General features: G+C 33.6%; 4 protein-coding genes and 1 pseudogene across 6 annotated transcripts; 2 read left to right on the top strand and 3 right to left on the bottom strand.

Annotated features, from left to right (window-relative positions):
- The first annotated feature begins 58,152 nt into the window (after positions 1-58,152).
- On the top strand, positions 58,153-61,407 carry LOC107853570 (E3 ubiquitin-protein ligase MARCHF8). Its single transcript, XM_016698558.2, has 7 exons — positions 58,153-58,425; positions 58,530-58,601; positions 59,617-59,693; positions 60,094-60,247; positions 60,778-60,858; positions 60,978-61,073; positions 61,177-61,407. The coding sequence occupies exons 1-7, from the start codon at positions 58,264-58,266 to the stop codon at positions 61,216-61,218; spliced, it is 684 nt and encodes a 227-aa protein (XP_016554044.1). The 5' UTR covers positions 58,153-58,263; the 3' UTR covers positions 61,219-61,407.
- Positions 61,408-61,599: 192 nt separating this feature from the next.
- Positions 61,600-72,611, bottom strand: LOC124888260 (DNA mismatch repair protein MSH6). The gene is made up of 21 exons (XM_047398664.1): positions 71,478-72,611; positions 70,597-70,690; positions 70,367-70,469; positions 70,230-70,283; positions 70,024-70,098; positions 69,631-69,699; positions 69,433-69,516; positions 69,111-69,305; positions 67,473-68,023; positions 67,270-67,399; positions 66,838-66,929; positions 66,559-66,737; positions 66,283-66,485; positions 66,101-66,202; positions 65,082-65,244; positions 63,818-64,107; positions 63,609-63,746; positions 63,055-63,134; positions 62,827-62,926; positions 62,461-62,590; positions 61,600-62,250 (listed from the first exon to the last, which is right to left on the bottom strand). Exons 1-21 carry the CDS (start codon positions 72,325-72,327, stop codon positions 61,985-61,987), a joined length of 3,948 nt encoding a protein of 1,315 aa, XP_047254620.1. The 5' UTR covers positions 72,328-72,611; the 3' UTR covers positions 61,600-61,984.
- A 6,843-nt stretch (positions 72,612-79,454) lies between these two features.
- Positions 79,455-117,217, bottom strand: LOC107853569 (PH-interacting protein). Of its 3 annotated transcripts, none has more exons than XM_047398661.1 (25): positions 117,124-117,217; positions 116,915-117,004; positions 108,777-109,209; positions 104,409-104,557; positions 103,201-103,440; positions 102,742-102,851; positions 102,559-102,636; positions 102,329-102,435; positions 97,179-97,273; positions 96,963-97,096; positions 96,428-96,531; positions 96,285-96,362; positions 95,948-96,029; positions 95,478-95,649; positions 86,789-86,859; positions 86,326-86,406; positions 86,169-86,239; positions 85,778-85,874; positions 85,630-85,689; positions 84,859-84,913; positions 84,345-84,742; positions 82,635-84,272; positions 80,592-81,161; positions 80,443-80,501; positions 79,455-80,122 (listed from the first exon to the last, which is right to left on the bottom strand). In XM_047398661.1, exons 3-25 carry the CDS (start codon positions 109,130-109,132, stop codon positions 79,927-79,929), a joined length of 5,001 nt encoding a protein of 1,666 aa, XP_047254617.1. In that variant the 5' UTR covers positions 109,133-109,209; positions 116,915-117,004; positions 117,124-117,217; the 3' UTR covers positions 79,455-79,926. The 3 variants fall into 3 exon arrangements, with proteins under 3 accessions (XP_047254617.1, XP_047254618.1, XP_047254619.1); XM_047398662.1 differs by having other exon boundaries at positions 108,777-109,194; XM_047398663.1 differs by lacking the exons at positions 104,409-104,557; positions 116,915-117,004; positions 117,124-117,217 and having other exon boundaries at positions 108,777-108,906.
- A 1,702-nt stretch (positions 117,218-118,919) lies between these two features.
- Positions 118,920-122,222, top strand: LOC107853568 (annotated as a pseudogene).
- Positions 122,223-130,048: 7,826 nt separating this feature from the next.
- LOC107853571 (DNA replication licensing factor MCM7) lies at positions 130,049-137,337 on the bottom strand. Its single transcript, XM_016698559.2, has 15 exons — positions 137,067-137,337; positions 136,860-136,927; positions 136,638-136,697; positions 135,996-136,219; positions 135,349-135,526; positions 135,059-135,181; positions 134,894-134,983; positions 134,513-134,655; positions 133,816-133,993; positions 133,535-133,726; positions 133,185-133,357; positions 132,781-132,984; positions 132,507-132,672; positions 131,820-132,041; positions 130,049-130,460 (listed from the first exon to the last, which is right to left on the bottom strand). Exons 1-15 carry the CDS (start codon positions 137,095-137,097, stop codon positions 130,356-130,358), a joined length of 2,157 nt encoding a protein of 718 aa, XP_016554045.1. The 5' UTR covers positions 137,098-137,337; the 3' UTR covers positions 130,049-130,355.
- Positions 137,338-141,596: the final 4,259 nt, after the last annotated feature.

Below are 141,596 nucleotides of genomic sequence, written 5' to 3'. Positions count from 1 at the left end.
GTCTTTTGGACTATTGTTTGAATAAATATGTCATAAAAATTTATGCACTTTTCATATATTAAAAAAAAACTGATTTTTGATGTGGCTTATTCAAAAACATTTTTACTTTTTTATTTTGTAGTAATGAAGTAAAAAATACTTTTAAATCTTGTGTTACTAAATTAAATATATGTCAATTGTATCAAAATATTTTAAAACTTTTTGATATTAAATTTGTCATTTGAAAAGTTGAAAGAATCGTTCATCTTGAAACGAACTAATAAGAAAGTAGTCCACATAAATTGAAATGAAATAGTAACTTTGGAATAAACATTTTAAAATATTGATTTGTTTTGAAAGAGTAAAAAAAACTAGAAATAAAATAAAATTAAACTAACTTAAATCACCTGCACCACCTAATTTCTTTTTTTTTTTCCACGTCTCACCATGCACTCACCCATTATCCACACACAAATTGAGTTAAATAAAGAGAAAAGACATATTTTCTTTTCTGAACTTGTCTTTCCAACTCACTTTAGCACTTAAACTTAAGTTCTGTTTATTTGCCCCCTGTAATATCTTTAAAGTGTATTAAAATCCCTCTTAACTGCTCGCGTGAAAACAAGCACCGTTGGGCACGTTAAAACTCATTTTTTTGTCTATCTAATTTCTTTTAAATATTTATTTAAAGAAAAAAATGCATATATTTATATAAAAAAATACATTAATATTATATTTAAAATATAGTTAAAAAAAATTTTAAAAATTTAAAAATAAACACCTTTTATTCTTTCTTCTCCAAAACATCAACAACACTCAAATTCCTCCATTAACAACCTCAAATCATTCTCCATCAACACTCTTCTTCAATTTTTTTCATTTTCCTCCCTTAACACCATCAAAGAACAACCACAAAAACATTAAATTTAAAAAAAAAATTCTATTGAACACCTTTTATTCTTTCTTCTCCAAAACATCCACAACACTCAAATTCCTTCATTAACAACCTCAAATTCATTTTTCATCAGCACTCTTCTTCAATTTTTTTCATTTTTCTCCATCAACACCATCAAAGAACAACCACATGAACACTAAATTAAAAAAAAAAAATTCTTCATTAAACACCATCTCAAATTTCAATCCAACTCCCTTAAAATTTGAACAAAAATTAAATTAAATTGATGATTTTATCTTTAAACAACTTACCATCAATGAAATTTCTTTTAATTTCTACTTTTGAATTTTTTTTGTTAATAAGATAATTTTTGAATTACTTTTTTAAACTCCAAACTTGAATCAGAAATAAGAAAAAGAAAACATCACAAACTTGTTTGTAGGGATGGGGTTGTAAAAAAAATAAAGATATTTTTGTGTTAACAAGAAATGAGGAGGGATGGGGGGTTGAGAGGATGGAAGGGGAACCTAGTTTGCTAGGGAGGGGTTGCGGGGGAGAAGGGGGGGAGGGGGCGCTGGAAGAGGACGAGTGGAGGAGGGAGAGAGGCTAAAGAAGAAGGAAAGGGAGGGGGGAGAGGGGCTGGAGAAGAAGGAAAGGGAGGGGGATGAGGGCATTTTTATTTTATATATATATATATATATATATATATATATATATATATATAAATAACATATGGGTGAAATTACTTTTTTTTAAAATTATAATTTTTTATGTGGCAATGATGTGGCTCTGAGGTATGGAGAGTGTAACACACTCTTCATTATGAAAGTTATAATATATATTAAGTGGTGAAACTAATGAACTTTAAAGATCTTAAGGGGGATAAATAAACACAAGTTAAGTTTAAGTGTTAAAGTGAATTGGGAGGATAAATTCAGAGGAGGGAAAATGTCTTTTCTCTTTAATAAATTACAGATTATATATGATATTTATTACATTTCTTATGCATAAGACTTAATTTATTTTTTATGAATAAATTTAAAATTGAATGCGTATCAATTAATTAACATCTATATCTTCTATATATTATTACTAAAAATAAGTAATAAAATAAAAAGGGTGTTGTCTTTTTAAGATTTTTTCCCTCTTCTTTCTAAATTGAACATTTGTTTGAATGTGTACCAATTAACATCTATATCAAGAAAATATATCTTCTATATATCTTACTTTAATTTTTTTTTAGTACTTTAATTGTTAAGTTATATAGAATAATAATAAAGTATAAAAAAATAAGAACTCTATAAACTTCTACAAAATAACAGAAAACTACAAAAATAAAAAATTTCAAGTCATTTAAATTCAAACAAATAAAAGAATACTTAAATGAAAATAAATAAATAAACAAAAATTATATAATAAAAAATTCTAAACATTTTATTGTTTAAAAAAATAATTGATTTTACACTTTTTAAAAATTTAAAAAGATAATTGAAAAAAAAAAAAGAAGCTAACCTAACCTCCTGTGCACGTCCACACTTCCCTACCCCATTTCCCTGGCAGGTCTCCCACCCCAAAAATTTTTTAAATTTTAAATTTTTAAAAATAAAAAAAAAAAAAAAAAAAAAAGATACAAAAGCTATCAATGGATAATATCCACGTTTCCAGAACATCCACAATGAATCTGATAGCAGTTTTTAATATATTTTAAAATTCTTATATTAATTTTAAAAAAATTAGGCATAAATTCAAAGCAGTTACAATGTTTACACATTTTAACTTTCTTTTATCAGATGTGTTTAAAAACACAAAAACATCTTGGCAACGTTGAAAAATCAATATTTTCAGAAAAATTATTGTAATACCGAAAGCAATCATAATGATTCAGTTAAGAGAAATTTCTTTTCTGCAAATAACACTTCTTCGTCTTTTTGATGTTTTAATTTTTATTTATTTTGTGTTTATAAAAATAATATGATTGTTTCTGCAACAAGATTTTGTTAGATTTTCATGTTTATTGAATTTTTTAGCGTAACATCTCCTCTAAACTTACCGCAACTTTTGTAGATTCGTCTTTGTCACTTTAAATAAACTTTTTTTTTTAAAAAAAAGCTTTTGTTTAATTTCAGGTGTAAGAATATTTATCACATATAAGTGCAACAATGAATTGAAAATCAATGTTGGTTGAAAGCATCAAACAAGTCCTACAAAGTATCAAGAAAAAACACTGGCAATAGCGCATCATAAAGGAGACAATTTCAGCAATATGTGATGCAATTTGATATCACACTTAGAGATAACAAGTAATTAAAATAATGATTTTTTTGGAGACTTATATTCTGTTTTTGAAATTATATGCTCTTTATTTTATATTGTTATTTGGTGGTTATGGTAATATATTTACATTGTAGTAAAATTAAAATTGAACTTTGAAAGTGTCTTATCAAAAATTTTATGGAATGCCAAGCATGTAGTCAGACACATTTCAGTTTATTTGTTTTATTCGATCTCCCACGTAGAAAATAACAAATATATGATTGAAATCATTTCCTTATATTCTTAATTTTTTTCAGGTGAATTTATTTACAAAGCGGGATTTAAATATGCAAAATTCAATAACTTCGTCATTTTTTTTTCTTACACCGCAACATGAAGTGTGAGGTAATATCTTGAAGCAACATTGATACATCAAATATGCTAATTCTAACTTGAAATTTTTGTTATGGTCTAAACGAACTTAATTTCTCTTTACAAATTATTTCTTTATTAGTGTTACATGGCCTTGAATTATGATTTTTTTTTTGATTATTCTATACATTTGAATCTTTCATGATTAAGTCCATTTTTGTATAAATTTGAATATTTAAAAATTATACGAAATGTATTATAAGTCGCAATTTTTCTCATATCAATATGATGAATAATAAATCTTAAAATTTTGGTCAAAGTTCATATTTTTTGACTTTCAATAATAAAATTATGAGTTATAAAAATAAATGGGTGGAGTACGTGATATTAATTTATTACTTTCTGAAGGTTAGAGCATGTGTTATATTGTTTTTCACATGAGCATATTTAATTAGTATTTTGGTGTTACCACAGTATTTGCCAGCATGATTTGAGTATAGGATAACCACCTCAAAACTTTATATTTGTCATGTGCTTTAACATTTTGATATCAAGTTCATAAAATTTGCAAACATAATTGTTAATAAAATTAGTCTCTGAAATATGCCCTTTAATGCAAATGAAGGACAAAATAATCATTAGTTTGTGCAAGTATGTCCTAATTCATATACAGTTTTCTTATGTTTCGATAAAAATTTATCTTTCACTCCCCATCTTTGTTCATACACTGACCACATCCCTTACGATAATCACACACATACACATACATTATATGTAGGACAATTGAGATCATAAAATACATCATAAAATATTAGTTATTTTATCATAAAAGAACATCATAGCATATTTAGGAGGACGGAAGAAGGAAAAATACAAACAGCGGCAAAGATACAAAGTATTTAGGAGTTTTAAAAAAAAAAAATTGTTTGAAACAATCAAGTTGAAGCTCTAGGTTTCGTTAAAAGTTTTTTTTTAGATTTTTCGACAATTTATGAAATTAGCTTTCAAAAATATTTGAAGTAATTAATTGTTTGATTCATTTGTTAGTATATGATGCGCTTTTAACATGTATACATGTCATCTTTTTTTCTTTATCTAATATAATTAACGTGTACAGATGCTAAATTTTTTAACAAGTTTACATGACTATTTATTTGCAGTTAGTAAGTCTTTAAATTGTGATGAAGAACTCTATGATAAGATCACCTAATTCAAACCTTATTATAGTTACGAAATTAAAAAATATAATTTAAATGAAATATATATCAACAGATTAGACCGAAATTCAAACATAATATAAGTTTTTAAATCATTTATTTGAATAATAGGTAAAACACTAAATAAAAAGAATAAGAAAATATTAAATTATTGTAGTAAAAAAATGCTTACAATAAGATAATAAGGATTGTCTGATGTATTATGATTTGTTTAAATAATTTTAAAATTATTGTTAAAAAATTTAAGAAAATGGAAAATCTAAGAAATAGTGTAAAACTATATTTAAATGTCTATTCAAAATAATTTATATACTTATCAAATATTAAAAGAAAAATAGTAAACAAGTTTATTAATTTTTGGGGCTAGGCTAATAAAAATTCACATTAGTGATGGTGTAAGAATTTAAATTTTATGAATTTTAAATTTTATGATAGCAACATCAAGAAATAATATTTGATTCTAAATTTATTTATTTGTATTTATTTAGAAAAATAATAAATACAAATATAAAATTTGCTTTAAAAATTATTAGATTCAAGAATTTCATTTATCAGCTTTTGGCTAATCGGTAAAAAGAAAGACACAAAATAAATAAAACAAAATAATTATAAGCAATTCTTTAAAAAATCAAAGAATATTTCAGCAAAAAACGTCTACATTATATTAAAAAGGAAGTAATATGTAATGATACCATAGCAAGTGATGATAAAGTAATAAAATATCATCCTAGCAAAGTAAAATACTAATAGTTGAAATAGTGGTTAAATGCATTAAAATAATATAAAAATTTAAAAAGTTATTTGGTGACTATATAATTAATTTTCCTTAAATTAATAGTAATTTTTATTATTGGGCATATTAGATTGAGAAATAAAATTACAGTTGAAATAAAATATAATATAGTCAAATATGCTCAAGTAAATAGTTGAATTGATATTATATTTCTTTTGTTTTGTGTAATCTCAAAAAACTCTATTCATACGTAGTATGAAAGGGTGTTTGACATGTTTAAGAGATATGATTTGAAATTCACACTATGACGGCTTCTTTCATTGAGTTAGCTAAAGAAAATCAAAATTATTACTAATTATCAAGAGTTTACACTTTTTGCTGTTATTTTTATTTAATAACTTAATAAAAAAAAACTTCATATCATTTATATGTCAAATATTTTATATTTATAAACAACTAATAAATGATCATGAATCAGATAGTTTAAATTTCACAATCAATAAAAAAAAAAAGAAAAATTTAATGGGTCAAACTAATAAAATAATAATTTTAAAAAAAAACTTCTCTCTAATATTTTTCACGCATCGCGCGCGGACAAATGCTAGTACTACTTAAAAGTGAATTTAGTTTCACCCTGCGACGTACAAACTCAGTTGCGCATAGCTTTCACGCGTCTATCATGTCATTACTGACTTTCATATGTATTTTTTTAAATATTTTTCATCTTTTTTGTGTCTAGTTTCAAATCCACCCACCCACCCCCCTCCAAATGAAAATTTCATTTCTACTCCAAAAGAAAAAACTAAGCAATGACACCAAAGAAGAACTGACCAGTGACGCCATTTTCTTCTTCTCCATTGCTGAAATAAAATTAACATTCAACTTCTTCATATTCTGCATATGGAAGAAGGTTATAATTTTACAAGTATCCAACTTCTTTCATTTTTCACTGTTCACTAGTTAATTTGTCACATAAATACCATCAGTTGCACTATCACATCGATTGATTTCACCATTATCATCAAATCCATCACAAAAAATTCACAACAACAATCGATTTCACCACCCTCAATTATTCCTTCCTTTATCGAAAATCATAATTTCGCACCATCAATTTTACCACTATTCATCTGATCCATTATCAAAGATTAAAATATTACCACCATTAATTTAATATTCCAATCAATTATTATTGATTAGAATGATATTGCAAAAGTAATTATCAATATTTCTTTAAAAAGAGCTCTAATTTTGATTGCTAGTCTCGTGAGTCTGGAATCAAAATCGATAAAATTATATGGTAAAACAAAAAAAGGTTTTAACCTCTGCATTTAGGAGCAGTATGGCAGAATAGATGTGTTTGACTTAATGAATCTAAAATTGGAAGTTATTACTTTTGAATGTTTCACTAAACATTTTTTCTACCAGCAAACTTCAATTGTCGGGATACATTCATCAGATCTTAGCCGACGAAATTTCAATCCACAAGTTTGTTTGTGGTCTCTTTACCATCATGTACACTCATTCTCTATCGCTTTCTTCCTCGTCTCTTAAAAAGGAAAAAAGTTATGGTGTGTTTCAAAATTAAGATCAAGACTAACAATGTAAAGAACAAGACAAGCTAAGAGGAACAATGAAAAGTAAATAACAAGAGAACAATATAATATGAGTTTCTTCTTTCTTTCAAGTGTATAAAAGTATCTTTCTCAAGACCTCTATTTATAGTATTACAATGAGGAACTTCAAAAGTGTCATAAACATGATATTAACTCATGAGAATGTGGGGAAGAATATGGGGAGTGAATGATCAATGAAAAGGTAGTGGAGGTGTGAGAGTTACTAGACTTAATGGAGGAATTACAGCTAGAAGTTATGGACATCCACATTATTATATTATTTACAACACTCCCCCTTGGATGTCCATTGATGACCATGTGTCTCGTTAAAACCTTATTAAGAAAACCACATGAAAAAAAATTCTAGTGAAGAAAAAAGAGTACACATATATTCTTATACATATTATTTGCCGCCTCGTTAAAATCTTGTCCGAAAAATTCATTGGGACAAAACCTAGGCAAAAAAAAAAGAGTACAACGCGTACTTTACTCCCCTTGATACAAATATCATTTCATTTCTCGGAGACGACGCATTCCAATCTTGAATACCAGCTTCTGAAATTTTGAGGTTGGAATGCTTTACTGAATAGATCCGTCAAATTATCGACCGAGAGAATTTGTTGAATATCCACTTCACCTTTCTTCTCAAGATCATGAGTGAAAAAGTATTTTGACGAGATGTATTTTGTTCTGTCTTCTTTAATGTAACCTCCCTTCAACTGAGTTATACATGCAACATTATCTTTATACAATGTAGTTGGATCATCCTTATTCAAAGAAAATTCACATATTTTCTGAATATGATGAGTCACTGATCTCAACCAAATACATTCCCGACTTACTTCATGAATGGTAATGATTTCTGCATGATTTGAAGAAGTCGAAGCGAATGTTTGCTTCATTGAGCGTCATGATATAGCTGTTCCACTATATATAAATAAATAATCCGTTTAAGAATGAGTCTTATGTGGATTAGACAAGTATCTTGCATCTGCATAACCAATCATTTCTGACTTGGATTCATTAGAATAAAATAGTCCCAAGTCAATGCTTCCGCGAAGATATCTGAATATATGCTAGACACCATTTCAATGTCTTTTTGTTGGGGAAAAGTAAAATCTTGCAAATAAACTTATCGCAAAGTAAATATCTAGTCGAGTATTATTAGAAAGATACATTAGTGCCCTGATAGCGCTAAGGTATGAAGTTTCACCACCAAGAAGCTTTTCATCATTTTCTTGAGGTCGAAATGGATCTTTGTTTATATCAAGTGATCTCATAGCCATTGGGGTGCTCAATGGATGTGATTTATCCATGTACTCGCTTTAGAATCTTTTCGGTATATGTTAATTGATGGACAAAAAATTCATTTGTTAAATGCTTAATCTGTAGGCCGAGATAAAATTTTGTCTATTCCAAATCTTTCATTTCAAATTCTTTCTTCAAACACTCAACAACTTTTGAAAGTTCTTTAAGATTGCCAATGATATTCAGGTCATCAACGTACACAATTATTATAGCAAATTCAGATCAGACCTTCTTATAAAAACACAAGGGCAAATAGGGTCATTTTTGTATTCTTCTTTTAGCAAATATCTTCTAAGATGATTGTACCACATCCGTCCTGATTGTTTCAATTCATACAAGGATTTATAAAGCTTTATTGAGCAAGTTTCTTGCAAACTTTTATATGCTTCAGACACTTTGAAGAGTTCTGAGATTTTCATAAAAATATCGTTGTCTAGTGAGCCATACAAATAGACCATGAAAACATTCATACACATATCAAGCTTTTCATAAAATGCCAGATTTATTATATATCTGAAGGTAATTTCATCCACCACAGGAGAATATGTTTCCGCATCGTCAATGCTAGGCCTTTGCAAAAAAATTTGTGCCACAAGTCGTGCTTTATATCTTACAACTTTATATTTTTTATTTCATTATCGTACAAAAACTCATTTGTACCCCATTGGCTTGACACCTTCAGGTGTTCAGACTATTGGTTCAAAAACTTTACGCTTTTCAAGTAAAGTCAATTTCGCTTAAATTGCATTCTTCTATTTTGGTCAATCATTTCTCCATCTATATTCATGGACAGATTTTGATTTCAAATCCTCATCTTGCTGCATTAAATATTGTAAGCAAAATGATTGTCAACCACAATATTATTTCGATTCCGCCTATTTCTCATTGAGACATAACTTATTGAGATTTCTTCATTCTCATTAGTTTTAGATATTTTAACCTCCTCAGTGGTCTTATCATTTGTTAGATATCGAGGATCTTTTTGAAAAATTACCACCATATCGTGATTATTCTGAACATTTATTTCTTTTTTTCGAGAATTTTTATCCTTGAAATCAATTGGTCTACCACGTTGCAAATGTGTCCTAAACTCATTTGCATTAACCACTTGTCCTATTGGGACATCAACTCAAACTGGAGCATTTACAACTGGAATATAAGATTTCGTAATCCTTGAAAAGTTAAAAAATGCATCTGACAGCTGATTTACAACATTTTGCAAGTAAATCATCTTTTGAACCTCTTGCTCACATTGATTTATTCGAGGATCTAAGTGAGATAGTGATAATGCATTTCAATCTATCTCATGTTTAAGTTGCTTATGTTCTCCCCCTAATGTTGGGTATACTGATTCATCAAAATGACAATCAGTAAACCTTGCTGTAAACAAATCTTCTCTCATAGGTTTTGAATATTTTATAATGAAAGGAGATTCATACCCAACATATATTCCCAATCTTCTTTGGGGGTTCCATCTTTGTGTATTATAGTGGAGCAATTGGAACATATATCACACATCCAAAAATTTTAAGATGAAAAATATTTGGTTCTCGACCAAAAGTCAACTGTAACTGGGAGAATTTATGATAACTAATTGGCCTTATGTGCACAAGTGTTACTGCATGCAAAGTAGCATGCCCCCATTTTGAAACAGAAAGTTTTGTCCTCATTAACATCGGTCTAGCTATCATTTGAAGACGTTTGATCAATGATTCTGCTAGACCACTTTAAGTATGAACATGTGCAATCGGGTGTTCAGCTTTTATTCTAGTGGATATACAATAATCATTAAAGGACTGAGATGTAAACTCACCAGCATTATCAAGACGAATAGTCTTTATTGCATAATCTAAAAATTGTGCTCTTAACCTTATTATTTGATCCAACAATCTTGTAAAAGTCATAGTGAGAGTTAATAATAAGAATACATGTAACCATCTTGTAGATGCATCTATCAAGACCATAAATATTTGAAAGGTCCACATGGAGGGTGAATTGATCCACATATATTACCTTGTATACATTCTAGAAATGCAGCAGATTCAATCCCAATCTTAACTACTAATGGTTTAATAATCAACTTTCCTTGAGAACAAGCAGTACAAGAGAATTCCTTTGATTGAAGAATATTTTAACTCTTCAAAGTATGTCCATGTGAGTTCTCAATAATTCTGCGCATCATATTAAAATCGGGATGACCCAATCGATCATGCCAAATGATAAAATCATTAAAATCTATAGATCTTTTGCTTACCATGACATGTGATTCAACCATACAAATACTAGTATGATACAATCCAGAAGAAAGTGCAAGTATTTTTTCAAGCACAAATTTTTTTTCCATCTTTTATTGTAGTAATATAAAGGTATTCAACCTTTCCTCTTTTGCAATCTCAATATGATAGCCATTTTGACGAATAACCTTGAAACTTCACAAGTTTCTTTGAGAATTACTACAATATAATGCTTATCAATGGCTAATATTGTCCCCCCAGGTAGTAATAAGGTCGCTCTTTCAAAGCCCTTAATTAACTTTGTACTATCGGATATTATATTAACATAGGTCATTTTCATATTTAAATTAGAGAAATATTTCATTTCTCTTAATATAGTGTGAGTTATAGCACTATCTAGAAGGTATATATCTCCATTACTCATCTTGGATCCAATTGAAAAATGAAGAAATTTTATTATCTTTAAAATAAAGATACATGATAAGAAATATGAAATCTCACAATCTTACAGTTAGGGGTGTTCAAGTTTGGTTTAAAAAAAAAACGAACCGCGAACCAAACCAAACCGATTAAAAAAATCGATATTTGGTTTGGTTTGGTTTTAAATTTTAAAAATCGATACTTATGTGGTTTGATTTTGATTTTACTCTAAGATAACCGACAAAATAACCAAACCGAACTGATATATGTATATATATATATATATATATATATATAAATTATTTATATATTATTCATGAATAAAAAATAAATATTTATTAGATTTTAAATTTTAATCTTGAATTTAACTTTAACCGTAACTCTTTTAGTCATATGTCTCCATCTAGTTGACAATACGTTATGAGATTCTAAATGATTTTCTCACTTTGAATAACAAATGATACTAATTGTGAAAATTATCTTGTTGTCTAGGAAATTTTACAGTTGAATTTAATTATATTATAAATAATTACTAATTTTGAACTTTCTTTTTGGTTCCTATTTAGCAAAAAAATTTATGTGTTCATCTTTTGGGGGGTTTATTATATTGTTCTCTTTTATGTAGTTTCTAAATAATTTTTGTAGAAGCGTTCATATGGTGTTGTTCGTGGTTTTGCCTAAATATAACTCTAAATTGACATCTTAGTTTCAAGATTAGGGCACAACACTATCTTTTATTGAATTTATTTTTTTAAAATTTCAAATTTATCATTAGTTAAAGTTATAAGCCAAAAAAATCGAAAAAACCAAATCAAATAGAACTAAACCGACAAGAACCAAATCGAAGGTTATTTTCTTGTGTTGGTTTAATTTGATTTTTGAAATTTAAAAACCGACTAAGTTGGTTTGGTTATGGTTTCAACCAATAACCGACCCAAACCGACCCATGAACACCCCTACTTACAGTGAAACTTAAATACTTTTTTTCTTGAAAAATAAAAACAACATAAAGGAAAAATATGATAACTAAAGAAAAACAACATAACAAAACAACATTATTTATTTCCTCAATAAATTGATCAAGATTTAGTATTGATCTCCAAAAAAGTCTTCAACTTTCAAATGAGTGATATCATCAAGGCCATCAAAATCATCATCTTTCAAAATTAAATTTGCCTCAACATTGTCATCATATTTTTGTGAAGGTCCTGTCTCATCATCATTTTTGAAAGTCAAGTGTGACTTCATTCACGCATTAAAAGTGGTCCTGCCTTCATTTTTTTTCTTTTGAAATATTCTTGATAAATCATAGCAAAATGTTTAGGCGTCCGTCATTCATTCTTCCAATGGTCTTTCATGCCACAACAATGACAATTGCCTCTTGAAGGATTATTTTGAGGATTCATTTGATTCTCCCATTTCTAGTTACCACTACCACGATAATCATTATATCGTCCCCTTTCATTACCACGTCCACACATATTATTATGACCTCAATTTTATCGTCTTTCAGGCTGGCCATGTACTTGTACCCCATTTACTTTTAGTAATGAAGCAGCTCCAGTAGGACGAGCTTCACGATTTTTTTTATCAAAAGGGCATTATGTTGCTCAGCCATCAAAAGGCATGAGATTAATTCAGGATACTTCTAAAAGCCCTTTTCCTGATATTGTTGCTGCAATATCACATTTGTTTTTCTATCATGTCCACATCATTTATAGTTTTCCCACATAATTTCAATTGGAAAACAATCTTGAATACAATAGAATTATATTCAACAACGGTTTTAAAATCTTGAAACCGTAAGTGCATCCACTCATAATGAGCTCTAGGCAGTACCGTGATCTTTAGGTGGTCATACCTTTCCTTCAAATCAATCCACGATTCAAGTGGATCTGTCACTGTCAGGTATTCAACCTCCAGTCCTTCATCCAGATGATGACGAAGAAAAATCATAGTCTTGACCTTGTCCTGACTCGACGCTACAGTATCTTGGATAATAGTATCACTAAGACCGTTAGTAGCTAGGTGAATCTCAGCGTCGAGAACCCATGACAAGTAATTTTTTTGAAGATGTCAAGTGCCACAAACTCAAGCTTCGATAAATTTGATACGATGAAAACTGATGGATTGAAAACATGAAAAAGAGTATAGTCATGCTAATAACGTGTTTCAATATTAAGAGCAAGACTAACAATGTAAAGAACAAGACAAGCTAATAGGAATAATGAAAAATAAATAACAAGAGAGCAATATAATTTGAGTTTCTTCTTTCTTTCAAGCGTATAAAAACATCTTCCTCAAGACCTCTATTTATAGTATTACAGAGAGAGACTTCAAAAGGTGTCATAAACATGACATTAACTCACGAAAAAATGGGGAAGAATATGGGGAGTGGATGATCATTGAGGAGGTAGTGTAGGTGTGTGAGTTACTACACTTAATGGAGGAATTACACTTAGAAGTTATGGACGTCCACATTATTATATTATTTACAACATGGTGGTATATTTCATTGAAAATTTTTGAAGAAGAAGAGGAGGAGGGGCTAATGATAGATAACAAAGTATAGGGTAAAGGATCAGTTTTTTTTTTTTTTTTGGTTTATAATTAAAACTCAAACACGCTTATTTTAATTTATATTTTTTTTTGTCATGTCAGCTTTAAGGGTGATATTAAATTAACTTTTAAGTAGTATAAGTGTGTATTATATCACTTCAACAGTTTAGATTTGTCTTCAACTTTTCATATATAGTATAAGGTGATTTTGATGTCTTTTTCCAAAAATTATACCTAATTTAACATGCATGTAGCTCAAATACATATATCCAACACCAATCTAGGTGTGTATTTCAAATACATGCGAATTTAGGTGTAGCTAAGCATGTATCTAAATGATAATATTACACATTTTATGTAAATTTGAAAATTATGGTGCCTCCAAATTATTAGGGTTTAAATTTCCTACATTTATATAGTTTACTCTTTAAAATTTAAATCCATTTCATATAAGGTCAGAATTACAATATGTCACTAATATTTTTTTCTCTAATTAACATCTTCGATTCACTATTAACAAATTATCATTTTTCGACAACGATTGTAGTCAGAAAGTAGTCGGCAAATAAAGATTTCTGATACCATTTTAATCGAATTCAGGAAGTTGGCAATGGACTAGTCGAGAAAAGCTTTCTGACTATTGTAATCGAATTTTTTTTGACTATTATAGTCGGTAACTTAAAATTAAATTCGGTCACAGAAAAAATAATATTTCGATCTCTGAAACTAGTAATTCAGCGTAAGATCTACTATGAATGCAGCTTGATAAATGTCACGATTATGAACAAAGTCAACTAAGAAAATGTTCTTTGTAATGCGGTTTTTGATACTGCAATCAAGGTGATTCTTCAGCCTCCAAAGACCAAAAAGCAAAAACGAAAACACACAGTTTGCTAGAAACATTCACCACACAATCAATATTCAAAACTTAAAACTTAGAAAATACCCCAAAATTATTGAAAGTTTCTAATATCTCTACACTAACAGTGAAATAAAGTTGAAAACATTAAGATCTTTACCTATTTGCTCTCTGTACTATTGAAGATTTTCTCTGCACTAACAGTTACTTCTCCGGCTCTTGCGAATGATAAGTGAAGAGAATTGAAAATGAGCAAGAGAATTAAGTAAAGACTAGTAAGGATTTCAGAAAATGAGCACAATAAGAGTGGAAATGCATGCAGCTAAAGATTCAAATAAAAGGGTATGAAATGACCTTTTATGTGAGGAAAACACCATAGAAAGAATAATTACTTTAGATAAAAACGACATGAGACTACATCTTAAGTCACAATCCACAAATATGATCAAAAAAAATAAATTAAAGCTCAACAACAACATAATTGTCGCCAACGATTTTGAGTTATGAAACCCAGCACAAACTCAATATTTCAGAAGAACCCCAACACAATAAGAGTTAATGGGTTTGCTGGGTACATTAAAATTAATGAGAAACAAAAAACTATAAAATCCACTGTTTGACCATGATTACGTGAGATTAAGTTTTTCTTACCGGTGCCAAAGAGAGAACGGTGAGTAAAGGGACAAAACCAAAAAACCTAAAAAAATAGAATGAAACTTATTATTAAAAAAAGGATCAATTTTGTTTACAATGGCCGAAAATAAAATTATAAAAATTATTTAATTATTATTTAAAAGCTTTCCAACTAGAACAATAGATAATTTTATATAAAGTTTTTTTTAGTGTATATTAGAATATTCTTATTAATAATTTATGTAAATTATTTTTTATATAATCCTGCTATGGTAATAAAAAAATTATAATATAAATAATATTTTTTAAAAATATTTCAACAAAAGATATAAAAATTTTTGATTAAAATTATGTTGACTATTTTCCCCGACTTCTATAGTCGAAAGATTTTTTTACTAAAAATTTTCGTCAAATATTACGATTGCAGTTATCATAAGTGTTTTCGGAAATTTATTTAACAAAATATATAAATTAAGAAAATATAATTTTTGACTACCATTGTCGAAAATTTGCAACTGCTTTTAGTGGTCCAAACTGGTAGTTGGAAAAATGCGAGTTTCTAGTAGTGATTGATATGCATAAAATTAGATGGCTAAATTTTATCTTTTTGTACTTAAATTAATTAGTAATTAAATCAGAATCACCATCATTAGAGCAATGAAACTTAATTTTAAAATAATTTAAGACTTAAATTGATATATACTTAAAACTAAATGGCTATTCAAACTAATTCAGGTTTTACCATACATAGCATAAAAATGAGAAATTTATATCACGTGTCAAGCCGACTAAAAAATCTATTAAGAGATTTTTTTTTTTTTAAGGATGTGAAGTTATAGTTGGATGACACTATAGGAAAAAAATTCAAAGATAATTTTAGTGAAAACTTTTCAATACTTGAATTGGCCATTTAGGAAAAAAAAAAAATTCACAACTGACTTTAATAAGATTTGCTCAATGCTTAAATGATCATGTATGGAAAAAAAATTAAAATCTGCTTAATACTTGAATAAATATGTAAATGATTAATAGCCTATTTGGCCAAACTACGAAAATCAGTTTATTTTTTAAAAAGTGTTTTCCACAAAAATACTTTTAATGAGAAGCATTTTGTGTTTGACCAATAAACTTAAAAAAATATTTTTGAGTAACAATTAGTGTTTGACCAAACTTTTAAAACTACTTTTAAGTATATTTTTTTAAAAGTGCTTTTGTAAAAAGTATTTTTAGGGAAAAACTAATTTTTTAGCTTATGAAAAACTGCTTATTCTACTCCCGAAAACACTAAATTTGGTTACACATCTCATTTTTTTTTTTTAAATAAGCACATTTAAGAAAAATAAGTACTAAGCTTGACTAAATAGGATATAACTCGCCTTTTGTTAGAAAAACATGCAAAATCTATGTTCCGCTATTAAAAATTAATTGTCTTACAAAAGCATAAGTAAATTTTATTTTGATATTTTCATAATAAATATATATCATATATACTTGATCAATTACAAATTTGATATTTATGAATCATCTAATTTTGGTATCTAGACAATCATACACTCTTATAGGTGAATTCTAAACATGTAATTTATAGATACACTATTTAATCATGTCATATTAAATTTAGAATTCATTAAATAAGTTATAATTTATCTTTATCTATTGTCTTATTACAATGATGAATTGAGTAATTTGAAAATATTGAACCATCATACATAATTTTGTTTTTCTCCTTAAAATTAGATCTTGATATCTCAAGCATAGAGTTGAATTCTTCCATGTGTTTTTTTTTAATCATGGTTTCATTCTCGATGATCTTTTATTGCCTTCTAGTTAGGTATTTTATAAGTAAATATCACATGTTATCACTTGATTTTATGTAATTAATTGTGATAATTGCATTAAAGATAAGTTGTCTAACATATTATATCATTTTTGTATTGATGAGATTTTTAATTATACACAACGCTTTCAACTTTTTCTATTATCAGTTAACTATTGTAATTATGCATTAAGGGCTTATTTGAGTAACGTACAATATCTTCAAAGAAATTCTTAAGTCATTCAGTTTCTTCAACGATTTATCTAAACTTATAAATTCAGACTTCATCACTAAACGAATGATTCAAATTTAAGTAAATATTTTTTAAGCTACTGCTCATCTATTAAGAACAATAAAATATTCATTAAAGAATTTAGTTTTTTTTATCCAGTAACATAATTTGCATCACTATTCTCATCAATGAATATAGGATATTTATAGTAATAGAAATCAAAGTGAAATTTTGGACATGTTTCAAATATCTCAAAGGCCATTTTCATTGTCATTCAATAATTTTTGATATAAATTGCGCAAGTATTGATTTTGTTTATTTATAGCACACATTATTTTTTATTGTGTACAATTCATGATGCATGTTAAGCTTTCCAACTCAAGTATAATCCTATTGAAATTTACTTCAAGTTTTATTTTTGTAATACATGTATTAGATCTTTTACAACTTTAAAATCTAAATACTTAAACTTGTCAAGTAGCGTTTTAATTCAATGAGAATAAAATAATGTTCAACTTTAAGAGTGAATTTCAAAATTAAGTTTACATACAAATCATAAGTCTTCATATAAAATTTACTAATAAATATGTGATTAGTAGCATTTATGCTGACAATGTCATTATTCATAATTGGTATATTATCCACATAAATGACCAATAATCACTGAATTTGAACTATTCTAAATATACTCATATTTGTCATATTTACTGATCTTAAACCATTTGATAATATTGTATAATTAAATTAATTAGTCCGTAAAAAGACTTAACAAGTTAGCATACTTTTTTCTCACTTTTTTGAAATTACGATTCATAATACTTCATAAGTCTGGATTAGATGATTGTGATTAAATTCGTTATATTAAAGTTATGTGAATGTAACTGGGAGCTACGCTACGTATCAATATTACAAATAAGCTTCACGTTTCATTTTAAATGAGGATTCACTCTAAGTGTTGGACTTCATGGTCGATGCAACATATGTCTCATAGTATTCAAGTTAGATGAGTTGGCTTAGTGGCGGAGTCAGTAATATGGTGGAGGGTGTGCAAATTTTATTCTCAACTAAGTTAAGAGTGTGCAAAATTGAATATACACTCATTATGATTAACATTTAATCTCTATTCACTATATAATTTTCCAGCGAAGGGTGTGCATCTGACCACCCTTCGCCAAAGGTAGCTCCGCCCATGAGTTGACTAATTAGTCACGGGAATTGACAAGAAAACCAAGTGAGAATTCGGCCTTGTATGTCAAAATTTTTGAGGGTCTTGTTCTATTAAGCCGCCTTCCTTGTCTAGTGGCTTTGGAGATATCGAGGAGGAGGAGAGCTCAACACTAGGTGGTTTTACTTGGATCATATTATTTGATGATTAGTTGATGGTGTTGAGTTAGAGAAAGGTTGGTCTTTATCACTCTAAAAGAATATCTCTATGATGTCTTTTGAAAATACGACTAACATTAGTAGCATATAGGCCACCTGTTGAATTAATTTCCTGCATGGTCATTTCAATATTAAGAAGACCTCAACATAGTTATTTTTGGATTGCCTTTTAAATAATCATTCAAATTTTGAGAAAATTCCATCAAAGTTATTTTTGATTTTTTTCCTATAAAATAATCCGATTATAACTTTATATCCTAAAAGAAAAAAAGAATCTCAATAGATTTCTAGTTGACATGTAATGTTAGATTGATTTCTTATTTTCTTTATGCAATGTAGGATAAATTTAGAGTCATCCTGAATTCAACAAAAAAAAAATTGAATAGTGTCGGTTTAAGTCCTTGTCACGACCCAACTTTTTAGGTCATGATGGCGCCGATCATAACCCACTAGTAGGCAAGCCAACCTGTAGTCTGGAGCGGCTAGTAACGGACTACTCAATAACATAAGGAAAAGAATATGGAATATATGAAATAAAGATCAATACATAGACAAATCCCAAAACCTGGTGGTATCAGTACAAGAGCTTCTAAACATAATAAGAGTACAAAAGTGATATATCAAGGAGAATACACTGATTCAACTTACCTCTGAATACAACTTAAAGGCTAGTCTAATACATAGGAGAGAGATAAGTAATGCTCCGAATGTTAGGAGCTCACTCTAAGTCTTCGAATCAGGACTACTCCGCACGATGCACACATCAACGGCGATAACTCGTACTATGATCTGCAGGCCGCAGAGGTGTAATATGAGTACCAAACGAATGGTACTCAGTAGGCAACTGCCAACTGAGCTCCAAAGATAAAGTAGATATATACAGCATATAAACAGAATGGAAACTACAACCAAGAATCCATAAATCATGTAATAAGTTAATGAGAATAACAAGGGACAACTATCCTATTCATGTCCAAGAGTCTAACATAATAAGACTAAGGAAGTATCAAGGTGAACTATCCTATTCCAGCTACATTCAATATATGCCAATGCTATATCGTATATCCCAGGTCAATATATAAATAAAGAGCGAAAGAAAGATATATTGTAATATACAAGGCGAATGAATGACTATACAATATAAAAAACGAAGGAATGGATATCCGATAGAACCATGGCTTCATATAGCTATTTATATAATGCATATAAACAGGAGGTCATCTCAAACATAACCTAGATCATCATGTTCTCATTTTAAGACCTAATTATAATACTATCACGATTTACATACTATCATACTCAGGGATTCTAATCCACATGGCTAGACATGAAATACTCATGCATAATAATGCAATCATAAGATAGGAGAGGCCAAAGACATACCTCAAATTCTGATACCGGATCAATGACCAATCTGTCATAGCTAGCCATAATAATGATCATAACAATGATAATAACAATATCAAGAACAACGTTAATAACCGACTACTTCGGACAACCGAATACCTAGACGAGCCTATACGCACCCCCACCGCCCCAGGCTCGGAAGGTTCAATCAATATACAACAACACAAAACATATCCTTCACCCGTATCTATGCAACCGTCCCATACCGACCGATAAATATATGTGCATACTGGTGATAGGTGATGCGCATGCAGGAATAAATGCAAAGTATACCATCAATATCACAACTCATAATAACTGTCCTTATCTGGACCATCATCACGTAATCAACCTCCGGCCTTTTTGGGAATTAATATCATCTCAATAAAATCCTCCGAACTCGAATCGAATATCAATATCATCACAATATCCTCCAGCTTTTCGGGTATCAATATCATCATAATAGTATTCTCCGGACTCAAATCGGGTATCAATATCATCTCAATAGTGTTCTTCGGACTCGAACCGGGTATCAATATCATCATAATATCCTTCGGTCTTGCTGGGTATCAATATGTCATCACAATATCCTTCGGTCTTGCCGGGTATCAATATATCATCGTAACTATCAACACATAAATATAGGCATATAATAGGTGTACAGACGCAAGCCGATATACTCATAACCGTAATCATAATGTCACAAAGATAACTATCTTATTATTATATTCTATCTGCTCATTATTAACTAGCCAAGACTCATTATTATACCGCTAATTTACTAGTCATCATATGATCTCTAGTTATCAATCTAACCGATTCTTCACATAATTATTAATCATGGAATAGCAACTAACTATTAATCAATAATTAGCCAAACATAACGTCTAGTCAAGGTTCACCATTAAACCATAATCGTCATCTATTCACTATTCATCATTTATCAACTAAACATCTTTTATTAACTAACACCAATCAATATCTAATACTATTTACCAACTAATCCTTATTATTAACTAGTCCTCGTTATTAGCTAGTCAACATCAGTAACTAGGCATCATTATTAACTAGGCATCATTATCACTAGCCTCCCTTAACACCTAGCAATGTTGACCACATTATCCTCACTTAACAACTAATCAGCATTATAACTTGTTATCAATATCCACATATCACTACCATCGATAAACCCAACTTCATAGCCACGTATCAACCCTAGTCGTTAGCTACCATATTACTAAGCAAGGCTCATTAACTAATGTGTTTAGAATTCTAAGCATCAAGTACTATAGTCACCTAATAGACAACTCGTTACCATGTAACTTATACCATAATTAGGAAGAACAGTCATAAGATCGCATTCAGCTAGAATCACATCAATAACTAATATAATAATCATGAATATATCGAATCTATGCATATCATCACCAGTATTCGATTAGTGAAATCAGAAGCGTCATACCACACCTTTCTCTGTCCTATACCGGAGAGATGTGTATACGCGCACACACACATATATATATTCATGAACTGTAGCCGCATTCTCAAAAAGGATAAACACTTCCCGGATGCCCAATCAATATCATCTATCGATCCTCAGCCCAATAATATGTCCAAAATAATCACAATATCATCATCATGGCCTTCGACACATATACATATCCGGAACTCATCTTTATAATCATATTTGTAAGTCATAGCATATCTCTAATTCTCTCACATCTAGGAGGCATCTCCCATATATGAGGTATAATATCAATAAGCATATAATCATCTCTCACATAGAAGGCATAATATCAATAAGCATGATGTGACTATAAGCCATTTCATATATAAAGGTCATTCATCATGACGGTGAGGAATATCACCTCTCTAGGCCAATTATCATATCTAGACAGAGGTAGCATCTCTATAGGCCCAACATCGCATCTAAGAGGAAAATTATCTCTAAGGACCCAACGTCATGTCTAAGAGAAAACAACATCTCTATAGGATAAGTATAAAATCTAAGATGAAATGGCATCTCTATGGGCCAAGTATCAAGTCTAAGAGGAAATAACATCTCTATGGGCCCATTTTATCACATCATTTCTATAAGAAACAACATAGCTATAACTCATAAGTCACAATCCGAGGAACATCATTATAATATACTGAGTCACAAAGTAACCTTAAACTAAGGTTTACTAGTCTCAACTATGTTTAACATCTACAGCTAATTCCACAATGACTAACATAAGTCTAGGCCTAAGTGGGACGGACAATCCCACTGCTAAACCTCAATTTTCTTAATTAGGTACATTATGCCCCAAACTAGGCTAAGATATCTAGTTCAACTTCTAGATGTCAAGTAAGCCACATACAAGCCTAAGATAGAAACTTCAATTAGAAAAAAGGGCACTTAAGTAAATTCTATCCAAATTATGATTCCAAGAATACCACACTAGACCAATAAGATCAAATATACTAATCATGCTTCCAACACTAAAACCACATCCATAATCTAGAAATGTATCAAATCCATGCTACAATTCAATCTAAACTAGGGAGAAGGCAATAAGAGCCCACAAGGTTATAAACATACTATCTTACGGGTCCAAGACCACCACCTAATTTCTAAAACATCAACAATCAAGGCTAAGCTATCTTACTCATAATCAATCCTAACATTCAATCTACACGCAATACATATCATACATCATCTATGAAGGAAAGTGGACAGGAGCCCACCTCAAGGCTAAACTGCAAAATCACACTTCAAGTACCACATGCTCGTCTTCACTTCACAATCCCCAAAATGCTATCACACTATAAAAAATATAATCTACTCATCAATACGAGTCTAATGATACCCATATTGTACTATTGTGCTTCTAGTACAAAAATGACACCAAAAACTCCAAGTGGGTTCCACGTACGAAAATCACATTTTCGAGGTCAACCTAATGCTCATACATCACCAAGAAATCATAACCCTCAATTAATGAATGAAAATAAACCAAATTTAGGGCTAAATCAAGGCCTAAGCTAAATTAGGATTTTGGGTCAAGAACTAAGAAATTCACCAATAAATTTTAGCTTAATTCAGATGATAATCATGATAAAAGATGTTTACCAAACTCCCTAGACACCCACAAGACTCAATTTTGAGTTATCATACCCATTTAGGGTTTTAGGCTCTCAAAAATGAGTCAAAATGGTGAAAAACATGGCCTATAGGGTGCTTAAATACCCCTACCAGCTTTGGAGATCCCCAGTCGTTGTCTAGGTCACCAGCAAAGTCAAAAACCTATTTTTGACCCTCGAAACTCATTCAAAATCCAAAATATATGATCTAATAGTAAAATTTGAATGTAAACCACATTTCAAATCCATTAGAATCATCAAAACTTTCATTCGAGATTATTTTGGCAAAAAGTGGGGCCCACGCCTATAGTTTCATTTTTCATAAATTCCGGTCAATAGCTCGAAATGAGCTCGGGTGCATTGGGACCCGAACCAAAGGTCTACCTAGAGTAAAATTGATATTTCAAATCTGTTGGCGTAGTAAGAATTTGTATTTGAGATCTTTTCGCTGAAGTTTTCACTCGATGGCCATTTGAAACCAATGAAGACTTCAAAACAGGGAATTGACTCTAAAAACAAACAAACTGCCCGGTAACCGAACCATCGGTCCCAGCAAGTCATAAATGACTTGGAGCAGTTATGGAGAAGCTCAAACGGTAAAGATAAGTATAAATATGAAAAATGACCTGAAGGGTCATTACATTCCTAAATATTTTCAAATGAAGTCTTATTATCCTAGCGAGAAATATTTTTTGTGCAATTTTAAATTTGAATATAGAAAATAAAGGTTCTTGTTAATTTTGAGAGTGAATTTTTATATCCTTAAAATTCAAGTTATTCATCTATTAGATGCTTGAATAATTAAAATTACAAAAGAAATCATATTCTTAAAAATAAACTATTGATTAACATGAATCCTTCAATTTAATATAAAATACACATAATTACAAGTTACTTCTTTAAAGTACTTTAGAATTGGATAAACTAGGTAATTAAAGAAATATTCATAACATAACTATTAAGTTCCACCCTACGTTTTGAAAATTACACAATCACACCTACTTTCCTATGAATCATCCCATTTTACATGAAAAACACAAAGCAAAAATTTTTAACAAATTCTAACTAATAATGAGTGTGGATAAGTAGGCAGCAGGTCGACATGTCTGCTTGTGCTGCCTGCTTCAGCTGTTTCTATTATAATTTTACTATATCATTCTTAATTAATTATTATAAGTCATTTACGCATTAAAAGATTAATATTATTTAATAAAAAAAAGTAAAATAGACATTTTTGACATGTCTGCTTTGACTGATGCAATCGTTATTTTACTATATCATCCATAATTAATTATTATAAGTTATCTATGTATTTAAAAAGTAATAGTATTTAATTAAAAAAAATAAAGTAGATATAAAATGATAAATTAAATTCTTCAGCTGCTTCAATCATGATTTTACTATATTACCCGTAATTAATTATTATAAGTCATTTATGTAGTGAAAAATTAATAATATTTAATTAAAAAGGTACAAAAATTTTATCAACTCTTAATTTTTAAAATTAACTTGACGTCTTATATGAGACGCACTTAAATTTTTTTACAAGTATTTTTTATAGTAATTTTTTTATATTATTTCTAATTAGTTATTATAAGTCATTTAAGACATGTCTGGTTCGCTGCTTCAATCATGATTTTACTATATCACCCCTAATTAATTATTATGACCATCTAATCATTGTGTCACTTTAATTGAAATAGAAAAATATTATAAATTACAATAATTAAAAAATTAAAATATTTTAAAATATAATTGACTAACAATGCCACGAAAGATTGAATAAGGAGAGTAATATATATTATTTGAAAATTACATAAAAGGTATTATAAATTACAATAGTTAACAACTTAAAATCTAAAAAAAAATTAATCTATTATATATTTCAAAAAAATACATAAAAAAATTATAAATCACAATACTCAACAACTTAAAAAAAAAATTAAAGATATAAAATATTTGGTTGATTCTCGAGGTTACATTAGTGCCACTTAAATCGGAAAGAGGAAAAAGTTTAATAAATCACAATAATTAAAAACTTAAATTATTTTAAAAATATAATTGACTATAAATTTTATAAAAGTGTGGACAAGAAAAATAGAATATATTATTTGAAAATTATATAAAAGTATTATAAATTACAATAGTTAGCAGTTTAAAATATCTAAAAACATATTAAAAATATAACTAATTATCTAAATTCTATTCGTATCATATTAATTGAAAAGAAAAACATATATTAGAACGGGTCCCTCAAATATCTAGTAAATATATATAAGTTTCTATATATATACATATCTCTCTCTATATATATAAATATATAGTTATAGTTATAGTTGTTGTTGTAAATTTTTCTTTGTTTAGTTGTATAGATTTTTCTTTGTCAGAGAGAGGAGAGGAATCAAATTGGATCACGATTATTATTTTTTTGATATATCTTTTTTCTCCATCAATCTGTCAATTTCTACAATCTGTGACAATTATCACTATGAATGAAAAAGTTAATCGTCATTACGAATGAGAAAGCTAAATTCGAAGTCATATACTACTACATTGAATTCTGATTTTGATTTATCAATTTGAATCTCATAATATTTATACATGGATTGTGTATATTTTTTTCTAAGTATGTATCTATGAATAATGCTTTCATGTTCTACTAATAATATTTGTAGAAAAACTGACACTAAATACACAGGTAGATGAAATATATATTCTGAAGCACAAATACGTAAAAAGAAAGGAACGAAAGAGGGAGAGAAGTGAACGAGAGAGGCTATGTATTTCAGATACATGCGAATCACGTTTCACATATAGTGTATGTAGAACAAATTACACCTAATTAGATGCATATATATCTCAAATACATGTATCCAACGTTGTGTGTATCCAAAATACATGTGAATCACACTTCAACTATAATGTATTTGAAAAGAATTATAGGATGAAAACATCAAAATCACCTAAACTATACCCGAAAATTCAAAGATCGCCTAAACTATTGTTGCGACCTAATACACATCTATACTGCTTTAAATTGAATTTAATTTCTGCCCATAACATACAAAACTAGTTGCATAATGCAACGTAACTTTCCTGCATCTATCACGTCATTACTAGCTTTCATATGTATTTTTCGCACTTTTTCATTTTTGTTATCTCTAATTTCACCCCTTTCTCTCTCTCTCTCTCTCTATATCCCTCTCCAAATGAAAACTCCATTTCTACTTCAAAAGAAAGAACTAACTAATCACGCTATTTTCTTCTTGTCCATTGTTGAAACAAAATCAGCATTCAACTTCTTCATATTCTGCATATGGAAGAACATTATAATTTTACAAGTATCCAACTTCTTCAATTTCTTCACTATTCACTAGTTAATTTGTCACATAAGTATCATCAGTTTCACTATCAACACCACAATTGAGTTCACCATTATCATCAATCCATCATAAAAAATTCACAACAACAACACATGATTTCACCACCCTCACTCACACCTTCCTTCATCAAAAATCATAATGCTGCACCATCAATTTTACCATCATTCACTTGACCCACCACCAAAAATCAAAATATAACCACCATTATTTTAATATCTCAATCAATGATTGCTGATTAGAATAATATTACAAAATTAATTATCAACATTTCATTAAAAAAAACTCTATTTCGGTTGTTAGTCTCATGAGTCTGGAATCAAAATCGACAAAATTATATGTTAAAATAAAAAAAGATTTTATCTTATGTACTTGGGAGAAATATGGCAGAATAACAGTGTTCGACTTAACGAATCGAAATTGGAAGTAATTATTTTTAAATGTTTCACCAAAATTTTTTTTCTACCGGTAAACTCAAATTTTGAGATACAATCCATCAGGTCATAGCCAATGAAATTTCAGTCCTCAAGTTTCTTTATGGTCTCTTTACCATCATCTGGACCCATTCTCTATCCCTCTCTTCCTCAGCTCTTAAAAAAAAAAAAGTTACGGTAGTATATTTCATTGAAGAATTTCTGAAGAAAAAAAAAAGGGGGAAGAGACTAATGATGGATAACAAAGTATGGGGTAAAAGAGCATTTCTTTTCTTTTTTGGGGTTATAGTTGAGACTCAAATGCGATTGTTTTAATTTATGTTTATTTTTTTTGCCACGTCGGGTAATACTAAGTCCACTTTTAAGTAATATAGGTGTGTATTAGGTCAATTCAATAGTTTAGTTCTTCAATTTTTTATGTATAATTTAAGATGATTTTGATATATTTTTTCAAAAATTATACCCCATTAAACATGCATGTAGCTCAGATACATATATCCAACACGAATGTATCTAGGTGCGTATTCCAGATACATCCAAATCTAAATGTAACTAAGTGTGTATCTGAATGATAACATTAGACATTTTATGCAAACTTGAAAATTATGGTGCCTCTAAGTGATCAGGGTCTAAATCTCCTACTTTTATGTAGTTTATTTTTAAAACTGCAATCCATTTCAAATAAGGTCAAAATTACGAATGGATCACTAATTTTTTTTTTTTTTTTCAATTAACATCTTCGATTGATATGTATAAAATTAAATGACTAAATTTTATTTTCTGTACTCAAATTAATTAGTAACTAAATTGGAATCATCATTGTTAGAGCAATAATACTTATTTTCAAAATAATTTAAGAATTAAATTGATATATTTACTTAAAATTAATTGGCTATTCAAACTAGTCTAGGTTTTATCCTGGATAGCATAAAAAAACAAGATGACGTGTCATGCTGACTAAAAGATCTATTAAGAGATTTTTTGTAAGCATATAAAGTTATAGTTGGATAACCCTAAAGTTAAGTGCTTTTAGGGAAAACTATTTTTTTTTAGCTTATGAAAAACTGCTTATTCTATTCCCTAGAAACACTTAATTTCTTTCATGAGCTTGGATAAATATCTCAATTCTTTTTAAAATAAGAACTTTTTAAAAAAAATAAGTACTTTTGAAAAAAAATAAGCTTAACTTAATAGGATATACTCCATTTATTTTCTATTTGGTTGAGCTGTATAGTTTCATAATGAAATAGAATATATAGTTACCAAAAAAAAAAAAAAGACCCCATTTGTTAGAAAAACATGAAAAGCCTATAGGTTCCGCTATTAAAAATTAATTATCTTACATAAGCATAAAGAAATTTTATTTTGATATTTTCATAATAAATATATATCATATATACTTTATACTTGATCAATCACAAATATGATATTTATCAAACATCTAATTTTGGCGAGTATCTAGACAATCTTACACTCTTATAGGTGAATTCCAAATATGTTATTCATAGATACACTATTTAATCATGTCATATCAAATTTAGGAATCATTAAATAAGTTATAATTTATCCTTATCTATGGCCTTATTACAACAATGAATTGAGTTATTTAAAAATATTGAACCATCATACATAATTTTGTTTTTCTCCTTAAAACTAGATCTTGATATTTCAAGCATAGAGTTGAATTCTTGCATGTGACTTCTCTTGGGTTATGGTTTCATTCTTGAAGATCTTTTATTGTATTTCTAGTTAGGCCTTTTACAAGTAGATATCACATGTTGTCACTTGATTTTATGTAATTAACTGTGATAATTGCATTACAGATAAGTTGTCTAACATATTATGTCTTTTTTGCATTGATGAGATTTTATTTATACACAGTGTTTTCAACTCTTTCTATTATCTAATAAATATCGCAATTATGCATTATAGGCCTATTTTCGTAAACATACATTGTCTTTAAAGAAATTCTTGAGTCATCCAACTTCTTCAATGATTTGTCTAAATTTATGAATTCAAACTTCATTGTTGAATGAATAGTTCAAATTTAATAATTAGATAGTCTTTAAGTAATGCTCATCTATCAAGAATAATAAAATATCCATTAATGAATTTAACTTTTTTTTTCCAGTAAAATAATTTGCTTATTTTCATCAATAAATATGGAATATTTATTGTAATACGTATTAAAGAAAAATTTTGAATATGTTTCAAATATTTCAAAAATTATTTTCATTGTCATTCAATAAGTTTATATGAATTGCGCATGTATTGATTTTGTTTATATATAGCACACATTATACTTTATTGTGCAGAGGCGGTTAAAGATATTTTAAGTTTGTGGGTTTCTTGAGCAAAATAAAATTTCAAAAGAAAAAGGTCATTGATGGGGTTAGAACCCACAAGAGTGCAATAGTGCTCCAACAAGCACATTTCTTGCCACTAGACCCAATAGCACACTTCATTGTGGGTTCTCAACTTATAATTTTTATATATTTACTAGATTTCTTAATATAAATATAAGATCCGCACAAAAGTTACTGGGTTCCCGAGAACCCCCACATTAGCCTCTAAATCCACCCCTGTTATTGTGTACAATTCATGATGCATATTAAGCTTTCCAACTTGAGTATAATCCTATTGAAATTTACTTCAAGTTTTATTTTTTGCAATATATTTAAGAGATCTTTCACAACTTTGACATCTAAATACTTAAACTTATTAAGTAACGTTTTAATTCAATGAGATTGAAATAATGTTCCACTTAAGAGTCTTTTGAATTTCGAAATTAAGTTTTTTTTGCATAAATAGACATGCATTAAGATAACAAACAGAAAATCATAAATTGTTTTACAAAGTCCCTATTGAGTCAGTCGGGGTAAAAAACAGAGATAACTGGACCATTTCCATCACAGTTTAGGTTACATGATTTGATTTTCCTTTCAAAAAAGTTCCCATGTCTGCTCAGATTGCCTTTTGCAGCACAAAGAGGTGAAACTTCAAAAATCTTGACTGCTTCAAATTCTATCATCTTTGCGCCTTCTTTTGCCAAAAGATCTACTACTTCATTTTGTTCCCTATAGCAGTGTGCTTCCTTCGGGTTCTCTAGTCTTCTTAGCCTTAACCTGCATTCATCAAATAAGACATTATAATATAAATTCCTGTAGTTAGCATAGAAATGACCTTAATGGAATCAATGTTGATCTAGATGGGGGGAAAGTTTCTTTGTTCAACAATTTCCAGACCTTCATTGAGAGTGGTAAGCTCCATATGGTTGTTAAAGGATTGACAATACTATCCAGATGCCTGAGTCAGATCTGATGACTTCGCCGATTCCTCCTTTACCAAGATTGGCCAAGCAATAACCATCAGTATTGAGTTGAAACTACCATTCCTTGGGGGGTTTCACTTAATGTTGATGATTTCGTACCTTGAGGAGAGACTTATGCTTATGATAGTGTGCTTGAATTTTATGGCTTCGGTATAAGCCTGGGTAGGGTTGAGTTTATCTTTTCTATTATTAAAGGTGTTATCGTTCCTGGTCTTCCAGATTGACCAGAGGCAAAAGGGCAAAAACTCATGCCACTTTAGAAGGTTGTCATAGTCAGTGTGGTGGGTGAGTTTCCAAGTATTCATTTAGTTTGGAGGAGGGTATAAATCTTAAACAATAATGCCTTTCCTATGGGTGTTTTTCGCAAGGGCAGTGGTCCAGACGTGATGGATGTTGGGGCCTTCAAAGAAGATATGATTGATGTCCTCTCTATTATTAATGCAGATATTGCAGTTGGAGTTCTCCTTGAAACTCATCCTGGATAAGGTGGGGCTGGTAGGAATCCAATTGTGTTAATGAGCTACGTGAAGGTTCTGATTTTGAGGGGTATGCCAGCTTTCTAAATCCAGCTGTAAGGGAGGTGGGGTTCATTGGGGTTGGTTTTTATAATACCACAGATTTTTTATCCTTGAAAATTATTGAGTTTTTAAACTTACTGACAAGACAACGACTCTCTTAAGGAGTCGTAACGCGTCATTACGGGTCTTAGGGACCCAATAGTAGCCTGACCAATATGTTGGCCTGGAGTTTCTGTTGTGACTATGACTAAGGGCTATGAGTCGTAAAGACTCAAAACGAGTTGTATAGTCCCATCTGTAGCTAAATTAGCATGATGCCCAAAAGCATTCGGTCTTGACTACGACTTATACCCTACGAGTTGTAGGGTCTCTTAACGAGTCGTAGGGTATGAGTCATAGGGTTACCAGAAGGAGGTCCTTTAGCTACTGTCTTGGATGCTACTCATGGTGATGAGCCATAATGTGTCCTTACGAGTAACATAGTGACCTGTAGTTACTGGCAATAACTTTTTAGCTTTTAAGTTGGGGGTATTTTGGATATTTCTCTCTTTTCTTACTTATTATCCATGACCATAAAATACCCTTGGGAAGTTATTTTCAACACTTTAGCACTCAAAACACTCACTCAAACTCCCTAAATTCTCCAAGGTCAAGATACTTAGGGTTTTCAAGAAGTTGATCATCTAAGGGCTCAAAGATTAATTTCTCTCCATAAATCTTGGTATTTCAGGCATGTTACTCTTCCGCAAACTATTACTTTGTGAAAGCATGTGTTTTAAATAGTTCTCTATGTGGTTTTGATGTTGGTTTTGGAACATGGGTTGAGGATTTTGAATGATTGTTGTTCATGTGATGTTTCATGTTTACATATACATCGTTTATATTTTAAATAGTGGTTTTAAAATCAACTTGATGCAAGGTATGGTGAGTAAATTAGGGGATTGTGATTTTCCCAAATTTTATGAATATTGACAAGTGAATTGGATATAACCCCAGCCCAATTTTTATGGAAGTGATTTTGAGTATGAGTAAAAGTGCATTAAACTAGTTTTAGAATAATTGCATGATATAAACAGGTTATTTGAAAAATTATGATTTGATTTAATCAACAAAAGGAGTCGGTGTCCCCCCACCTGATATTAATAAATAGAGGGAGTTATTCTCCCGAGTTAATGGAATTCAAATGACATATTCATGTTACATTGCAAGTGTAGTTGGTACAACGATACCAACAATGCATGCCTAAATATGTATTATGGTTCAATGAAGAATAATGGCCACAATGTACATTGAGTTAAACTGTATTTTTGAATTGCCATTACTTTATTCTTACCGCTGAGTTACATACTAGTGCTCAACCCACCAAGCATCTCCGAACGTTGTATCCCAATGAGATATAGGGTCCCTAAGGCAATCCTACTTTTCCTACACAATTCTAGGTGGATAGGCTCGGTTTGTCTGTCGTTTGCGGTGAAATAGTGAGCTTTCATTTTCCAAAAGACTTGATCATTCGATCAATTTTCTTTCACAAACTAGAATTAAAGAGTTTACATTAACATTGTCATTGTTAGGGTCGTGGGCATGTTCCGACTTAGATTATTTTCGGATTAGTAGAGACTTTGTGGATGTTACTGTAGATTGGGTATTAATATTGGCATGCTTAGATGTCTTTGAGTTTATTACCTTTCCATCTTGTTATATGTTCAAATTTCAACCGCCGCTATGAGTGTTATATCCTATTTGGCTAGGTAATAAGGGAGTGTTCTGGTCCTCGGTGGACTTGAGATACCCGTCATGGCCAAGCCCTAGTTCGGATCGTGACAAAGATGGTATCAGAGCCTAGGTTTAGTGATATTGGGTGTCCACAAAGTCGTGTCAAGTAGTCTCTTTTATGGGTGTGTAGCGCACCACACTTATAAGAGAGAGGGAACAAGACATTTAGGAATGTTTCTCTTTCTTGTTGTTTTATTTTGGGATATAGAGTCTATGGTCTTAAATCTCCTCTAGTCCCTATTTGTTTGTATTTCAAATCATGCCTCCAAAAAGATCTGATGCACGTGGAAACTCTTCTATCCCATCTAAAAATAACGTCAAAGAAACTCGTTCTACTTATGGAGTTCAAACCAGATCTAGGGCTTCAGTTTCTGATTGTGCTGCCCCATGTGGAGTTTCGCCAGTCCCTACTAGTCCTTCTCGGGCTGATGATGATCATGCCCCACCGTCTCAGGGAGATATTTCTAATGCTGAGTTTCGCCGATCTATTCATCCGTTGACCCAGTTGGTGACATCTCAGTCACATCAGTCGCGCCTTGCAAGTACCACTGTGAGTTCTTCCGAGGATACTCGAGTTGGGCAGTTTATGAGGCTCAATACTCCGACCTTTACTGGCTCTAAGGTTAAGGAGGATCCTCAAGGATTCATAGATAAAATAGAGAAGATCTTCCGAGTTGTGCATGCTTCTGACTCTGAAGGTGTGGAGTTCGCTGTATATCAGTTAAAAGATGTTGTACATCAGTGGTATGAGGAGTGGGATCAATCTAGGGATGATGATGCAGAGTTGGCACTATGGGATGAGTTCTCGAGTGCTTTTAAGGATCGTTTCTTTCCCCAGAAGTTGAGGGAGGCTAAAGCAGAGGAGTTTGTGAGTTTGAAATAGGGTAGGACGACTATGCAAGGGTATACCCTAAAGTTTCACCAGTTATCCCGTTATGCTATGAGCTACTATTTTCCATGAGAGCGAGCATGAGAAAGATTGCTTCTGGGTTGTCCCACGATCTAATCTTGGAGAGCAAGGCCACCTTGTTGAACCAGGACATGAATATCTCTTGGCTTATGATGTATATACAACAGGTCGAGTAGGAAAAAAAATGCAAAAATCAGAGATAGGCGTATGTAAGAAGTTTTGGTATTCGGATCAGGGTAAAGGTAAAAAAATAATGGTGGTGATGGCAGGTAGTGGTCTAAGAAAAAGTGGGGCAATTTTGGTTCTTACTCTACGGCTAAGAAGCTTGCGGTGGGGCATAATTCGTTGTTTGAAAGTTCTTGAGCTAAGTCTTGCCTCTAAGGTAAGATTTATAAAATATCTCATAAATTAAAATACAATGTGGTAGTATCAACTCTTGCCTATGAAACATAATTTGTTGTTTGAAAGTCATAAGTCTTACCTCTACAATGTGGTAGTGTCAACTCTTACCCGTGAAACGTAGCTTGTTGTTTGAAAGTCATAAGTCTTGCCCTTATAATGTGATAGTGTCAACTCTTGCTCATGAGATGCAATTTGAATGGAAGAAATCGAAGAAAAGAACAAAAATAATAAAAATTGCGAAAAAAGAAAAAAATGAAGAAAAATATTTAAAAAATAAAAATCAAAGAAAATGTTGAAGTTGAGAGAAAATGAAAAAAAATAAAGGTCGAGAAGAATTTAAAAAGAAAAAAAAATCAAAGAATTTTTTTTATATATATAAAAGTAGACGTTGAGAGGTGTAAAGAAAAAATTAATGGTTGAAAAAAGGTAAAAAGAACAAAAAAAAAGAGGAAAGGAAAAATAAAAAATCAAAGTAAGATTAAAAAAAAGAAGTTGAGAGGAAAACAGGAGAAAGGTAAGGGTTTAGAAAAATAAAAATAAAAAGAGAAAAGGAAAAATGAAAATCAAAGTAAAATTAAAAAGAGAAAAAAATAAAGTTGAAAGATATAAAGAACTCGGAACAAAAATGAGCCACAAAATTTAAAAAAGTGACCAAAATAGGTCACCTATTTAAAAAGTTATCAAAATAGGCTAAACATAATAATTTATTATATTTTTCACTTTTTTTTAACGGTCAACTAACAGAGTTGACTTTTTTAAAAACGTAAGAAATTATCACGTTTTACATATTTATTTGTAAAACATAATAATTTCTTACGTTTTATCAGAAAAATATATAAAACATAAGAAATTATTAAGTTTTACACAAAATTCGAGATAAAAAAATAGTGATTTGTCACATCACAAAAAAAAAGTAACATTTTGAAAATTTGTTCTAAAACGTAAGTTTTACTTACGTTTTTCCCTTTTTGCATGTGGCCCCTCACCCCACGTTTTCCACTTTCCTTCTTTTAGTGGTCCCCCTACCCTATTTTCTTTTTATAAGATCTAAAGTTTCAATGACATCAAATTATCCTCAATTTTCAACTTGTTTTGATCACTCCTTCAAAATGCTAACCTTAAAAATCTCAAAATAGAAATCAATAAAAGAATTACATAAATTAATATGCAAACTCGAATATACACAAAGAAGGACCAAACTGAAACTATTACTTAACATTAGAACCAAATATAAAAGATGACAAATTGGACTTAATACTTATTTTTGTATGAGATTATGGTATATCTCCTTTATGGCCTAATGCAATATTTTGAATTGTCCAAATAATTTGAAATAGTCTCAATAATTCAAATTTCATGAATTATAGAAATATGTATCAATGTTATAGCATAAAATAATGAACCAACTTTAAAGAGTTACATAAATTTGTTACCAAAATAAAACCATCAAATTTAATAAGTTCATGCCAAATAAGGAAAGTAGAAAACGTGGGGTGTGGGACCACGTGCAAAAAGGGAAAAACGTAAAACTTACGTTTTAGAACAAATTTTCAAAAAGTTACTTTTTTTGTAATGTGACAAATCACATTTTTTTAATCTTGATTTTTGTGTAAAACGTAATAATTTCTTACGTTTTTAAAAAAGTCAACTCCGTTAGTTGATCGTTAAAAAAAAATGAAAAACATAATAAATTATTACGTTTAGTCTATTTTGGTAACTTTTTAAATAGATTGCCTATTTTGGTTACTTTTTAAATTTTGTGGCTCATTTTGGTTTTGTTATTCATTGAAGATCATTTATGTAATTTACCCCCATTAATCAGGGACAATTTTATCCAAAAAATATTAGTTAATAGGTAAAGACTATTTTAAGAAAACTTTTTTTTATTTGAAGCTAAAATTTGAAATTTATCCCAATTTGAATCTATTCATGAGATTTACCCGCCTTAGCATATGTCAGCAGTTGGGCCGTCTATGGAGGTGATATAACGTATTATATGTAGTTTTTTTCAATTTTATTTTAATACATTATTTTGATTACTTTTTGATTTTTGGCCATCATTTTGCTTATGAACTCACAATGTCCCCTCCTTCCCCAACCCCGCTCCCATGTGCTTTTACTTCGTGCTAGCCATAATAGTTTGCCCAAAGTCTAATTTGTTATTTTATTTTGGAAAACTACCCTCAAATGCGAAGATTTCTAACCTAAATTCATACTAATCTTTTATTTTTTTTTCTCCGAATTCCAAAAATCAATTATTTGCAGCAGAAGTCAAACATAAAAAATTTCACAAATATCAAAACACTAGAGTAAAAGGAAAAATAAATTCAAATTTGTAAAAATAGTGTATATTCATATTTGAGGAAATGAGATCTCTTGCTTTTTTATAAATTGAATAGAAGAAAATCACTTTTTCAGATATCTTATGTGTAAAAATAATTGATTTTATATAAAATTGAAGATTTCTTGTGAAAAATATATAAAATTAAAAATGAATTATAGAGTGCTGGAAAATCATTTTTCCCATGTATATTACTGTGTATATCCTTTGTATTCGTTTTCGTTTAATCTTTGTGCATGTATACCTATGTATTTATTCGATATACATTAATATGCATTGTGTATCCATGTATATTCGTTCATATCACTGTATATATCTAGGAAAGATTTGGAAGAAGAAGAAGCGCAGCGAAGAAGCACGAAGATAGAGATAAACATGGAGAAAGACGCAGATAAAGGAGAGGAGAGAAGACAACCACAATAGGCAATAGAAAACGGTTGATATGGAATGAGAAATACATCTAACATCTAGCTATATAGTGTAGTCATATTTTTTAAATGTGTAAATTGGTTAATCTAGTTAAATCTTCATTTCTTATTATAGTATCAGAGTTCCACTCAATTCTTATTTGCTTTGATGTTGGATTTCTATATTATCTTGTTCATACTTCAGTTGTCGAACCCAACACCTAGCTATGCGGGGCAGTGTTAGTAGTTTCGAATCGGTGGATTAGATGACAATTCATATTTTTAAATGGTCTTGAACAATTCTTGTCTTTTGAGCTAATATTTGGTACGGAGTTAGTCCCAATGCACATTTTCTTATCAATATGTACTTGCGCATTGAGACAGTTTTTGATACATGCTTTTAATTTGCACATCTTAACTTCCATGGATTCACTTCCTAAATTTTAAGCACTAAGTAACTCTTATATAGGGTTAGACTTTCTTAATTCTAGAGAAATAAAATTCTACTTATAAATTTTTCCTTTTAACTTGCTCTGGTGCACTTGTTCTTTGTTGTTATGTCTAAGGGGGTGATTTAGGTCAATACTTTGAAACAATTAGCATCTGCTACAATTGGTTCCTTTCTCTTGGTTCATCCTATTAAATTTTATTTAGTCCATATGAACACCTTTTGAATTTATTCACCTTACAAAAGACAATGATTTGGAGTTCATGACATTCACTCACTTGGCATATAATATTCGTCTTTTATCAATTATTGTCCTCTCTATCTTAATTTATGTGATCTAAAAGAATAATAGTAGATATTTATTTAGCTACTTGTCTCATTTAAGGTAAAATAAAAAATTTAAAATTAAATTAGTTTTGGAACCAATTAAAAAGAGAATTTGATCACATAATTTGAGAAGAGGAAGTATAATGCAAATCATTTAGTTCGAGTCAAATGGTGAGATAAAATTGTAAAGGAACATTCTCAGAAACCCCTAATCAAGTGCTGGCTTATTGCAATTCAAAGTCGTGTATATATTATTATATTCCAGCTTGGTCTCTCTCTGGCATGAACTCCATTATAAAGGATGGTGTACTTTTTCAAAATTTCAATTCAAAAAGTCAAGTTTGAGTATTTTCTTGATTACAAAATTGCTAAAAGTCACTTTCCAATTTATGGGTATTTCTTTCCTAAGTACGAGGAGTATAAACTTCCCTTTCTTCCTTTTCATACTAATAATACAAAATCTTTTTAGTTCATCGGATAAAATGGTATATTTCATAGTAAGTTTATAAATTTACTCCAAACCTACTCTTGAATATCCCGTTTTATTCCATCCAACTTAATATTATTTTACTCCATCTTTCAGTCCCAAATAAGATAAGTTAATCAAAAAATTATAATATCAAAATAATTTAATTTGAATAACAAATGAGCCGCTATGCAAAATGGGAGAAGTGGTGTGTAGTAACGTCTATATTTGCATGATTCGTTATGGGTTGGGTCTAAGGCTGGCAACGGACCGGTACCGTCAGACTGGTTTGTTCGGAACTGGAACTAGAACCGGTACCGAATCTGCCTTATTGAATTTGTCGCCGAAATTGATATTACCGGAACCGGAATACCGGACTTTCTACCTGATACGCACTGGTCCGTTGGTTATCGATGTGAAATCGGGTTGGACTGGAATGATACCAAAGGTATACCAAAAGAGAAGCCGGAGTTGGTAACGTACTAACGTTATGTACGTACAGTTTTTTTTCTTTTTAATTTAAATTATAGATATATTAACTTATACTCCCTCCGTCTCATTTTATTCGTCCCAAATTGACTAAGTTGATGTCCCATTTTACTTGTCCCATTTTACTTATCAAGATAAGACAAAACTTTCTTTCCATGTTTTCCCCTTTGCATTAATTAACTTTTCTTTAAATTAAAATGTAAACATCATTTAATAGGGGTACTTTGGTAAACTAGCCATGTTATTTATTATTTTTCTTAATTGTTGTGTCATCCCAATTTGAGATAAGTAAAATGGGACGGAGGGAGTATAATTTATATAACCTATATTTTATTAATATAATATATTAATATAATATTTTTTATTAACTTTTTTTAATAAGTTTAAGTTTAATATATTTTAAAAAGTTTAGCATTTTAACTTCAAAAATATATTTTAAGTTTAAGTTAATAAAGATAATATGTTTTAATATATCTTAAACTTAAAAATATATTCTTAAGTTTAAGTTAATATAATATTTTTAATAAGTTTAAGAAGTTAAATTATATTTATATAATTTTAAGTTGTAAAGTTAAAAATTTCCTAATTTTATAAAGTTAAAATATTAAACTTTTTTTTCCATAACTTCAAAGTTATAAATATAAACTTTGTAATTTCAGCTAAGATAATTGCATCAAACAAAAGACAAATTTTAAAATAAAATTAGGCGAATAGCCATTATATTTATTCAAATTTCATACGTTGTACATTTATAACAAAGATATTAAAAGAAAATCTAATCTACGCGCAGCCACCTTCTAGGAAGGGTTCTGTTTGAATTAGACCTCTATTGTAGAATCTTATTAATATCTAAATTGTTTATAATATTCTTGGCGTAACTTTTCTATTCCTTCGGTGGATAAATTTTTTGGAATTGGTCTTTTTTCTTGTTCCTCCATTGCTTCCATTCCATCATCACTATTTTCCTCAAAAATTTTATTTATTTCGTCGTCAACATGGGGCAGTAATTTTGGGAGCCCAAAATTTCAACATTAGGCATTGATCCAATCTCTAAATAATATCGAAATCTCCAAACTATCCCTTGCTAACGGATATCGATGATCTCCAATTACAAATCTTCCTGCGTTAAAAGCTTGCTCCGAAGCAACTGAAGAAGCTTGAGTTGATAGCACATCTCGAACCATCCTTGAAAGTTTTAGAAATTGTCTGATACTGGTATTCCACCATGATAAAAGTTATTGTTTTCCAATTTCATCTCTAATATTTTTCCGATCCTGCGAAAGATACGAATCAAAATCATTACTCCTACAATATTGAAGACCAAGTTCTTCACCCTTCTCGTCATCTAAATCATCATATCTACGTCTAGAAGTAGGAGGTTCGACCGGCCTAATATTTTGTTCCATAACTTGATACAAGTTATATAAACTCCTAGCTTTAGGAACTATGCTAGCACAACAAGTGTCAACTAATGGCTTTTCATGAGGTCCAATTTCTAAATTGTTGTATAATTTTTGAACCAACATCACAGCACCATGTTCTTTATAAAATGGGTTGAACAAAGTAGCTGTCAAATAAATTTGTGGAATAGGAAAATAATATTTTTTTTAATTTATCAACCATAGCTTCAATTGCCTCTTTGTAAGGGCATATTTTTTATATTCAGTAAGTACTTTAGAAATAGCAGTAATAGTTACTAAAACAGAAGAAATAGTTGGAGTATATGAGCAGCTACTGCGTTCGTAGCTTGATAAAAAGTTTTCAAAAATTTACAAAGTTCTTCTACTTCAATCCAATCATCTTCATCTAGCATTAAATTAACATCCGAATTATAAGCATTATAAACTAATTGTATAGGTTTACGATATATAAAAGCAACTTCAAGGATTTGAAGCAAAGAATTCCTTCTAGTAGGAACTTCTTTTGGAACTTTTCTATATGGAAGGTCACATTGTCTACATTTATATTTAAAATCATCCATTACATCCTTTCTTTTATTTTTAAAAATATAACTACAAGCAATTCTAACTTTACAACAACCATTTTCAAACAAATGAACACCATCATGTACTATCAAATTTAAAATATGTGCAGTACATCTAACATGAAAGTGATCTTCATCTATAGGACGTAATCTAGTTTTTAACTCTTCAATAGCTTTCAAATTACTAGAAGCATTATCTAATGTGCATGTCATAGGTTTACCAACAAATCTAAAATAATTCATGCTCTTTGTTTTTGTATTAGCTATATAGATATCGGTTTTAGACTCGTCAACATATTTATAAGCAGTTATTCTTTTTTGTATGTTCCAATCATGATCAATCCAATGAGCCGTGAGAGTAAAATAATCATTACCGATAATACTACGACCCATATCAGAAGTAATAGATATTCTATCATCAAATTTATCAAATAAGCAACGAAGAAAATGACAATGTTCATCTTAAAATTTAAAATATTATTTTTAATTGTATTTCGTGAAAAATCTTTAAAAGAGAGATTATATACTCGTTGAATATAATGAATAAAATCGGGATGTAAAGGAAAACTGAAAGACAAACCCATAATAACAACCATTTTCGCTAGTTCTTCTCTATTTACATCTTCACTATATATCGATGATGAACTTGGGCCAACCAGGTTAAACATGTCTAAACGCGTTTGAACCATATTACCTCTTACAAATTCTTGCACAAATGGTGTACCATCTTTTTTTACCATAGCCTCATTTTTTAGACGAATAAATTCTTTATTACATTTCAGCAAATACGAAGTTAGCAATCCTATCCCGCCATTTTTTCACCCGGTCAAATGTTTAAAAACATTCTTGCATTTATTACAAGTAACAGTACTTTTTACCCTATCATGCTCCATAAATTTCCAAACTAAAGACCTTTTAGTACGTTTGGTACCTTTGGCCCTAGTAAATTTTGGTAAAGGGGAAAGTTCTTCACCGTGTTCCGGTAATTCCGTAACCGGACTAGTAGAGGTATCACCTAACTCTTGTTCTTCTATATCATCTTCTTCCGGTAAGCCTTCTTCAAAATTATTATTACGCCTACTTAGGGTCTCATGATCTAATTTCATACCGATACCAACATCGAAATCATTAGGTTGTGATAAAGAAGTTTCACTAAGTCTAGGTGATAATGAACTAGTAGTAGCCTTACTTTTTTTATTTCTATGAAAAACCTTACCAAAGATTGTTTTTTTACCACTACTATTTTTTCGAGAATCCATAATTAAAATTAAATTAAATTAAAATATTAAAACAAGCAATACAAATATTATAAATTAAAAAATTAATGTGAGTAAACAAATGTCAATACTAAAAAATAAAAATATAGATATTAAGTAAATAAAAAGAGATTAAAGTTGGAACGAATATACCGAACGTCTGTGTAAAAGCAGACACATACCATATGTCGGAATTAAAAGATAATAATTGAAACTTGTAATATATTCAAAAAATCTTCAACTCCAACTAATACAATAATTATAAATATTTAGAGAGAGTGTAAGAATATTCAGAGAGAGTATGAGAATTGTGAATATTTGTGTGGAAAAAGAATAGAAATAAAGGATATTTATAGTAAAAATTTTAAGGGGGTGGTGTGGGATAATTGGGAGAAGGGGGAAGGAGGGGGGGAGGGGGGTGCAACGGCCAAAAGAGTCGTTGCTGCCACGTGCCAACTGCCAACCCAATTCCAAAATTCAAATGACAAAAATTAAAAAAAAATAGCTAGATTAACGGTCTTCACGTTGCCGGACCGAAACCGATCAACCTGTACTAGAATCGGTCAATCGAAATCAGAATTATCAGAATTTTTGGATGATTTACACTGGTATCGTATTTCGGACTATTGGGTACTGGTATACTGATATCAACCGGTACTATTGTGTTACCGATACCAAAACGTCACCGAAAACAAAGTAAATAGACCGGAACGGAAAATTTCGAATCCGTTGCCAGCCTTAGTTGGGTCAAGGGCCGCTAAAGGTCAAGGCAGGTGACGGAGTAGCATTTTAATATTTACAATATTATTTTGTTGTTGTGTTTTTTTTTTTGCCAAAAGTGTAGTGGCTGTTACATGCCATTTAGTGACATTAAGTACCTTAAGTGCTTTAATTTACATTTAGGCACTTAGTTTATTTGCGTTTACAGGCAGAACGTGCCTATTAATCTCTTTTAAACTGATGGCTTTATATGCCTTAACTCTAATTGAATTAAATGGCAAGGGACGTGAATGGCTTCTTTCTCATTTAACTCTTGGTTATGGTAGTTGAATTTGGCTATCATTTTTCTTGAAATTTGTGTAACTTCCCACTCTTTATTCCTCTATTATTCTACTTTTTATGTGTTGTAACTCTTGTAACCATTGTAACCTCTATTCTATTTATCTTTCCATTTATTCATCTTATTCATTACATGGAAGATTTCTTCACCTATAAATAGAGGTGGTCTTGCATGATTTTGGGATATACAAGATAATATAGAGTCCACAAAAGTTAGTAAAAAAGAGAGTTTATTAATTGAAGGGAGATGTTTTTTTTGTGGAGCTTTGAACTTAACACTTGTCCAGAGTTGTTGAGTTGTTCTTTGTGAGAAGGTTATTTTATCCTGTAGGGAACAAGTCAAGAAGATTACTACTAGACCAGTAAAATAATTTGCTGCAGTGGGCTTAAATCTCCTTAAAGAGAGTGAGATATTTGCGCCTCAACCGAAGAAGAAGAAGAGAATTTTTTATTTTCTTCACTTGTAATTTTTCCGTTGTAATATTTTTTTACGGAAAAGGGCCGCCTATAATATCCCTAAACTATGTAAAATGGTGCAAAAATACCCTTCATCTACCTATTGGGCCTGAAATATCCTTCCCATCTACCTATTGGACCTCTTTTGCCCTTTCATTTAACAGTTCACCTTAACCCTACTTCATTAATGATGTGGCATATTTCTATTGGTCAACTACTATTTAATTAAAATAATTAATTTTCCCTCTAAAATTTTGACCCGCCCTACTTAATAAGCCCTAACTCATTTAATCCAAAAACAAAAAACTCAAGGCTACTTTGGATCCTATTTCTAAATGGACAGGAGCTGCCATCATTGTTCGAGGACATTATGTTCCACCTGGGGAAAGGAAACTGTACTTTTTCACTGAAGGCTCCACAGAGCAATCTATTAAGAGAGCAAATGCAGAATTAAAGAGATTTGGAGGACATTACAATGCGTGTATCATCACTTCATGGTTTGGCTCAACCGAGCTGATACTAGGTATAAGAATGCAGCATTGGCACGTAAATCTCAGCAAATTTCTTACTCAAATAATGTGTAGGTTCCATATGATACTCGACATTTGCCGTGTGGCATATTTTGTAGCCATACTTTAAATCTATGATAAATCAGTGCAATTGGATATGATGGGGACTATACATTAATGCACTATAACGTGATGGTACCTTTTACTTTGTTTCGTGTAATGTCACCTAGTAGTTCATGGTTTTTTTTTTTTTTTAGAAATTGAGGCTAATGTTCATTGCTTACATATTTACTTCTTTCATTTGCCAACCATATCTATTGTTTGCTTGATTGATGAATTGCATATGCCAATGTTTTGTCCATAGCAATGAAAGCGTAGGCAGTGTTTGTTCATATATATATATGTATATATATATGTTTATCTGTTACTAATCCTTTTGTATATCTTGGAGCTTGATGAAGTTCTTACTTCTTTTAAGTGTTCAGAATCGAATTCTGATGATATTAAAAGCACATTGTAGTATTTCCATCTCCAACCTCAATTTAAGGATAAATGGAGTGGATCAATAGTCTCTCTAACTTGTTTTTCCCTTTGAGTATCAAAGTTGATCAACATTGTCAATAAATGTTCCTTAAAAGTACTGAAAGTTGCGTCAACATAGATTTCACTTTCACCTATGCATAATTTCTAAGAAAATGCATAAACTACCTATATATTAGTCCTCACTTTGATGTTGGAGTTAGGGAGATTAAAGGATGGATCGCAAGGTCGTTGCCTTCTCGACAATTTTGATACATGTAATCTAGACGGAAGAATGTTGGCTGAAAGATCCTTGGTTTCATTTGCTAGGTTCCTTCTGTTAACAATGGTGAACACTCAGTTTTGTTTTACTTTAGCCTTCATTGAAATTGAAATGGTTCTTAGTTTATTCGCTGTATTATTTTCCTTTAATTCTTTTAGAAGAGAGGAGATGAGTGGATGACTGAGGTTTTATTTTTTCTTCGGTCATATGGGTTAGGGCTTAGGTGGGGTGGGTTATTAGATTGGGGTGGGTGGGGATTTTAGAGGAGAAATTAATTATTTAATTAAATATTAATCGGCCAATAGAAATATGCCACGTCATTAGTGAAGTGGGATTAGAGTGAACCGTTAAATGAAAGGGCAAAATAGACCCTATAGGTAGACAGAGAGGTCATTTCAGACCGGATAGGTAGATGAAGAGTATTTTTGCACCATGTTACATAGTTGAAGGACATTTTAGGTCCTTTTTCGTATTTTTTATAATCTCACCAACAACAGGTGATATTATTGGTTTAGGCTCCAAAAGTCATAAGGCTTCAAAAATATTTAGTAAACCATACATAAATCCTAATAGGTTTATCTACAATTATTTTTTTTATTTTCATTCTTTACTAAATTATAAATAATTTCTTATTTTATAATTTTTAGATACATAATTAGCATCCGATTATATAATTTTAAAGTTGAGATACATAATTTTAAACTTAAGAATGTAACAGTTAATTGTTTCATTCTTGCTCGGATACATAATTAGCATCTGAATACATAATATTGAAGTTGAGATACTTAATTTTGATTACTAAGATACATCCATTTTTAAAACTATTTGGTCAAGATACATAATACACTAACTAATTAACCAAAGGGAGATACATAATTAAAATTATGTATCCAAAAATTTATGGACTTGTGGATATATCCGGTTGTTTTTTTATTTGAAAAAAAGGATTTAGGTAATTAATAAAAAGGGATAAATATTTGATGTAGTTCCGTAAAGATAAGTTATGTTATTATGTAATTTTTCCAAATATTTAATCCTACAATATATATGAAAATAATCATTAATAAAACTTTCAATTTTTATGTTTTTCTTCGCTTTAATTTAGTTGAGATTCTGCAGATAAGTTCGCAATTTACTGTATTTTCTCTCTTTCATAATTCATAATTAATATATTTACTTAATTATATCTTTAGTTCTAATTTCATCATTTATATTATTTACATTTACTTTTTCTTAGTTATGGCATTTTTAATTTTAAATTAGTTTTTTTGAATAATTATTTCTTAATCTTGTTTGATTGATTCATAAATATGATTTGTGCCTCACTTATGAAACAATTTTGAGAGCCTCTAAATATGATTTGGACTTTGGATAAGCTCAATTGCACAACCATATGTTAACTTCTTTCACTCAATCACCTTAAGTGCCTTTATTAAGAGAATAGACTTAGATTCTAACTCATTTTTATCCCAGTAGAAGCAACATTTATTAGGATCAAAAGTTTAATTATATCTTCAACACATATAACAAGTTTTAAGTATATATATAAAGTTCCAGGGAACCAAAATATTCCTGAATTAGATTGAATCTATATCTTTAATTATACTTTTATTTTTTATTCTGAGAAGTTTGTTCAACGAGCATTGATCGTTGTTACATAAGGAGATCACTACAATTCCTATAATAAATTATGAATTCATTTAACCTGAAAATTAGCTCATAAGTTGAATAATGGCAAAATTCATATATAAGTAAACCACAAACAATCCAAAAAAGGAAAAGGTTGAAAGAAAAAGACTGGTGGACGGTGGTCCACTACTATACTATAAGGTATTTTTATTATTGATTTATGAATAGGACAGTTTATTGGTTTGTGATTAGAGGTTTATTTTTGTGTGAAGGCAGTGCAAGCTTGCTGGACCATTTACTTTATTTTCGTCATTTTAACACTTTGGTGTCATTTTTAATTTCAGCTGTGAGATAATGACAGGAAAATCGACATAATTCTGGTGGTTATATTAATATATTTCTCATTCACTAATTTGTTGCATAAAGTGAGATCTAATATGAAGGCGGTGGATTTTTCTTTTCCTAAATTTCATGCCCAGCAAATTTAATAAATTACTCTAATTGCTTTTAGTTTTTTTTATTCGGATGTCAGAATATTTCTTTTACTTAATTCAACAGCAAGACAATCACGAGACTTGTTTTTGGCCTTTCTATCCTTTTATTCTTTTATTTTTGTATAATAGGAACCTTCATTGTATCAGCCTCTTAGGAGCCATAGCTTTTTTTATTATTATTTACGATTTGAAAAAAATAGTTTTGAATGATAGCAATTTGTATTTAACTAATTAATTTAACTTTTTAAATCAATATTAAAGAAATAATTTAGGCTTGACTAAACTTTTGAAAAGTACTTTTTAGAGATAAACTATTTTTTCCATGCTTAAGAACAGCTTCTTTTGCTAATAAACAAATAAATTTATCTTTTTTCTAAAAGATTTGATCGTCAAACACCTCAACTATTTAAAAATAATCTTATCTTTTTAAAATTTTAAAGGAGAAACACTTTTGGTGTACCTTTTAATGAAACTTGAATTGGATAGCATAAGAAAGTAGTGTGCAGTTGCATGCATCAGCTTAAATCCACTTTTGTTTTCTAATATATTAGAGTTTAGACCGTTCAAGATTTAAGGGGGAATGTTTTTTTTAGTATATAACAAACAAAAAAATGATTATCTAAGACTAATAGGAAAAGTGATTGAACCTCCTTTAATTTATTTTTAATTTTGATGTATTATGAATTCCACCGCTTTATAGGACTACCATTAAATTAATTAAAAATTACACAAATACACAACTTATATTTCTATTATCACAAATACACAATAATTGTCTTGGTAGAAGAAAGAAAATTTTGGCGTAACTGGTACAGTGTCTGTCATGTAATTTGGAGGTCATGAGTTTAAGCCGTGGAAAGAACTTCTTGTGGAAATGCAATGCAAAGTTGCATACAATGACTCTCCAGGTCCGATCATTTATCCTCTACTAAACCTAATATTCAGCGTGAGATTTAGTGCACTGAAGTATTAACTTTTCCCCCCCAAATAATTGTCAAGAAGAAGAAGCCATGAGAGTACATTTCACTTGGCATACATACTTGGGAGTGTAGTGGGATATATGATTGTACTGGACCCATTTCAATTTCAATTAGAACAAAAATTGCTAACCCAAGTATATATATATGGATTAGATAATGAATTGATGATGCATATATAGTTTCAACTTATAACTCTTGACCTTCGATTTAATTGTTAATGTTTCTTAAGAGTGCATGAATTATTAAAGAAAATACAACGTCATCATATGGCTAAGTTATTAACATCATTTTGTTTTCCAACCCAAACTATTAAATATGTGAGATTATAAAAAAATAAATTTCTTCTACAGTAAAGGAAATATTATTTCGCTTCAATACCACTAACCCGCATTGGGTAGAAAAATTGAGCCGAAAAGATAAATAGTTTAATCATTAAAAAAATCGATGTCAAATCGTTAAGAAATAATGGTTAAAAAGTCATAATTGAAATTTATAGTATCATAAGTTTGAATCTCAGTAATCCCTTAACCGTTCTTTCTCGTCCAATTTACTTTGCTCTCTTTTGGTGTAGGAAACTGCTTGTTATTATTTTAGGTTTTGCATTTACAAATAAATATTTAGTTAAACTTCCTGAAATTGCTTGAATATGCGATACGATTATACGTTTAAGAGCCTAATTTTATTGATGAATTTTGACTCGTGAATTTTGAAATATATGAAGAGATAACCCTGATTATATGTGAATGTGTTATGTGTAAAATATTTATCTAAGTAAAATTTTAGGTTAATTGTTAATCAATAACTTGATAAATAACATGTTCTTTCATATGAATTTGCACAAATAATTTTAAACCTTTTCATACTATCAACATATATGTAATTTTCAGATTTTATTTTTATTTTTTTTGTGTGTGTGTGTTGTTGGGGGGGGGGGGGGGGGGGGGGGGGGGGGTTGGGGGGGTGGATTTGATGAGTCGTTATTTATGAGCTAAAGTTGGTAGAATTATTGTTTTCCCAACAACCATTCGTAGCTCAAAAGTTAAAAATTGAGCAAGCACGTACGTGAATGCCATATCTAGGACTGGGACTATTGTATGCTTCATTGCCCAATAATTTGCTAATTATCGCAAAATAGTGCCGACCCACTCTGCCACAGCACATTTACCCTTGTTTCTTCCAAATTTGCAAACATCTACTCCATTGTAAGGGTGTTAAAGTGGGTCGGGTCGGGTCAATCCGAAATTGATCCGTGATTTATTCGATTTGTTGGCCGGTTTGGATTCGAGCCTAGTTAAACGGGTTGGTCTGGTTCCAGGTCCAACAGTGAAAAAATTTAAAACAATCTTGAACCGGCCCATTTAACCCGACCCGATCCAACCCACTTAAATTCGGTCAAAATTGATTAAAAATTTGGTCAAAAACCAAAAAGAAAAAAAAAATCTCCAATAAACACTATATATATCCACCTATATACATTTTACATACATTAAACAATAGATATACACTATATATATATATATATATATATATATATAGTATATTACTATTTAAAAAATATACACACATAATACATATACACAATTACACATGTAATATATACGTACCATAGAAGATATATACACATATATACGTACCATTCAATATATACATACTACTTTAAATAAAATATACTACAATATATACACACACTATATATATAGTTATATACTAGTAATTTATAAAACATATACACATGTATACGTTAAATATATATGTCCATAGAAGATATATATACATATATACGTACCATTCAATATATACATACTACTTTAAATAAAACATACTACAATATATACACACACTATATATATAGTTATATATTAATTTATAAAACATATACACGTGTATACGTTAAATATATATTAATTTAGAAAATATATACACATATATACGTACCATTCAATATATACATACACATATAAAATATATGTACCTCTTTAAATAAAACATATGCTACTTAATATAATAAATTAATAATACTTTATAGTAAATTAGTAATATATTAAAGCAAAGTATTTAATTTAAATTAGAAATTCAATTTAAATCATTAAATGAAAAAAATTACAAAGTAAGGACTAAGGAGTGAATGAATGTTGAATTTTATTGATTGTAAAATGATCCAAAATTTATAATTTACATGGTTGAAAAATCTATAAATTTTGCATCATTTTTTTCAACTCATTTGTGTTAATATTAATGAGAACTTGCATAGGATAGTCAAAGTTAACGGGGGCAAAACTATGCATTGAACTTGATTCTGCTGAGTTCTACCGTAAAGTCATAATTTCTTCAAGTCTCTGCTCGTCTTTCGGTTCCGCTTCTATTCCTTGATTTCTTCGTTCCGTTCTAATCCAATCTCTAAGGTAAACTAGAACATTCATTGCATTTTTTTTCAATGAATGTCGGTTGTCTCCAAGTTGCTGTCATCCCTAACTAAAAGCACTCTCCGATGCAACGGTTGACATTAGAACATTCAAGATATCTCTAGCTAATCTTGAAAGCACAGGATATTGTGCTTCATTATTCCTTCACCAATCCAACGCGTTGATCCGTCATCTGCGATCCTCTGACGGTGTTTGGAGATAATACTTCAGCTTTTCCCGATAAGTTGTTGCGTAAGCTCCCACCTCAACACTGTTCCAACAAGGTAAATCATAAAAGTAATCAGGAAAATCCCTTTGTGTTGGCCTTTTAGAAGATTATGGCTCCCCGGGAGGATGAGGAGCGACAATTAATGTGATATTTGTCAGCACAGCTAAATCAACTAAATCTACATAGTGGTTATATAATTTATCCATGTAAGCGTTCGTATCGGCCATAGCCGTCCACAAATCAGGTTGTTCTTGTTCTTTATCATCAGAATCATTGTTAGTATATATCTCTAAGTTAGCATAAATAAGAGTACTAAAGTGACACATAGTAGTATATTTCATGCACGAATTTAGCATAGCACCAACCAAGTAAATAGGGGGAATCAAAAAAAAATATTTTTTAAATTTATCAAACATGGCACCAACAACTTCTTTGTAACCTTCTTTATTTTTATATTCTTTGAGAAAATCAGAAATATCGGCTATATATGCCAAAATATTACAAACAGTAGGATAATAAGCATCGAAAAATTCAACCGTAGCTATATAACAAATTTTCAAACTTGACAAGATCATCAATTACCCGCTTAGAATCATGTAGCACGCTGTGGGCAAAATCAGCAAACGAACCACAATGTTGGTTAAAAATAGTGTAATAGGAACTCTACATTTATAACAAGTTTTTAAAAAACATACGTAGCATTCTATCTAATATTACATTCTTCAGGCATTAATATCGGTGCAAGTCCATTTTGTTCACATTTAAGTTTAAAGTCTCTAATTTTTTTCCTGGGATTATTTCCTTGAATAAAACCAACGACAAGCCGAATTTTTTCAATATAAAGCTCAAAATACTCAAGACCATCTCTTACAATTAAACTATATATATGGCAAACACACTTAACATGAAAAATTTCAGGTAACGGCGGAGATAGCTTAGGTTTTAACTTTGTTATAGTAGTCTTGTTGTTAAAAGCATTATCAAAAGCAATACATAAGATTTTATTTTCAATACCGTAAAATTTTACAACTTTAGCAATCTAATCAGCAATAAAATCTCCAGTATGTTGACGATCTTCATCATATAAAAAAACAAGAATACGTTTTTGCATAGCAAAATTACTATCTATCCAGTGACAAGTAACGGTTAAATAATCATTTTTATTTACAGCACAACCAAGATCAGAAGTTAGGAACATTCTACATTGAATATTTTTTAACGATGTTGATAAATAAAAATAATATTTCGAATGAAGTCTAAAAATATCGGCCCTACAAGTACTTCTAGGAATACCATTAAACACAGGATTATAAATTGCTTGAATATAATGAATAAAGGCATCAGAAGAAGGAAAACTAAAAGGCAAACAACTCACATCTACCATTTTTGTTATTTCACCCCATTCCCTCAATTTATTATACTTCTTCATTACTTGACCGGTTTCTGGGTCCATTCTAGTTTGTGTTGGCCCACCAACATCCATACCTCCTTGTGTAATTTTTAACTCTCTATCGTGATTATCACTTATATGTCTCATTAACGTATCCGTACCCCTTGCTTGCCTCCTATTTTATGCTTTTATATTTGTTGACAAATATTGCATTGCACCTCAATATCTGATATACATTCAAAAAATTGTCATGCAATACTAGTTGTTTTACGAGCTCTTGGGACACGGGAGGACGGGGAGGGAGATTAACCGATTCAGATCTAACATTAGCATTTTCCTACTGCGGGTGTCTCACCAATATTTCATCATCTTCATCTAAATTAACCACATATATTCCATTTTCTTCTTCTATACCGTAATTTTTCTGAGCTTCTACATAATCCACATCGTGAGCACCTACACCTATTTCTTCCTCAAAAGGTTGACTAAGCGGTACCGGAGGCGGAGGCACACGGGTATATCTACTACTTGATCTACCTCTCCAGCTTGTAATTCGTTTTTTACTACCATGCACTACCACTTACGGGACAAAAAAATTTTAACACCTTTAGTAACGATATTTCTTAATTTATCCATAATATAAATTAAACTAAAAAAAATTCAAAATACACAAATGTAATAAAATTAAATATTTAACAATTAATACACTAATTAAAAATTAAACGTAAGAGATGGAACAACAATACCAAATTTTGAAAGTATCCGAAGGTTGTGACTTTAGAAACTTCCACTCGTACTTTATAATCGCAAAATTAAAAAATTAAAGTGAGCACTTTAGAAAATATATAGAATATTTAAGAATTGAGAATTGAGATTTAAGAGAGAATGAGATTTGAGAGAATGAAAAATTGTGTGAAAAATGATTTGAAAGCGTAGGGTATTTATAAAAAAAAAATTGGGTTTAAAAAAATAATTTAATTAATTTTTTTTTTTAATAAAAGTGGGCTAAGTAGCCTTTTGGACCCAAAAACGGCTATATAGTCGTTGGGCCAACGGCTACTTTAGGGCCCAACGGTCCAATTCCATTTTTTTTTAAATAATCTGGTCCGGACCAGGCCGGTTAACAGACGGGCCTGGATCGATTTTAGTCCGAATCGGGTTAACCGGGCCCGAAAGAAAATTAACCCATCCCGAGATCCGGGACCCTACAGCCCGTGGGCTGACCGGATCGAGTTTACTAAATAGGTCAGGTTGGGCTGGATCAACCCGGCCCGTTTGACACCCTTACTCCATTGTTCTCACGGGTGATTTACAAGAATGGATTTAGAAAATAGTAAAAGGATAAAAATGTCTTCCATTCCAATTATGCAAAATTAAATAAAGGCATAATACTTGCTCCTCTTTCGTTCTTGCATGTTTATGAAAATATGAAAGATTTGGACTTTCTGCTCGGTTCGAAATTGAGATGGTGTCATACAGAAACTTAAATTTTGCGAACCATAGAAAACAATAATTCAGATGATAAAGAAAACTGTAATAAAAACATATTATTAATATGATTTGGTCAAACGACCTACATATGAAAAACTAATAGTGAAAAATATAAAACCTATTGAGAGAAAACCTCTCCCTAAATAACATTTTCTCCATGACTTTTTTGTTATGGAAGTGTATCGGCAGGGGGCGCACTCTTATCCTTCATCAGCAGAAATATGCCCTAGATCTCTTGTATCGTGCACACATGCTTGATTCTCGTCATTTGGCTCTGATACCTTCACGTCTTGTTGTCAAACCAACAATTTAGTATTATTCTTTCTCTCGCTTGCAAATATAATTGGGTTATTCTTTCTCTCGCTTGCACATATAATTGGGTTCTTAAGCAACTGGAGGTCTGTAATGCCTTTTTACACTGAACTCTTGAGAAGGAGGTCTATGTGTCTCAATCTCCTGATTTTCTGGATACCACTCATTTAGGATGTGTAGGTCGATTTCACAAAGCTCTTTATGAACTGAGAGTATTTTTTCACTTGTTTCAACACTATAATATGCTCTAAAGAGATTTTGTGACAGTATCTGTGATACCTCTTTATTTATTCGTCATACACCTGAAATAGTATTTACCTTCTTTTATATATTAATGATATCTTTTTATGTATCTTTTAATTTGACTTCAATTAATATTTCTATTCTCGATATGCATATAAATAAGCACTTACACTTGTACAAAATTCAACAAACAAACATATGCATAAGTGTTGCATGATAATTAATGTGAGATACACTCAAAACTCAAACTCATATGTAAGGATGCATGTTATACCACAAGTCACAACATGCCCCTAAATAACCAATAGGGTGACTCGGTCAATATTTTCTTGCTTAGCTGCTAGTGCCAATTATAATGTCCAATATAATATAATATAATATGACAAAAATTGCATTTAATTTGAAGCCATCTTTATTAGCTCTTCTTTTTTCGTTTCCTCAATTTCATTTCTGTTTCCCACTTTTCTGATGTTTCCATTTGGATTTGGAGGGACCCTTCCATTGTAATTTGTAAGCCAAGTGGGCTTAAGAGATTAGAGACGTGATAAGAAGGAGAAGAAGATAAGCATACATGTCAGCAGTCAACATTATTCTCTCCCATCAAAAATATCCACCATAATAACTTACAATTTCCAAAAGTGTTCTTTCAGAAAAGATCTAGAAAGAGGAAATCACAACTCGACTGTGATCGTATAACCTCATCAAATTATAATTTTCAAAATTAATAGTATGAAATATTACATAAACAATAGCAACATATCCATCATAATTTGATAAGTGAATTTTGCTTGGATACACAAACTTTACTCTGGTAAGAAAGAGGAATTATTTCCGATAGATCTCCGGCTAAAAGCAGATGAAAAAGACTGTACCGGTTTGACTAGAACACATGAATATCAACAATCTAAGCGGCAAAAACAACAAATAGAAATCTAAAAACACGAAAAAAGATAAAATTAAAGTTCGACTATCTACTAATTTTCTATTCTAATTCTTGACCTCTACACCTTTATATCAAAAGATTCATATTTTTGTGAGCTAAAGTTGCGCTGTAGCCTGTCTAATCACCTCACCCTAATACTTTTTAGGTCTATCTCTACCCTTCCTCAAGCCTTTTACGACCAACATTTCGTGCATCCTAATTAAGACATTCATATATCTTCTCTTTACATATTTGAACCATTTCAATTTAGTTGAACACACTGCATATTTTGAAATTATAATTTAAAATTTTAATAATTTTATAATAAAAGTATCACATTCAGTTGAATATTTTTTTAAATATAAACATTCTATTCGCGGCTTGCTTTTTTCTCTTTTGTGTATAAGTTTCCCTAACTTTTGTTGTTGTCCGTTTTGATATTTTATAGTTCCCATGTTAACTTTTGTACATGTGAAAGACATTAATCATCAAAAGATACGATGTAATGGATGCAATTGCTGTTTTTTTAATCAGAAATTTTGAGTTTAAGTTTTGAATATATAAAGAAAAAAAGTTTTTTTTGAATGAATTTTATGTAGCGAGTTTGAATTAATTATGTTTCAATATGAATATGAGATACAAACTAAAAAAATATTACTCCCTTCGTCCCATTTTATGTGTCGCTATTTGACCGGGCACGAAGTTTAAGAATTAAAGGAAGACTTGATAATATTTATCAAATTGTTCTTTATCAAAAAATGTGCTACTATTTTTTTTTTAATTAAGTGGACCCAATAAAGATAAAAGTGTAATTATGTTTTAAAATATTTACTAAATAAGAAAATATGACATTCTTTTTAAGATGAACTAAAAAAAAATGATGACATATAAAATGAGACGGAAGGAGTACTAAATACCTTGTATATTAAGAAAAGAAAATTAGAAACTATTTTTGTTTGGGACATTATAGGCCGTCGAAATGGTCCCTACAGAATCACTTTTCATTTTTTTTTTTTTTTTGGTGAGAGCGCGTTGCTAATTTTTGGATAATTTGCGAAATGGTCCCACAAAGTTTTAAAAAAGTAGTTTGCAGCCGAACTAGTTATAGCCGTACATCAACAATCTAACGGTCTCATATTCGAACTCTTGGAAATGGATTACAGTTAGACAATTAAATCACAAAAATAATACTCCCTCCGTTTCAAAAGAATAATTTTTTTTTTTTAAATTTGAATCTAATTTAAAAAGAATAATTTATTTTTGTTGTCAATACTTTAATTTTAACTTTTCATATGACATATTTAGGATCACAAAATTAAAAAATATTTTGGTATATTTGACATAACTTTAATTGAAGATCACAAGATTTAAAATCTCCGTTATTTTCTTAAATTTTGTGTCAAGTCAAGTCACTCTTTTTTAAACAGACGGAGTGGAGTACTAAACTCTTTGGGACTCTAGTTTCTAGTCTATATAATAATTAAAAAAATGATAAATAATGCATAATTCTTTCCCTTTTAAATTAAATTTTATCTTTGATAACATTAATACCCTCGAGTTTTTATTTAATTGCACACTTAACTCTTTTTCTGTTTTTTGAAAAGGGGATAGAAAAAGGAGAAATAGAAATAGAAAAGAAGAATATAAGGTGACGAGTTAAATCTTCACCAATAAAATAAAAATTTAGAGACTCAATCACCTGAACTAGTAAGATTTTCAGTTAACGTATTTTTGTATGTAGTTAGTTACACCCTTAATTTGCCCCGTACAAATCGGGCAGAGCCATTGGACAAAGGGTCAAAAAAATATAATATATATGTAACATTAAAATATTTGATACGTATATATATAATATATAAATATTATATTTTTTTTATTGGTATGTTTATCTCTTTATATTTTAAATTCTTCACTGAAAATTTTAATTTGACCCTGAAATAAAATATGTATAAGAAAAAACATAGGACTTGGACCCTCTTAAGCTTTTTCTTATGTTTTTCGATTCAAGTAAACAACAAATTCTTTGTGTTTCACATGTCGAGGTTTTCTATAGCAAGTAAGAATTAATGTTTTTTTCCATTAATAATTTGTTGAAAAACTAATTATATGTACGCATTTACATTGAATAAGAATTGATAGACTTTACCGAAAAAAAAAAAAGAATTGATAGACTGACCAAAAAGAAAGTATACGTGGAGCATTTGAAAATTTACTTACATAATTAATGAATGAATAAAACTTAATTCATTGAATATTACTTGTATTGAACAAATAGATAAACTTAATATTTTCTTCTTATCCTTAATTTCATCATTAAAAGAAATGTTTAATTTATGTCGGTTATAGGAAGGAGTGAGGGAGAAGGAGGGTTGGTAAGTTAGTTTCTGGCAAAGATATAATGCTTTAAAGTGGGTAAACTAACTTTAATTTTCTCCTTCTTAAGCTAAACAATATTAATGATCGCTTTTATCTATGCTTAGTTACTCATCTAAGTTGTTTTCTATCAAAATAGATTCTGATTCAAGACTTCACAACGATAATAACACAATGTGATTCTACGAATGGGATATCGAGAGGATGAGATGTATGCAAATCATATAGATTTATCTTTTTGGGATAGAGATATATTGTTTTTAATAAATTCTCAATTCAAAAAAAAAAAAGATTTTACAAGACAGATTCAAAGAAACAAAAAAACACAAGTAAAAAGGTTGAGATAAAATATCAAAGAAACAAAAAATATTGAGCGCCAAAAATAGTAAAGATAACCAATGCAAAAGAAACAATTGTAAGAAATAAGGTAATGGTAAAATAATATTAATAGTACCGGTATGAATGAGAGAGCAAATAAAACGTTCTAAACTATAATCATTTCCCTCACCTAATTAAGAAAGAAAATTCTCAGAGTTCCGACTAACTTTTATTCCTAATACTTGACCATCGTGTTCTCCTATTTAGGATTATTATCCTTGATGAGCTGAAAATGTGGTTTATCCTATCGGGTCGACTTACCCTATACCTCTCCTTAGGTCGAACTCTTGCACTTCCTCATATAGGCATTTGCATTCCTCCTTTTCACATGTTGCCCAGCCATATCAGTCTTACTTCCCACATATCCTAACAAGTGTCTCTCCTAATTTGCGCACACATCCATCTAATCAACCTCATTTTTATTATTTTCATTTGTTAAATATGTGAATTATTGACTGATCAACAATCTGTTCCATCTTATACCATATTTAAATCGATAAATAAAAATATAGACATCTACATATATAAAATAAAATTTGAATAAAAGGCAGTACACCTACTACTAACGTTAGTTAGCTCAAATTGAATCTAGGCAGCTCGAATTATGCCCTAAATAGAAATTAAATTAATTTGTAAACATTATAAAAATGAAAAACTATTCCTATATATCCGTTAATATGATTTGACAATTGAAATCGTAGCTGAATAGGCACAAAAAGAATATAAAGAATCTTCATCCATGATGGATAATTGCTTAATCATAGAGGTGGAAAATGGAAAAAAGATGGTCTAATTTGTTTAATATATATTATATTTTCTTTTTATAATTTTGGAAGATCCTAAAAGATTTAATTTAATTACTTTTAAGCGCGTATTCATTATGTCCACCTTGTACCTATGAGTTAGATTCATTTGAAAATTCCGAACGAGGGTACTTTTGGAATTTCACACACCATCTTCTCGGGTATATATTTATAAACTCTGAAGACTCCAAGAAACGAAGAAAACAGAGAAAAGAAGGAAAGAACAAAAAAAAAAAAAAAACATCAAGTAAAATTGAAGGAAATTTTCATTTTCTTTTTCTTTTTTTTGAAGAGAAAAATATTTATGAAAAGCAAAAGGCAGATGGGAGAAGTGATAATATATGTGGATGATTATGAATTCTTCTCTACTTCTTCTTCAACATATTTATGTAGGATTTGTCATGATGAAGAATTTGAAAGTTGTAAAAACTTAGAAGCTCCATGTGCATGTTCTGGAACTGTAAAGGTAATTACTACTGTTAATTTAATCTTTTTGGTGATGACGTTTTTTATTTTATATTTTTAGTGATCATATATTTTGTTTTTTGTTTTTTTTTGTTTTTTTTACAGTATGCGCACAGGGATTGTATTCAAAGATGGTGTAATGAAAAGGGAAATACAATCTGTGAAATTTGTTTACAGGTGCGAAATTTTTCTTCTTTTTTTTGATCATTCAAATTTCAAGAAATGAAATTAGTAAATTTGTACTATTTCCGTATACAACAAATATTATCTTCTTCTTGTAATTAATCCGAAACCATTTTTCTTGTTTTTCTTTTTTTTTTTTTTTTACCTCGTATCTTAATTATTTATTTATTCTTTATCTTTACAGAGAGCTTCCACCTTTTTTTTTGCTCCTTTAATGATTTCGAAGTCATAATTTAAGAGTCGAAGGTGGAGAGCATTTAGTATCCAAATAATTCATCATTTTTTCCTTCCTCTGTTTTTTCCCCTGTGCCATTTTATGCTAAGGTTTTTGGATTAGGAGGATTAAATTAGTGAATATTCAATATGTACTTGGGCAAAATTTATATGTTTAAAAATTGTGTCAAAATATTATAGCTCTTGCATAGTTAATAACAGTGTCACATAAAATATAACGCCAGCAAATTTTAGAGAAAATGAAGGCCAGAGACGATAGATAATTCAAATATGAAAGCAACAATTATTTTTAATATTATAGAAAATGACATATATTAGAGATATTATCTCAATCGTCTAATACTTATCTACTTCTTGACTGCTTGCTTATTCCTCAACGTACAATTTAAGCCACCCAATTTTCTATTCATCTTTTTTAATCCAATTTCGATTTTGACTGTTCATGCATTAATTTTAAAGAGATTAACTAATTTTATGCCACATGTAAAATCATATAGTAGTTAAAAATTCTCATCACTACTTTTAAATGTATTCCCCTTTTAAAGATTCTGACTAAATTAAACGTTTCTGTGATGTACTCTGTATGTGATTAATGGTATAAAAATGATGACATTGTTAACGTTGCAGAAAGTTGAATCCACTCTTTTAAAGTTGCTGACCAAATTAAGTGTTTCTTCGTTTGGTCTTTTCACGAACTCTGCATATATCGAAAGTGTTTTTTTTTTTAACGTACTTTGTATGTAAAAAAACAATGATGATATTTTTAACGTTGCAGAAATTTGAACCTGCATACACGGCTCCACCTCCTAAAAAGGTCCACTTGGTTGATCATAATACAGCTGCAATTATTAGGTATTTCCACCAATCTTCTGTTTGGTTTTTTCAATTAAAAGAACAAAACGATCCTTTTTATTTGGCACCATTACAATTTTAGACAAACTTTTTATTTTCTTTTTTTGTGTTTAAGATATTGCATTTGTCTCCATTGATTGACAGTTCATACGTGATACATACATGTCTTAATATTGTTTTCTCCGATATTAGATATATTAAATTACAATAAAGTAGTCTTACTAGTTTACTTACACGAGGGGTATATTTAAATGACTATTACTAACCGCACTTGCTAGTTAATGGATTTATGTTACATGCATTAACAACATAAAACTGTGGTTGCGTCGTTAAGAAATTTATTTATAACTATTTTATAAGTTATCTGATTGTATAAATATTTTTCCATTACGGTGTACAGAGGAAGTGTAGAAGCAGATGTAGAAAATGGAAGGGAGAGAGTGGAATCAGATTCAGAAGAAGAAAGAGAAATGTTGGTGAGGCGGAGTCAGTATTCTGAATGCTCACAAGCTGCCGATAGAAGTGCCTCTTTTTGTCGAACTATTGCTCTCATTGTAAGCACTCGCACGAAAATTTTACTTCAACTTATTTGGGATTAAGACGTAAGTAGTTACTATTTCATTAATATTTCAGTTTTGCTTAGTCTTTTTGTTGTACATACCTAATGACGAAATGAAGAAAGTTGAACTGAACAACCTTAAATGGTTAAAGATGGGAAATATTGACCATTAAGTTTAGTTGTGTTTTTAGAAACGTAACCCACCATTTATTGACAACTCGAATAACACATGTGGTTGATATTTAATTATGGAAATTAAACCAACATTCAAGTTATTCACTTGTACTTTATCGATTTGCACCCGAAAACATCAACCTAAAACAGCCAATTTTGGTTATCTTCACATGGCCTTGTGCATTATGCACTAGTTTGTGATCCTACGTGGATATTAATTAACGTCATTATCTAATTAATTGATTGATTATTAATATGGTATTAATTAATATCCATGGATATTTCTTTGATTTACTTTGGCAGTTTAACGTGTTAGCTATTTAACACTCTGGTATTAATTTAATTTGGCAGTTCACAATTCTGCTTATGATGAGACATTTGTTAGAGGTGCTCAATGGAGGAGCAAGAAATTACCCCTTTACACTTCCTACAGTAAGTGAACCAACTTTTTGATTCTGATGTTATTAACTATAGATTAATAATTTGGTACCAACTTGACTTCCCTAACAACTACTAGTATTTAACAACCTTATTTGCCCTATTATTTGCAGCTGATTATTATAAAAGCCACTGGAATACTCTTGCCTATGTACATTATACTCCTTTTAATCTCGAGAATTCAGATTATCATTAGACATCATTATCTGGTAATCTTATTTCTTTATATTTGTCAATTCAATCATTTTCAACCTGTTTGTTAGCTTCGTTCCATCAATACAATCTAACTATTTTGTTTCTTTCTTTTTTCAGGATTCAGAAGACAGGCTATCCAACTCTGACCAAGACAACTAATACAAGCGTCCAATTTGCATATTCTTTTTCATTAACTGTGTAATTTGTATTTCTAATTTTCTAAGCATCCTACTGATGCTTATCAAATTCTTCTTCATACACGTGGAGAATAATTAAAAGCTTCACTAAAAAGATTCCATGGCAGTTACATGATTATAGTAATACAATTACATTGCTTCTTTTAACAAACAATGCTTCTTTTAACAAACAACTACTCCCTACTTACTACTATTAGTCTACTACTTATATTAGGTTATTACTAACAAAGACATGCACGAAAGGGAAATACTTCTATATTTCAGTTAGGCCAACGACCGTGACCAAACTATTCTCGGGATCCAAGTCATTTGGAAGAGAAGCCAACTTTCTAAAACAGTTAGATATTGCCAACAAACTAGGTTGTTTTGATTAAATTATTATAGGGAACTACATACTGTATAGAGACAACCTAACCCTTCTCCATGCCCCTATGCCAATTACTACTATATTTGACTATTTACGATACATCCATGTGGTGAAAACTTGGGATAAAAGGAGAAAATAAACTTGGCCACAGTAACATCATTTCTTAGTGTAAAAAACATAATATCAAACCTTAATCAACGAGCTGAAGTCGCCAGAGCATGTTTCTATACAAAATTGGCAACTGAAAATAGTTGCGGAGCCCTCCAGAAATACTCTAGGGAGTAAGAATGCACGTATAGGGCGCTGTACATTAAGATTGTTTTTTTCAATTTGGACCAATGGATATCAGAACTGAACTGGCCTAAAAAGCGCTTGGGCGCTCTGCATATGATCTTTGTTCAAGGAGTATTCTTGCTCTGTTCTGCAATCCACTTAACTCACCAAGAACCACACCCTTGTTGCCGTCACATTTATTATGTACAACCAAATTTATCAATTTTTGGAGCAGTTTTGCTGTCTTCCCTGTCAAACTCTCAGAATAGTTTTCTTGAGATTGATTATTGTGGCCATAAATCTCAAGCTCTTCAGATTTTGCAGCAGCTCTCTGAAGCACATCATCAGGAAGTCCTGAAAAGAGTGGAGATTAAAGAATGTGGCTTAACATGCTAAAACTGAAATAAGTAGACCCAATTTCATAGACTAAAGTTGCCTCTCAACCCAAAACAACCCCCATTGGACCACAAAAGAGAGACGAATCCCCTGAAACTCTATGAGGTGGAATGAAAGCAACACAAAGCAAGGCTTCAAGACGCAGTAGAAAAAAGTTAACAGACATACCAGCAAGCCGTGCAACATTGACACCATAACTTTTAGGGCATGCACCTGGTGTCAACCTGTAAAGAAAAGTAACTTCCTCAAGACCTCCGGACCCTTTCCCAATTTGACATGCCATATGGCACAGCGAGACCTGCGCAACCAAAGAAACAGTATTCCAAATAAGTCAGCTACTGAGCATCAACTTTAGCAGCCTGATTGTTGAAATCAAAACTAATGAGTATCACCCAAAAGCATCAGATTATTAGCTGTCTGAATCAAATATGCTGCTAGCTATTGGATTAAAATGTTCAGTCCAAATGCGTGATCCCTGAAGTAATGCATATTAAATATGGCAATTGAAAGGAAGTGAAAGATCGAAGAAAGTACCCTGGAGTCTTTCTGATAGTCGGTAGATAATCGATGATAGTGGGTAGAAAACATTCCTCTACATTGCACCTTGTGGACAAAGTGCTCGAGAACCGACTCACTGCCAACAGGGCCAGAAAACATAAGAAACATAATGATTTTAGGTGAAAAGTGATGAGCAAATAAAGTCGATAAAATCCAAAATATAACAAATAAACATGTAATTTTTTTTGTATAATTGGCACATACGCTATTGCTTGTCCATCAGAAGTAGATGTACCGCGACCAAGTTCATCCAGTGCGACAAGTGAATTACGGCTTGCCGAAGACTGCAAATATTGATAATTGGTCAAAGCAAAACAAATGTTCAGAGCACTTCATCGAGACGAGTGTGGAACTAATATCAACAACCCAATTATGAGCTCTCCATTTTGCTTTGATAGCAACCATGTCCAAGGCCACCATAGCAAACACTAAAATATAAGTCAATTTTAATTCATTTTACATAATTCTCTCTCCTTCAATCCAAATTAAATAGTATTATAACTAACAAAACTGAATGGTAGTCAAGCAGTTGATTGATAACAGCCTTTTACTTGAAACTAATATCAACCTCATTTTGCTCTTAATAACATCCACGTCTGAAGGCCATCTAAGCAGATACCATAATATAACTTGATTATTATTTGTGCGTAGATAATTCTCTCTCTCTCACTCTCAGGCAAATGGTATTATATCTAGCAAAATCAGATGGCAGTCGAGCAATAAATTGATAACAGCTTTTAGAAATAATAAAATCTCACCAGCATTGAAGCAGTTTCCAAGAGTTCTGTCAAGAATGTACTCTGGCCTGCCATAATATGATCTTTGGCCCCCATTCTTACAAATATACGATCAACAGGTGATAAGTCAAACGATGATGCTGGTACATCAGCACCTACCTAAGAAGCACCAAGAGCTTTTAGCCATCAAACTATGAGAAAAACCCGAATTTTCTCTGGACACAACTCACCTGGGCCAATATTACAGCCATGCAGACTTGGCGTAAAAGAGTTGATTTCCCTCCCATGTTAGGACCAGTGAGAAGGATAAAGCTGGCATTTGGAGGACCGCTAAGTGAAACATTGTTGGAAACAAAGGTTCCCTTATCTAGAGAATCACTTCGAAGAACAGGATGTCCTAAATTTTCAGCAAGAAGAACTGGCACATCATCTTGACTTGGCACTGACTTGATATTTGGACGACATGTTGGTCCCTCATAATAATCGCTTGCAATTGATAAACTGATTAAAACATCCAATTCTGCAAGAGATAACATCACATTTTTATGTAAAAGATGCTCAATTTATTTCATTAAGCTTCTTTTGTTTTATATCAGATAATATAGCATATGCTCGTGAATCAAAGTTCATGAGCAAAAAGCTCTTTCTAAAGCAAGAGAAAATAGTTATGTTCAACACAATGCTCTTTACTGGAAATAGGCTTGGACAGTGTGACTAACTTCCAGATTTACACTAATTTGAAGACAAACAAGCATAGAATCAAATTTTTAAAAAAACTTAGAAATTGCTACAAATTAGGGGACCTCCCTCCGAGTTTGTTATAACACAGAGACCTTTTCTCTTTTCTGGAAAGCCGATGCCCTTCTAGCTACTGCTAAACAACAACAACAAACCCAGTATATTCCCACCTAGTGGCAACTGCTGCTTTACAAAAATCTAATAAAATTAAGAGAGAGTAATTGATATAAAAAGAATCACCCTTTTTACCCTCAAAAAACCAACACCTTTTATCCCTTCTTTTTATTTCGGATACACTATATGCATATATAGAAGAGACACAAAACAAAGAGAGACTTCATTTTGCACCTTTTTAGAGTTTTTTTTATGTTCCTAGTAACACTGTTCAGGTGGAGATGAGTGCTTTTATTGAGTGGACAGACTGACCAAGCTACTATAGGACAATGCATAAGTTTCCCAGCTCCAATTTTCTTAAGGAAAAGAGTATTATCAATTATGCATAAAAGGAACATAGGTAACTTCCATAGAACCCCATGTAGTTGCCCAAAGGTCAGCAGGAAAAACTGAGAACCGGAAAATGATCTTTTCTTTTTTCCACCATAAGAAAGTAAGATTTTTTTCCCAGAAAAACTTGAACTAGATTCACCATTAAGCACTATAGATATTATGCTCCAAAATAGGTAAAGAAATAGAGGAGGAACAGAGAGACTTAAGGGCAATATCTGATTCCATGTCCAAATTAAGGGTCAACAATACCTGCAGTGGTACTAACTAATTCTCTCCACTTATTATGATGTTCACAAAAACGTCCTATCAACCTCCGCAAAATGCTTTTTAGCTTAGATTCCTTCTCGGAATCAGCTTGTGAGAGCTCTCCAATTAATTTCTTTAAGGCTGGATTCCAGTACCTGAAATAGCCCTGAAGGGAAAATAGAAGATCGGTAAAGGCACCTGGCTGGAAATATTAGTTCTATAACCTATTAAAACAGTTGCAGTACTTCTAAAACCAAAGCAGGTGAACAGCTACTGCTAACCAACAAACCAGGGAACTAATCTACTACTCGGTGGTGATCTACTTGTTTAAATCTAGTATGGACATACTTTTTCTTGTCAGTGAGCATTCCTGAAGAGACAGGTAACATTTTCACTTTATCGTAGTTTTTTTTTTCAATTCCTTTGTCTATATTTATTTATGCTTATTGTTATTTGTCTCGGGCTGAATATACATATTTGTATTTTTCTCTCCATTTTCATTGAAGCCACACTTAATTTGTGCTTACAGCCCCAACGGGCCTTTAGAGCTCTTTTGTGCTTTTGATAACACTGCTACTATTACAGCTTTACATCATGCTCCTCATCCAACCATATATAGATAACCGCACAAAAGGAGATAATTCATCGCGTATCTCCTATGTTTGTAAGGAGGGATAATATAACTCACAAACAAACTACAAACACTGCAATTAATTGTTGTTAAGCTGCAGCATCACTGCATGGATGCACAGGTCAATAGAATTAAGAGCATGGCTGAGGCGCTAAGCAATTTATTTAAATTAGCATCTTCTACAAAATGGTTTTGAAACTATCATCTATGTCGACTCGAGCATCATTTTAATAACAACAGGCACTGCATGCAACTACGGAACCAGCTTTGGACTTTCTAAATCTCATTAGGAATAGCTAAACTTTGACGTCACATAGCAAGACATCTATTGAACACCATTTCCGACCACAGGTATGTTCAGCACTGTCCAAGTAGAAGTACGCCTACTAACCTTTTTCGATGACTGTAATTCATACTCCTTTGGAATGCTCCTGCACAAACTTTCTGGTACTTCCAAAAGATATGCATCTTTTCCTATTGTCACGTAATCTATCTGCAACATTCACAAATATGTGACGTGGATCTGGATAACCTCCTGATGCACAATAGGATATATATAAATTATGTTCTTACAGATGAGTCTCCAAGCAGTTTCCTCTGTTCCTTCAGGTGCTTGGTCAATTTAAGTTCAACCTCCTGAACTTGTTTACATGCAGCATCATATTCCTCATCAACCCCTTCATGAGGTATAATACGACCCGAGTTATTTGCTTCCACCCAATCAAAAGCATCCTTGAAATGCTTGAGAACTGAATCTACGTCTGGAAGACCTTTGCCTATAAATCCAATTAATACATCAGATACCACCAGAATTTGCAGCATGATTGAATAATTCAATTTGAATAGTACCGGGTGTTAATAGATGATGTAGTAGCACTGAGTCTGTGTTTCCCAAGATCATTCCAAGTGAAGAGCATGCATGCACCATTGATTCACATCCACGTAAAGCTGATATGAACTCTTGCAGTTGTTTCTTTGCTGCATCCTCATATAACGTCACTTTATTTGCATTTCTTCCATTTGCTTCACTGCATTAATGCAAATTAAAGAGAAAAATGCTTGAGCAATGACTACAAAAGAACTTGTAAGGAAAAAAGATTGTTGAATCTGAGAATTGTCAAACTTTACCTGCTCCCAAAGAGGCGGGCAAGCAATCGTTCCATATCAGGAAGCCTTGATAACTCTTTTCTAAACTCAAGAACAAAAGGTAGATTGAGCACCTAGAGAAAACATTGAGCATATTATACCATCTCATTTGTCGTAGCAGCTCCATTTAGAAGCTACCACAATATATGCAGCGGCAAATTATAAAGAGGAAAAATAAAGTTGGCAGCCAAAAGGACAAGCAAATTCAGGCCAGTCTGATTCTCGTGAAACTTTTTTTATTACAAAAATCCAACCTTTAGAAAGTACCTACCTGATAGATAGATAGATTAACATTTCTTACCCTCCCATGCCAAAAGGATTTAAATAATGCCGCAAGCAAAAGGCCACAAATCAAAAAGTGCATAAGTTCTCCATCAACAACACAAACGCGGAACTGTAGGAACCTGAATGTACCTTTAATCCAGCTACAGCATCCTGACGTTCTATAATAGATTCTGGATTATATAAGGGTCTTGCAAGCCATGATCTGAGCATCCTTTTTCCAAACGCAGTGATACAATGGTTGATTTGAGCATATAATGTCCTACATTAACGAATGAATCACCTCTAAGTTTGAAGACAATATAATCAACTAAATGCAATTAAGCTAAATATACCCTGAAGAATCTCCATTTCGACTGTTCTCAAATATCTCAAGATTCTCCAGTGCAGCTGCATCAAGAACCATATTCTGTTTTCGAGTACTATCACAAAAACCAGAAAGGGGAAGTAGTTCAAATTTCGCAAATTTGAGCAGGGATCCATCCAGAAAAGCTTGCTTCAAGTAGTATAGAGCTCCTCCGAGTGCTGAGAGTGCATAACTCCCATTCCCACCAAGATTTATAAGCTCACATAAAACATCTGGTAGAAAGTTACTTTCACCATCTTCCTCAGAGGTAGTGCTTTCATGTGATCCCATTTCATTTGGAGATGATGACAGAAGTGAAGAGCTCAGGTTCCTATATATTCCCTTCACCCCAGAAATCGTTCTCTCAGCATCCCAAAATTCAGAAAGAGGAATCAACTCATTCACCAGCGAATTTCGCGTGTGCCGCAGCAGCACTCTCTCAGTCTCGTGACTAAGCAATTTTGCTGGCTTTATTATTTCCACCGGTCTTAACTCAGAAAGTAGACAACACAAGGCACTACAATCTGAATCATCCTCAAACTGTTAAAGAAATACATCAAATTACTAACATTTCATTTCAGTAAATGAAGATTAACCAATATAGAGATCGAAAAGAGTACAGGGTGATGACAACGCTCCTTATAAAATTATATCTTTTAGATAACAAATTTAGAAGCTCTGTTGTACCAAGCGTCCTTCAAACAACTGGCAACAGAGAACCCCAGAAAAGATTTTAGACAGTAAACAAGCAGAAAGAACAGCTATGGAAGACCTAATCACCCCGCACATACTACTCTTGACTGTTCTTGCACTTACTTTCGTAACTAAACAAAACAAGTTGCTTCCAAACAAGCAGATAACTACATTAAATTAACGAGTTGTCAACACAGAAGAATTTTAGACATCATTGATAATGTAAATACGGAAAACGGCGATGCTTATGCTAGAAACCTAAATAGTGTAAGTTGGGGTTACGAGTGGGAGAGCTTTGAGGAAAGGAAAGAGAAACAAATTAATGAGGTTATGAAAGATGGAAAATCCAGGAAGCAGAACTGATACATATGTGTGCGTACCTAAACGATGAAAAAGTGATGTCAACTAATGCAGAAACCAGAGATGGAAAAGGTGCCAAGTTGGCCGGAGAATATCAACATTCACTGTTGGAACTTGGAAACAAAGATATAAAAGAAACCTCTGTTTAATTAAGTGAACTGAATATGACAAGAAATTGCCAAATATTTGCAGAATTAATAAATATGACATCAAGTTTTCTTTGTGCTCTTACTTTCAATTATTCAAGAAACATGGTTTGAGCTCATTATTAATACTGTTGACACTTGAATTTTTCAACCTGTCGATATGATTGATTAGCCAGTTATATGCCCTTAGCTTGTGAAGCGCACACATCACTATATGGGAAGGTTAATCAAAACTAATTCAGGTCCTAGTGAACATTCTCATGAAGTTAATCAAACTGCATTCAGAGAGAACATTCACGGGAAACTATCACCCATAGAAAGCAACCTTTTAGAATCAGACTGCCTGCAAACTACACATGCCTAGCAACAAAATGACTCAATTTTTTACCAATAAAGCTAATAAATTTCTTAAGCTATTTTTCCAGTACCTGTCCAATAATAATCTTGCTTGTGGTAATATCCACCACACAGACACCATAGGTATGCTTCTCCTGTCGGAATGCAGCAGTTTGAGAGTTTTCGGTCACTGCCATCAAATATGAAGCATCAGGGTTTGCCGCAAGCATTTCTCCCTCAGTTAATGTTCCTTTAGAGACCACTGCACATATTTCCCGTCTGACAACCTGGAAAAGGTATGCTGTGTCAGCTACAGAAAGAACTGAGAAGAAAGTAAAATTGTTATCACTATGACTGCTGTAATCTCATGTAGCACAATGTTTTTTTATCAGGATAATGTATCACAATGATGACCTTATCTCTAGATCCATTCTCTCTTCGACGATTCTCGAGCTGTTCAGGTGTCTCTGTTTGCTCAACCACAAGAACCCTATAACCCTGCTCCATCAAAACAACTCACAGTAAGAACACTGCCATGAAAAGACAAGGCAGTCTAACTAACATCAGAAACATAACACAGATACTGAACATTGAGCAACTAGCAATTACAACCTTCCGAGCCAACTTCTCTACATTCATTGAGAAGTTCTTTTCTGGAAATCCACAATGTGGTTGCTCTCCCTGGAGATACAGGCAACAGTCAGCTATAACTTCAATTCAAGATGCACAGAAACTTAAGGGTGAAATTGGAACATCCTATTGCAAGGAGAAACCGAGAAGGTTCAACCTTAAAGCAGAAACATGCAATTTACTCACAATGTGATACAGAGTATAGACCACTCCCTTCCTGGGCAGGGAAAAGTAAAAGTGAAGTATAAAAGATGCATGCTGGGACCCCATTTCTTCCCGCTCTTTTAGGCATATCTTCACATGTTGATGACTAAATTGTTTTTATCCTTTGTTCTCTTTGATTTTTCTATTTTTGGGTGCATAGACTCAAGTTACCTTCATATATTGCAAATGAAGTTCCTGGGCTCCAACATGTGCATCCATCTCATAGAGCTCATAGAATTTCCCCATCTGATTCATAAATCACGGGATAATTAAAATCATCTTCGAAAGGCCAAGTTGAAGAAGAAGAGATGAAAAGGCTGCAATACACCTTCATTGGCTAAAAGATTGAGCCTTCAATATGCTGCCACTATCATTACCTTAAAAAACAGAACTTTATCCATGTGCTTCGACTTGAACTCCCACCATTGTCTCTGAGCAACAATTACTCCATTTAAGCTCTCATTCTGATAGGGAAAATAATTCCAAAGATATCTAACCAGGAGAATCCAATTACCTGACCACCAGTTAAACCTTTTAAAAAACTAGGAGGTAGGTAGAGAGTCCTTGGATCATAATTGGCATCCCCTGGGGACCTCCTACTTGCATCCTTTCTATCTCTGTTTCAGTACAAGAAAAAAATCAGAAAAAAAGTTCATAACAAACAAAATGGTAAAATATCACCCATCTCCACCTAGATGAAATAAAAGACAACAAACAGTGAATAGATGTTACAAGAGTACTTACTTCCCAAGGAAAGGGAATTTCTCTGCTTCACGTTGTCCAAATCTATCTGCTGCACCACACAGCAGTACTTTGTCATTGTTGGATTCCTTGGCACCTGCAAGGCAACAGAGCCGCTTCAATTTTATTTCTATAACATTTAAGCCTCAATTTTTTCTTGTCAACCCTAACACCTAGGGAAGAAATTTTAAACAAATACGGTAACAAACTGCAAAATTAAAAGCTATGCCGAATTAGGCAACCTCGTTCCCCTCTTACTACAAGTCCACATTTTCATTTGGATCCAACCATCAAAATATAGTTCAGATTTCCCCCCTTCATTTATTTTTTTGGAACATTGGTAAAGTTGTGTTCTTCAGCTTTAAGGACATGCTGACTACCTTCAACAACTCACAGCATTAAGGACAAGCTCCCCCATTTTTTTGATATATGGAAGTTTTCTCTCATTTCCAATCTTCCCCTTCTAGGATGTTTCCTATTTGGCTTGTTCGAACCATTTTACACTTTCCTCGCAAAAATGAGGATCTTTAGTAAGAGCAGGTCGATTTTCTTGGTAAATCGAGCTTTTAACAATAAATTTAGTTTCCTAATTGTGAAACATTTAATTACTAGAATGCATCAAAGCAAACAATTTTTTCTCGATACAAAATCAAGGAGTCATAATAAGGCATACATACTTAGGATAACATACTCACAGTTTAATATGCTCATGTGAAAGAAAAAACAAATATAAATTCATAGCAAGACCACGGCAATATAGGAAGCGGACACTTATATGACAGTTATTATCACAATACAACACCATAACCGCCAAATGTTCTAGAGTATTCAACAAGTAAACTGTACTTAATTGGAACAAAAAAAATGCAAGCTCAATCACTTACAATTCACATTGGTTGCAACAGGCTCTTTCCCATTTACTCCGGTCACAGCTGAATTGTCCATTTTACTATTAGAACTCTTCTTATCTGCAGCAGTCTTACTCTTCTTACTCAAACTCGGAGTTAACTTCACCGCTTCATCAGTCTTCCGCTTCTTCGCCGCCGCCACCTGACTCCCACTCCCTTTCCTCCTTTTAGGTCCAACTACATCATCATCATCATCTTCCTCAATCTCCAAATCCATATCCTCGGAAACATCCTCACCTTCAGACGCTTGTTTATCAACATTCTTTCCCCAATCTTCATCCTCAGAATCATCCTCAACACTCTCTAAGCCATCCAATTTCTCTTCCTCCTCCTCAGCTTCCCCCATGGAAAATCTCCGCAACCGTCTCAACTTCCTCACAGGCTCCTTAACCCATTCAATTTTTTCTTCCGCTAAATCAATCATTTCCTCATCACCATCATCATACTTAACCAAATGCTCACCAGATTTACTATCAAAAGACTTGACACATCCTTCGTACCAAGCTTTATCCAATGGCCAGTAAACTTTCACTCTTTTATCCACTACCTCTTGTCCATATGACTGCTTAACGTCTGCAACGGCTGAAAGGGGGACGTCTATCTTCCGCTTTCCGTTTAGAGGAGAAGGCGTGGTAGGACTAGCACAAGGACTCGTAGTAGATTTAGGAATAGTATTAGGGTTAGGGTTAGGTTTGTGTTGGATTTGTTTGGGTAGAAGAGGGAAAGGGGAAGGAGAGGATAGTTTTTTGGAGAAGAAAGAGGTGATTTGGCTTTGTTGATTGACAAGGGGAGATCTGCCATTGCTGGCGCGGCGAGAAGAAGACATTTGTAAAAATGGCGAGAAAGAAATGCCGAGTGGCACTGAGCACTATTAGTGGAAGGAAGGAATGAATGAGAAAAAGAAGAAGAAGAATGAAGTTCACTATATATATATATATATATTGCTGGGTGGCAAAAGGCGGGAAGGGTGAACGATGAGAGATACGGTTGGCGGGAAGCCTACTCTTAGGCCTAAGCACTTTTTGCTGCTTAACTAGACACTGCAAATGGAGTGGGTGCCTGTGTTTTATTTTTCTCATACCTGCATGTTAATAGCACCATTCAACAAAGAGGGCACCATACTTAGGGGTAGTTTGGTTCGCAAATAAGTTAAATTGCAATTACAATGTGGGATTATAATCCGATGATTTAATTTAATAATAAAAAAATTATTTACTTGCTTCTTTTTAATTTATTTGTTTTATTTTTTTAGTTCATTTTAGAAAGTATGTCTCTTTTTTGATAATTTTTTAATTAACTTTTCACATGACATATTTAATACCACAAAATTAAAAGATATTTTAATACGTTTTACGTATCTTTAATTTTTTATTAGAAGATTCAAAAGTTTTTTTTTATTTCTTAAACTCCGTGATAAGTCAAAAAATGACAATCAGGTTAAAATTGAGGGAGTATGATGTAAAATGCGTGTGATTTTACAACATATAGATTAGGATAGCATGAGCGGAGGCTAGGTGCATAGAAGTGGGTTCACCCGAACTTCCTTTACCGGAAAATTAAAGTGTATATATAGGATTAAAATTTTGTTATATAGATATATAGTAGTATAAACGAACCTCCTTGTCACAATTGAAATTCTTAGCTCAGTAGTTAAGGGGGGTCAAGATGTTATGGTGATTGTTAGTTCGATTTCCATTAGCTTCTCTATTTTCTTTTTTTAAGCTTCACTGTTTTCCAAAATTGGCCCACAATTTCTTTCCCTCATCCTTACCCTCGATTTCTTTTCATTAGTAATAAAAGTACTTCATATAGTTCTATTTTCGGGTGCACGAAAAAATATAGAGTTCGTATTTTTAGTACACAGAAAATAATTTATAGTAATTTTTATAAATAATTTTTAGTTGGTACTCCATTAATTTCTTTTTGTTTGCTCCTTTTTTTTTTTTTAAGAATCGAATGATATAAACTTTGAAAAACATTTTAAAATGTATTTCTTAAGCAATTTGAAAAAAGAAAAATTGTAACTCATATAGTTTTTCAATATCTAGATTTTAATCTTAAAAAATTAAATCAATCTAATCTAATTTATCTTTGAAATTGAGTCAAATTAATTCATGAAAAATGAAGGAAGCAAATAAAAAGCAATGAAGAGAGTAATTAATTTAGAGTTGTTCTCTATTCATTAAATGAAAATAATGATTAATAATTCTTATAAATAAGGAGAGTAATTAATTTAGAGTTGCTCTCTATTCATTAAATGGAAATAATGATTAATAATTATTGGGCTTAGAGGGGAGAGGCGGGAAAAGGAGGTTGTTTAGGCTTGCTAAAGCTAGGGAGCGTAAGGGTCGGGATCTAGACCAAGTGAAGTGTATTAAGAGAGAGGATGACAGAGTGTTGGTGGAGGACGTGCTTATTAAGAAGAGGTGGCAATCGTATTTTCATAAGCTCTTGAATGACGAGGGGGTAGAGGCATTGTGTTAGGGGAGTTGGAGCACACCGAGGAATCTCGTGATTTCAACTTTTGTCGGCGTTTTAGGGTGGATGAGGTATGTGAGGCTATTCGCAAGATGCGAAGGGCCAAGGCGACGGGGCCCGATGAGATTCCGATGGACTTTTGGAAGTTCATGAGTAGGGCAGGGTTGAGGTGGCTCACCAATTTGTTTAACAATATTTTCAAGTCTGCTAAGATGATCGAGGCGTGTAGATGGAGCACGATGATTCCTTTATATAAAAACAAGCATGACTTTCAGAGTTATAACAACTACCGCGGTATTAAGTTGTTGAATCACACGATGAAGATTTGGGAGAGGGTGGTGGAACGGAGGTTGAGGAAGGTAGTGTCTATTTCAGAGAATCAATTTGGATTTATTCCTGGTCGCTCGACGATGGAGGCAATTCACCTTGTGCGGAGGCTGGTAGAGCAGTATCGAGAGAGGAAGAGGGATCTTCACATAGTGTTTATCGACTTGGAGAAGGCGTATAACAAAGTCCCTAGAGAGGTTCTTTGGAGACGCTTGGAGGCAAATGGGATACCAGTGGAGTACATTTGATCGATTAAGGACATGTATAAGGGGGCGAAGACCCGAGTAAAGATGGTGGGAGGAGATTCTAAGCATTTTTCGGTCTTGACAGGGTTGCACCAGGGATCGAATCTTAGTCCATTTTTATTCGTCTTGGTGATGGATGTGTTGACGCAGAGTATTCAAGGAGAGATGCCTTGGTGTATGCTTTTTGTGGATGATGTAGTGTTGATTGATGAGTCGCGTCGAGGTGTTAATGATAAGTTGGAGGTTTGGAGACAAACCCTGAAATCTAAAGGATTCAGATTGAGTAGGACCAAGACAAAGTACTTGGAGTGCAAGTTTAGTTACTTGAGGTGAGAGGAAGAGAAGGTAGTGAAGTTAGATTCACAGGTGGTTTGTAAGAGGGATAGTTTTAGGTATCTTGGGTCTATGATTCAGGGGGTGGAGAGATTGATGTGGATGTCTCTCACCGTATTGGAGCAGGTTGGATGAAATGGAAGCTTGCTTCAAGGATTTTATGCGATAAGAAGGTGCCCTCAAGCTCAGAGGCAAATTCTATAAAGCTGCGATCCAGCCGGCTATGTTGTATGGGGCGAAGTGTTGGCCTATTAAGAACTCTCACGTCCAAAAGTTGAAGGCGGCGGAAATGAGGATGTTGCGTTGGATGTATGGATTCACGAGGGCTGACAGGGTTAGGAATAAGATTATTCAAAAAAATGTGGGAGTGGCGTCGGTGGAAGATAAAATGCGGGAAGTGAGGTTGAGATGGTTTGGTCATGTGATGAGAAGGGGCACGGATGCCCCTGTTCGTAGGTGTGAGAGGTTGGCCTTGGATGGTTTCAAGCGGGGGAAGGGTAGACCGAAGAAGTACTGGAAATAAGTAATTAAACGTGACATGGAGCGGTTACAGCTTACTGAGGACATGACCCTTGATAGGGAAGTATGGAAGAAAAGCATTATGGTAGAAAGCTAAGGTGGGTGGTCGGGTCGTAGTCTGTAGTTAGGAGGGTTTGGTGTGGCTTGGTTGGTAGGTCTAGGGGTGGGGGAGGGAGGTCCATTGTCTGTTTGTGTACTTTATTATTGTGTTATTTTATTCCTGTTGCGCGCTTTTGGAGTTTTTGTCCTTTGCCCTTTTGTCTTGAGTCGGGGGTCTTTCGAAAACAACCTCTCTACTTCTCTAGAGGTAGTAGTATGGACTACGTACATTTTATCCTCCTCAGACCCCCACTAGGTGGGAATATACTGAGTTTGTTGTTGTTGTAATTAGATTAATAGAGAGAATACAATTTCCATTTAGAAAAACTAATAGCTAGATATATTTTAAGAGTATTGGTTTAATCACACATGTAATGTTTAATTATTTAAAATTAAATGATTTTTTCTATTATGAAAATTTTTAATAAAATGTAAAAGTTCAATTCACTTTTCAAAAAAAATTTCACTCTTTACTATAATAATATAAACATAACCATATACGCATATATGTTTTACCACCAGAAGTTTTAAGTGGTTGATCAATCATCATTTTTGTGTTTGTCATATAGTACCTTTTTTCCTTGTTGCCGCCGGCTAAGAGAGACACATCAATTTGAACTATATTTGTATTACGATTATTTTATTTTTAAAATTTTAAAAACTTTTCCTTATTTTTAAACTCAAATTTTTACAAAATCATTGATTACATTCTTATTACATACTTAAAACTTTTAAAAATATGATACTTCTTAAATTTTTCTTATTCTAATAATTTTATATCTATTTTTAGATTTTTCAAATCTTCTTAAAATCAAATTTAGTTGATTTAGAATTCTTAAACTAAATGAAAAATAATATCAGTTGTCATTAATTTTGATGATTTCTAATAAGAAAAGTTTTTACCATAAATATACTTGATTAATTTCAGCTCTTAAATTAGGAAAAAATATTGAAATTTTTATGACTTCTAATAAGGAAAAGTTTTACCATAAATATATTTAATTAATTTTTCACTCTTAAATATTAGAAGAAAAATAGTGAAAAAGAAGATTTTATCTAAAGCAGGGACTTTAAATGAAGGGCAAAAAGTTCAAACAATATTTCTAGATCCCTTTAAACTTTTAATATATCTATAATCTATAATATATTAAAAGTGTGTAGACCCTTAAAAGTGATTTGAACTTTTTACCCTTCATTAAAAGACTCTCCTTTAGACAAAACTTTCTTTTCACTATTTTATTTATTTATTTATTATTTAATTATTTTTATTATATTAATTAGATTTCCTCAAATATATGACACTCCTAAAATATATGATAGAAGAATTAATTAATATTTTCCGGTTAAATTAGAAAAATACTCTTAAAATAGGACTCTATTAAGGAAATACTTTATAAATATTGAGATGTACGTTAAACTGCTTTGTCTATTGGGAGAATATGATTGATGCTCATCTAATTTGATTCGATTACATATCTAGATTGGTGGATGCTTGATCTTTTTAACCATCAACTTCTTCACTATTTTTATCAGCATAATAGAATTCAACATGTGTGTTTATATATATATATATATCTTCTTTGTTTTCATTCAAAATCATTCTTTAGTGTCAAAATTTTCGCTCAGACTTGAATTAGCTGGATCAAAATCGAGGCTTTGTGATCACTATTATATTATTATTTTTTATAATTTACTGGTCGTAGATGAATGTTGGTTGGTTTTGAAGAATTCTTTTTGTGTAAAGGTTAGGTTTAATTGAATTGTTTTGATATCTTTATTATCTTATTATTTTATTTTAATTTACAGATGCTAGATGAATGTCAGTCGGCTTTGAATTTTTTTTTAGGTAAAGGTTATTCTTAATTGTATTATCGTAATATCTCTATTAGTTTGTTTTTTTGTGGTGATTTATAGTTCGTAGATGAATTTCGACCGGCTTATAGGAATTTTTGTGTGTAACATTTAAATTTAATTGTATTGCTTTGATATCACTTTTATCGTATTATTTTGTTGCAGTTTACAGGTGATAGATAAATGTTAGTCGGCTTTGAGAATTTTTTTTATGTAAAGGTTAGATTTAGTTGTATTATTTTGATATCTTTATTATCGTATGTTTACAGGTGGTAGATGAGTGTCGGGCGACTTTGAATTTTTTTTTGTGTGTAAAGATTAGATTTAATTGTATTATTTTGATGTCTCAATCACTGTATTATTTTGTTGCAATTTACAGATGATAGATGAATGTCGATCAACTTTTAAAAATAATTTTGATAAAGGTTAGGTTTAATAAAAAAATTCTCCATCTTTACATACTCAAAAAGATATTAAATTTAATTATTATATTCATATTTATTATTTAAACAAATATCCTATTTAGTGTAATGTTTGAACTCGTTAAAGTGAGGTACACGCGCAAGGCGCGTACACCTAAATTAATTATTATTATAAATTATAGATATAGATATAGATTATAGATTATACATGTAGAGAAAATTTATATGCATAAAATATAACAATATGTATGTTTTACATACATACATACACATATATATACACACATATATATAAATTATTAAAGATGCACTACTTCAGAAGGAAAAAGTACAAAAAATCAAAGTAAAGAAAACATTTAAAAAAAAACGTAAGATTTATGTAGAGTTCGATAAAGTAGATTAATACTGGAAGAAATGTTAAATTAAAATATGACAAAGAAAATTATATTTAGCGGTTAAGATTAATTTTGTCTTTTGCTTCACCCCGCTCCATTGACCCGATTTATCATCATGTAATCTTTAGATGTTACTTCTCTTTTATTTATATTTCGAATTCCTTGATAAAAATTTTGCTTTCGCCACAGTAGAATAGCTTTCATTTTTCCTTTTTTTTTTTTACTTTTTAACTTTGGCATTCTTAAGGGACTTCAAGAGAAGATTTAGGGAGAATGACATTTGTCTCACTTGATTGTTCTAAATAGCTAATTTCTAATTATTATCCTATATTGGATATTGTATAAAATAATATCAAATTTGTGGTAAGGCCAATATCGGTATTGCTCATATAAAAATAAGTATACATCCAAACACGAGATTAAATAATCTGTATATTTTATCCAATAAGTTATTTGATTGATTATTTGAAATAATTACTCAAAATCAAAATAGATGAAATAACTGTCTCCATTTTCATTGCTAACTACAAAAGTGTCGGCTCTCTGAGATCCTGAATGTCCAAACACTGAATAAATAGTCAACATTAAATGAATGTTTTTCACTTTTCGATTTGGATATTCACTGGTACTTCCAATAGGACCAAGACTGCCCAGATCTGCGTATGAACTACTTCTTAAACAACATCGAATTAAATAACCATCTCTTCATTTCCGATACAACATCACACATAAGCCGTTATAATATAGTTGGCCGGATTGAACCGGGAAGTGTTTCTTTAGTTTAGCTCTGCTTACACGCTCCTAGTTTGATTTACTAATGTTAACGAATTGAATAAAGATGGAAAACAACTATTTAAGCTTAGAAAAGAAAAAAAGCATCAAAGTCGAAGTGGGTAATTTGACTTTATTGGACTTTTCAAGTGTTTTCAACAAGTGATTTTACAACTTTAGTTTTAAGATAAAGAGGACTTTGGCCAGAGAAAACTGTGTTAAAAGTTGAAACAATAGCAGTCCAAATTTTATTGTACATGTGATATATTTCCTGAATAGAGTAGGTTCTAAATCTTATATCCAATCTATTCGGATACTTTATTGGAATGCTAAGAAGAAATAGTTGGTGGGCTTATACGCAGTGGATTAAGCTTTGCTTACATTCAACATCGGAGGTTTGGCTATTCGAATCAAAACAACAAAAGGACTGCGAAAAACGTTTTCCTATTTTCCCGTCCTCCTCAACCCACAAGCCCCATCTTCATAATTTTGTCTTAGATACATACGAATGCCTTTCAGGATAAGATTTTTATTTGCATATCGAACATAAGAAATAAGTTTAAAAAACTATCTTGTTTTCTTGGAAAATAATTTCCGTGGGAGCCATTTTCCCTGGGACCGAACACGGAAAGCATCCTGAATCTCAAAGTATTGTGAACCTCAGATGATTCTGTTTTCTAAGTAACATTCTCGAGAAGCAGCATAACGCTCTGGTCATGCAGGGTAGAAAACAAAACAAAAAAGTATGCCCCGCTCACCATCTCCAGATTGTAATTCTTCTTGGTGCAAATTGTACTCCAAACCCAGCCATATACTACCATAACAAAGCAACTCATTTAAACCTAAATTATACAATAGACAACTCTAAGAGTCTGAGACCAACAATTTCCAGAGCGCACGCGCTGAAGATCCATTCCACAAAATTGGATCCGCCAGGCAGTTGGGAGAAGGGAAGAGAATTAATAAGCTACGGAGAAGCATGCCCTCATAAATTTGATAATTTCTTGGTAAACCATTCTGAAAGATGCTTCATTTTCACTGAAAGCTCTCTATTTTTGGAAAAGTAAGCCTCGCCATTTGCTATCATCACAGAAAAATCATGCTTCATTGCTTTCAAACTTCTATAGTAGTTGTTCTCTAACCTTAACTGGATTATATCAGGTGATAGCGGAACAGGGAATCTGCAAAAGAGCAAATCATTTATCGTGTTGGGTTCATTAATAATTGTGCATGTCAAACAACCGTGTAATAGACATAGGTCTGAAAGCTTGAAAAGTTGTTATAACAACCCCCCCCCAAAAAAAAAAAGAAAAGAAAAAGAACATTGAAACCCCTGCAAAGTATAAAGAGAGTATATTATCGAAAGTGGAACTTCTAACTTCTTAACTCCTCTTTTTAGGGAGGAGGGATGGAATGGTCAGGGTGAAGGTTCTGAGTACGATATGGAATTTCTTATAGAATCAACTTCCTCAAAGCAATGCAAGTAATGTAAAAAGAGTACCTATTCATGAAGTCCAGTTTCACAGCAACATGTTTCAATTTTAGAATTCCATATTTATCCTGTAACATGCACAACAGGTTCAGCTCTGATGCTTTGAACTACAAAGTTCAGTTGTTAATTCAAGGCTAGACAATTTAAAAGACTGAAACCTGATTTCTGCTTGCTGACTGCAGTAGTTCAGTGACAGACGACAAAACTCTATTTCTGCTTTCCAGGTCAACTTGAGGTTGCTCCCATGAACTATCTACATCATGTAGTTCCCAGGGACTATGAGGATGGGGTTCTACTTCACCTTCGTATAGGACACCACATCTTTCCCATGGACTGTCAGGAAACTGTTCAGATTTGGCTTTCACAGAAACTACCTGACCGTCCCACCACCTACCACCTTGCTCACTCTCATCCCTCCACCAAACCAGACACTTGTCTCTGTAAGACCAATTTCTCTCCATGGCAGCCTCGTATCTTGATCTCTCAATTAGAAAGTCAGGGAAGTTAACTAGTTCAGGCAGCGTGAGCTTAAACTTGTGTCCAGAGACGGGGGAAGAGGTATCGATGAATTGAAGTGTAACTTTACAGCAGCTGTCACCAGAGCCAGGAAGAGTTGCATAAGAAAGATGTTTTACCAAGCAAATTTCCACAGCTTGGACTGCAGCTGCATTCTTTGTCCAAGGACCAGGCTCTGATGAATCACTGTATTCTATATATTCTTGATGCCCCTAATGTCGAGAAACACCAAGTGTGAATCAAATATAGCTTAATAATTTGATGTGAAAATCATTAATGCAACAACAAAAAAAAAATTACATTAAAAAAAGAGAAAATACATCGAAATCCCCCCCGAACTTGTCTCCAAAACTTACTTTAGACCCTAAACTAATCGGACAATTATTTACCCTCCTTAAGAACTTTGAACTGAATTAAATTCACCCCTTAATAAAGAGAGTGTATTCACTCTCCAAAAACCGTGTAAAAAAAAGAGAAAGAAAATCTGAATTAATATAATCATATATGTGACATTATTTTATTTGATAACATATAACTAATATATTTAATATTCTTTTTTTAGTATCTTACTTCATTTTTTAAAACTTTTTATGTGGTCCCACTTTTTATTTTTTATTTTTAATTTGGTTGTCTTCTCCAACTTTTTTGTTTCTCCATTGCAAGTTCTTAATTGAGTCCAAACATTAGTAGAAGACAAGAATCAAGTAATCAAGCATTAATTTTCCATCAAATAAAGATAGACAATAGTATCCTATGCCAAAATTCGAGTTGGGTTCGAAAGATAAACAGTTATTGCTCAACAAATCAAAATGTAATTCCACAACACCAAAAAGAGTGATAGTGAGACCATTGAATCTGTGTGAAAAATCTGAAATCCACAGCCAATTCACTAACAAAATACAATCTCATCAAAGTTTAAATTTTCATAAATCAAATTTCAAAATTTTAAGTTTAGAATAAAAAAAAAAGTTGAACAAGAAAGAATAAGGAAGGGGGAGGAGAGTTAGTGAAGCTCAATTTGGTGGTGGGAAAGTGGGTGGGGTGGGATGAGAAGATGAAGAATGATGGTGGGGTAGTGTGGGGTTGGGGGCGCTAAAAAAAATGAAGGATGGTGGTGGAGATAGTGGGAGGGGGGTGCACTGGAGAAGATGGAAAATGGTGCGCAGTGTGGGGGTGCTGAAGAATGGTGGTGGGGGGTGCTGAAAAAAAAAAAGAATGGTGGTGGAGATAGAGGGTGGGGGGGGGGGGGGGGCGCTGGAGAAAATGGAAAATGGTGCGTAGTGTAGGGGTTGGGGGTACTGGAGAAGATGAAGAATGATGGGAAATCGGGGGTGGAGGGTGGGGCTGGAGAATAAATAGAATAAATAAGGTTAGAAATATTTTTTTTTTAATATATATATAATTGATTTGAAAATTATTAAAAAAAATTTATTGACGTGGCTTTGACGTGGCTCTGACATGGCGCGAGTGTATTACACTGTAGTGAAAGTGGTATAATACTTTTGGGGTGGTATAAAATTCAGTTCAAAGTTCTTAAAGGGGGTATATAATTGTCCAATTAGTTTAGGGTCTAAAGTAAGTTTTGGCGACAAGTTTGGGGGGGTTTCGATGTATTTTCTCTAAAAAAAAATGGGGTAAAAGGAAAGAAGAGGCAATGATTAACCAGTAGAAACTAAATAATGCACCTGTCGGAAGTATACTACTTCATCACCTAGCTGAGGAATGTAGCGGTAACCCTCTTCATGCTCTGACAATAGCAACCAATTCAGTTTTTTGACTGCCTCATTCAAACTCATTCCAGATGAAAAAACATTTTCATCCCTGGAAGAACCCTCTTTGCTGTCTCTAGATAACCGGCAGAACGCATTACTTGAAGTCCATCCTAATGGTGGAGAACCAGTGGCCTTCTTGGTTAGCTTCCCTGTATTTATTGATGAACCTACAGCTATACGACTCTCTCTTATTTTTAGGTCATCTTTCCCTAATGCTGTATCTCTTGACATTGCAGTAAATCTCAAGGATCTCTTTCTACGTGCTGCATCAGTAGCGACATGAGGGAATTCAGAACCTGTTTCGTTATGATCATTACAAGCATTAGAAGCACTTTCACAAATATCACGACTGCTACGTAAACTGCTTCTAGATCCATGAGACTTGTTTTTGCCAACGGTATCATCCGTCAGTACACCCCAATGCAAATTCTGACTGAATCTATCAGGGCCATTACCTGTTTCTGGTACTTGGTTTTGTTCTAAATGGGAAAAGATTTTAGATGTTGATTCATCTACACGATAAGCATCTGTAGGAAGATTAAACTCAGAACGAGCTTGAGACTCCTTAGACATTTTCTTTGATTTTATCTTTATTATGTTTGGCTTCACTCTAGGTTTGAGGTTTACTTCAGGATTGTCGTCAGCGGTAGTAGGCTTGTTTGCTCCAGGAGCGACGCCTATTTTCTGCAGCTGATGATTGGGTGACAATGACAAGTGAAATAATGAAGAAGTTTTAGCAGCTCCTGAGGAACATACTAAATCTCCTGGACCATTTCCAGCCAGCAATGTGCTAGCTTCTAACTGTCCCAGATTCGTTTGAGCCTCGTCCATTAAACTATCAGCCAGAGCCAGACTTTGAATATCTGGACCAGCAGATGGTTCTCTATTGACATGCTCATTCAAATCATTTTTTGGTTCCTTGTCATTAACCATATGTTCAATTTTATTGCATTCCCCAAACAGTTCCATGCCAATCTCATCTGTATAGGATGATCCCGGCTCCTTTAACCTTCGGTTAACCACATTATCTTCAATTATCTCTTCACAAGCTTGAGAAGAACATGGCTTATCAGCTTGGTCACCACACTGAACTGCAGTGTCTTTTGATGGCTCAACCTTACTAGCATCACGGATTTTTAATTTCAGGACTAATCTCCTTTTGTTCTCGCCGTTTATTGGAGGTTCAGTGGATCTAGGAGGCACATCGATAGCTCCAACTGTTGGATAGCTCCGCTGTTTGCTTGGCATCTTGTCATCAGATGAAATCCTCTGGTCGCTTGACGAACATTCTGGTGATTCAGTTTCCAATGAATCATCTTCAGAGCTAGCTTCATCTTCATCATCTGAAGAAATGTCAGAATGAAGATGTACAATTTCAGGAAGTTCAGCTCCTCGGTGAGGTCTTAATGACTTTGGTTTAGTTGACTTCCTTTTAGTGGTAGCTTTCTTCCCATTTCTGGATTTCCTAGTTCTAAGACTTCTACATGAAGTGCCAACATCTTCATCCTTAACTTTCTTCCTAAGACGTCTTCCAGATGATGCGACTTCCACCTGAAAAAGATGCAAATGTTTCTCAGCCAGGGTAAACGAATAGGTAATATGTTTGCGAAAGTCGATTCTTACTTCTGATACAGATATTTTCCTTTTTGATCTGCGTAGGCTATCTTTCCGACTCCTTCTCATCTTCTGTTCTTCACTACATACTGAACCACTAGAAGAGCCGTCCCTTAAACATTCGTGCTCTCCTTCAGTAGAAAGCTCTTCATTCATATTATATTCTGAATCAGTTTCATCATTCAGAATACCATTATCTGGCTCCCAGAAAAGGGTATCCACAAACTCCGGCAGAGGTTCAGCTATTATGTCCAAGTCGGCCACTGGTAAGACCTGATATCCTAGGCCTAAACCAGGGTCCGTGCCGACAGAAAACTTAATTGAAGGAGGACGCCACTCGGTACCCAGAGCTCCTAGGCGGCGGCGCTGGTACATACTCTGATATGGCTCAGGATATGGAAGCATACCTAGTTTTCCCGTTATTTCATGTTTGGGGGAAAAAACATTCATTGCCATCTTCAGCAAGCTGACAAAAAAATTATTAAAAAAAAAGGAACGAATGATGAAAGCAACTAATATTTACTTGCGTCACAAAGCAGATCTTGCATGTTCCTCCGATATGGAGTTAGCTGCGTCTCCTGAAACAGGTAAAAGAAAATTCCTGTTGTTCATAACTTAAAAAAAGAACTTGGCAAACTTATACAAGATGGAACAGTCGTAGGTATCTGCTGACAGATTAGACCATCCACGTATTACCCAGATAAGTTTGATATGAAAATTCTTTAGTAGTAAAAACAAGTGGTGAAACTTAAAAATGGTAAAGAATGAATCTTCAACTCTCTTGGTCACAACTCACAATAACCACGACCTACTTTGACTTTAGAGATTAGCAGTAAATTGTTTGGAAAGATAATTAAATGGATTTGGATAGAGTGTAAAAATTCATATTCACAGTTCATACTTCATTAATCATTTGAAAGATTAAGTCTTAAATTTTACTTTTTTTTTTTTTTTTTTGATAAGGCAGCTATTGATTAAGTCTTAACTAATGTCGAGCAATATTATTTTGAATGGGATGGGTGGAAAAGGGAATGACATCAAAGGGCATCCTGGTGCACTAAAGCTACCGCTGTGCGCAGTGTCCGAGGAAGGGCCCCACCACAAGGGTGTATCGTACACAACCTCACCTTGCATTTCTGCCAGAGGCTGTTTCCAAGGCTTGAACCCGTGACCTTTTGGTCACATGGTAACAACTTTACCAGTTACTCCAAGAAAGAAATTTTGCAAAGGACAAAAAAAAAGTGTCATAATCCTGAATTGAAGGAGCGAACTACTATGTCAAAACTAAAGGTACCTGATCAAGAACGTTCCCCTGCACATCCTGGATAAGGGGCCGGTAATCCCCAAGGAAGAACTGTGGAAATTTACAGCCTCAAGATCGCATACAGTAACTGTAAAATACTTAAAACTATGATGAGAATGAAAGAAACTGCCTCATATACCTGATCATATTTAGCATCCTTTTGAGACTCGCCTTGGCCTGTATTTAATAAATATATTTGTCCAACATCATCAGAAAGAACAATTGATGTTCCATCCCTTTTTCACAAAGAAACAGCACATCTCCACACAATAAGTAACTTTGACATTTCAAATAAAGCAAAGAGCATTTGCACCGGTTAGTAAATCAAATGGAAAATGGAACTGAGTGAGTTATTAATTCTGAAGCAAGGATAGGATTGGCATTCTCCTACGGCCCCAAATCAGAAAGCTCTGATGATGTCTAAGATTTGAAGTACATTAAGGAATCACCATTTATCAACGCGAACAAACTTTATAAGTCAAATATCAAAGATACGGGAAACATTACGATGTCCTCTTTAAATTACTTACTGTGAAAACTTTCCATCAACCAACTTAAAGCGTCCTATATCATATGTCCGGATGGGGATCCCCTCCCATATCTGGAGATAGAATAACAAGAGTTCAACAAACGGAAATACTTGTGTAGAAGGATGTGATACAATAATCAAAAGAACCAGAAACCTACATCCCACAGGATGGTTTTCCCATCATAACCAGCACTCATTGCGATTCTGGGGTTGAAAGGATGAACATCCAGAACATATGTCTGCAGGAGTCTAAGCGTCAAATACACCAGATATAAGTTTTTTAATAGGTGTGGATGGGGCATGGGGTTGGAGGAGTCATATCAGGAATTAGTACCAGAATTGAGTGAATAACATATTTTTTAGAGTTTTTTATGACCACGAAAGTGAAAATATACCACCATAAAGAGTTTCTATTATAGTGCCCAAACAAGAAATTAGACAATGGTGGACACAAGCAGAGAAAGAAATTAGCAGTGAACACATGCAACTAGATGGAATAAAGCAGAAGTTTCTCAAAAATACCTTACCTAGATGACATGTGAAAATGTAATACTAGCCTACGCATGCATTTTGAAAGAAAAATTCAGAAATATCAGCCTAATCATAGTCAGATAAACTTACAGACTGTGCGTGGCCAGTCAAGGAGTGCACCAAGCTACCATCGCTAGCATTCCAAACACAAATTCGGCAATCTGCGTAAGTTCACCTTATGAGTTGAAAATTTCAAATTTAAACACCATAATTTCTCTGCTTCGACAAAGGATCATAAAATGAATTCACAACCCAAATGGAGGTATTTTCCTTTCTATCAGGAACCAAGAAGACCTTGATTTCAAAGCTCATGCAGTTGGAGTTTGACGCTCAACGAATAGGAAGAACATGAACCAATTTTGTGTTGCTAGCCTTGCAGGGGCTTAGGCAAATATTCACACTTCTACGTGTCCAGTTTGCCAGGAATTGACTAGTTGCACAGATGGGAAAACAAGAAAACACAAGATCAATTTCAGATATGACCTGACCCTCGGAAATTGAGGAAATATCCAATCCAACTCTGATACTGGATAGGATTCACCGGCTGCTAGACATAGCACATAACAATAGTATGAATGGAACAGGAACTATTCAACCGACCTTCCCTGCATGTGGCTCGTCCGTGATAACTTCGAATTTGCATGAACTAGCAGAGGATGCTCCCGCCAGCATGAGCAAACCCTTTCGGAATTGGTTACAAATGGGCGTCCCTATCCCAGCCGGATAACTCTCAGAGAAACTCTCAGGAGACATGCTTCATAGCTGCTATCCTTATCTCAAGTGATTGCTGAACAGAGAAAGGATGGGACCTTTCTTTCAGAAGGTTGCTTAACGACTGGGAAATAGAGAGAGTAGCCAAATTATTGGAGGGAGTGGGGACTTTTGCAGGCACCAATAATACCCCTGATGCAGTAAAGTGGGCTCATAGCAAGGGTGGAATATTCTCAGTTGGCAGGGCTTATAGGAAGGAGGGCAATGTACAAGTTAACAACAATCAGAGGTTGTGGAAAAGGGTCTGGAAGAACTCAGCACCAACAAAAGTCAAGTGCTTTACTTGGCTGGTCGATAGGAAAGCTTGTCTGACACGTCAAGTTTTGTGGAAGAAAGGCAAGATCATAATCTCTTGGTGCTCTTTATGTGGGAAGACAGGAGAGACTAAAAATCACCTGTTCTTACACTGCCCCTTCACAACACAAATTTGGTCCATGTTTCTCAACATCTCAAGTGTGGAATGGACTATAGCCAGAAAACACTGCAGCTTTACTAAGTTTTTGGATTAGAAGAGGAGGGAGCAAGACACAAAAGATCTGGTGGAATTTAATCCCACACTGTATCTGGTGAACGGAGTGGAAGGAAAGAAACGGCAGAAACTGTGAAGATAAATCCAATTCCATTCACAAGGTTAAATGGAATTGCATTGTATCTCTATTCTTTTGGTGTAAGCATACACATGATATAGAATATGAGTAGGAACATGAATGGTATACGTTAAGAGTCCCACATCAGAACAGGGATGGCAATTGGTCTCTTTATATGAACTTTGGACAATCCTCCCCTCATGAGCTAGCTTTTGGAGTATGAGTTCAGCTCAGATGTCATATCTTTACATGGTATCATAGTCAGGTTCATCCCTATTTGGGCTCCTGGTCTATGCTGGTCTATGCTCCAATTGGCCTGGCCGTGAAGAGGGGTGTTAGAGTAGGTGAAAATCCCACATTGGTTGAGAATGGATAGATGATCTGCTTATAAGGTTTTGGCAATCCTCCTCTATTTGAGCTAGCTTTTGGGGTTAAATTCGGCCCAAGATTAATTCCTTTATCATGGTATCAGAGTCAGCTCCATCTCAATTCTTTCTTCGCCGATATTGGACCGCCATATTATATTGTCATCGCTCCAGTTAACGAGGTCTGGGCGTGCGGGAGAGTGTTAAGAGTCCCACATCCAAAGAGGTATGACAATTGATCTCCTTATATGAACTTGGACAATCCTCCCCTTAAGCTAGTTTTTGGGGTATGAGTTGGCCTAGGACCTAATTTTACTAAGTACATAGAATCCTACTCGAAAAAGCATTGTAATTTAGTTTCCTACTTGAAAAGGACTGAAATGTAGCTTCAGTAATGTTAGAATAAGAATAGGAATAGCATATTGAATTCTACTTGGAAAGGGATTGTAATGTAGTGTCCTATTAGGAATAGGATTGGAATGTAGTGTCTATAAATAGGCTCTCAATGTAATAATTTAGAGACAACAATTCAACATTATTTTTCTCCATTATTTCTCACATGGTATTAGAGCAGGTTAGAAATATCAGACACGATAACTCAGTCACTGTGCGTCAATTTCGGTGACTGATTTGGGTCAATTTTTATTTTGTGGGTTGTGTGAAAAATACAACACCACCAAAAGGATCGGAAAGATCAGACCATAAAAACCCAATGAAAACCGCCGGAAAATTACCCTCCACGTGCTAGCCGGAATCCAAAAATTCCGGCGAGATCTGCGTCACGCGCCGGCGCGTGAGCCCATCTTCGGTCGATTTTTGAGTTGTTTCTTTTTCTGTTGGGGTCGCCGGTCTATTCTGACTCCGACCACTTGCTCCTTTCCAGATTTCGACAATTATTTTGAGATTCCAACCACCGGAACCCTAATTCCAGCGACATCAGTTTTTTTTTTTCAGAAATTCAGATTCGCTTCTTGGGATTTTCAAGTCAAATTCCCAAGATATCTTTTGGGCATGATATTTTTTTTTTGGCTCCAAAAATATTGAAATTGGAAGTTCAAGTCCTATGATTAAATCTGAGCCCTTAATGAGAAGATTAAAAAATCAAACGTCACAGTCCATGAAGAATCGACGAGGGGAAGGTCGATTTGGAAGATCTCATCCTAGGTGTAGTTATTGTAAAAGGCTTGGACATACTCGTGGCGTATGTTTTTCTAGACCTAAGTGTAGTTATTGTTATAGGCTTGGACATACTCGTGGAATATGCTATTCTTTGCATGGTCGACCAACTAAAAATGCTCATATTGCTCAGTCTAACACCACAGGTGATCAACGGGTGTATTTATCTGACAAAGAATATAATGAGTATCTTCAGTATCAAGCAAGTAAGCATATATTTCTACCAATAGCCTCAACTGCACAATCTCCTACCTTTGGATCATGGGTTGTGACTCAAGTGCTTCTGATCATATTTCTGGTGATAAATCACTTTTGTCTGATATTGTTTATTCACAATCTCTTCCAGCTATTACTTTAGCTAATAAAATTCGAACAGAGCCAAAAGGAGTTGGACAAGCCAAAGCCCTATCTTCTGTCACTCTAGACTTTGTTCTTTATGTCCCTAGTTGTCCTTTTAATCTTACATCTGTTAGTCGTTTGACACATGACCTTGATTGTAGTATAGCTTTTTTTTATGATTCTTTTCTAATGCAGGACCGCAAAACGGGACAGACAATTGGCATAGGACATGTATCACAAGGCCTTTACCATCTTACCGCTTCAAATTCCTTCACAGCATGCTCCGCTACAGATCCTCCCAACCTTATTCACAAACGTTTGGGACATCCTAGTCTATCCAAACTACAAAAGATGGTGCCTAATTTGTCTAGTCTATCCATATAAGATTGTGAGTCGTGTCAACTTGGGAAACACACCTGTGCTACGTTTTCACTTAGTATTAAGAGTCTCTCAGAGTCTATTTTCTCATTAGTTTATTCCGATATTTGGGGTCCTAGTAGAGTCAGTTCACCGTTAGGATTTCGTTACTTTGTTACTTTCATCGATGATTTTTCAAGATGTACTTGGGTTTACTTAATGAACGATCGTTCCGAGTTATTCTCTATATTCAAAATTTTTGTGCTGAAATACAAAATCAATTTGGTGTTTCTATTTGTGCTTTTCGTAGTGATAATGCCTTAGAATACTTATCCTTCCAGTTTCAGGAGTTTATGACTCAGCAAGAAATCATTCACCAAACATCATGTCCATACACCCCTCAGCAGAATGGTATAGCAGAAAGAAAAAATAGGCATCTCATTGAGACTGATCGCACTCTTCTCATTGAATCCCATGTTCCACTGCGTTTTTGGGACGATGCGGTCCTCACATCTTGCTATCTCATTAACAGAATGCCATCATCTTCGATCCAGAATAAGGTTCCCCATTCCATACTATTTCCTCAGTCACATCTCTACTCTATCCCCCTCGTGTTTTTGGGAGCACATGTTTTGTTCAAAACTTAGCCCCAGGAAAAAATAAATTAGCCCCTCGTTCTCTCAAATGTGTCTTCCTTGGTTACTCTCGAGTTCAAAAAAGGTATCGATGCTATTCACCTGATCTGGGTCGCTACCTTATGTCCGCTGATGTCACATTCTTTGAATCTCAACCTTACTATCCATTTTCTGATCATCTTAATATCTCTGAGGTTTTACCCATACCTCCAGTCTTAGCCACACCATCTTTGAGGAATCTACAGTTATTCTCCATCTCCAGCCACAGTGCCACCACTTTTGACTTATCATCGACGCCCACGTCCAGTATCAGTCCCAGATGATTCATGTCCTGTGCTTGACGCTTCCCCTACTGCGGACCTGCCTCTTCCTAGTCAATCAGTTGCACTTCAAAAAGGTATAAGATCCACTCGTAATGCTAACCCACATTATACTTTCTTGAGTTATCATCTTTTGTCATCACCCATTATGCTTTTGTATCATCTTTGTCCTTTATTTCCATTCCTAAGACTACAGGTGAAGTACTTTCCCATTCAAGATGAAAACTTGCTATGATTGATGAGATGTCTGCTTTACATACGAGTGGTACTTGGGAGCTTGTTTCCCTTCCTGCAGGTAAATCTATTGTTGGTTGTCGTTGGGTTTATACAATCAAAGTTGGTCCAGATGATCAGGTTGATCGGCTGAAGGCTCGCCTTATTGCCAAAGGATATACAAAGATATTTGGACTTGATTACAGTGACACTTTCTCTCCAGTGGCTAAAATAGCATCAATCCGTCTTTTTCTCTCTAAGGCTGTCGTTCGTCATTGGCCTCTTTATCAGTTGGACATTAAGAATGTTTTTCTGTATGGTGATCTTGAGGAAGAAGTTTATATGGAGCAACCACCTGGTTTTGTTGCTCAGGGGGAGTCTAGTAGCCTTGTATGTCAATTGCGCAAGTCACTCTATGTTTTGAAACAATCCCCTTGAGCCTGGTTCGGAAAGTTTAGCACTGTTATTCAGGAGTTTGGCATGATTCGTAGTGAAGCTGATCATTCAGTGTTTTATCGCCATTCTAAACCAAATTTGTGTATTTATTTGGTGGTTTATGTTGGCGATATTGTTATTACCGGCAATGATCAAGATGGTATCACTAACTTGAAGCAACATCTCTTTCAGCATTTTCAGACTAAAGACCTTGGCAGATTGAAATACTTTCTAGGAATTGAGGTTGCTCAGTCCATCTCGGGTATTGTTATTTTTCAACGCAAGTATGCTTTAGACATTCTTCAGGAAACAGGAATGATGGGATGTCGACCCATTGACACTCCTATGGATTCAAATGCTAAACTTCTGCCAGGACAGGGGGGGCCATTCAGTGATCCTGGAAGGTATAAGCGGTTGGTTGAAAAGTTGAATTATCTCACAGTGACTAGACCTGACATCTCTTTTCCTGTGAGTGTTGTAAGTCAATTTATGACTTCCCCTTGTGATAGTCATTGGGATGCAGTTGTTCAGATTTTGCGATATATAAAGTCATCTCAAGGTAAAGGACTACTCTTCGAGGATCGAGGCCATGAGCATATCATTGGATATACAGATGCTGATTGGGCAAGATCACCCTCTGATAGACGTTCTACATCTGGATATTGTGTTTTAGTAGGAGGTAATTTGGTATCCTGAAAGAGTAAAAAACAGAGTGTGGTTGCTCGATCTAGTGCCGAAGCAGAGTATCGAGCAATGGCTGCAGCAACTTGCGAGCTGGTTTGGATCAAGCAATTGCTGAGAGAATTAAAATTTGGAGAAACTGATAAGATGGAACTTGTACGTGATAATCAGGCAGCCCTTCATATTGTATCTAATCCAGTGTTCCATGAGAGAACCAAGCACATAGAGATTGATTGTCACTTTGTCAGAGAAAAGATACTCTCAGGAGAAATTGTTATAAAACTTATGAAGTCAAGTGATCAACTTGCAGATATCTTCACCAAGTCCCTCACCTATCCTCGTATTAATTACATTTGTGACAAGCTTGGTACATATGACTTGTATGCACCAGCTTGAGGGGGAGTGTTAGAATAAGAATAGGAATAGCATATTGAATTCTACTTGGAAGGGGATTGTAATGTAGTGTCCTATTAGGAATAGGATTGGAATGTAATGTCTATAAATAGGGTCTCAATGTAATAATTTAGAGACAACAATTCAATAATATTTTTCTCCATTATTTCTCACAAGTAGCAGTGTAAATACAACAATTCAATACTATTTTTCTCTTATATTTCTCACAAAGTATCAGAGCCTCTACGATCTTGGCAGTGAATTAAATAAAAAAGCTTTCGCAGCCGACGGACGGTTATAACTCATATAGCCGCTCGTCTGGAAAATGATTATGTTAGCAAAAGTTGGGCCAATAATATATGCGGTAAAAAAACCAATCATGCTGCGAAAGATGATTTGAGAAGCATCTGGGACAGAGAAAGTAGTCACGGTGCATCTTTCCGGTGACTACTTCTCATATCTAATTTGCGTAGCAACATGTATCTTTCCAGTGACTACTTTTTCATATGTGATTTGTGTAGCACCGTGCATCTTTCCAGTGACTACTTTCTCGTATCTGATTTACATAGTACTACGCATCTTTCAGTGACTACTTTCTCATATCTGATTTGTGTAGCACCGCGCATCTTTCCGAACTACTTTCTCACATTTGAGTTGCTAAGCACCGTGCGTCTTCCTGGTGACTCCTCAGATTTGATTTGTGCAATTCTATGCATCTTTCCGGTGACTTCTCAAACCTAATTTATGTAGTTTCAGTTTTCGTCAGTGTTGTGCGAAAACCAACACCACCAAGAGGTCTGGTGTCTCCTATGGCCAAACTCCAACCAGCGCCGCAGTGAATCGACCTCGCACACGCCGTCCAGGAGATTGTCACCTCAGCCGAGATCTAACCACGCGAGTGAGCTTGTTCCGGTTTCTTGTTCAATATCTACTCATCTCTTGATTCCAAGACGAGCCATATGTTTGTACCAGTCTTCAATAATTTTCCAGTGACAAATTTACTTTTCGAAGACATTTACTACTTTCCAATCACTTTTTCAGTTTGCTCCTTTTCAATTGAGGTCACCTAGACATTCCGAGCAGGACTTATCAATTTTTTTGCAGATATCTTCACCAAGTTCGTCATTGATCCTTCTATTAATTACATCTATAACAAGCTTCGTAATATGACATGTATGCACCAACTTGAGGAGGAGTGTTAGAATATGAGTAGGAATGAGAATAATATATAGAATCCTCCTTGGAAAAGGATTGTAATGTAGTGTCCTACTTGGAAAAGGATTAGTGTCCTACTTGGAAAAGGAATGTAATGTAGTATCCTACATGGAAAAGGATTGGAATGTAGTGTCCTACCTGAAAAAGGATTGGAATGTAGTGTCTATACATAGGCTCTCAAGTAAAGGTGTAGATACAACAATTCAATAACATTCTTTTCTTATATTTCTTACAAAGGGGGGGATTCTAATTAATTTCTAGATTTCCTAGGATCCTTTTGAGTATTTCTTTTCTGATTTTCTCTTTCAATTTAAAGGTTGCCAGAATATCCTCAAATGCTGAAGAATGCAAAGCTACCAAGTTCTCAAAAACAAAATGACAAAAATATATTGGGAAATCAATCAACAACTTCTAAGCTGCGTTAGATTTGTGCTATACTTAATAGATCATGAGGAATAACCCTCCATAAGGCACAATTATTCTCAGCTCACAACATTATCAACTTGCAGAAGGAAATAAGTTTCCTATGCATTTCTTTTCAAAACTTTCACATGCTTGCATTACTTCTTTTTTGTTTTCAAATTTTAACCATGGCTGCATTACCCTCAGGGTGTAAGCTTAAGCCCGTGCCAGACACCAACATGTCTTAGAATATTATCAACTAGAGATTGGTTCCGATAAAATCTTGAAAGTGCTTCAAATGCACTTCAATAGCAGTTTATCAACCAAAAATTCCAACTACCTATTACCTATTCCAACAGACTTCTCTGGATGAAAACCCAGAAAAAAAGATTTAACATGAAGTTAAAGATTTTAACATAAAATAGTTACTCCAGATTTGATAGAAGTAGATGTCTGACAGCATGCGTGAGAAAAGGGCAAAATTTGGCCCGCGCTCTACAGCCAGAAAGCTTTAAAGGCAACAATAAATCAGTAAAATAAGAAATGTCCATAGCACCAGTATTCTCTGTCAATATCATCCTGATATAATTTGGATTCATTATAACATAAAGAAAATTCATTTCTTTACTCATTATCAGCCTGAAATATTCACTAGTGTCATGAGAAATGCCTATTAATCAAGCTTGTGAATGTGTGTTCATGACTGTCGAGCATCATCTTTAAATACTGTATAGCAGGTCAACAACGAGATGTTTCATTCACAAAGACCAAACTATTATGGGCAACAAATGAAACTTTCATCCCATAATCATATTTAAAATAGTTTTAACAAATAAAAGTACAAAACAATGCATAGCTTTTGAACTGAATATGCAATTAAGATAAAATACCCATTATAGCAGCCAGTACAAAGCGATTATCCAGACTCCATACTATCATGTTAACACCACGAGGAGTAGGGCGAAATCTCTGCCGTGGCCCTCCTCGAGGAGGCTGAGGTGGCATTGGTGGCGGAGGAACTTTAAGATGATATGCCTTAACCCAAGAACGTCCATGTTTTCCCTGAAAGAATTAGAACATTAATAGTGAGAAAGAACCAGCACAGAGTAATATGCCACTATACTGTAGGTCTGTTAGACTCAGCCCCAATTTACGGTGTGATGAATCAGTGTCCAACTCCTCGGTTAAAGCAGAGAACACATTCTGTAGTAAGTCTATAAAAAGCATACATGCATAAATTTGTGCATGTATTCTTTCTCTTATTTGTCACACAAAAATCCACAAAAAATCTGGAAGTCGAACAACAATTATCGCAACTTATTCCATGAAAGAAACCAAATTTATGCAGTCAAGAACTCACATGGGATGACTTGCGTGGTTTTGGTGTCCAAATAATTGCACTTCCATCCCGGGAACAAGTGACTATGTTGTCATGGCTGAACCTGAAAAATGTATTTTAACAAGGATGATCATTTCCGCAAATTAACACAACTTTATCCATCAAACATGCTGACCAGCCAAGCTCTATTTTATGTTCAACCATGATTAACTATAGTTGATAAAAGGTATATTTTATGTTCAACCATGATTAACTATAGTTAATAAAAGGATATTAGGACCATTTGAAATTTTAAAAAATTGATTGGTATTAGGACCATTTGAAATAATTGTAACAAGAAAAAAAGACGTTCACAAACCAAGAATTCCTAAATTTTGGAATGCAGTCCTCCCCAAAGGAATCAGAAGTTGAAGATCGTGAAGCAACTGCACAGCCACTGCAAAAGAATAGCAAGTGAATAATGATGAACACGTTTAAGGGTGACAACGTGGCTGCACCAACCTGAACTGTACATAGTTGACATCATTTTCATGACCAGATAATGTATCTATTTCATGATTTAGCTCGTCGGGGTGATCTGGGGAGAATTTACAAGCATTCCAGACCTGAAGAGGGATAATGTTTGTGAATCCATATAATCATCATCCTTAATAGAAATACATTGAAAATAAGTCAAAATGCACCAAAAACTTTCACATTTTCACATTCTTAACATTTCTTGCATACTTCACAAAGTAAATTGTATGTTTAAGCATTACTGAAAATTTCTTATTGTCAGGCTGTCAAGCATGTGCTCTGCTATATATAGGCTAAACATTAATTAGAGGACTTCTAAAGAAGCTCAGAACATCTTATTGTATCTGTCAGTTCCAAAGAAGATTCATACAAATATTATCTTATCAAAATAAAAAAAATAAAAATTCAATACACTAAGATCTTATTGACTGGAAACAAAAATTTGTCATATCCCTGCTATCTTAATAATGAAGATTTGACAATATTATAACAGAGCATAACATTTGATGCTTGTTCATACCCTTGCTATAGTATCAGAGCTGCCAGTGACAAAGACAGTTCCATTGGCATTGTATGCACAACACAAAATTTGATGGCTATGCGATGTATTACTTGAGGACTGAATGTTGGTTGCAACAGTACCACTGCTCCTCACTGCATAAAATTAAATCCATTGACATGCTCGCCAACTAACAGCACAAAACATTATAAGAAAAATAACTAGTTCACAGCTAACCAGACACGTTATCCTTTGGCCTTGGTGAGTAAACGCGTGGAACACACTGAGAAGACCTAGCATCCCAAATGCGACAAGTTCCGTCATCTGATGACCTACCGATAGGAAACAAAACCCGAGTGAAGGAAGTCAGACATTTCCGAAGCAAGTTACCATATACCCTATAAACTTAGCAAGAAACTTTAACAGACACCAATACAGATTAAAATTATTTCTATGTTGATTGTACAGATCCTAGTGTAAATTCTTTACTATGTTTCTTGTATTTTAACCATCTTTATTTTACTTGTAGCTTAGTCTAGGCTTCCCTATCTTCCAAGTAATGCTTTGAGTTGGCCACTAATTCAAAGGGAGTTCTATTAGAATATAAGAAAAACCCTTGTACATTTATCTTTTGCTTTAAGCCTCTAACATAAATATAAAAACATGCACCATTGGCACACTAATACACCTATATGTTCAACAGTTTCTTAAAACGAAGAAAATTCCAGTATTATGAAGACCAAACTGCTTAAGATAGAGTGGCAGTACATCATAACCAGACGAGCAAAATTTGTGTTAAGATTTTAGGAGCCATCTGCGATCAAATGAAGCCTGTGTATGGGTCTCTATAATCATCAAATATACAAAATACCACATGGATAAAAGAGGAAATAAAGTAAGGAGTACAAGACCTTGGGGTGGAAAAGCATGATGCCTATGGGAGGCGCTTATAGGATCTAACACATGAAGGAAGAGAGGGAGAAGTAGAGCAAGCGAAGTAGCTCCTTTTTGGCTTTCCAGATAAGTTAAGGTAAAAGTAGTTCATTTAGAACTTACATCAACAATATGGAAAGTGAGAAATGGGAGAGAATCTGAAGGAGTAGAATACTCTTTTGTATGGATATTTTGATGTATTAAAAAAAGTAGAGGCATCTGAATGCACAAGGACAATTGCAGGTAGTCCTTGTGCCAGATTCTTCGTCCCATCTCATTCTTGGGGTATAGATTAGTGGAACATTTTTATTCTTTGCATATTTTTGGAGTGTTGATATTCTAGTCATTGTTGATTCTGTCATGCAGTTATTTATTGATGACTAGATGAATTTGTAGAGAATCGTGATCTGTTGTAAGATTCTCTACCTTCTGTATACACCTCGTAAGCGGTATTTACCATCACATCACTAAAATTTGAACTATACTCATAGATCAAGGATAAAAATGAAACAATTTTAAACTACTCACAAAAGAACAATAAATTCAAATCCTAAAACTACAAGCTTAGTAATATACTACAGGTACCGCGCGCCTAGTTACCATCAAATAACAGGTATGGATTAGCCCACAAATTTTCCTTCCATTTCTTCTGCTATCATCTTAGCTTTTTCTATCATATTACTCCTACCTCCTAAATAGATGGCCTAATTTGATTCAATGTAGAGATCTCAAGAGAACGTTTGAAAAGATTATCAAACCAATATATCAAGTCATGAAGTCCTTATAGGAGATGTTTGAAATGTGAACAAACTAAAAGGTGAAGCAATTAAAAACAAAAAAAGCCAACATAGGACTGTCGTTTTTTCCACCTATATCTTTTGTTTATTCTTTTTTTTTTTTCATAATGATGGTGCCCATATTGAGTGCACCTCGACTATTCCGCCAAGTACCTGCTACATCCCACCAGCATAGGTGATACCGGCCTATTGGTAGAATTGTCCACCAAGACTACATATGAGAAGAAACCACCTCACATTTTTGGTTTTTATTCTCCACTATCTATTGACTTCAAAGATAATCCCCACTAAAGGTAACAACCAAATATCTTTGGCCTAATTCTCATAACAAAATACATATTGGAATTTGGGAGATTATTGACTACATTAGATTGTATCCCACTGACAAGGCACCTGGTCCTGATGGGTTCTCAGTGAGCTTCTACCAATCCTTTAACGATCTGATCAAGGTAGATATCATGAATACCTTACATCATTTCCATTCTTATCACGTGTTAGAAAAGAGCTTCAATGTTACTAATATTTCCCTCATACATATGAAGATGGGATCTTTAGAACTCAAGGACTTCAGACCTATTAGCCTCATAAGTGGAGTCTACAAGATCATTGCTAAACTATTGGTAGAAAGATTGAGAAAGGTAGTGAGTAAACTCATCAACAACCATCATATGACATTCATCAAAGGGAGACAGATTATGGATGTTGCTCTTATAGCCCATGAATATGAAGACTCGAGACCCAAGAGGCAATGATCTAGGTGTTGTGTGCAAATTAGACATAGAGAAGGCTCATGGTCTATGTTAACTAGGACTTCCTACTGAACATTCCCAAACAGATGGGCTTTGGTGTGAGGTGGTTGAAACGGATTAGATTTCGTATCAAAACTGCCAGGCTCTCGATTCTAGTAAATAGAGAACATGTTGGTTTTTCTCCCATCTTAGACAAGGTGACCCTCTTTCACCTTTCCTTTTCACAATTGACATGGAAGGCTTCAACATCATGATGAGAACTGCAGTCCAGAATAGGTGGTTGAATGTCTTCGGGATAGGCAACAGGTTAGTTGAAGACATGGAAATTTGTCACAAACTCTATGTTGTTGATGACACTGTCACCTTCTGTGATGCTGCATTTGAACAAATTCTCCATATCAGGATGATTCTCTTAAATATTTGAAGCTACTTTTGGACTATGTGTAAATTGGAGAAACCACTTATTCCCCATCAATGAGGTGACAGATATGGAGGAACTGACTAGCACTCTCGGATGCAGGATAGATCACTTACCAACAAACTACTTGGGCAACCACTTATTCCCCGTCAATGAGGTGACACATACGGAGGGACTGACTAGCACTCTGGGATGCAGGATAGATCACTTACCAACAAACTACTTGGGCATGTCTTTGGGCAATAAGCACAAGGAGTTGGAAATATGGGACAGGATAGTGAATGAAACAAAGAAGAAGTTCTCAAAATGGAAATCAGCTCACAATACCTTTCATTAGAAGGAAGCTTGACTCTTACACTTTGTTTGGATGGTGATTTGTCATGGTTCCATAATGTACGATACTATATAGTATGGTATTGTACTATACAGTATAGTACAATACAATGTTTGGATGGACTGTGTCGTTCATTGTTGTTTAATAACAGTTTTATTGTTTGGTTTGACGGTATGGTACTGTATCGTAACTGGTAAGTTTACTAAAATACCCTTAATTATTATAAATATTAAATTTATCAATAATTGTTAATAATAAAATAATTTTCTTCCTGCTAATATGTCACAAATTATGCCATGTATATTAAATTGTTAAATTCATGTAAATTCTAACAAAATCAATACAAGAGTATATCAAAATAAATGTAACCGGATCCATTTTTTATAGTAACAAATTTCATTTCCTTTTGGTGTTTTGAAACGTAACAACAACGACAAGTACAAAGTTTGAATGCATCTTTTGTGTATGCTACGGGTGTATTCGGTATGGAATACAAAAAAAAAATTCTAGGAAAACAAATTGTTTCTTACTTATTTTCTTGTGTTCGTTAAGCAAATAGAAAAATATTTTCTAAAAATATTTATATATATTTAACACAAAATAATAAAAACGAATAGGATAAGAGGGGTGGGGTAAGAAAAAAATTATGAACTTTTTGTTTGAAAAATATTTGGGTGTGGGGGAGTGGAGCGGGGGATCGAGGGTAGGTGTAGGACTGGGTAAGAATTCTTTTTTGAATTTTTTAAAACTTTTTAAAAAATAAAAAAATTGATTCGGGAGAGGGGCTAGTAAGTGGTGGGGGAGGGGCAGGGGTGCTGAGGGTGGGGTAAGAAAAAGTTTTGAATTTAAAAAAAAAAAAAAAAAAAATTGGTGCGGGGGTTTTGGTAATGGGTGGGGTCGGAGTAAGAGTAGGGGGATCGGATAACAAAAAAGTCTAAAATTTTCTAAAAAAAAAAATTATAGAAATAATTTTTTTGGGGCGGGGAGGGTGGGAGGGGGAGGGGAAGGGGAGGGGTGGAGGTCAAGGTAGGAGGTGGAGTTAAATAATACAAGGTAAAGGGTAAAATAGGATTATATAATATTAAATAAGGGCATAATTGAAAAACAAATAAACAAACCATGGGATACCACCAAATCGGTGGTTACATAAAGTGAGGGTTTTCATGGTTACAAAACCATGAAATCAAACCATACCATATCATACGTTTTAAGAAACAATCAAAACAAACATGGTTTTCTTAGTAATCATACCATACCATACCATACCATGGAAAACCACCATCCGAACAGTGTGTTATAAATTTCTGTTCTGGACTCTGTGCAAACATGTCATGCCTTTATTCCCAATCCTTCTTGAGTTCCCAGGTGGAAGAAAAGTTGGACAAATTAAGAAGAGATTTCTTGTGGTTGGGCAATAGCGAAGACAAGGGTTACCATCTGGACAAATTAAAGACTGTTTAACTAAACAAAGAATCTGGTGGTTACCAAGTGTGTTTTAATACATAGATGGTGATAGTTCAAGTAGAAAAAGGGAACAATTGTTAGCTGGGGTATGAAACTCGCGAAAAAGCAATATTTGGGGCGTTTTTTGACCATTGCCTCTTGATTTATTGGACTACTGAATTTTTGTAAAATTATGTGCATTTAAAAGTTTGTAATAGCATTTTTATTACATAAATATGGAGATATCTGATTTATTAATATGGCACCTTAGGATATTCCGACACCTTGTTTTGTGAACTATGATTTGCTCATTTGGTAAAGATTGTATAAGAGTTGGGGAAGTTTTGATAGTTTTCACACATTGTGAGGTTTTCATGATTATGAGAAAAAGTAAAACTTTTTAAATCCAAATTGCATGTCCAAACAAAATTCAACTACAAATCATGATTTCAAATTCATGTCGAAACGCCTATTAAATATTATTTGTAGAACTAGAATGTTACAATACCAAGATCACCCATGCAGCAGTCGTGTCACAGAAAACAAAGATACTCCTAATTTCCAAATTCTGAAATTCACCAGTTTGTTAAAATTCCATAAGCCACAGTTCATCTGTATGGTTTAATCAAAAAGGGCTATATCTCTTACACATAATAATGCATTCCCTTCAAAGAAAGGGCGACAATAAGGATCAAGGCTTAAAGGTGGCTTACGATAGAAGCTGATACACGGAGCTAGTCTTTGGAGTAAATGCGATGGCAGTAACAGCTCCAGTGTGACCACGCAAAACGGAAATAGGTAATCCATCTGGCAAGCGCCACTGAAGTACAGAGAAAGTAGATAAGCCGCTTACTCTTCAACAGGAGAAAATCTTCAAGCCCAAAATTATTACTCTTCAAAGAAAGCAAGAAGATATCTCTGTCAAGTGGGAGGAGAATCTTACAACTCGAATGCTGTAATCATTTGATGCAGATGCCACCAAAGCATTGTTTGAACTGACGGCTAAATCAGTGATGTCACCCTGTTAGCATGACAAGCAAATTAGTGCACAAAGGAAGAGTAACTATTCATAAGGAAGAGCTAAAATTGAGTACACCTCTCTGGGAGCATATCTCAATGAACTTACTTCATGTCCTCGGCAACTAGCGAGGCATAATCCAGTTTCCATTGACCAAACCTTGACAAGGCGATCATCAGAACCAGTAATCACATATCTTCCCAAGCGGTCAAATATTGCTACACAACACAAAGAAAAGGCAGAGAAATTGAGCTGGTGGTTCACATGTCTTCTTGACAGACAACCCTATATATCTTTTTTTGAGAAAGTAACATACAGACAACCCTTTATATCTCTAATATGATCAAGCTTAAAAGCTATTAAATGTCTCTAGGAATTTTTTTTAAAAAAAAAAAGAAACAGCTACCTTAAAACTATTAGTAGCACTCAATTTCTGGAATGCTACTATAGCAGAAAAGGCGTGTTCCATTGAACATAAATGAAAGCCCTGAATGAGAACCCAATTGAGAGAAAAACTTTTGAAGTGTCTAGATGCAGAAGCAAACTAGAAAATTTTTAAAGCTGTACCACAATAAACAGCATCCCTATGTCCCCTTAGTTTCTTTATGTTTTGCATCTTCTGGACCATAGTTGCTGGCTTTGCAACAGCATAACTTGCAAGACGGATAGATGGAGCACGATGATGTTTTGGGAAACCACCTCCAATCTCTCTTAAAGTTAGACCATGCACCTGATTAGCCTGCATGTGTGGCCAACGGAGGTATGAAGGAAGGGATTGTGCTTGCTTATTGACTCTATTTCGCTCACCTGTTCATCACATATTCAAACTTAGATAAACAGAAAACCTAGACTGGCAACAGCATGTGCATATCATGCTACTTAAGAGAAAGAGCAGAAAAGGGAGAGGAACAATGTGCCTAAGAGATCACAGTGCGAATGACAAATCGAGAGATGTTGGTGAAGAATTCACAGTTCGGAAGGCTGCTCGCATGAACAAATTGACGTATTGCAAATCATTCATCATCAAAAATGTAGAATATATGCCAATAGAGTTTTTAAAAAGTACCTATAAGCTGCTTTCGACTTTCAGTGAGATACCTTACAAAGCCAAAGAAAGGCACAAATTCAAATGCAATACAATTCTCAAATTGTTACTCACTACACAGTGGTTCTCTTTTTCTGGCTTATCCTCTTTTGGCCAAACGATAGTTTAAGTGATGGTGTATATCAGTTCAAGAGTAGAGAGATAAAGTTAATCTTATAATATGTTTGGATTCCTGTTAGTTCACTATCTGGCAAGGGCGGACCTATATGTATTATTTGGGGCTCCGGCACCCGTTAAATCCGACGCAGATTAGGTATAATTATAAAAAATTAAGTATAAAAATTAGTATAAGCTTCAAAAAAGCACCCAGGAAATCAAGAAGATAGTGGGGTGCTTTGGTTTTCAGCGGAACCTTAAAGTGTTGGGCGTCAATATGTGTGTTTGAACCTCATGAGCACCCACGACTCCTAAATCCAGGGTCCGCCACTGCTATCTGGTGACATGATATTGGAGAAATGTTGAGTAGCGCAGGGAAAAGGTTTATATAGATTTTAGCCAACACGAGTACCAAAGCTATAATAGTGCACATGCCAGAACAGAGAGTAGGAAACTAATCCAAGATGAAACCAGCTTGTTTAAACCCAAGAGAGAGAGAGAGAAGGATAAGAGAAAATGAGATGTGTGAGGTCAGTTTCCAAAAGAATATTTATTAGACCATAAAATTACTTACAAGCCAAAAGAGAAAAAGGCCCAGATCCAAGTAGCGTGGGAACATCAGCAGCACCTGGGGCACCTCTCCCGGCACATTGCAAAGAAGGACTCGAACTCAGCAGTTGTTTGAGCAACTTTACTAAGTGATTTTTTTCAATATGAGGATACCTATCATCAGTAAACTATATTATAGGTTTAAATGACACAAGGCAATTAACTATTTAAGCAGAAACAGATGGATATGTTAACCAGGTCAACTTTCCCAGGAACCCAGCAGTCAACTTTCCCAGGAACCCAGCACGTGATATCATAACCATTTTAAAGCGTCACTAAATATAAATAATTCAATTCTCTATGAGTAAAAGGTTCTAGTGAGAAGGCATTATATCGTATAATAGACAAGTAACTCATAATTGAGTCTTTAAAAAAGAGTTTAAAATCTAAAGGACTCAATCAGAATAGCTTGTCATTCTTTACCAGAATTAGATTATCATATATTTGAATAAATTCATTAAAAAATTGAATAGATGTATCCAGGGAGATTTCTCTTTGAAGCAATTATTTCCCAGATCACATGTCGTCTTATTTCACAACTGAATCAATCTAAAACTTAAAGAGGACCTCAGGTCATGGATCTATCAGAAGGTAATGTTGCACCAACGCCGAACCAAAGGGCGACTGTCATACCAATCAACAAGACAATTATCACTGCTGGTCAGTGAAATGGATATTGAAATTTATTAACGGCCAAACACATCGCCAGCATCCTAAACTTGGCACCAACTTTCATTTTGGCACCTCAACTAGTCATTGTTTATTTGAAACACCTAAATTACTATCCCATTGTGTCATTTTGGCACCTTTCGATGTTATGGCAAAGTGAATGTAATACACACAACTTAAGCACGTAAAGGCTTTTTTTAAAAAAAAAAATTTTTTTTGTTTGCTTCATCACCTTCACTCTTTCTCCCTCCACCTTCATCTTCCAAATTCACAATTTGAAATAAATAATTGAAGACTTCAGGAAATAATTTTTAAGGTAAAATACTGAAATTTTAAAATTGTGTGCTGTGAATTGATTTCCCTGTTAATGGGTGTTCATTTGTTGAATGAATCTTTGTGGAGTGACGGCGGTGGAAAGTTTTCCGGTGGAGGGTGAAGATGGTGGCTTGAAGAACACCTCCATTAACCCATCTGAAAAACACCTTCTCACCCACCCTCTTTCTCCTCCATTATCACCATCGAACACTTCTCCATTAACAACACTACCTCAACCTCCATTAACAACCGCCAGCTAAGCTCCTCCACCGACAAACCACCGGTAACCCATCATCAAAACGACCCGACCTTCAACTCCAGTAACACACCTAGTAATTGACCACCACAATTCCGCGGGCGAAACAACCCTCACAAGCCTTGAGCTACTCGTTTTCCTTTTTTGTTTTTAATTAATTAACTAAATAGTTTTAAAAATGGATTTTTCTCACAATATATTTTTTAGTAATTATTTTTTGTATATATGCCACTTGTCTTTATTTAATTTGCTACTTTGACATATCATCGACGAGTGTGCTACACACACCATATATATTTAACTAATTATTAAAAACGTGTCAAAATGACACACCAAGGCCTTACATGAGGTGTCTAAAATGAACAATGACTAGTTGAGGTGTCAAAGTGAAAGCTTGTGCCAAATTTAAGGGGTTGCCGATGTTTTTGGCCTTTATTAACACTCTAGAGAAGGTACTATATCAGAGATGTAGCAAAATTAACCCAGTCATTTGAACACACGTCGTTAAAAACTTATATTGTGAATCTAGAAAATAATACTATGTATGTAGGTCAAAAGCAACTTTTTAGAGATATATACTCAAGTTTTGAACAAACTTAACAAAATTCCTGGCTTTGCCACTGCTACTAATACCATAATGGGTCGTTTGGTAGAATGTGTTAACAAAAAATAATGCATGCATTACTCATGTATGCTACTAATACCTTGTTTGGTACATCCTTTTAGTCTATGTATAATTAATGTTTGCATTATTTATACACTCTATCGTGTGTTAAGCTACCACCTTTTTTCCTACGTATTAGTAATACAATGCATTTCAACACATGCATTAACTTATTAAATGACAAATTTAACCCTCAAAATATCTGCCCGATTTCTTTTCCGATCTCCAGCTATCGAAACCAAAACCAAAGACCTGAAATTAGGGAAGGGTTGAGAACGTAGGTGGAGGCTCTCATCGGAAACGACCATTCTTCAAACGAAACTCCTCCAAATGAACTCCAGTGGAGGCAAAGGTGTTAATCCGAGGGTGAATAAAGGCTCCACATTCAGGAGGAAGGTTGGAAGCGAAAACATAAGAATGAGGCATGCCCTTGAGGGTGAGGGATTTAAGCCTTGGAAACCTGGCAAGGACCCTCTCTGTTGCTGTACCATAGCAATTACCGACAAAGACCTTGTATCTGCTGAATCTATCGCTAAGGTACCAGGACTTGCAAGAAATAATGGAAAGAAGGGTATTTTGGTAAATAAACATTTTTTCATAAAAATTATATAAATATATATTATTTTTAATACATTAAACCAAACATTGTGTAAGAAATAATGTCTGCATAACTAATACTAGCATTACTAATGCACCATATTCGGCATTATTCTTATAGTCCCTAACAAACGACATGTAATAGTGTTGATATGATGCATTAGTAATGTTGACACTAGTAATGTTGGCATTAGTTATGCTGAGATTATTTATGCAGTGTTCGTTTTGGTGTATTAAAAATAACATGCATTGCATATTTCTAAAAAAAGAATTGTCAGCAAAAATACCCTCCACAAATACAATGAAAAGGATGTGGAAAAAATGTTGAGGGGAAATTGTGTCTTTACCTACGCTAATGCATGCATTAAAATCCCTTGCATTGCTAACACCGTGGCTTTTCATGTATTAGTTATGCATAGCATAATACCAAATAGAGTGTATATATAGGTTGAGAAGGTGTACCAAGTAAGGTACTAGTAATATACAAAGCTAATGCATGCATTATTTTTTCTAATGCACTCTACCAAACAACTTAGCCTAAGTACTGAAACCATTAAAAGAATATCAAGTAATCTATGGACACCATACAAAGTATTAGACATATAGCAAGAAATATGATTTATGCATTCGATTGATGGATATAAGAATAGCTAAGCATATTAAATCCAATAGAACCTATAATTACTACTGAAAAATAAAATGTAAGAGCTCACCAGTTTCCAAAGAAAAAAGAAATGTAAGAGCTCAATGGGCCATGTGGGTTCTCCATACTGGATAGGTGAATCGTACAGATAATCCCACGGGACACAAGAAGGGGGAGCTCTTTGAAATTAGAGGTTCAAGAGAATTTCACAGAGTCAAGATTAGAGGATACGCAAATTCCAAAGAACAATTGAAGAGCTCTAAAATTCAACTGACACATTTCAACCAGGATAGTTGGAGAGGGGCAAAGAGAGCAGATTGTTCACAACTTCACATAGAGTCTTATTATACACAGATTATGGGATAAATAGGACACAGCTTTCCCATATCTATTATTCTGGATCAAAAGAGCTCCAGAGGTTGTAAAGCTTGCTCAATAGAACATATTGGCACCTGTTCTATTTAGGTTGTCTCAGATTACCAGTGGCGTACGTAGGATTTTTCATAAGTGGTGTCGCCAATTAAAAGGAGTAAGCAAATGAAAGTGTAAGAGTGAAAAAATGAGGCTGCACAAGTTTGGACTCACGACCTCACACAAAGCTAGAGCACCAAACAGAGGCGGATCCAGGATTTAAAGTTTGTGGGTTCCCTATGTTAGACAAAAATAAAATCAAATAGTAACTAGAGGGATTTGAACTCACAACCTAGAGGTCAATAAAACTTTTACAAGTCCCCTACTCCACTAAGCCAACAATACACTTTATTTATGGGTTTCCAACTTATAATTCTTATATATTTATTAGATTTCTCTATAAAAATACTAGATCCGCACGAAATTTACTGGGTTCCCGGGATCCCCCCACCCAGGACCCTAGATCCGCCCCTGGCACCAAACCACCAAGCCAATGCACAGCTTTGTTTACAAGCAATGCCCTTTTAGTATTTCCACATTTTATTTCCGTTCTATTATTATTTATTTATGTATATCTAGTAAAAAGAAATTGACAAAGCAATGTCACATGACACCCCTCAGGCCAAGGTAAATCCACCCATGCTCAGATATGAGTGATGAGATCTGGTCTCGCCACTGTGATGAGACTGGAGCTCAAAGCAAACACCACCAAACGAAACTGCAGCAGACATTTAATTTCAACTGAAAGACTAACACAAAATATGTTTACAAGGCATACCTTAGCACCAGATCATCATAATTTAGAGGGAAAGAACTGCCATCGTCATCTTCATCTCCACAGAGTACACCTTTTCTTGAATACCAAGCATGATATCTCCTAGGCAGAAGCTCATGTTCCAGAAGTTCATCACAGAAAATCCCAAACGTTTTTCGGCATGGCCCAGATGACAAAAAATGCATAATCAGAAAATAAACTTCTCTGAGGTCAATATTTACATCCTTTATTGTGACATGTTCAGCAAATCTCTCCTCTTCTTCGAACAGAGATTTTGAGTATACACTATTCAGGAAGCTTGTAGGTGCCATACTTGATAATGAAACGCCATTTCTCGATGCACACTTCCCTGAATCCATCCTTTGCTAGCAAATAAACTCCTTCTCTGAGCACTCCTCTTCAAAGAGCAAGATCCATGACTCTATATTCTCAAAAACTGAAATTAGGAAGCATACTCTATCAATTTTCTAAGAAGTAAATGCAGAAGTTCTCATAATTCATAAACAATTCATGAAACATATTCTAACCACCATGAACAAGCAAGCACAAAGGTTCACTACACAAGGTCAAAGAAACACTTAGATTTCAGCTTCCCTTTACAGCTGCATGGAAGTTATAGGACATAAGTTAAATTGCTAATTACAAGTATCACACAACAAAATTAACATGTGTGCACAACAACAGAAAGTAAGAATAGTTGAGTCAGAGTTGGAGCAACGAAACTAGGAAAAACTCTTTAACAATTTCAAACCTATTTCAGGGGTATAGAGAAAAGGAAAAGGGTCAAATTACCCGTCTACTTTATTATATTGTTTAACTTTATCCGCCGTTATACTATCTGGCCAATGTTACCTCGACACAATGAAACTTAACAGATTTTACCCTTTCCAATCTCGGAAAATTACCCATTTCATTTAAATCAGCGATCAAGAGATCCACGACCACCAGATCCACATCAAATCACAACAAAAAAGGAACCAAATCAGTCCTAGAATTGGACCAAGGCATTAGCAAAAAAACTGGACAAAATCTCAAACGAACTAAACCAGATCAAACCAAAAATGAACCAAATCAGTCAAATTGAATAAATATGTGCTTTTGAATTTAATTTGCTTCGAGTCTCAGCATCTAGAGAGGAAAACTTCTTCCTAAGATAATCTTCTTGGTTTTGAATTACTGTTGCATCTTTTATTACGAAGTTTCTGCTGTGATCCTACTTCCTCAATAGAGGGTAATTACTTCCCTCTGTCCGGAATCCTCTCTGTGATTTGGTGACCAAATGAACCTTGACGACCTTTGACCTGTAATCAGCTTTTGCTTCTACTGCAAGAAAAAGTATTTTAGTAGCTTGGTATTGGAACAGGTGCTCTGTTCTGGATTAAAGCGGTGGCTATGGAGTTATCTGGCAATGATTTTTCCAGAGGTGATGGGTTTAACGACTGACTTGCGGGTGGTTTACGGATCTGTACAGTAACGTGGTATACGGAAAGGGGATTCACATGATGGTGTTAGGGTGGTGACTCACGGTGGAGTTTGGTGGCAGAGTGAGTGGTACACGGTGAGGCGAAGGCGACTGAAGATGGTGCTCCATTTCGACCGTAAGTCTGCGCTCCCAATGACCTCACTCTACGTGTATCTCAGAAGCATCTCCCTCTATCCAGTGAATGCTCTCTTTGTGCTTGGATCAAATTCTTGGTAAGAAGGAAAAATGAAAACCTCTCCTCTTTTGTGTGCTATTTACCCAAAATCCTCCCTGTGATTTGGTGCGGGTCGTGGGTCTCCGGGTCGCGGGTGTAAATGGTCAATCAGTTTGAATGGGTTAATCACAAGTCAAATTGGGTAATTTTTTGGCCAGCTTGGGCGTAATCATTAATTTGGGGGTCAGTTTAGTAAGTTTCATAATGGTGAGGGTAATATCGGACAGATAGTACAACAGAGGATAAAGTCGAGGGGTAAATTTGACCCTTCTCCCTAGAAAAATTAACCTGAAAGAACTTTTGGATCTGTATGAGACTTCAACCAACAACCTAAGTAGGAAAGTATGTCACCAACAAGTTAATCCATGAGGTCAAACATTTAATCACTCAACGAATGCAAAATGCGGGAGGGTGAAGGAGTGAGAAGAGGTTCACAAAGCATGTTACATCAAATTAATAGGAAAATATTTTTAGACATATGCATGATATTTCCTTAACAGGTACTAGTGCATTTACATATTAATTGATAGAAAAATTAACACGGGTAGTTCCAAATTGCAGCGGAAGAGCTTAGTTCTTTTTTGTTTCAATAACCGAAAAATTCCTGAGGGTCACTGATGCACGGTTTGAAACTCGGTGATAACGGGTTCACCCCTCTATCCTTCTCCACTTAATTACTAGGTTTTGTCTACAATGGGGTTCAAACCCATGGAATGTGCCTAACCAATACATTACAAGTTGTGGTTTTACCACTACACCAAAGCCCGGGGGCACTAGCTTGGTAATTTCTGACCACATAAGAACTCTTTCTAGGTTAGAGGTGTTAGAATTGGAGTAGGAAAATAGAATCCTACTTCAAAAAGGATTGCAATGTAATGTCCAAGTTGAAAAAGAATTATAGTGCCGTAGTCTCCTAGTTGGAAAAGGATTAATGTAGTGTCTATAAATAGGGTCTCAATGTAATAATGTAAATACAACAAGTCAATAATATTCTTCTATTGAAAACCTCAACGATCTTGGTAAAAAATTAAAGAGTTTTCGTTGCCGGCGGGCGGCTATAACCCATATATAAATCACCCATTGGACAATGATCATGTTAGCAAAAGATTGGAACACTATGCTTCTTTCCGATGACTATTTTCTCATATTTGATTTGTGTAGCACCGCGCATCTGTCAGAAGACTACTTTCTCATATCTGATTTGTGCAGCACCATGTATCTCTCTGAACTACTACTCATATTTAATTTGCAAAGTACCGTGCATAATTGAGGACTACTTTCTCATATCTCAGTTGCATAGCACCACGCGTCTTTCTTGTGACTTCTCAGATTTGGCTTGCGTAGTTCCGTGCATCTTTCTAGTGACTCCTCAGATCTGATTTGTGTAGGGTTGTGCCATCATTCCGACCCTACCCATATAATTTCTCTTTTTAAGTAGGGTTGTGCCGTCATTCCTACCCTACCCATAAATTTCTCTTTTTCAGTAGGGTTGTGTCGCCGTTCCGGCCCTAACCATATAATTTCTATTTTCCAATAGGGTCGTGACGTCATTCGGACCCCACCCATATAATCTCTCTTTTCCAGTAGTCATGCCGTCTTCCGACCCCACCCATATAATTTCTCTTTTTCAGTAGGGTCGTGCCATCATACCGATCCTACTTATATAATTTCTCTTTTCTAATCGGTTCGTGCCATCATTCCGACCCTATCCATATAATTTCTCTTTGCCAGTAGGGTCGTGCCATCATTCCAACCCTACCCATATAATTTCTATTTTTCAATAGGGTCATGTCGCCATTCCGATCCTACCCTTATAATTTTTCTTTTTCAGTAGGATCGTGTCGTCATTCCGACCCTATCTATATAGTCTATTTCAAGTAGGGTCGTGCCATCATTCTAACCTTACCCATATAATTTTTCACAAATTTTGACCACTTTTCAGCTGTCAAATCTAATTATCCTACTTGTGGGCATGTTTTGGCCAGTTTTTTGGTGACTTTCTTGTTCAAGATCTACTCATATTCTTGATTTCGAGATAACCCATATATCTTACACCAGCTTCCAGCAATTTTTCAGCGTCAGATCAACTTTTCGGAGATGTTTACTACTTTTTCAACTACTTTTTCAGTTTGTTCCTTTGCAACGGTGATCACCTAGACATCCCCAACAATCCTTACAAGCTTTCTTGCAGATAACTTCACCAAGTCCCTCACTGGTCCTCGTATTAATTACATTTGTAACAAGCTCGATACATATTGGTGTGTATGCACCAACTTGATGGAGAGTTTGGAGTAGAATAAGAACAGTAAATAGAATCCTATTTGGAAAAGGATTGCAATGTAATGTCCTATTTGAAAAAGGATTATAGTGGAGTAGTCTCCTAGTTGGAAAAAGATTAATGTAGTGTCCATAAATAGGGTCTCAATGTAATAATGTAAATACAAAAATTCAATAATATTCTTCTATTTTATTTCTCACAGGATGGATGAAGGCTCTCGATGTTTCTCACAGTGTAGTAGTCACTCAAAAGCATGTATGCCTGTATCATCCTAATTATGGGCAATCCTCAATAGCATAACTTCTCCCAAACTAAATAAGGAAATAAATATTTGGTCCACTCTCCAATGGAAAAGTTTACTCTAAGTTCAATCCACATTGTACACTTCTAGCACCTGCTTCTTGCTTGAAACAATTCTTTTTAATTATTAAAAGAGGACTTGGAAGTTCTGCATTTACAATTTAGGGAAGTGCACATGTGCATTTATACTTGGTTGATAATCGTTCAAGCATTTCAGCATCAACCTTGTACAAATCCCAATATGGAATTTCGGCTAAGTTGCTCAAACTCAAGTGCAGCATGTGGGTATCCGATACGGGTGCGCATCTACAAATCGGAAACTTCATGATATAAATTTTAAGATTTGGGGTTATGGATCCAAGTATGGATACAGGTGCTAAAAGTGGAGTCATAAAACCTAAATTATGAGATATTATATGGAAAACTTGAGGAGAAATATTGATAAAAGGAGAATCCCGGAAGGAGATAAAAGGAAAGAGAGTGACATAGAAATTTCTATATATAAAGTATTTCATTTTCTTCAATTTCACCATAGCTTTTGTTTTGATTACATAAATTATTGAATCTGTCCGAAATTTCTCCATCTATGTTGGTCAAAGCACCCAAACTTGGTTGACAAGATGAGTACGAATCCCACACCCATGTCGTGTAGACACGAGTGTGGCACCAAAAAGTGATAGTCCGAGCAACTTAGAATTTCAGAACCCATTTCAGGAAGCCTCCATAAATCACCACCACAATTGGTATCAGAAGAAATTGAGACTAACGAGGGGAGAAATTGAAGAAAAAGTGCTAGAACTAGAAAAGCTATTAACATTGTAAGCAGATAAAAGCAGGTCACTGAACACGTCATTGCCATAGTCAGGTATAAATTTGTCAAAGAAAAAAGTCAACTTGACATCAATTAGAGAGTAATTGTGAACATGCTTACATTAACACCGTATCCACAAGATTTACCTCTTCTATTACATTCTTAGCCCCCTGAAGACTTCTTAGAAGAAGTCAGTAACTTGGTTGAAATAGATCACAGCAGAGACAGAACAATTGATGGTCTTTATGGCAGGTCAAATAATTGCTTGATACATACACTTCGCTCAAAAAGCACCACATCAACCTGGTAAGGCTCATATGGACAACCTAATTATTTTCTGATAATTTGAGCTTAATGATCCACCATAGTTAAAGTGCAAAAATATGAGTTTAGGATGTGGTATCTTTTGTTGTATTACTTGGTGTATCTTGTATATGGTATTATTGGATATGTTGATTTTGATTGTATCTTGTCCTTTTATTATTCCTTGTCTAGATTGTTTTATTTTGAGCAGGAGATATATCGGAAACAGCCTCTCTATCTCACATCTGAGGTAGTGGTATGGACTGCGTACACTTACCCTCCCCAGACCCCACTTGGTGGGAATATATTGGGTATGTTGTTGCTATTGTATGTACTTTCCACTAGTCATTTGATAAGTGTGACATGGTGGTTAATGAAATGGGTTGAAAACCATGAGATCTCAAGTTCAATTTTCATGGGAGACAAAAATACTAGATGATTTCTTCTCATCGTCCAATGGACAGAGTTACCCGATACCTGCGTTGGTGTTGGTGGAAGGTAGCAGGTGCCCTATTGAATTAGTTGATGTGTGGGCAAGGTGGCTCTGACACCATGGTTAAAAAAAAAAAAATAACACTCTCCATTCCCTTTTACTTGTCTACTATACTAAATAAATTTTCATTTTTACTTGTCCACTTTAGCATATCAAGAGAACAATAATTTTATTTTGTTTTACCTTTAACATTAACTACTCTTCCCCAAATTATTTCCCAAGTCCATTGAAACTATACACCAATTAATTTGTATCTGTGATAATATGTGCACTTCATTTAGTATATTACTAAGGGGAGTGCAAAGTCCATTGTGGACAAGTAAAGAACAGAGGGAGTAAGTACACTACTGTTCCCATACATTTAATCACTGTTGATTCTGGAGGACATTATTAAATTGTAAGTTTCGTTTTCCTTTTATTTGATAACCGTGGTGTTCGGGTCATCTTGCACGCACCTCGACTAATTCCACGGGATACCTGCCACCTCCCACCAGGTACCAGGTACCAGGTAACTCTTGCTAGAACAGATGGAAAGAAACCATCTAGTGTTTGTCTCTGTTGGAAATTGAACCTGACCTCATGGTGCTCAACCCAACTTCATTGAATTCCTTAATCTCATTAATACTTAGTACAAGAATCTGATCTCTTCCCTAAGTTAATATGGCAAAACTGAATGTGTCTGTCACATAATTTGGCAAAGGTACTAATCTCTATAAGAAATCGGGCATGTTGAAGCCCTTACTAAACTACTTTGCTGTCAAAATAAGATTGTTAGCAGTGTTCTTGTCTAAACTTCAGAAGGTACAGAACTTGGGAGCCAAACAACAATTAGGGCTTGCTTTGACACCTTTTCAAACTGAACAAAGCAGGACAGAATAAGGATCATAATCTAAGGTTATTTTCCATAACCATTAACAGCCCAAAGATTTGCAGACATTAACATCTACTCATTTAATAAACCTCAACAAAGTTGTATGGAAGTAAATTAAATTACTCTTTTAGTTACTAAACCACAAATAACCATCTTTCAAAAATGTGACACATTAAGAAACTGCTTGATATTTTCTAAAAATAGTCCAAGTCCCGAGTTAAACTCAATAAATTAGTGCTACTCAAAGCATAAGCTACAAAAGAATCCCTCAAAACGTGAAGTATTGAATGACAAGATGAGGAGGAGGACACGAGAAAAAAGATAATAATTCAACTACAGGAACAACATAAATGACACAATCAATCAAACAACCAATTTATAAATGACCCATGTCCTAATCCCAAGCAGGCTGATTAACTATATGCACTGGCGGAGCTAGGGACACAAGGGGGTTTATCCAAATCCACTTTGCTGGAAAAGTACACGGTATATAGTAGATATTGAATACCCTTAACTTTTCAAGTGCACTTCTTATATTTTGGATCCTCTTAGTGAAAATCATTTATATTTTGGATCCTCTTAATGAAATTCCTGGCTCTGCCACTAGTTAAACCCATTTCCATGATCAATAACTCATGTTTAAGGCGAACTAGATTTCTCCGGCGATTCTCTAAAGTTCACACTTGTACGTAAACTAACATGCAATTCTCTAACTAGACTAAACATGAGTGCGTAGTGATGTATTTTTCTTTTTTTTATAAACATGGCGTCCAAACTAGCTTGCGCACACCTCAGCTAATTCAACAGGATACCTACCACCTACCACCTACCACCACTACCGAGTACAAGGTAACTCTGTCCATCAAAGCTAGAACAGATACAAATCACGAAATGCTTTTGCCTCTGTTGGGATAGAACTTGAGACCTCATGGTGCCCAACCCACTTCATTAGCCACTAGGCCACACCATGCATGCCTACTGACATATAATTAAGAATCCACTAAATACAAATGATAAATCTGCCTAAAAATCAAAGCCGTGGGATTTACAAAAATCTGCCTAATGATATACTTTTATTTTTCTACTAACCCTGATGTCCCGGTCAGCTTGCACGCACCTTGACTAGTTCCACCGAATTCTTGTCACCTCCCCGAAACAATAGTTACTAGAACTATATTACCATCTCTTTTTCTTCTCCCCCCAAGTTTGATTATTTCTTCTTCACCAGAAAAGAAAATGATCTACAAACATGAATTAAGAAACCCAGAGCTATAAGAAATGAACAGCCCAATGCATTAAAGCTCCTACTAAAGGCCGGACCAAGGGTCTATTATATGCAGCAGTATCATCACAAAGTAAAAGAAAGAAAGACAGTTTTTATGATTGACCTGACGGTAAAAGGGATTTCCGTTTCTTGTTGTAAAACTGATTGAGATGCAGATGTAGATATTTGCCCTCGGCTTTCCAAATGCAACAAACTGTGTACGAGAAAATGGAAAGTTAGCTGATGACGAAGGAGAAAGATTTTGTTATTTGTATAGTATAGAAATTGTGTCGATATTGGGGCAGGCCAATCCGCATAGTGGAGAAAAAATACCCAATTCCTGGGGACGTCAAACGCCGCAAACTCCCCACTTTGCTGGTATAAAGCATGAGTAATACAACCTTGTCTTTTTAGCTTTCGTTTAAGTTATTTGTAATTCCTTAAAATTATTTGAAAAATTTATCTAGTCACCTCAATTCTAATTTATATTTATTAAACACTTTAATCTTTAACAAATATTTGTATCAATTTTAATATAAATCAAAAATCTATTAAAAAATAAAAATGAGTGTAACTCATAACAGATGGATATGTCACGTAGTAATTAAATTTAAATAATTTTTTTAAAAATAACTTTATTTAAATAATAAAAAAGGATCCAAAATATTCTTCAATTATGTGAAGTGGTATACAAATATCCTTCATCTACGTATTAAACCTGAAATACCCTCTTCGTCTATCTATTGGAACTGTTTTGCCCTTTCATTTAACGTCTCGGCACTGACTCCATTTCATCAATGATGTGTCATAATTTTACTGTCACTTAATATTCAATTAAAATAATTGAATTCCCCCTAAAATTTTGACCCGGCCCAACCCAATAACCCGCCACTCATTAATATCGAGATCCTCATCCGAAAATCTTTCATCCCAAATTCTAAGTACCTACTGCAACTCTGCAGAAAAATCAACGCTTATGTAAACCTCTAAACTCTTCCAACCGGATTTCAAGTCTGAAAAATGATTTATGTAATTGATTGTAAGGTAAAATTCACTTTTTGTTGTGATAAAATTATCAGTTGTACACTTACCATCTTGCTAGCAGATTTGGAGATAATTATTTTGGAATTAAATTATGTATAATGATAGTATTATGGTTGAGAGATAGGAGGTAAATTATTTAGATATAAAATAATATAATATTTAGTTCATAACTTAGAAACCTGCACAATTAGTATAAGTTACGTGGAATTTACGTATTTTCGTATGTATGATCGAAGGTGAAATAAGTAATATATGCTCAATTTATTATACATGAATATTATCAATGCATAACTAGTATATGCATAAATAACAGTACATAGATCGTCTCTTAACTAATCTCTACATTAGAAACACCTAATCAACTACCAAGCGACCCCTTATAAATTAGGTAATGCTCCTATTATTTTTTCGTATTATTTATATTTCCAAACTACTTTAGGGTCCTATCACCCCTTGAAGGTAATTTTTTAAATTAATTATTATGTAGTATGTACTTAAACATCAAAACTAAGATATAATAAACTGGTTTATATACTTGAAAGTTCTTAAATTTAGTTGACATACTTTTACTTGCTTATTAATATCCAATTTGGAATGTTTCAATAAATTGAATCCGTCATTTCTTAAATAACTAACCCTTCTACTAAATTATTTCATATTGATGTAATATATCACAAATTACAATAAATTACAACTGAAAAATTTAAGTAAAAAATGAAAAAATAATATTCAATATAAGGCGCGAATATCTGATTCTCTTCAAGGAGATTCAAGCTCATTACGGCATAATCTACATTAGTATTTCTTTTAAGATGATGTTACTACACAATTAAATATGTTTTTGTACTTATTTGGTATTTATGAAGCTACATCGCTTGTTTTCAGGAAATTGCATGTCATACACCCAAATATGGGTGGCTTTAGATATTTGACCCTAATTAAGAATGTCTTTGAAGAATAGCCTTCCTTACTTTTTAATATACTAAAAGTACCATTTTGCCCCTCTAATGAATCTCTTCATTCCTTAAGAATTCCATAATCCATCCAAATTTCAAAACGAACAAAAGAATTAATTACAAAAAATCATGGGTGGTGGAGGAGCATTCAGAGCAGCGGCGAAAGTTGCTGGAGTCACCGTCACAAACAGCAGATTCCATTTCGTTACAGCGGATCATCCAGTTTACACCATCGCACATAACGTCGTCCGTCTGGTGTCCGTTTCCGCTATATCATTGTCATCAGAAGATGTGAAGTCCTCCATTGTCACGGCAGTTAACGGCGGAGGCGGAGGAGGATTATCCGATGTGTCGCCGATGCAAAAAGTGGTGGCGGAGTTTGATGACTGGGAGATGGCTGGTGGAGAGGAGTAAATGATGGTTAGTGTTGGTGAACCGTTATCAAGAGTTGTGTTTGGCAGTACTCCGTCTCTTTAGGAAGCTACTTCTGATCTCAAACACGCTCTCGAAAAGTATGTGATTTACTGTGCTATTGTGATTTACAGTGCTTTATGTATAGTTTTTGTAGATAATATCTACATTTTATGTATACAATAGTGAATTAATTAAATTTAATTTAGGTTAGAAGATTAGTCAGATTGCTTCTCGTTAAACAAAATATGATAAGTGAATGGAGGGAGTAGCGTTATATCTAACTTCTGCAATTTAGTTTGTTAATGCAACTTATACATCAAATATGATAATTTTATATTTGAAATAGTGAATTAATATAATTCGGTTTAGTTTCGAAGATTGGTTAAATTGATTCTCGTGAAATGAAACGTGATAAGTAAAATAGAGTGGAGGGAGTAGTATCTGTTGTTATTGTTGATTTTGAAGTATTGCTTTTGGTGTGTCTGTGTTTTATAATCATAGAAATTGAAGTCTTTTGTAAAACTTAATGGTGTTTGAGTGATTACTTAGTTGATTGATTCGATCGACTAATAAAGTTACATTTTTTAATGAACATGCCTCTCAATTGTTTGCTCAATCATTTTTTGTTCAGTAGAGTAAAATGGGACATGTTGCAGCAAATTTTACAATGTTCAATTTAGTTTCAAAGATCAGTTAAATTTACTCTAGTGAAACGGAACTTACTAAGTAAAAGTGAAGAGTGATCACTCAGTTGATTGACGAATAAAGTTACAATTTTAATGAACATGTTTTCTCAATTGTCTTCCCAAGAAAATTTTTGCTAATTAGGATAATAAGGGATGTATTGTACTTGCAAACTTGCAATGTTCGATTTGATGTTGCCTCATTTTAATGTAACTTGGATTAGCCCAATATGAACTGAACTTTTGAAAAGGAGCTACCTCTTAAAACTCACAACAAATAAGCACCATGGGAGTTCATAGATATTGATCACAAGAAGTTGAGGCATTTTTGTTGTTAAGGGCTATTGGATTAATTCAAAAAAATGGGTATTTTCAACTTATTGTGTCATAAATATCATGCTCATTAGTCTTATAGTTGGGTGACATTGTCAGAGTCCAAATGTGTTTTTTATGTGACAGTGTCAGTGAAGATAGAAACTTAAGTTTTGGACTTGCAATAGACGAAGGAGGTAGTGAAAATGTTCTTGTCTATTCGGTTGTTGTTCTGTTCTTAATATTGGAATGTTTAGTATTTTCGTAATACTTTCATCAACATTTAACCTTTAGCCCCTAGAAGGCTTACGTCTGAGATTCGAAAGGCTATTGGACGTTGGTTGCGGTATATACTTCTCAATGTTACTCTGCGTACAGATGTTTATCTTTTCTAATAGATGATGTGAACGACTACTCATATAGTATCAATTCTAAACTCTTCTTAAATTTACCGGGTATATTTGTCTGGATCTGCTAATGAAGATGGTAGATCTTGTGTATCCGGCTAGAGCTCATCACCCTACTCCAAAACTTATGTTGTCAGTGAAACTGTAGTCACAAAGTCTGCGCTGAAACATGTTATGCAGGCATTTAGGTTTCTAAATAAAACTCCTGACGCTCAGGTTTTCTTCTTTGTCATTTATGTTTACATGTTCTCTTAGTTTTCATATTCTATCTAGTGTTGTATGTTCATGTATTTGAAACTGGATATAGCAATTTTTTCTTTTAATCCTTTAGTACAAACCCTTACTAGGGGTGAGGAACGGATATGAATATGTTTAATTTGAATAAATGAGAAGATCCAGTTAACAAAAACTGAACTAATTATTGTAGTTGCAGCATAAAAAGTAGAACTACTGTATAATAAGCTGTCCTCTAATCCACTTGTGGCATCTCCTCAAACAGGGACTATTTTTTTGGAATTGCGAGTGATTGTGAGAATTTAGAATTCTTCTTCCTTGTGAGTTTGCAACGTAGTTTGCCTCATTTGATTTTTCTTTAGGTACCGTTTTCTAGATGTTGACATCTGTAGAGGAGATATATCTGAGTTGAGTCCAATACTGATCTGTAACATAGTTAGATTTCTTAAGAAGCAGCAGCATTTCAATGTCAAGATAACTCTTTGTGGTGTCAAGTGTATAGTCCACTGTTATATCCAATTCTATTGTTTGGCGTATGGATGGTGTCATTAGTTTTCTTCATTCACATTTTAGTTTGAGGCATGAGCATGAAGTGGCTTAGATGGATTAGGCGTTGTAGATCTAAAAGTCCCCTGAAGTAATTTTTTATCCATTTTCTTGGATTTAATGATGCTGCATCCCAGTGGACACTCCTAATAACTTGATGAGCTCTTAGGAGTGTGGTCTTAGTAGTGTCTGAGGGTCACGAGTTTGCCAGGTTTGCTAATATTGATTCCATTTTCCCCCTTCCCAGAGCGTTTTGAGGGTCACGAGTTTGCCAGGTTTGCCAATATTGATTCCATTTTCCCCCTTCCCAGAGTGTTTTTGATTCAATTGCTTGTGACCCAAATGTATGGAATGCGGTAATGCAAAATCCAGCCCTTCAAGAATTCCTCGACTCAAACCAGTGAGAAATATATGTCCTTGATTCTACTCAAATATTTTATAACGGTCAAGCTTCTTACTACAATACTATTTTCACAGTTGCATCATTCCCAGACTCGGATTACAAGATAGATGAATCCATTGCTGATGCTTTTTCTCAGTCATCCCGAAGGAGTGCGTCTTCCAAATCTGAGGTAGAAGAATCTAAATTCGGGAACTTTTTTACAGACTTTTTACAGAATGTTACACGAACAGTAACACAAATTATAGTTGATATGATGAACAGTTTATCAGATTTCTTCAACAATCTCCTTGGAAGCAACAAGGTTTTCTTTAATGCTGATAGAAGTGCTAAATTAGGCGCTGTGGAGATGACATTGGGAGCATCTTTCAGGCTTGGCAGTCATGGTTATGATGGTGATTGTCTCAAAACGCGGTCAATCATGATGTCTTCATAGTTATTGCTATTTGAATTCATCAAAATTACATGACCAAGTGTTATAGTTTCTTCTGGAATAGGTATTGAGGGTTTTGTCTAGGGTTTTTGGCCGTGCAGGGCTGCCAATGACTTGTTGAAGAGTCTTGTAAATAAAATAAAGTCATTATAGACAATGCTTATGTCTTAGTTTCTTGGTTTTGTCCTCTAAATGACAACAAAGTTAGATTTGTTACGGACATTATATACTTTGGGTACTTGTTACAGAAACAAAATCCTCTGGTTTGTCAACTCTCTTCGTCATTGGCATCATGCTAATAAATTTATCCTTTAAGTAAATTAGTTTTGATGGCAGCTGTAATCTCCATAGTTTTGAAAATTTTCATTGTGATGTTAATTCTCTTCTCCTTGGATTGAAGAACATCGTGTGTGTATGTTATGCGGGTGCTAGGGTGTACAAGTAATACATATTCCAAAAAATTTATACTGCCAACACTGGGCTTCTACAACAGTTCAGTTTTGTGCCACGGAAAGGTATAGTTTGTTCCCATAGGGCATAACTTGTTTCTTTGGGTCTTAAGTATTACCTCTAGGGCAAGTGTTGTAGATCATCCGCCGAATCATTGCAGAATAAGCTAGTGTCAACTTTTGCCCATGGGGCACAACTTATTCTGCATCTTGCCTTCAATGCAAATTTTAAAGTGTATCCCGTGGAATTATTCACATCGCATCTCTTGGGGGTGTAGTCCTTCCCCGAATCCTGTTAATATGATAGATTTTTACACATCAATATATAAGAAAATTTAACATGCTAAATAATTTTTATAAACAATCAATAAGAAGGTATTGAGTTAAATACTTCACCACAAGTTAAAAATTCATATAAATAAGAAAACATTCATGATTGAAAGTCAAAAGTACTTGTTACTAACTAAAATAGGGATCAAAAAGTCCTATTATAACTACTATTTTGATCCAACTTCTCGAATAAAAAGCAAAACTAATCATGTTTTCTTATTTTTCTTTCTGTATCTTCTTGCATATGGATGAACGGTAGGAGTATAGTGTCAATTTGATCTGTTATTCCCGGTCCTTTTGTATCTCTAATATCTGTAATTGTTTCTTGAAGATTCTGTTCTGCAAGGATATCTGGATGTTTGTCTTCTCCCAAGCAGAACCTCTTTATCTGGGGGGTTTGTGATCAGATCCTTTATGCTATATGGGACAATCCATGATACTGTGCTTCCAACTGGTAGGATTTCTCTCTGGTATGTTTGTAGCCAAGACTGTCTTGAGAACCAATGAGAACAATAGCTAGACTTGTTCATATGTCTACTCTCTATCGCTGTAATTGCATGGGTGCATGGTATCTCATCTATTTGAAATACCCAGCATTGACAAGTCCTGCTTTCCAGGTTTACAATATATTCAACTCTTTCTTCTCTTACAATAAATCTTGTTGCCTCATTGGGTCTACCTGTAAATAAAATCATAAATAAATGACAACTTTTAGTGAAACATCTAGTATACGAGCAGAATCGGGCATACAGAGCAATCAACCATACATAGGGAGCGAATCTTGAGGCAACCAAAAAATAGCTACAATCAAACATATAACATCAAATCACAATCTAATATTGAACTAATCGAAAATCTAATAATAAGTGACCAATAATAAGGAGTAACAATTAAGGTTCTATTTCAAAATGGAAGAGAAGGGCCAATATAGGGGATAGTTAGAGTTTTGATGCTTGGCTTGGTCAGGGAAAGTGCAGGAGAAAGATCTGTCATCCAAGGAATAAGCTTTCAAAGTCAAATTCCCTGTATTATATAGAAAAGACATAACCTTGATCAGGAACAACAGCTGATTTAATAGTGATGCTTCCAACATATGAGCAGGAGAATCAGCTACAAATAAATTGAGATAAAACAGATTTTGCATCTAATCTAGGATTAGAATCAACTATGATAGTGAAACATCTAGTATATGAGCAGAATCAGCCATACAGGGCAATCAAACATACATAGGGGACGAATATTGAGGCAACCAAAAAATAGATACAATCAAGCATATAACATCAAATCATAAACGATTATGCAGTTATGAGCAGAAGCAATAAAACATATATTTCACGTGCGAATCTCAAAAAAATAAAAAAACTGGCAATAAATCACAAATAACAGTAAACCAGCTATGTATAATCTGCAATAAAAAAACAGTAATAGTATATTTCCCTATTATCAACATACAATTTTGATTACTTACTTTCAATTTCAAGGCGACTTGAATCTTGTCAGTCACCTCCACTTCTGCCCAACGTGTGATGTTATGAAAGTTGCCTTGCGATTCCATTTTTCTTTCATAAAATCAGAGTACAACAATTTTCTAAACTAAGTCTTGCCCATGAGGCAAGAGTTGCATCTATGTTAATAATCTAATTAGTATAATTAAAAAATAAACTTTTGCCTCTTGGGCAAAAGTTTTCAACTTCAACAGGATAATATTTGTACAACAATTTTCTAAACCAAGTCTTGCCCATGAGGCAAGAGTTCCATCTATGTTAATAATCTAATCAGTGCAATTAAAGAATAAACTTTTGCCTCTTTGGCAAAAGTTTTCAACGTCAATAGGATAACATTTTGTACAAAAATTTTCTAAACTAAGTCATGCCCATGAGGCAAGAGTTCAATCTATGTTAATAATCTAATCAGCGCAAATAAAGGATAAACTTTTGCCTCTTGGGCAAAAGTTTTCAATTTCAACAATTTTCTAAACCAAGTCTTGCTTATGAGGCAAGAGTTCCATCTATGTTAATAATATAATCAGTGCAAAAATGATAAACTGTTGTCTTATGGGCAAAAGTTTTCAATTTCAACAATTTTCTAAATCAAGTCTTGCCCATGAGCCAAGAGTTCTATCTATGTTAATAATCTAATCAGTGCAAATAAAGGATAAACTGTTGCCTCTGGGGCAAAAGTTTTCAATTTCAATAATTTTCTAAACCATGTCTTGCCTATGAGGCAAGAGTTCCATCTATGTTAATAATCTAATCAGTGCAAATAAAGGATAAACTGTTGCCTCTAGGGTAAAAGTTTTTAATTTCAACAATTTTCTAAATTAAGTCTTGCCCATGAGGCAAGAGTTCCATCTATGTTAATAATCTAATCAGTGCAAATAAAGGATAAACTGTTATCTCTTGGGAAAAAGTTTTTAATTTCAACAATTTTTTAAACCAAGTTTTGCCCATGAGGCAAGAGTTCCATCTATGTTAATAATCTAATCAGTGCAAATAAAGGATAAACTTTTGCATCTTGGGCAAAAGTTTTCAATTTCAACAATTTTCTAAACCATGCATGTCATCATATTATGTTTGTCAATGAAGATCGACTTGACATTTACCTCATTCAAAGAGGCATTGTGTCTCAAGAGAGTAGTCTCGACATCAAGTATCCTCTTCTTTTTTTGGCGTACCCTCTTCATCTTGGATGGCTCAGCTATTTCAGCCTTCAATATTTGTTCAATAACGTGTAACTCATTATTTTTATCAATACTTTCAATACTCATTTCGTTTTAATCCATTCCAAGCACAACCCTTGTGAAAAATGAAACAATAAAAGATAAGTAATAATTTAATTTTGAATATATATCTTTAGCAAGTAAAATTATTAAAGAGTAAGGCATAGTCAACTATTGCCCATGGGGCATAACTGTCAAAGTCTTGCCTCTAGGGCAAGAGTTATAGGTCATCGGCTAAATCATTACAGACTATGGCATTGTCAACTCTTTCCCATGAGGCATAACTGTCTCAGTCTTGCCTCTGGGGCAAGAGTTATAGGTTATCTGCCAAATCAGTACAGACTAAGGAAGTATCAACTCTTGCCCATGGGGCATAACTTGAAATATATAGCAGAATCTGAAAATGCTAAGATCACACTTGAAACTACTGAATAACACACACTATAGGGGTGATTCAGAGAGGGTTGTTTTCTTCAGAGATAGGTTGCAAGTGATACAACATAGTTTATCAACTCAATACTCTGATAGTATGACGTTGAAGGAGAATGATGTACTGACTATTATTGAGAAGTGGAGCAATATTGAAGAGAGCACGTTACAATAAAAATTCAGGGCTTTGTGTATAAGCTAGGTGATTCAAACCCCATGTATTTTAGTGTAGTTATGAAAGAAAAAAAGTAACATGAATCTTATTTAGTTTTTAAACTAAGAATCTTATTATTTTAGTATTTGTTTTTCCTTTCAGGTTTTCGGTTAATGCTTTGTTGAATATATTTTTGGTCTCATTGGATACAAACAAAAAATTTTATAAATATGATGCGTGTTCAACATTCATAAGTTTTTTGAAGTGTGAAGGACAGAACGCGTGCGAGAAAGATAAACTATCACAAAACTCATTACAGAAACTAGTAACTACATTGAGAGCTTACATGAAGTTTGAAGACTTCAATAGTCAGGGATGGCAGTAAATCGATAACCTTTAGCACCTCTCTAAGAGTAATATGCAATCCGCGTCTCATAGAAACTTGCAAACACAGTTGAAAGTAGCGTAATCAATTAATTAATGAAAAAGCGAATATGACAACTTGAATAAAGAAAATATGCAACCAAAAGTGTAGCGTGTTAAACTCAAGACTGTCTAAAAAAATGGAGAAAATATGGCGAAGTAGAATCTATTGCCTATTGCAGAAGTTTGCAAGATGTAATGTACATCCCAAAAAATCAATTTAGTATAATCGTTTTCAGTGCAGATCTACAATCACCTTGATATGATGCTTCTAGCAAGTACAGAAAGGACAGATACAGTAATAAGTAGCCCTACCATTTGCTATCTCACTTATTTATTCTGCTGCAAATTCAATGGAAGTTACCTTGTTAACATAACTGTAAATCAGGCTGTCAAATCAATGGTGCGTCCGCAAATTGATTCTGTATTTAATGAACTACGACACTCTCCTCGAGGACATATCGAACAATTATGGACAAAAGAATAACAACTTACGGATCCAAAGCAGTATCTATTAATATATGTTTTTGACTTATCCGGGAGAAACATGAGGATTCCCAGTGCAAGGAGCCCATATCCCTGGGAACTCTCTGTCACGACCCGGCTCGAGGCCCTGGCTGCGACTGACATCCCGAACCACACAAGCCCAAGATACCCCTGTCTCTGCCCAACTCACTAGTGATATTGTCCACTACGCGTCACTAGGGAGTAAGGCTTTCTCACTTATATACTCAACATTCCTCCTGTGTTTTGTCGATGTGGGACTCCTTCCTTAGTTGGGGTGTTACATACACCCCCTTACGGACTCAGCGTCCTCGCTGAGGTTTGCCTTACCGAATGGGATTTGCCTACACTCAGGACTGAGGTTTGCCTCGCCTTACCAGGTTTTGCCTACACTCAGTTTGAACTCTGGCCCACATCGACAGGGATGACACAGGAGCGGCTTTGATACCATTCTGTCACGACCCGGCCCGAGGCCCTGACCCCGATGGGCATCCCAAACCACACAGGCCTGAGATACCTATGTCTCTGCCCAACCCACTAGTGATATTGTCCGCACTGGGCCCAGGCCCTCACGGCTTTAAAACGCGTCACTAGGGAGTAAGGCTTTCTCACTTATATACCCAGCATCCCTCCTGTGTTTTATCGATATGAGACTCCTTCCTAAGTTGGGGTGTTACACTCTCTCCTGCCATATGACCGGATAAGATGAAGTAAGACAACAAGATAAGCAGACTTCCCGAAAAGAGCAGAAAAAGAGCAAGGGCAATTGACTTCTAGGGGATTCTATCTAATGATTCAACAGAAACACGCTATACTGAGATAAAAGAAGTTGTCGGAAACACCGATGATTATTCCAACATATTTAGGTAAGCATTGTTCAACAACAAATGGTCCATGAATATAAATATGATGTGTGTTCAACAATGAATGACTTTTTTTAACACTAAAAAGTTGTATAATAGTAACCTTGTTACCTAAAGTGTCAAATCTTACTACCATTAGAGAATTTAAATCCATTGTCTGTTGCTCTATGTTATACAAGCTAATAGCTAAGGTGTTCTCTCTTAGAATCAACAAGTTAGTGCTTCTTTAATCTCTAAAATATAGTCTGGATTCATCCGAGATGGAAAACATAATCTTTCCCTCCAAGACCAAACCCTTGCAACTACCCAAACACAATTATAATCGCAATAACAAAGTCCCCACAACCTGTTCGACACAATTCCTCATCATCTTTTAACAATTCCTCATCATCTTCTAATGCTAATTATACCACTAGTTTGAAATACTTGAAACTAATTTCTTGTACTACCTTGACCTTATACGTTTGGCCTTCCCAAAATATGTTGCGATCAATGTTAACTCCCATATTAACGGCCTTTCCCTTCAAGACCGACCCCCCACAACTACTCAAACACAATTATAACCGCAATAACAAACTCCCCACAACCTATTCGACGCAATTCCTCAATGGTAAATATGTTACTACAACAACAGCATATCCCAATTTCAGCTTACGTTCACCTCCCCAAAAATTAAATCAATATGCTAATTATATAACGAGCTAAATTACCACAGTAAATTTTGATGATGAAGTTCATACCTGAAGAACCCTTACGGCTAAAGTCGACTGCGAATGTTTGAAAGTCGATTCTGAAATTTGGAAGAAAGAGATTTAATAGCGAATATTTTGGAGATCGATTCTGAAATTTGGAAGAAACTGGACGAGTTATTCTCAAATATAAGCTGAAATTGGAAGAAAGAGATTTAACGGATTGTAGGAGGGTATTTTCGTCCAAGAAAATATGCTTAACAAGTGAAGGCTATTTTAACAAAGTCTTTTTATTTGAGGCTAAAATTTGAAAGTCACCCTAATTTGGGTCTATATTTGAAAATAACCCGCTTGTTTTTACACCTATAAAATGATTATTAATATTTTACATTGATTTGCTCATTTATTTGGTTTATAAAAGTTGTAAGTTGTTAATCTTTGTTCATGCTATTGGATCAAAAATGAACAAAAATTGCAGAAAAAACTGCAGCAAAACAACCAAAACTAGATAAACAAATCCATTAAAATCCCATTAATGGATCAAAAACTGAACTTAGACAGCAACAAAAAACTGAACCAAAATTGAAGTGTTTAAATAATACAAAAAACTAAATTCAGAAAATAATAGAACCTTTGCATAATATTGGATATAAATAACGAAAAAATAAAACTCTAATAAAACCCCCACGTAATTATATATTTAATTGACAATTTAGTCATAATCTAAAAATTTTCTCATTTCATCCCTATTTAGAATGCATCAAATTATTGTCAAATACAGAGTTAGCGATCCGTTTGATATATTGAATCATTGATAGTGTACCAGACTGGCTTGGCAATATCCAACTCTTTTTATTGCACTAATTTTTTTCTAGTATCTTTCTATAAATATCCTAAAATTTATTTAAAATCAACCTTATTTGTCTATGTTTTATGTAGTTTATTAAAATTAAAACGAGTGTGTAACTAAAGTCAGCTCTAGAACTATAATAGAGCAATCAATTATATCTAAACATTCCACTATTTTTTTATTTTTTTTTTAAGAATTGCACTCATGTTTATTTATAAAAGCAAGATAGAACAGATGTAAGGTAGATTAGACACAAAGAAAATGGATGATAAAGTAACAGGTGTCAACGGGAGGCACAAATGAAACTGAAAAAACTAGAGAAAAAATTGTTAACTGAATTATTTCTAAGAAAAACCACCAATATTCATTCCCATTTTCATGTTGCAGAATTTCCAAAGTCAGAAAGCATGCAAATCCCATTGCAAGACATTAAAATGAGTAGAATTTTACTACCAATTAAATGCTTTCAGCCTCAGTAAACAAGGTTACACTGCCATGAAGAAGGTACACAAGAGGCATAGAAACTTCTAGGAGCAAATTCTGGCAGACTGATAACTCTGGTCATACACAATTAGCCTCCCATATGATCGACTTTTAATAATTTGAGCTAAATCCCATTCTTGATACAATACTAGTTTTACTAACTGTAAGAAGTAGCCTAACACAAAGGGAGATTCCATGATACAAGCTTGTAAAATTACTGGGTTCACATTGATCCATTGTCTATCACGCATCAATGAATCTGATGTTAAAGCTATCAGGATGAATCTGCCACACATTTAAGGCTGCATATTCTTCCAAACATTCCTTGAGTTGAGCTTCACTGTATCCCTGTTCCAAGATAAAGCAGCAAGACATTAGAGGGGAGAAAACTCATAGCAAAAAGTCAGTACCATGCTCAAGGAGAAAACAATTTAAGCCCGAATATAGGACTTATTGCATTGTGATAAAGAAATGGATCTTGAGTCTGAAGTTAACTCATGAGGAGAGAATTGCCCAAAACCATACAAGGAGACCAAGAACCTTTAACCCACCGATGTGGGACTCCAACACCCCCGCACGCCCAGGGCTGGACATCTGGAGCGTGGACAATATAAGACGGGGCCAACATCAAAAACAATGAACTAGGTAGACCTGTCTCTGGGCTGAATATCTGGAGCGTGGACAATATAAAACGGAGGAGCCAACATCGAAAACAATGAACTGGGTGGACCCGTCTCTGATACCATGATAAAGAAATAGATCTTGGGCCTAACTCAACCTCAAAAGCTAACTCATGAGGGGAGGATTGCCCAAAACCATATAAGGAGACCAAGGACCCTTTAACCTACCGATGTGGGACTCCAACACATTGGCTATTGAATGGCAGCAAGAAATGGATATAATGACTCGAAATGAAAGAACCAAAAGAGATAGCCTTGAAAAGATTTTGATAAAGCTAGATATACATCCCAACTGGCTTGGCAGATTAGCTGATTGACATTACTTGCAGGAAGATGAAAACAGATTTAGTTGGTTAAAAACATGGGTGGGCCTGAGTATGAGTAAAGAAGCTACATCAATCTTGGTTCACCACAAGGACTCAATGTAAATAATTCTGGCAAATTCTGGAGATATACTTGTACTGTATCAAACTATCAATAGCCACCCTGAGCTACATAGTCTGATCAGATTTACTCCTCTGTTTTTCCTCTTTTATATAGGGGAGTGACAGTGGCTGGAGGAAAGTTGCAGCAACATTAAGATGAACTAGCAGATTTTGGCTTTGGATCAAGCAATCAATACTTATGTTCTACCAAAGGCTAATTGAACAGAACATAAATAGTTCATAAGTAGTTTTCATATGTATTCGAGTATTATAACCCTATATGGGTGTCATTCTGCATGCTTCCTTCCCAAAAGCATGAAAAAGAATGCAGTTGGACACTACTTCATTGAGAAACCATAGCACAACAACCTTGACAAGCTCAACAGATAATGAAACTTTTTTCTGGTTCTTTTCTGTTTTAATCACAACTATCCACCTTTACTTCTTGACAACTTTATCATCAGATAATGCGAGTGTGAATTGTAACACGTTTTTTATGCTGTAATTTATCATGCATGTGCACTTGATCCAAGTATATATTTGAAGCTACCAACAAAGTTCGTGCTTCCAGCTTGATCTGGCATAATTAACCACAAACTAACCTTTCTGGAAATCCAGTTCAGAGCCTGGGCATAGCTTAGTTCCAGCCTGTTCATCCTAGCAGCCTCATCACGCAGGATTGAATAAATGTCAGATATCGCATCCAGGCCAGCTTTCTGCCTATCATCTGAATACAAGGAGAACTTCGACATCTGCATTAGCCGAAGTGCCTCATCCACATCACTCTGAGCAACTTTTTCTGAGAAACGTAGTCTGGCTAGAGCCTAATTTAAAACAGTAAAATAACATCAACGAAGTGTAAAGGATGATTGCAAAGGAGGTATTATGACATTTACTTGACTAATTTGCCATCATCATTGTCTATTTGACCTTATGATTAAGGGAGACAACTATATTTATGACCAACTTATTATAACTTAAGCTGTAACACCTGCAATCAGGACAGCGAGGTCCAGAATTGTGTTGAAAAGTAAAGCCTACATTTTCAAAGACCCTATATTTCCTAATGATAGCTAACCCAAATTTCTGCTTTTTAGCCTTTCAAACCAAGGAGAAAACAAGAATGTTTCCTCCTTCAGTTTCTTCCATGTGGCACTTGACAACTGTCACACTTGATTCAATACAAGTTCTCCACCTCCAATAAGAGTTGAAAGATAAAAATAGTCCCAATTCTTACTATGAAGCAATGTTTTCTTTAACTTTACTCTTAAATTGACACAGAAACTTACAGCTGATATCCTCAAGATGCTTAGAAGTGTTCTGACGGTTGTATAAGAGTGAGGGGTGTTTGATTTTGCTTCTTCTTGCCTGATACTAGAATATGCACCAGCAATGTACTCCTCTAGCTCCTTTGGGATTGAGGGAGATAATCTCCTTGCAGCTGAAATATAAGCCCTGAAGAAGAAAATGGGTGTAGGTTGTTCATTCAATTCTAAGCCTGACTACTAACTAGTAAAGAGTTTCTCTTGAGTTGAAACACCAGAAAGATATTCTTGTATTTACCGAAGCACAGATGGTTCAAGCGGAGTGAACCCGAGAGCAGGAGATTCTTTGTTCTGATGCACATAAACAACATGTCTAGCCATTTCAAGATCAGAATCCATATCTGCTCGATCTAAGATTAGCCACAAAAGATCAAATCTTGATAGAAGAGCTGGGGGGAGATTAATATTTTCAGCTGGAGTCCTTCTCATATCATATCTTCCCCTAAGAGGTTTGGAACAGAAATCATGAGTGTTTGAAAGTTTGTGCATCAATACAGCCAACTGCCTCTACAAATAAATCAGATGACCTACTATTGCTAAATTTAGAATATTCTACATGCAAGAAAGTCACAATTCTAAAAGATGGCAGTTGCCTCTGAGTGTTTTCAACAAACCAAGTAGGAGAAAACAGTAAAAGCTTACCAGGCAGGATTAGCAGCAGCAAGCACTGCAGTCCTTGCATTTAGAGACGTAGTGATCCCAGCCTTTGCAATACTAACAGTCTGCTGCTCCATTACTTCATGTATAGCTGTTCTATCAGACTCATCCATCTTATCAAATTCATCAATAGCACATATACCCATATCAGCCAATACCTGAGAAAAACAATGTCACAGAATACTTAAGAATAGATGGTTGTGAGATCAACTATCTGATGATACATCACTGAAAGATGCCTGATACAGTTCATACTCCTAATGCACATTGCTCACGCTATGAATTTTTCCAAAACTCAATGAAGTAGAGGGAAAAAAGAATTAATTTGTTCTTACCAGTGCTCCGCCTTCAAGAACCATCTCATTAGTTACTGGATCTTTCTGAACAGCAGCAGTTAGACCAACTCCACTGCTACCCTTACCAGTTGTGTAGACACCTCTTGGTGCAACGTTAATTATGTGTTTGAGAAGCTGACTTTTTGCTACCCCGGGATCACCCATCAAACATATATGTAAATCACCTCTGATCTGAGATTTTTGTCATAAAGATGAATCAGATTTTCTTAATCTAAGGAGATAGGCAGAAGATGGATTTCGATTTAGGTCGGAGCGCTTACCTTCATACCATCCTTCAGTTTCCGATGAGGAGCACCTACTAAAAGAAGAAGAAGAGCTTTCTTAATATCCTCATGCCCAAATATTTCAGGAGCCAAGGAACGAGACAACTTGTTATATATATCTCCATCCTCAGCTAACCGTGCAATCTGCTCTTCCTCATCTCCTCTGAGTTCATAACTGCATCCGGAAACTTATTAACCATACCATCATTATTAAGAAATTTAGCAAGTATAAGAACCTTATATTTTCTATTTCAGTAGTGAACAAAGAAATTATGTTACTGAGAAAAGGGTTATTCATAAATCAAATTTACAAGTAGTGCCCTCTAAATATTCTAAATAGAAAACTAGAAAAGATATAGATTTGATCTGAAGTAGACTGAACCTATTCCAAGCATAGTATTTCAAAAACACTTACAGAGAAAAAGTAACAAATAAGCACATTAAATTATATTATGTTTCAAATTTCATTTTTCTTTTAGAAATGTTCTGCATTTAAGCTCAATCTGGAACCAAGTTTGAATCCTCAATGTGCTAAAAGTAAACTCTGAGTCTTCCAAGAAAAGGTGACACATTTTACATCCAGTTATGTTTTCCAGTTGCTAGTAGAAAACAGAGTTCACCTAAAAAAGGACTACTAGCAGAACATGAAGACGAAAAAGATTCAGTAGAAAAGGGAAAAGTAGCAATAGCTTACTCTTCATATTTTTTCTTGAAATGGGAAACAGACATTGCTTCCAAGTAAGTATCTGCAATTAACCCAGCTCGCATAGCTCTAAATCCTGTGTAAGGCATAGGCAGAAAAATGCCTGACAGTTCAACAACATCACCAGGAGATACCTGCAATTTTTAGAAAAAGAGCAGCAATATGTTACCATTAAGCGGTGCAAGCTTTAGAGGGACCCCTTCAAGAATATGCTCACCGGAAGCTTTAAGTTTGTGATATCATTTGATCTCATCTACTAACTCAATCTAGAAAGCAGTTAACTGTGGTTAACATTTACTACTCTGAAGTTATCACTAACCTTTCGAAACCACTTTTAGAGGAAAAATAAAATAAACAAAAATTATCACCAACCTTCCTTGTAAGTTCTCCTCTGAAGTGCACAGTCATTGATCGGGGAATGTGACCCTTGGGGACATGTTCAGCCAATTCTTGAATTTTGGCCTGAATCAACATCAGAAATGTAAAACTGTGCTACGGAATTAATGTTGTAATCAAGATTTAATGCAAAGAACTAACCTCTTGAAACTTCAAAAACTTTGATGCCCGAAGTTGAAGGATGAGATTCCCTTTGGCTTTATTTACCTTGCAGCGATAAGATGGGCACTCAAACAGAGGCATGAATACTCTAGCAGTTACTTCCTGTTCAGCAAGTGCATTAAAATAGGTTCTTTAGATACAATGTAGCTTTGACATCCTACTTAACATTGTTGTGATTTAATTTAACACTGCCATTAAGGCTATCCTACAATTGCATTTAGCAGGTCAAATAAAGAGATAAAGTTTAAACACAAGCACAACATTCGGACCTGATAGATTTCAAATCCACATTCTTCACATGTATATACAGCCACCTGCATCAGCGGTTTGACGTCTGAACAGCGTGTCACAATGCCAGATATCCTGACAAGCTGACCAATATATGAAGCTTTGACCTCCCTAATTGTGAATGGCCGACCTTTAGAAGAGGCTTTAATGTACACTTCACTGGATTCAATAAAGACAAAGAGTTAGGCAGTTAACCCATTCAGAGTATCCACTTTCTGTCTTTTCTTTAGAATTAATTTATAAGGCCGGACCACATAGGTAGTCTCCAGTTAACAGACATGCTATTTTCACCTGGGAACTTGATTGCCTAGTATGTTAACACGAATAAATTATCACACATTTCATCATGATGTTTTGAGATTAACTAATTAAGTCAATCAAATTCATATCATACAGTTAACAGAAGTACTCCTAATAATGCTGAAAGAGAAAACAAAACCCATTCTTATCACTCATTAGGTAAGGTAATTTATTGAAGGAAGCAGTACTAAGAAGGTACCATTAAGGCTTGCAAAATTACAGGACTAAAGAATTAATACAGAACAAGAGACACAATTATACATACAGAAAAAAATTGGCAAACAAATTCATAAAGCTAGATCCTTGAGGATAATTTTATGCTGCTTACTAGAATCGTTTGATCTCCGGGGGCATCTTTTGTTTTGGATCAGAACCATCAGTGTTCTCAGTTGCTTCCTCTGATCGCTGGGTCATCAAAATATCGTGATCATCATCTGGAAGGGCCTCTGTTGGCTCTGGCATGAGCTCATCAATGGCACTTGCTAATATTGTGATATAACGTTTAGTGTTCTCAGCAATTCTACGAATAAATTCCTCATCCAAGTCCTTGTACTGAAAGAGAAGTTAAAATATCATGTTAAGAGCTATAAATTTCAAACAAAAAACACCACTTAAACTTAAAAAAAGCACCAGGACAAGCAAAATGAAAGAGTGAAGTCCATAAATCTACAACAAAAAGTACTCCCTCTGTTCCAAAGAGTTGTCATGTATCTCTAGCTGAGAGTCAATTTGACTAATTTCAAAGCTAAATTAGATTAGATTAATTTCAATCTTTAAAAATTAACATTCGGATATTCAAAAACTATATGGAAACCGCTATAAGTTGCAATTTTTCTTATATCAACGAGATAAAAAAAATATTTGAATCTTAAAATATTTGTCAAGGCTAATATCATTTGACTCACGAAAAAGATATTGAGACAAGAAAAGGGGGAACAAGTAGAGTAATTCAGAGAGCTGATGTACTTACGTCAGCTAAGTCTTCAAGCTCGATTTCAATAGCCTTGGTTTTACGATTAGCTACATCTTGCTAAGTAAAAGTTAAAACAGAAACATAGAACAATTAGCAAGTGTTCCATTGAGTCAAAAATTAAAGAGCAGAAACATTTCTAGGATGAACATATTCACTAAAAGTATAGAAAGTGGAGTTTTTTTTATCCGAACAGAAAGACTGGAAAAGAGAGGAACTCACGAGAATGTTCATGTATTTGGCATCACCATTAGAATCAGCGAAGTTTGACAGAAAATCTTTCGCTAGATCTGTAAAATGAGAGAAAATTAATGACACTGTAGAATAATTGTGTTAAAATGAAATTACTTGATGCAGTCTAATTCCTACACAACAACGAGTGCGCGCATGTGTGTGTGAAAGAGAAAGAGAAGGAGGGAGAGGTGTTACCTTTGTCGCGGTTGAAGTCAAGGTCATTCATGGTGTTTGGAATGGATTGGATAGAGGCAGAGAGAGAGACAAGTGAGAGCGCAATTGGTAAGAGTGAGGGTTTGAGGATGATGATGCTGGGTTTGGGGGAAATTGATAGAGAGGCGAGCAACTTTTGGCGCCAAAATTGTGGAGATATTTTGGCGGGAAAATAACTGAGCTAGGTTATGTTAAGGCTGTACGTCGACCCGGAATAAAATGGGCACCGGAAATGATGGTGATTACTAGAGTGGGTGCGTTTGGTATGAAAGATATGGACTCATTGATATTTAAAAAATTCCGACAAGTTTATCAATATTTATATTTTTATTTTATTTTATTCAAAATTTTAATTTTTTGTTTTCCAAATACATATAAGTTAAGTGAGATACAAGTTAGTGATGCATCATAAAAATTAACTAATTGGTTAAAATTAAGGAATGTAACTGTAATTACAACATTAAATTAATAATTAACTCATTCAATTAACTAAAAAAAATCTCCTAAAAGACGGTATAATGTTGCTAATTCAAATTTTTTAAAATATTCATCTTCCTAATCAATTTACAGTTGCAATCTTCTTCTTCTTCTTCTTCTCATATCCATCTGGTGCGATTTTTCTTATTAAGTTACCCACATTTTTTTCTTGAGCTATTTACAATGCTTTCTTCTTCAGCTTCTCATATCCATCTGGTGCGATTTTTCTTATTCTTTTTTCTTGGTGCGATTTTTCTTCTTCAACTATTTGCAAAGCTTCTGATTGTTGATTGCAGAGGAAATTGCAAAGCTTTTCCTTGCTTGTACGGACAACCATTTGTATCGCTAGTGCCCAATGCTTCTTGGAATGCTGCGATGAATCAGATCTTGAAATTTTGAGTGGTGTTATCTGGAGGCCAAATTCTTGGATGGCATAATGTTATTTCTGAAACTTTTAGTTGGATCAACATTGAGAATTTTACGTCAATCTAATTATTATGAATTTTTCTCTTTTTTTTCGATCTATTTCTGTATGTATGGATGGTAGATTACTTGCAGACTCATTGTAATGGAAGCACAATGTATTTCTAGATACATGTTTATTAACTGAAGATACATAATTTAGCTTAGTTTATATGCATGTTGCATGTTCACATTCTTGTATCTAGATGCCCTATATTTTTTTTTTAATATTTATCTCTTTTATAAATATGTATAGCGTTAGAAGGATTATGTATGTATCTCTTTTAAAATATCTATCTCTGCACTTGATAGATATTTGTATTATGTATCTCTTATACTTTTCTATTTCAAAATTTCTTTTTTTATGTTGATACATCGCGTCTTACCATGATACGTTTTTAACGAATAACCATTTTTTGTATCTATTTTTCAAGATATGAAATATGTAATCGATGAGATTCCACAACATTCACTAAGGTTTGACAACTCGTGCAATGCCAAGTTTAAAAAAGATTTTGAAGAAATTTTATCAAAAGAAGTAATTGAAATGTTATGTGAGAATGAAGTTTTAAAAGCGAAGAAAAAATATTGACGGAATACATATATAGGCCCCTAAACTATTTCACTTTTCCCGTATAGGCACCTCAATTAAGTCAGGTATCTATTGAACCATTTACTCCTTCATAAATGGTTTCAATTGAGCCCAATTTGCTGACGTGGCAAAAAATGTGAATTGAGTGTAATACACACGCTGATGATGTGACAAAGTGGCGAATTAAATAACGACACATGGCATTTAACTTAAAATAATCATAAAAACAATTTTCTAACATAATTAAATCTATTTTTTTTTTAAAAAAATATCATTAATACACCCCCTCCCCCCACTGCAGCCTACCCCATCTTCCCCCCACTCCCCCTCTTTCCTTCCAAACACACAGACCCCATTTTCCTTTTCTTCTTCACAATCTCTCTCACACCCACATGACTCTCACAAAACAGGGGTACCAAAACACACACTACACTCACTGATAAACATACACAACACAACAACTCAATTGAGAAGGAAGTAAAAATTTTCAAAAAAGAAAATTGCTTTTTCTTCTTCAGACACACAAACGCGATTTCAGAGAGAGAGGAGAGGTCATTGTTGAAAACTTCATTTTTCTTTTTTTCTTTTCTTCTTCTTAATGCGCAGCACACACATTGAATCAATTTCTCCATTCATGCACAAATCGCGCACACACACACATTAACTGAAATCCAAAAACATAAGAAAAATAAAAAATCGATCAGAATGGAAAGAAGAAAAGGGTGAGAGGATTCAGTGGATTTCAAGTTGATTTATGAGTTTTTCGGTCAGTTCTGAAGTTTCTCCGGCAAAACTTTTCGCTAGAATTGACTCTAATTCGTCGATTCGGAGGACGTGTGTAATTGAAGATGAAAAAAAAAGTCAACTAGTGTGACTATCTTCTTCACGATGCATTTGTTCCATCGACTTTTAAAGATCAAGAAGACGCATTGATAGCCATGATGAAAAAAAGCACCAATCGCTAAACAAAATCTAATTGATAGCATATGTTTTCTAACTTTTCATACCTATTTCATCATTAATTTAATGTCTAAAATACAAATTTGTAATTAATCATGGAGAGAAAAATGAAAAAGGAGAGAAAGATGAAAAAGGAAAATGGAGAAGAAGAAGAGTAGCAGAATATAATAAAGAAAAAGAAGGAGAGAAATTATTTTTTAAAAATAAAAAATCATGAGAAAGGAGAAAATAAAGAAAAATAAAAAAGATAAAGAGATTTTTTTTAAAAAAGTTAAAATTTAATGTTTCACGCTCTCAAATAGCGTGCAGTGCACGCACTATGCTAAATCAGCGCCATGTCAGCAAATTGGGCTTAATTGAAATCATTTGTGAAGGAGTAAAGGGTTCAATAGGTATATGGCCTAATTGAGGTGCCTATACAGAAAAAGTCAAATAGTTGAGGGGCCTGTATATGTATTAAGCCAAAAATATTTTAGTGACAATGAAGAACCCCCGAGACCAAAACAATTTCATACCACCAGAAAAATGATTGTTATTAGTTATGAAGTTATTTCTAGTTTTGAAATTTTGATAAATAATATTTGACGGAATAAAATGTTTGTTATCCTTACATTAAACATATTATTAGATACGTTTAATTATTTTACATTAAGATGATAATACACCAAAATTATATATTAAACTGATTGTTTAAGGAGTTTAATTACTACTATTTAACTTTTTTTGTATACGAGATACATAGTGTTTTTCAACTTTAAACACCGCTCTATTAAATTGTAATGAAATTAACGGTTACTTGAATTTGTCTATTAAAAATATATTTATTTTATAATACAAGGAAATTATTTTCGTAATAAAATATTTGGTATGACATGAAACACATGGTATATTTGAGATACATACATTAATTTACAAGACAAATTTGACTTATAAGACAAATTAACATGTATATGAGAGATACATGCTAACACATTAACAGATACATATAATTTTAACATAAAAAGATAACACATAAAAATAACCCTAAACTTGACACCAAATTATAACTCTGACCTTAAATTTTGATAGTACACAAATATGACCTTTAACTATTCAAAACTGCACATACATGACCTTCGATCCTACATGGCAAAACGCGTGTTTAACATGCAAAACTGGGCGCGTCCAGCTTAAAATCTAAGGGCATAATACATAAATATGACCTAAACTTGACACCAAATTATAACTTTGACCTTAAACTTTGACAGTGCACAAATATGATCTTTAACTATTCAAAACTGCACAAATATGACCTTTAAATGACTTTTCACTATTATTTTTTCATTATTTCCGGCTCAAAGATGAAAATGACATCTAATTTCATTTGTCATTACGGAAAAAGAGCAATATTGAAGATTTATTAATTAGGTGGGTCAACCTTATACGAAAAAATTGTGCGGGTATGTATATATATATTATAAAGCAGAGAGCGAATTTAAGTTATATAATATATCTAAATATAATTTATTTAAATATTAAATTAAATATGAAACTATACTAATAATAAAAAAATTATAGTTTTAATAAAATGTTATTAAATTAATGTTATTAAGGACAGTAGTAGTAGTATATTAAATTAGCGTTATCAAATTAACATTAATAAAATGTTAATAAATTAACGTTATTAAATTAATGCAGGGGTGGACCTACGTGGTTGCCATGAGGTTCAACCGAACCCCCTTGGTAAAAAAATTATGTTGTATATATAAGGTAGAAAATCTATATTTATGTACGTATATTAATGTTTAACCACATGAAACAAGGCACTTAGATAGCCCAGTGGTGTTATTTGCTCTTCTTGGGTGCTTCATTTAGCCTACTGCGCGGTTCGATCCCTGCTAGTGGCTAGTCTTTTTTTTTTTAATTAAAAAAAAACTAGGTTCTGCTATAGAAATAAATAAAAATAATACTAATTAGAATAATAATAATAAGCGGGTTCGATCCCTGCTAGTGGTTGTTTTTTTTTTTTAATAAAAAAAAAA

The sequence above is a fragment of the Capsicum annuum genome, chromosome 1 (genome assembly GCF_002878395.1).
Source record: "Capsicum annuum cultivar UCD-10X-F1 chromosome 1, UCD10Xv1.1, whole genome shotgun sequence".
Taxonomy (NCBI): Eukaryota; Viridiplantae; Streptophyta; class Magnoliopsida; order Solanales; family Solanaceae; genus Capsicum; species Capsicum annuum.
Note: the sequence above shows the minus strand (reverse complement) of the source record. Positions and strands in the feature narration are given on the sequence as shown.

Coding starts and splice junctions, on each gene's coding strand:
- LOC107853569 (XM_047398661.1), bottom strand. CDS start 109,132: ATGGATTCAGGGAAGTGTGCATCGAGAAATGGCGTTTCATTATCAAGT. Junction 85,875..86,168: donor GTTGATGGAAAGTTTTCACA/GTAAGTAATTTA, acceptor TTTGTGAAAAAG/GGATGGAACATCAATTGTTC. Junction 80,123..80,442: donor AAACTGGACTTCATGAATAG/GTACTCTTTTTA, acceptor GCTCTTTTGCAG/ATTCCCTGTTCCGCTATCAC.
- LOC124888260 (XM_047398664.1), bottom strand. CDS start 72,327: ATGTCTTCTTCTCGCCGCGCCAGCAATGGCAGATCTCCCCTTGTCAAT. Junction 70,099..70,229: donor ATAAAGTTCTGTTTTTTAAG/GTAATGATAGTG, acceptor TTTATGAATCAG/ATGGGGAAATTCTATGAGCT. Junction 66,486..66,558: donor ACATCATCTATTAACACCCG/GTACTATTCAAA, acceptor TTGGATTTATAG/GCAAAGGTCTTCCAGACGTA.
- LOC107853571 (XM_016698559.2), bottom strand. CDS start 137,097: ATGAATGACCTTGACTTCAACCGCGACAAAG. Junction 134,656..134,893: donor GAGGAGAACTTACAAGGAAG/GTTGGTGATAAT, acceptor TAAAAATTGCAG/GTATCTCCTGGTGATGTTGT. Junction 130,461..131,819: donor TGAACTGGATTTCCAGAAAG/GTTAGTTTGTGG, acceptor ATCTTGGAACAG/GGATACAGTGAAGCTCAACT.
- LOC107853570 (XM_016698558.2), top strand. CDS start 58,264: ATGAAAAGCAAAAGGCAGATGGGAGAAGTGATAATATATGTGGATGAT. Junction 58,426..58,529: donor CATGTTCTGGAACTGTAAAG/GTAATTACTACT, acceptor TTTTTTTTACAG/TATGCGCACAGGGATTGTAT. Junction 60,859..60,977: donor ACCCCTTTACACTTCCTACA/GTAAGTGAACCA, acceptor TATTATTTGCAG/CTGATTATTATAAAAGCCAC.